Source organism: Salmo salar, chromosome 18 (genome assembly GCF_965601325.2).
Source record: "Salmo salar chromosome 18, fSalSal1, whole genome shotgun sequence".
Lineage (NCBI taxonomy): Eukaryota > Metazoa > Chordata > Actinopteri > Salmoniformes > Salmonidae > Salmo > Salmo salar.
In genome coordinates this window covers 69,804,699-69,915,050 of record NC_138308.1, presented here as the reverse complement: position 1 = coordinate 69,915,050, position 110,352 = coordinate 69,804,699, and the positions used below count along the sequence as shown (strand labels likewise).

Genomic DNA, 110,352 nt, shown 5'->3' with positions numbered 1-110,352 from the left:
GCATGTGAAATTTGTCAATCAGTGTTGCTTCCTAAGTGGACAGTTTGATTTCACAGAAGTGTGATTGACTTGGAGTTACATTGTGTTGTTTAAGTGTTCCCTTTATTTTTTTGAGCAGTATATATATATACACATATACACATACATATATATATACACACACACAGTTGAAGTCGGAAGTTTACAGACTTAGGTTGTAGTCATTAAAACTTGTTTTTCAACCACTCCACAAATTTCTTGTTAACAAACTATAGTTTTGGCAAGTTGGTTAGGACATCTACTTTGTGCATGACACAAGTAATCTTTCCAACAATTGTTTACAGATTTTTTCACTTATAATTCACTGTATCACAATTCCAGTGGGTCAGAAGTTTACATACACTAAGTTGACTGTGCCTTTAAACAGCTTGGAAAATTCCAGAAAATGTCATGGCTTTAGAAGCTTCTGATAGGCTAATTGACATCATTTGAGTCAATTGGATGTATTTCAAGGCATACCTTCAAACTCAGTGCATCTTTGCTTGACATCATGGGAAAATCAAAAGAAATCAGCCAAGACCTCAGAATATAAATCGTAGACCTCCACAAGTCTGGTTCATCCTTTGGAGCAATTTCCAAATGGCTGAAGGTACCACATTCATCTGTACAAACAATAGTACGCAAGTATAAACACCATGGGACCACCCAGCCGTCATACCACTCAGGAAGGGGACGCGTTCTGTCTCCTGGAGATAAACGTACTTTGGTGCGAAAAGTGCATATCAATCCCAGAACAACAGCAAAGGACCTTGTGAAGATGAAATTCCAGATGAAATCTTGCGTCTTGTGACGGCCGGCCGCCCAACAACCTGCCCACTTGACCCTATCCCCTCCTCTCTTCTCCAGACCATTTCCGGAGACCTTCTCTCCTTCCTCACCTCGCTCATCAACTCATCCTTGACCGCTGGCTACGTCCCTTCCGTCTTCAAGAGAGCGAGAGTTGCACCCCTTCTGAAAAAACCTACACTCGATCCCTCCGATGTCAACAACTACAGACCAGTATCCCTTCTTTCTTTTCTCTCCAAAACTCTTGAACGTGCCGTCCTTGGCCAGCTCTCCTGCTATCTCTCTCAGAATTACCTTCTTGATCCTAATCAGTCAGGTTTCAAGACTGGGCATTCAACTGAGACTGCTCTTCTCTGTGTCACGGAGGCTCTCCGCACTGCTAAAGCTAACTCTCTCTCCTCTGCTCTCATCCTTCTAGACCTTTCTGCTGCCTTTGATACTGTGAACCATCAGATCCTCCTCTCCACCCTCTCCGAGTTGGGCATCTCCGGCGCGGCCCACGCTTGGATTGCGTCCTACCTGACAGGTCGCTCCTACCAGGTGGCGTGGCGAGAATCTGTCTCCGCACCATGCGCTCTCACCACTGGTGTCCCCCAGGGCTCTGTTCTAGGCCCTCTCCTATTCTCGCTATACACCAAGTCACTTGGCTCTGTCATATCCTCACATGGTCTCTCCTATCATTGCTATGCAGACGACACACAATTAATCTTCTCCTTTCCCCCTTCTGATAACCAGGCGGCGAATCGCATCTCTGCATGTCTGTCAGACATATCAGTGTGGATGACGGATCACCAGCTCAAGCTGAACCTCGGCAAGACGGAGCTGCTCTTCCTCCCGGGGAAGGATTGCCCGTTCCATGATCTTGCCATCACGGTTGACAACTCCCTTGTCCCCTCCTCCCAGAGTGCTAAGAACCTTGGCGTGATCCTGGACAACACCCTGTCGTTCTCCACTAACATCAAGGCGGTGACCCGATCCTGTAGGTTCATGCTCTACAACATTCGCAGAGTACGACCCTGCCTCACACAGGAAGCGGCGCAGGTCCTAATCCAGGCACTTGTCATCTCCCGTCTGGATTACTGCAACTCGCTGTTGGCTGGGCTCCCTGCCTGTGCCATTAAACCCCTACAACTCATCCAGAACGCCGCAGCCCGTCTGGTGTTCATCCTTCCCAAGTTCTCTCACGTCACCCCGCTCCTCCGCTCTCTCCACTGGCTTCCAGTTGAAGCTCGCATCCGCTACAAGACCATGGTGATTGCCTACGGAGCTGTGAAGGGAACGGCACCTCCATACCTTCAGGCTCTGATCAGGCCCTACACCCAAACAAGGGCACTGCGTTCATCCACCTCTGGCCTGCTGGCCCCCCTACCTCTGAGGAAGCACAGTTCCCGCTCAGCCCAGTCAAAACTGTTCGCTGCTCTGGCACCCCAATGGTGGAACATGCTCCCTCACGACGCCAGGACTTCGGAGTCAATCACCACCTTCCGGAGACACCTGAAACCCCACCTCTTTAAGGAATACCTAGGATAGGATAAAGTAATCCTTCTAACCCCCCCCCCCTTAAAAGATTTAGATGCACTATTGTAAAGTGGTTGTCCCACTGGATATCATAAGGTGAATGCACCAATTTGTAAGTCGCTCTGGATAAGAGCGTCTGCTAAATGACTTAAATGTAAATGTAAGATGCTGGAGGAAACAGGTACAAAAGTATCTATATCCGCAGTAAAATGAGTCCTATATCGACATAACCTGAAAGGCCGCAAGAAAGATGCCACTGCTCCAAAACCGCCATAAAAAAGCAAGACTACAGTTTGCAACTGCACATGGAGCAAAGATCGTACTTTTTGTACAAATGTCCGCTGGTCTGATGAAACAAAAATACAACAGTTTGGCCATAATGACCATCGTTATGTTTGGAGGAAAAAGGGTGTGGCTTGCAAGCTGAAGAACACCATCCCAACCGTGAAGCACGGGGGTGGCAGCATCATGTTGTGGGGGTGCTTTGCTGCAGTTCACAAAATAGATGGCATCATGAGGATGGAAAATTATGGGGATATATTGAAGCAACACCTCAAGACATCAGTCAGGAAGTTAAAGCTTGGTCGCAAATGGGTCTTCCAAATGGACAATGACCCCAAGCATACTTCCAAAGTTATGGCAAAATGGCTTAAGGACAACAAAGTCAAGGTATTGGAGTGGCCATCACAAAGCCCTAACCTCAATCCTATAGAAAATTTGTGGGCAGAACTGAAAACCTGTGTGGCCTACAATCCTGACTCAGTTAAAGCAGCTGTCAGGAGGAATGGGCCAAAATTCATCCAACTTATTGTGGGAAGCTTGTGGAAGGCTACCCGAAATGTTTGTCCCAAGTTAAACAATTTAAAGGCAATGCTTCCAAATACTAATTGAGTGTGTGTAAACTTCTGACCCACTGGGAATGCGATGATAGAAATAAAAGCTGAAATAAATAGTTCTCTACTATTATTCTGACATTTCACATTTTAAGTGATCCTAACTAACCTAACAGGCAATTTTTACAAGGATTAAATGTCAGGGATTGTGGAAAAACTGAGTTTAAAATGTGTATGTAAACTTCTGACTTCAACTGTACATGTTTTTTTGTGTGGTTTTCATAAACCCAACCTCACCTGCACACTTTTGTTTTTACCTGCAAGATTGATTTACACAAGACATGTGAAAGAAACTAAAGTAAAACCAAGAATACAAGTAGTTTTCTTGGATGTAGGACTGCAGACATAGTACACAGAAAAACAGCCTCATGACTGGGATGTTACATAAATTGAGGGAGGCTGAGCAAGCATTCTGTCTACACGGATTAAAACGATGGTCTGCGGAAGCTTTATTCAAGCGTCAGTGATGAAAGACACTTTGCAAGGCAAGAAGAAAATGACTGCAAAATTAAAGATTTTCTGTTTAATAACAATCAAGCAACATGGCAAGGACTATTCATTCAGGCTAGACCGAAAACAGGGCTGACAAACCAATTCCAAAAATAGAGTAAAAATACAATTGTATAACATCTAACATCATTTCTTCTTTTTTTCTCATTAAGCAACAAAAAGGGAACAGAAGGCGTGGTGATGTTGCGGAAGCAATATAAGCACTGCACACAGCTACAGATCAAAGCAAGGAGGGGAGAGGTTGTTAACAGAACAATCAAGCATACGATCAGAATCAGAAGTTGTTCAGTGTATCTTTTAAGCCAACTCGCTCTAGGATCCTATTCCCTGCTGCATCCTCATGGACCTAAATTAACTCGCATCTGGGGAAAAAGTTCATTAGAAACAGTTTACAGGGTTAAAAAAAAAAAAATACAAAATAAAATTATAGGGGATTAGAAATTATGCAAACAAATTGATAGAACCCAAAACCTATATGAAATCAGACAGTATTACAAAAGACCCGTTTTTCTGACAAAATAATTAGGAAGGAGATTCTCACATCCAAAAGATCTGAGCAATTACACTTCACATCAGGTTTAATTACAAAAATATCCAGCGCTGTGAAACGACAGCAAATGAATGGAACATGACGATGAATGAAGCTTGAGCCCATTGGACTGCCATGCCTACTAAACTGGCTGGATCATCAGAACAGTAAAAGATCACGTAAATGAAAACAAATAGTTACTAAGCTTCAGCTCCAGTCCAGTCGGCAAACCAAAGCTTTTGTTTGAGGTGATTTATTTGGTGTGAGAGATGGTGAGACAGTTATAAACCAACCATGGAGGGAGTAAGCCCTGCAAAATAGATACAAGGCATACCATATACTCTATGCACAGCAGCAGTGTTGGATGGACACAAGAGAGCCTACACAGTCAACAAAAACACTAACTTTTAAAAACAGAAATTCTGTAAAGAAAATGTACAAATTCAACCACACCACCTCCCTTGTTTGAGGAGTTTCTCTGCACGTTAACCATGACTGTGATTAAGGGAGTATAGCACAGGTCATGTCATTTTACTGAACAAAAACTATATGCCCTGGGCAGAGCTGTGTATCAGTCCATTGGGTAGCTGGTTGTGTGGTGTGCTGCGAGTCCATGGTGCTGAGTAAAATCTGGGAGGGCTGTGTGGTTGAGACTGAGGAACCTGGGGAGGTTACAGAGGGTGTTTAATTCTGAGGGGGTGGAGGTGGTGGTGCGGGGGGCATACCGAAGGGGGGCATGCCTGCCACCCCCATCCCCATCATGGTGACAAAGTTGGAGGGGTCCATGGGCGGAGGGGGAGGAGGGGCGTACATCATGCCGGCCGAGCCGGGGGGTGGGGGAGGAGGGGGAGGTGGGGCACCGGGGGGGAGAGGGGGCTGCACCCCGGGCGGAGGGGGGACCATGGAGGGGTTGCCCATGGGCGGAGGGGGCTGGGTGGCTGAGGCAGCGGACTGTTGGGGCTGCTGCCAGGGGGGAAGGTTGCCAGAGCCAGGACTGGATGTCGTGGTGGTATCTGGGGAGGAAAGAACTTTAGTTAGTAGGACATACAACAAACAACATGCTGCACTTACTCAACATTAGAAATCCCTCTAAGATCTTACAGGAATGATGCAACACTTAAAACATTGTCTATGTAAAGCAGCCATGTGTCAAATCTCGAAAAGTGTGAGAAACTGGCTGTACTTTTCTGTTTAACTGGTCAAAGCTTCAGAAACAAAGAGCCTGCGGCTAGTGTTCTTACTCTGTTGCCATGGCAGTGGTGCACTAGTGGCCATGCTGCTGGCGGGAGGGGGTGGGGGGGCCTGCTGTTGCCATGGTGGCAGGGGACCTGAAGGTGGCGGGGGAGGCTGGTTGTTGGGGGGCGGAGGTGGTGGTGGCATCATACCCATGGGTGGTGGCAGCAGACCTGAAGACAAACGGAGAAAATATGGACACAAGATGGCACAACCGATTGGATTACAAAGACAAAGCCCAGACGGCCTGTGTTTATTACATTTGTGTGTACATGACACCACCAACGCAATTTACAAACTGGGATAACAAAACGGAAGCGGGCTACAACAACAAAGACGGCACATTGACAGCAGGCTGTCTCCCTCCTACCCATATGGTGTCCGTGTCCCTGGCCCATGGGGGGCGGTGGGGGCTGCATCCACGGGGGTGGCATTCCATTGTTGGGGGGCATGTTGTGCCCTCCCATGTTGGACATGGGGGGTGGGAAGTTGTGGTGGCCTCCGTGACCTCCGTGACCCCCGTGGTTGCCATGACCCCCGTGTTGGTTGCCATGACCACCGTGGCCTCCGTGCATGCTGTTGAAGTTCCTGTTCTCAGACTGGCCAGAGTTCATCCAGGGAGGACGGCTCTGCAGTACAAACACAGAATGAGATGAGAGGCACTTGTATTGTTTATCGTTGTATTGTTTATCTGCTGTATTGTTTGTTCATCTGCTGATGAAATTCAAATCCATCAATCTTCTAACTTGGAATGTAAAGGCCTATTTTTATGGATAGACTAAGAAAATGGAAGCTTGGGTCGTGCTAGTCACTTCATTTAACTCACCGGTGGTGGCTGGTTGTTGTTGTTGCCTCTGTTGTGACCACTGTTCTGGTTGTTGGAGTGTCCCCCGCCAGAGGAGGGAACAGGGGCCTCGCCTAGCTCAGCCATGAGGGACAGATACTCCTTGTCCATACGGGCCTTGTCCTGGGCAGACTGGGGAGGCTCACCGGCCCTGGGCGCCGCAAAGGAGCTAGAGAGAGGAGAGAGGTCCTTATAATACATGGTTGATTTTTGGAAAAGATCCTGAATGGCCTTATTTTCTGTCAGAACTATAATCACTCCAAGTAGCCACTGTTCTGGGTCCTCTGTGTAGACATGTCACTCTACGCCCCTCATGACACAGACTCCACACTTACAGACTCCACACTTACAGACTCCACACTTACAGACTCCACACTTACAGACTCCACACTTACAGACTCCACACTTACAGACTCCACACTTACAGACTCCACACTTACAGACTCCACACTTACAGACTCCACACTTACAGACTCCACACTTACAGACTCCACACTTACAGACTCCACACTTACAGACTCCACACTTACAGACTCCACACTTACAGACTCCACACTTACAGACTCCACACTTACAGACTCCACACTTACAGACTCCACACTTACAGACTCCACACTTACAGACTCCACACTTACAGACTCCACACTTACAGACTCCACACTTACAGACTCCACACTTACAGACTCCACACTTACAGACTCCACACTTACAGACTCCACACTTACAGACTCCACACTTACAGACTCCACACTTACAGACTCCACACTTACAGACTCCACACTTACAGACTCCACACTTACAGACTCCACACTTACAGACTCCACACTTACAGACTCCACACTTACAGACTCCACACTTACAGACTCCACACTTACAGACTCCACACTTACAGACTCCACACTTACAGACTCCACACTTACAGTCCGACTGCAACGCCTCAAGGGGCAGGTTCCTGGCATCTGTAGTACCAGATTGGGCTAGCAAAAAATGATCTTCCATTCAGTGTGTTTAAGCAAAAAGACTGCTTTCTGACCAGAAATCCTTTACACAACAGTATGTAGCTGGTTAGCTACCTGGTGAACTTGCAGTCAGAGGAGATGTGGCCTGCGCCACCGCACTTGGTACAGAGGGTGGTATTGGTGACACTGCGGGGTTCAGTGCTCTGCCACGGACGAAGGATCCTGGGTGGGGAACAAAGAGAAGCATTTCATATTTAACCAAGAGACGTGAAGAGGAGAGCAGATTTATCCAGGCCAGGCAGGGTACATGATTATGCAACCGTCACAGAATGGCTGCTGTCAAAATGTGGCAGGCTCACCGGTTGTCGTCCTCTCTCAGGGTGCCGTTGAGTCTGGCCAATTCCCTCAGCTGCATCTTCCTGAGGTCGTTCTGGTCCTCGGGGGTCTCGATACCCTGCTTCAGGATGGTACGGATCTACGGAGGAGACAAGATTGGACCACTCTCAGTATGTGTGGACAAATCAAAATACAACTGCATAGTGGCAGTACAATCCAACTCAATGGACACAAAGGTAAGCTAATAGTAGATAATGAGTTGTGAGTATGATGGGTGTGGGGGTGTGAGCTGACCTGTTCCACCGCCTTCTTGACGTTCTCCATGGTGTTGGCGGTGACCAGGGCGTGCAGCGGCTCGTCCTCCCCCGGCAGCATCTGACCGTCCTTACGGCCCACCTTGCCCTCCTTCACCGAGCCCTTGCCACGGATCATGATCTTGGCACAGCACTCCTTCTCTATGTTCTTCAGGGTGTTGCCACTGCAAGGACACAAGTAACACACTCAGTGTGTGTGTTGCAGTAAGGACTCATAGGCGCCACCTACTGGACTTCTAGGCAAATCCCCAAATAGACCCACAACACAAAAGGAACATTCGATCGATCCATGGTAAAGGACTATAACTCACCGTGGCCCAATGAGCAACCCAACAAAGTTAATCTCGGGGTACTCGTCCTGTGGGATCATCACCTTGTCGTTGACCCTAGTAGCTGGGGGCCTGTGGGGGACAACTATGTTCAGTATAGTGAAGGCTATAACCCAGTCTCTACACATTCATGCCAAGGTGAAGAAAATAAAGCATGGCTGTTCTCAGAAGCCGTGTGAAAAGTACCAGAGACCTACAGCAATAGCTCTGAAATTCAGACCAACCATAAAAGGAAAATGAGTTATTGCCACAACACCATAGGGAACAAACAAGTAATAAACAATTCTGGGAGGAGCAGGAAACAAACTAGAGGGTTAACAGTTGTTGCTTTAATAACGGCTAACGGGGATCCAAATAAACAAGACTATGTTAGGAGATAGAGAAAACATACTTGTAGTCAGCGGGGGGCTTGAACTCAGGGTTGAGTGCCACCATATCGGTGATGAGGGAGTGACGCTCCTCCTCGATCTTTTTGCGTGTGCGGTACTCCCTGGTATTCAGCCTCTTCCCCTCGCTGTTGTAGATGGGCTCTGGAGACGGGGACCTTGGGGAGGGGGAGAGAGTAGACAGACAACCATTAATAGCTCTAAGACCATTGACAATCATACACAAGTTTCTCTATGTCTAACTATGCCTTAAATAATGTTACCATGAAATAAAACATTTTAAGGAACACTTGATAATAGCATGGTCATGTCCCCAAGCCACTTATCAGTGAAGGGAAGGCAATGCAAGAGAAACAATGGTTACAGCAAGCATTTCGGTCACTGGTGGAGAAAAGAAAGTGTTCTCTCATAGGGCTTGTTATGAGATATCAATATTGGTGTTAGTTTTTGCATTCTCAAAAGGAAATGTCGGTTGCTAATAGGCTGTAGCGTTTGACTGGCCAATTGGGTTCTGGTATTTTATACACGTCTGAAAAATGGGGACATATCACCTTGTGATATGTAATAAAGACTACTCTGAAGGGGCAACGACAACTTCATCAAATAAATATATCTACACTGAACAAAAATATGAACACAACATGTTGGTCTCATGTTTTATGAGCGAAAATAAAAGATCACAGGAATATTCCATATGCACAAAAAGCTTATGTTGGTGAGCATTTCTCCTTTACCAAGATAATCAATCGACATAAAAAATATATATATAATAATAATCGAGCCACCCGACAAGTGTGGCATATCAAGAAGCTGATTAAACAGCATGATCATTACACAGGTGCATCTTGTGCTGAGGACAACACAAGGCCACTAATTGGCATCTGACGGCAGGAATGTCCACCTGAGCTGTTGCCAGAGAACTGAATGTTAATTTCTCTACCATAAGCCGCCTCAAATGTCATTTTAGACTATTTGGCAGTACGTCCAACCGGCCTCACAACCGCAGACGACGTGCTTGGTGTCGTGTGGGCGAGCTGTTTGCTGTTGTCAACATTGTGAACAGAGTGCCCCATGGTGGCTGTGGGGTTATGGTATGGGCAGGCATAAGCTACGGACAACGCTTACTCACCAGACATGTCACCCATTAAGCACGTTTAGGATGCTCTGAACTGACGTGTACGACAGCGTGTTCCAGTTCTCGCCAACATCCAGCAACTTCAAACAGCCATTGAAGATGAGTGGGACAACATTCCACAGGCCACAATCAACAGCCTGATCAACTCTGCAAAGGAGATGTGTCACGCTGCATGAGGCAAACGGTGGTCACACCAGATACTGACTGGTTTTCTGATCCACGCCCCTACCTTTTTTAAAGGTATCTGTGACCAACAGATGCATATCTGTATTCCCAGTCATGTGAAATCCATAGATTAGGGCCTCATGAATTTATTTCAATTGAATGATTTCCTTATATGAACTGTAACTCAGTAAACTCTTTGAAATTGTTGCATGTTGTGTTTATATTTTTGTTCAGCATAAAAGAAAAAAGGGGGAGGGGACAGAATTAATCCTGCATACAGGTTGTAAAGGGCAACCAAAAAAAGGATGCATTCCTCAAGGAACTGCTGGTTTTGGGAGTCGGATGGTGCCATATTGGATGCTGAGGTGGTGGGTGTTTAAGCCAGGTCCATACCTCCTCTTGGACGGAACACCTGAAAACCTGTTACGCTGCATTAGAGGCTCTGCGTTTGAAAAAGGTTAAGGTGACGAGGGGTAATTTGGGGTTAGAGAAAATGAATTATGATTAGAAGTTAACCCTTTTCATAGAGCGCTCACCCACAAGAGAGCTAACATTTGGGCGAACAATTCAGGAGAGAAAAAGTAGAAAAATCTAAATAGAGGGAAGGGTTCTCTTTTTATATCTTGAAATTTCCACCGGTGACAACCTGAAACACTCCCGTTATTTGTTGGAGTGACATTATTAGCGTCCTGCGATGAGCTTTTTGTTGTCGCTGTGGAAATATCTGATTAAGATTACAATGAAACTATGTCAAATACAGATGACAGGGACAGTGGCCAACAAAGAGATATCAATCTCACACTCATAAAAATAATATGACATTTCCTGCTGGAATAATAGATGCAGACTACTACAGTGTCAGAGCTGATCTGTGTCGTTCCGGAATAGCCAGGATCAGAGGGGTTTCTCCTCCAGAGCCTCAAAGTTCCAACTGGAATACTGTCGAACCCACTGGGCGGAACTTTGGGAAGCTTCATTACGGAAAACCCATTAATGACCATGGAAAAACACCCAACGGTTAAATGTTCATTTGTCAGGTTTCAGGTGGAATCTAACAATGGTTGGACCATTTGAATTTACGAGACAAGCCAAGAAAAAAGGGTAACACATTAGGATTAAAGTCAGGTCAAGCACTGGCAGAAAAAGGTTATTCTAAAGAAACCCATTACTGAAAACCAAACTTGTCCTAGTTGGTTGTTCATATAGCAATCTGTATATCATTGAGTAACTATTTAAGATGTTAGATCTGGGTCTACTTACTCACTTTAACTTACAGCTCTATGACTATCAAAAGGAGAAATATGCAATCACAAACTCTAAATTATAAGCAATCATAATAAGCTGTTAAACCAATAATAGATTAACTTTGTCATAAGTACTGACCCAAACCTACTTTTAAGTTGAAGAAATGGTGTTAATCTAAGATGCATTCTAAAAAATTCAAACACATTGTCAACATCGGAGTTGACAGAAAATGGCTAAACCATGACGCACACGTCGACATATTAGCTCAATTATAGTCAACAAAAATAAGACTATGATAGATAAATACAAGAGGTCACAGCTAAGGCCGTAGGAAATATATAGTAAGTGTGATATACACTCCCCTACGTATTTATTTGGACAGTGAAGCGACATTTGGCTCTTTAGTCTAGCATTTTGGATTAGAGATCAAATGTTTCATATGTTTTACCATTTAGTAATGAAGGCACTTTATGCATCTAGTCCCCCCATTTGAATAAATATATATTAGTATTTGGCTAAATTCCCCTCATAGCGTATTAAAGTAGTCAAAAGTGTAGTATTTGGTCCCATATTCCTAGCACGCAATGACTACATCAAGCTTGTGGCACGTCAAACTTGTTGGATGCATTCGCAGTTTGTGTTTCAGATTGTTGTTTTGCCCAATAGGAACTAAATGATAAATAATGTACTGTGTCATTTTGTAGTCACTTATATTGTAAATAAGAATATAATACGTTTTTGAAAACTTCTACATTAAGGTGGATGTTACCATGATTCTAGATATTCATGAATTAATTGTGAAAAATGATGAGTGAGAAAGTTACAGTGGAACAAATATCACGGCCCGGTTGCATAAAACACCTTAGGTAAATTTTCCCCTCATCTTTTTCCTTAACTTGAAGTCAGTTGGACAAAATATTTTAGGGTGAATTTCCCCGTTAAACTAAGTACAAAGGTTAAGGGTGTCCATGAGGTCCCTTAACTGCCTCATTATGTATGGATATCAATGTAAACAACATTTGTAGAGGTGAATGTTGATTTCATCTGCTCTGGTTACAAAAGGAAAACGTCAACCAGCTAACTACTTAGCTAAACAATGGAAGGTGCACGATCCATGGCTACAAAGCTAGCTGGCTAGTTAGCTACAGCTACTCTGTAAGCTAGCTTGACGTACTAGAAAGTAATATAAACAAGCTGAGAAAAAAGTAACTACAAGAAACATGGTTTATTATCTTCTGAAGCAAATTGATTATCCTGTCTTGGCTGTATAAATTTAACTTTGCTATCTCACAAAATGAAAGCAATCTCTTTGAGGAGATGTTTAGTCAGTGAATCAGGCCATCTCCATGGTAACCAGATGCTCCTCCTGCTATACATGCCTTCAAACTACCCTAAAACCCCTTATGTATGCCCTTACCTAAGGAAATATTTGAGGGGCTTTATGCAACGCCCTTAAACAATTCCCTTAGGTAAGGGAAAATTATTCGATAAGGTAAACCCTTACGGGAAACACTTAACATGTTTTATGCAACCAGGCCCATACCCACCTGAAAACTGTTTTTAAGCTTTCAAATGGGGGAGGGAGACTACATGCATAAAGTGCATTCATTTCTAAACGGTAAAACAGATATGTATGAAAATCTCCACAAATGAAAGGTGAAATTCTGTACTTTTGCCTGATAAAACATTTGATACCAGATGCAAAATGCTGGAGTATAAATTGAAATTAAACATTTTAGTTTCACTGTCCAAATAAATACATAGGGGAGTTCAGAATATTAGGGCAATTGTCTTTTGACAGAGCACAAAGTAATGCATAGTAATAATTCCATCTGTCAGGAGACAATGATACCATTTAAGTATAAGAAAATAATTATGGAATATAAGAATATTATAAGGGTACAAACTCAAACGAGGCTCATTTAGATGGGAATAAATGTAAACTGGAAATGCTTGAACACCAAGTAAGCAAGAGGTGACCATGGTAACTTCACAGCACACCTTGACGCAGAGCCATAAGGTTTATATAATTACCACTTTGTAATCCTTCCAATTTAGATTCCTACCAATTCAGAAATGAAGAGCTACATCTAACAAATTGGCCGGGGAGTAAAAAAGTAATCATACACACACACATGCACCTTTCTTTTCCTACGACCACTGACTTTTCTGATAACTACTTTGTTGAAGGAAAATGTACTTGCTACAATTGTGATATGTTGTCTCACCTAGCTGTCTTAAGATTAAGGCAACAATATAAGTCGCTCTGGATAAGAGCACCTGCTAAATGACTAAAATGTACATTTGAACACCTTTGTTTTCTCAATGACATTCAATTCAGCATTGAAAAAAAGTGCAAGTTTGAGTTTGTTCCATCTGAGTGAGACTGACCACAGGTCAGAGACCATTATGATGGCACACCAAATGTGTTTGATGGGTTGCCGGAAAAGAGCAGGAATAGGAATGGGTCCTTTTTGTCTTCTAATGCGTCTAAAGGGGAAGTGATCTCATTAAGGAGTTTGGGTAATCCAAAAGGTACCCAACTGATTACAGTTTTGGACAGGTAACTAGTAACTAACGGATTACATTTACAAAGTAACCTACCCAACTCTGCAGATTGGGATGTAACACTGAAAAGTAATTCTGAGGAAAACTTTAGTCTTCAGTCTTCCTGGAAGTTGTGACTATAAGCACCCAGAAGTATGACATCCCTAAATACTACTGGAAGGAGAAGCATATCATATTATGGCGAAACGTTGGATATTCAATTTTTGCATCTGAGCTGCTAGAGTGTGCGGCTCTCCCTTATTTTCAAGTTTTCTACTCCGCTAGCCAGCACCTCGCCTTAATAGGTGTGCGTTTCTTTTTCTTCTATATTATGGCACTACCACTGCTGGATAATAACTAATCCTTACAATGGCTACTAAACTTTAGGACCTAAAGCATCTTCTGAAAAATATGTCTAATTTTACCAAAGACCAACATTTGGCGTCAAAAGAACGACAAGGTAGAGAAAATGTTACTGTTCGTGGGTTTAAAACTTTTCCCGACCTGTCCTCAGGGTTAACAGGGATTCCCAGGTCTCCTGTACGCAGTTTACGAGTCAGGTCTTCGATCTGCAGTTGGACTGGAAGAATTCAGGTTAGGAAAGAAAAACAAGAAGGATGGAGAGAAATGTGGTTACAACAATAATATTCAACTGGAGACAGTGCTTGAATTAAGATTGCACTGTCTCATTTGTTTGAGAGGCAAAAACACATGACTACAATGAATGATGAATAATTTACATGAAAATACAAGGGGAATAAAATGACTTTGAATTTCAGCAAATATTCTACACGAGTAAAAACCCTTCTTCATTTCTGGGAAACGGAGGTACCAAAATGACCATGCAAAACTCTAGAAACAATTCATTGAACTGTCATCAATAGCTAACAAGCTCCAGGATGTTTTACAAATGCACAGGTGAAAAATTTGGCATCCCAGTGATGAAGGGTTTAAACAGCAACATTTTAGCGTGGATCATTAGACCAGGGTTCCATTCGATGCCCGCCAGCATAAATTAACCACATTCCAAACCCCACCCCAAACGATTCAAGAATAATTCAAATTTGAGATTGTCATACGACGGTAGTTGAATGTGGCTTTGGCATAAAAGGGGAACCTGATCCACAAGTAGGACTAACACAATATACATTAATAAAGTTGAAGAGTCACTGTCTGCACTCCTGAAGAGCTACAGCTGAGGAGCTATTTGTTATGTAAAATGAGAAGGAACAAAAATAAAATCACTCATGACATGCACATTTCTGTCTGTATGGGATCATGACCAAATTTACCCCCCCAACTGCCAAAAACTCCCACCTCTTCCTGGCAAGATTCAACAATGACTCAATTATGAAGTTTCAGCTTAATTGACAAATTATGCCAGAGATGAAGACAGCCCCTGTAAATTTATATTTCACTGCCATTTCATCTTACGGGCTTCCAACAAATCCCTTTGGACCCCCCCCGCAGTTCTTGTTTTGAATGATTAATGTAAACATAGAAGTGAGAACATAAGGCAGGCACAAATTAGGCTTGGGCGGTATGCCATATTCTGAGGTATTTTGAAATACCGACAGCATGACTTAACACAAAAATATATATATATAATAATAATAATTGCTTATAACTAAGTTAACGATCCAAGATGTGCCAAATCAATTCTCAAACTCAGGGCTCCAGCTATGCATTTGTCTTGCTAACTTGCCAGCTAAGTGGCTAGCTTGCAAGATAAAGCTTCTTAGGGTACAGCAGACAATCAATCCCCTACTGGATCAAGAAAAGAAAAAAAGGTTCTGGATACCGCCCAACCCTGGCAGAAATGAATGTTTACATACCGAGGAAGACCAACCAAACAATGACATACATTGATAACCCCTTCTGTTATTGAGGGGTAGACTCACCTGCTTCAAACACCCTACAAGTGTCTAAAGCCAGTTTGGTGGTGTTACACTACTGCTGAAAGGCATTTATTGTCAAGCCGACCGTTTCTTAAACTAATTTCGTTTGAAAACATCCAGATGAGTGCCTATTTTAAAGGATGCACTGGAAATGAGTATGATGCTTTCGCCATTGCTCACACATTAAACTCACATGTATGATATCAAGGAATAATTTTGCATGTTACAAGGACAACATGGGTAGACCCTTTCATGCCAGGGCAGCTGGTGAAGTACAAGGGGACAGTGACCTGCAGCCCAAAACAATTACACGGCAAGCAGCAACACCTTTCTGATTTGCTAATGGATGTCCAGTGGTATGCAAACCTTAATGCTACCAAAAGTGTGCTATAGGAGAACCACATTACTGTACCTCCTTGTCTTAGGACAATGGCCTTCCTTCACACTCCACATCAACCAGTTAGTATACTCAGTGGATTAGAATACTGAATTTCGTCTGAGCAATAGGATTTTGAATTATAGCTTCAGTTGCATAATTTTTTACAAAGCTTTGTCAATGTATTGGCAAATACTGTACTTGAATCATCTTGATGAATGCATTTGAACCAGTTTGTGGTTATGCACCAGTCTGAACTTTGGTCAGTCTCCCAGCTCTACCAAGTGAGTGACCCAACATGTCCTGTAATCTGATTCAATCAACTCTAACTGATGAAATTTAGCAAACATGTCAGGAACTATGAATAACATTTCAATATGCAAAAAGTGAGAAAATCATGGCAACTGGATCCCACAGGGTCAGGTAAAAAAGAACACAATACAGTAACACCCCTTGACTTTGATTTCCTGTAAATCTAGAACACTAGTAAAGTGCAGTTTACAGTTCAGTTAGGTTATACTGTAGTGGAAAAGATGGTTACCTATATAGGCCCTCTCCTGATCCCGAGTCAGTCCAGGCGGGATGACGGTGGGCATGCCAGGAATGACCGTCTTCTGGTCGGGTGTCTCGCTACTCCAGCGGCTCCTTTTCCTGGCTTTTTTCTGACCGAAGTCTGACAGATGAGATGGAGGGTATTCTCAATTTGAGTATTTATACATGTTCACTGAATTTACAAATGGATTAACAGACAACTAGCTAAATGTTAAATTAGTAACGTTAACGTCAGCTAACGTTACACAGCTAAGACGATGCCAGGGTGACAGATGCCCTAAAAATAAGGCCTGTTTTTTCGTGATTACTTCAAAACTACGACAGGCAGCTGGGACATAAGGTAATATTATGAAACTGGGCTCCACCGCGGATTCAATGAACTAGTTTTTATTACAAAAAAGCATTGTTAAAAATGTAATGTGTCCAGCCTAACGATGGCTAGGTACTTGTAACTACCACGCATTGTTTGCTAACTAGCGTTAGCTATTACTAATTAATGTCTAGCCATCTTTATCTTGTTCACTTCACTTGCAAGTGTGATAATGTTGCAATGTTTCGCATAAACGTCAATGAGCAGTTAGTTAACGTTAGCTATCAGCGTCTAAAACATATCTAGATAGCTAAGCCCAGCAACACCAGCCTCGCACATACAGCCCTACACTCCAGACCTTTCTCTAGATAACGTTAGTTAGCCTGGCTTACCTGACTGAGACGGAATTCCTGCTCCTTGGGGTGGTTGTGGCGGGGTGGGAAAAGCGGCCACCGCAGCAAATACTGGGTGAGCTTGCGGGAAAGAGACGTTTGGAATTGGGGGCTGAAAGTTCGGGAGCGAGGGAAAGGAAACAGGCGGCCCCGGTGTAGGCATTAACCCCGCACCGGGCCCGGCTTCAAAGCCTCGTTTAGCGCCAATACTCGGGTGCAGCTTCCCCAGAGGGGTTGCATTTGCTCCCGTAGCCATTTCCAAATGTGCTCTGTTTCAAATTAAAGTTGTATCAAATTAAATTAGGCTTGTAAATATATTAAGAAACATGAAATTCAACAACTTCCACAACCTTCTCCACTCGCGCTGGGGGGTGTACAAGATGGCGCACGGCGGAATATCACAAAGGAGGACGAACTGTACAGCAAAGCTCAGCTATTGGTGTAGAGCAGTGCTAGCCGAAACGTTCCCTCTTTTCATTGGATAAAACATGGGGTCTCAACTTCCTCAAAAAACGATTGGACTCTTATCTTGACAATCATTTAGCCCCACTCTTTGATTGGGCTTTGAAATGTGTTGCCCGTTGTTATCATTGGATAAAACATAGCGTCAATCTGCCATCGCTCAATGTCCTCGAAACACGATTGGACTCTAATCTTGACAATCATTGAGCCGCACTCTTTGATTGGGCTTTGACATTTGCCTACCATTACCCGCGCGCGCAGACAGCCCAGTTGTGCCCCTGGTGCCCGTTTTTGTTATACCTCAGTGGTAGTGCCAGGGAAGCACTTCACTTGTCACTTTGGATTAATACGTTTAAATAAAAAAATAAACATGCACTGACAAACCTTAAAACATGATTGCATTGAAATTAGGATTATCACCACTCCATACTGCAAATAGATCAAAACATTGAAAAAACGAGTTATGGTGGGTATGCTCTTCTTGATATTAGATTATTATAAATATAGCTGTCAGCAGCAGTGAAGTGAGTTCGAAGGATGGCAGTTGGATAACAAAGCAAGCATTATCATGTAGCATTATCATAATTATCATTATGTCCAATCAGAGAAAATGTCCATGTTTATCTATCAATACCAGAAGGATGACTCAAGTGAAGTTTAATCTAGTGCTGTAGGTTAGTTATCTTTGAATGCAGCAGGTAATCTTTTTAAAGTCATTACTTAATATACTGAGTTTATATACCAATTCTGGGGTCAATTTGACTAATGGTGTATGTTAACATTTGTGAAATATTCTCAGCGTTAGTGTATTGGTATATTGCAGGCATCTTTGAATACTGGGACTAATTTTGTCTAAATCTGTTCGTGTATTTTTTTTATTTAACCTTTATTTATCTAGGCAAGTCAGTTAAGAACAAATTCGTATTTACAATGACGGCCTACGCCGGCCAAACCCTAACCAGGATGACGCTGGACCAATTGTGCCGCCCTATAGGACTCCCGATCACGGCTAGTTGTGATACAGCCAGGGATCAAACCAGGGTCTGTAGTGACGCCTCTAGCACTGCGATGCAGTGTCTTAGACCGCTGCGCCACTCGGGAGCCCCGAGTGTTGTAAATTATTTAATACTGAGTTGGTACACTCCACATTAGCATTCCAAAATACTAAAACACACTCTCACAGCTGTAAAACGCTGACTGCTCAAGTGGCAGGAATTTTCCTGAATAAAATATCCACTTTTCACTAAGTTCAGACCACATAATAGGGCAATAATATGTGATTATACAGATCGACTAATCACAATATTTCACAGTTAGTCTGCATAATTTAAATCTAACATTAATTTGAAGGACAAAGTCCACTTGATCAATAGTTATTGTTTTAGTATCTAGGGTGACCACGTCTCGGATTGTGCGGGACAGTCCCGAATATAGGCCCTTTTTCCTGCGCAGTGCAACCAACCAATCATGTTCCGCATTTTATCAACAGAATTAAAACGCACTAATTGTGAAAAAAGGTCAATTTGTCCCATATTTCAGTCAGACTTCCTATTCATTTGATGAAAAGTGACAATCCAACCTGTCTCTTTTGCAGTCACTTTGCGCTTATGACAAGATATTATATCATATGGATGTGGTGCTGGTGCTGGTGATGTTAAACATTTATCCTATCGTTGTTGAGATCTGCTATGATGCGCAGCGCAAGAGACGTATGTCAATGTCATATCACCAACCAATCACATTTGTCAAATCCTTATGGGATAAATTCCAGCTAAACTTGGAGGACAGTTAATTTTGCTGCAGTAGGCTAAATCAGGGTCACACAGAGTGTTTCTTGGTAGTCTTAAACAAATCTACTTTGAAAAACAATTATACACCTCACACACATGGTTATGGGCTTAAAATACAGTGCCTTCAGAAAGTATCGAATTTAACATTTATTAAATAGATATTTTTTTGTCACTGGCTTACACACAATACCCCATGTCAAATTGGAATTATGTTTTTTGAAATCTTTACAAATTAATAAAAAATGAAAAGCTGAGGGTCTCCTGAGTGGCGCAGCGGTCTAAGGCTCTGCATCTAAGTGCTAGAGGAGTCACTACAGACCCGGGTTTGATCCTAGGCTGTATCACAAACAGCCGTGATCGGGAGTCCCACAGGGAGGTGCACAAATTGGCCCAGCGTCGTCCAGTTAGGGGAGGGTTTGGCCAGGGGGGCTTTACTTGGCTCATCGCACTCTAGCAGCTCCTTGTGGCGGGCCAGGCGCCAGCATGCTAACCTCGGTCGTCAGTTGAACGGTGTTTCCTCCGACACATTGGTGCGGCTGGCTTTCGGGTTAAGCGGGCGGGTATTAAGAAGCTCGGTTTGTTTTGGAGGACGCATGAATCAACCTTTGCCTCTCCTGAGATCGTTGGGGTGTTGCAGCGATGAGACAAGATCAAAATTGGGGAGAAAAAAATGGGTAAATGTATTGAGTCAATAAGTATTTAACCCCTTTGTTATGGCAAACCTAAATAAGTTCAGGAGTAAAAATGTGCTTAACAAGTCACGTTAAGTTGCATGGACTCACTCTGTGTGCAATAATAGTGTTGAACATGCTTTTTGAATGACTACCTCATCTCTGTACCCCACACATACAATTATCTTGAAGGTCCCTCAGTCGAGCAGTGAAAATCAAACACAGATTCAACCACAAAGACCCACCTATTGGTAGATGGGTAAAAAATAAATAAAAGCAGACATTGAATATCCCTTTGAGCATGGTGATAATAATTACGCTTTGGATTGTGTATCAATACACCCAGTCACTACAAAAATACAGGCATCCTTCCTCACTCAGTTGTCGGAGCGGAAGGAAACCGCTCACGGATTTCACCCTGAGGCCTATTGAGACTTTAAAACAGTTTAATGGTTGTGAGAGGAGAAAACTGAGGATGGCTCAACAGTGAAAAGAAGGACACCTGTACAGAAAAAAAATATTTGTAAAAATGCATCCTGTTTGCAACAAGGCACTAAAATAATACTGCAAAAAATGTGGCAAAGCAATTAACTTTTTGTCCTGAATACCTAGTGTTGTTTATGGCAAATCCAATACAACACATTACTGAGTACCACTCCATATTTTCAAACATAGTGGTGGCTGCATCATATTATGTATATGCTTGAAATCATTAAGGACTGGGTAGTTTTTCAGGATAAAACAAAATTACGTAATGGAGTCACAGGCAAAATCCTAGAGGAAAACCTGGTTCAGTCTGCTTTCCAGCAGACGCTGGGAGATGAATTCACATTTCAGCAGGGCAATAACCTAAAACACAAGGTCAAATCTACACTGGAGTTGCTTACCAAGAAGACAGTGAACGTTCTTGAGTGGCCGAGTTACAGTTTTGACTTAACTTGAAAATCTAAGGTAAGACCTGAAAATGTTAATGGCTGGAATGGATTAAATGGAACGGCATCAAACACAAACATACGGAAACCAGTTTGACTCGGTTTCATTAATTCCATTCCAGCCGTTCCAATGAGCCCGTCCACCTATAGCCCCCCCTCTGCTACCAACAAAGTCTATAGTCTCTAGGTCAAACGGGGCAACGGATATGAAGGTTTAAGTGAAACTGCTTATAACAGTGCCACCTAAAGGCCAATCGGTGCTAAAAATAAATAAATACCAAGTTATTTATGGCCTCTAGTTTCTGTGTGCCAAATTAGGAAAAACTACCAATCTATGCCTGAGTTCTTTGACCATGACAAGAAAAAAAGGAAAAAGAATTGAATAATTTTTTGGTCAATCATCAAACCAATGTGTAGACCTAACCAAATGGTATGTTTTGACATGATTCGTCCTGGATTAACAACCTATCAGGTGTGTTAATTAACCTACAGTATAGAATAGATCATGGCCATATAATATTACCACTATAATGTTAGAGTCTAAGAGGAGAAATACACACTAAAATGTATTCATGCTACTGCTGAGATACTGAGGGGAAACATTTGAGCTTGAAAACTACATTCCAAAAGAAGAGTTCACGAAATCATGAATCAAATGACAAATAGTATGCCTTTTCAGAGTGATTTTATTGAGAAACAAATGGACATAAATATTTCTCATATCATTCAGGGCAAATGGTGCCAAATGCACTCCTAAACATTTTTTTTCAAGATGGAATGGGCCTATAGGCCTACACAACAGTTTAGAAATTTTCTAAAATGTTCAGAATGTATACAAAGTGTAATATTTCATTTAAACACATTTGAGTAATACAGTCATGTGTTAAGTGGAAAATTAGATTTGAAGCAGGTGTTCCCTTCTGAGTGCAATTTCACATTCAAAAGGTATTGAAAAATATCAGCCGAAATGCATAATATGCCTCCCCTGCCTTAGGTGTGGAGTAAAATAAAATGTATATTATTTACACATTCATTCACAACACCTGTATCTATTGTTTTAATGGTTTTATATGTATTTTAAAAGGAAGGCGAATGTGATTAGCAAATGATTGCATTCATCGCACTAATGCATAAAACGGCTAACTAGAGTCAAGTGCAATGACTGATTACACTACTGCTACATCACCTCCAACTGAAGGACTCACATTAAAAAATAAACAACGTGCACGTGGTTGCTTTTTGTTAAATACCTCAAATCTAATAATACCTGAAATCTATATTTACATTGTTTTCTGCGGGGAAATACAAACGTTACTAAGCTATCAGTTAACACACAAGACATATCGAACAGCGAAGCTAAATGTCTGCACATTCCCCATCCAGCCCACGACCACGTCGAAACGCATAGCGAGACGGAACTAAGATGGCCAACCGAGCACGAAACTGTTGCGATACCTGAAAAGAGAGCATACGAAATAGTAACACGGTCACCCACAAGATGCATTCAAGTTCTACGGCATGCATTCTCTCCTATTTGATCAACCTATGACAAGACAGAAAACCTGACTAATCTAAGACATTACCTAGAGAAAATATCAAACACCCAGTGTTTACATTAATACTACACCGAACAAAAATATAAACGCAACATGCAACAATTTCAAATTTGTTACTGAGTTACAGTTCATAACTGAACGGCAGCGAAATAAATTCATCAGGTCCTAATCTACGGATTGCACATGACTGGGAATACAGATAAAGAAAAGGTAGGGGCTTCAATCAGAAAACCAGTCAGTGTCTGGTGTGACCACCATTTGTCTCATGCAGCACAACACATCTCCTTCACATAGAGTTGATCAGGCTGTTGATTATGGCCCGTGGAATATTGTCCCACTCCTCTTCAATGGCTGTTTGAAGTTGCTGTACATTGGCCGGACCTGGAACACGCTGTCCTACATGTAGATCCAGAGCATGCCAAACACGCTCAATGGGTGACATGTCTGGTGAGTACGCAGGCCATGGAAGAACTGGTACATTTTAAACTTCCAGGAATTGTGTACAGATACTTGTGACATGGGGCCGTGCCTTTTCATGCTGAAACATGAGTTGATGGCGGCGAATGAATGGCATGACAATGGGCCTCAGGATCTCGTCATACTATCTCAGTGCATTCAAATTGCCATAAAAAAAATACAATTGTGTTCGTTGTCAGTAGCATCTGCCTGCCTATAGCATAACCCCACTGCCACCATGGGGCGCTCTTTTCACAACGTTGACATCAGCAAACCGCTTGCCCACACGATGCCATACACGCCATCTGCCCGGTAGTTGAAACAGATTCATCCGTAGAGAGGACACTTTTCCAGCATGCCAGTGGCCATCGAAGGTGATAATTTGCCCACTGAAGTCGGTTACGACTCCAAACTGCCGTCAGGTCAAAACCCTGGTGAGGAAGACGAGCACGCAGATGAGTTTCCCTGAAGCGGTTTCTGACAGTTTGTGCAGAAATCATTCGGTCGTGCAAACAGTTTCATCAGCTGTCTGGGTGGCTGGTCTCAGACGATCCCGCAGGTGAAGATGCCGGATGTGGAGGTCCTGGGCTGGCGTGGTTACACGTGGGGTCTGCGGTTGTGAGACTGTTTGGACGTACTGCCAAATTCTCTAAAGTGACATTGAAGGCGGCTTACGGTAGAGAAATGACATTCAATTCTCTGGTGGACATTCCTGCAGTCAGCATGCCAATTGCACGCTCCCTCAAAACTTGAGACACCTCTGGCATTGTGTTGTGTGACAAAACTGCACATTTTAGAGTAGCCTTTTATTGTCCCCAGCACAAGCTGCACCTGTGTTATGATCATGCCGTTTAATCAGCTCCATGATATGCCACACCGTTCTGGTGGATGGATTATCTTGGCAAAGGAGAAATACTCACTAACAGGGATGTAAACAAACTTGCGTACAAAATTTGAGAGAAATAAGCTTTTTCAGGGTATTGAACATTTCTGGGATCTTTTATTTCAGCTCATGAAACATTGGATCAACACTTTATATGGTGCGTTTATTTTTGTTCAGTGTAGTTCCCAAGGAACTTAAAATCACGCTAACCTGTGAAAACTAGTCAGGTCTCACCTGGACAAGTGGGAAAAAGGTTAGTAAGCATAGCGCGCCCGCTCGGCGTAGGGGTCCCGCGGGATGTCATAAGCCAAGCTTCTGGGGAGGGAGGACACTGGGGAGAGGCGCGCGCGCTCGTACGCGTAGCCCTCAGCATCAGCAGGGATTCGCCGGATCGGGCTCCGGTCGCGGGAGTAGTATGAGGAGATGGAGGCTGGTAGAGGAGGGAGGGGACAGCGCTCGTATAGGTCGAGGCTAGAGGGCGGCAGGCGCTCCCTCATTATGGCCGAGGAGGGGGGAGGTGGGGCTGGCAAAGGGACAGACCGGCGCTCTTCGAAATAACTGGCTCCATACGAGCGAGCCCGGTACTTCTCATAGAAGTCCACAACACCATAAGGATCCCGGTCCTCGTAAGATGACCGGCGCACTGGGTTGGCTGGGATCGCACCATAGCTCGAGCTGGTGCCGCCGTACACTGCCTCGCTGGCGTATGTCCGGGCCATGCATTGTTCGGCAGCGCTCATTCCATAACCCTGCGGGACATGGTAACTCATTGCGCTCTCGTAGCCCGCGCCCCTGCCATACCCGGGTACACTGCCGCTGCCGTAAGCAGACCCTCTGCTGCCAAAGTCGTGCACGGAAGCGTAGCTGCCACTGTAACCTGGATCGCCGCCACTGAAGCCCCGTTGATAAACGCGGTCGCTGCGACTGCCCTCGCCGAACCTGGGGGCACCGCCATCGAATCCGTCAGAGCTTGGCTCGGCACCCTCTCTGTAGTTGCCCAACGTGTCGAGCGGACATTCTTTGGACCAGTGGCCTTCCTGCCCGCACCGATAACAACCAGTCCTCTCTCCCATGCCAGGCGTAGTACGCAGGCGGCTAGTCGAAAGCTTCACGCTCAGCAGTTTGCCTTAAAAAAAAAAAAAAAAAGACGCAAGAGTTTACGACGATACAATAAACTGTTCCCTCTATATCTATGCATATGATCTACGGAATCAGAAAGGTGGGCACGTACTAAAACACTACCCTAATAGCCTACATTTTAAAACACCTCTGAACGTAAACACTGACGATTGTTCCAGCCAAGCAACACTGACCCAGGTATACGGAAATATATCCACAACTGACACGTCCATATTCTGGGTTGAATTTTAAAGATACAAAAATGAGTACAACATGTGCATTTGGAGATAGCGGTTGACTGCCCCTTACCTTTATCCATGACTTACCTATCAGTTTTGTTAAGACCTTTTCTTAGTGAATAGAACTCATTATAATTATCAGGGTGGACCTACACCACACCGGGCACTAACCAACCAAGCCCTGCCTGTGTGAGTTCACCTTGGAAGGCTGTGTTGTCCAGCCCACTGACGGCCTCCATGGCATCCTCCACACGCTCCAAGTGGACAAATGCGTAGTCCTTCACTATGTCACACTCCACCACTGGGCCGTACTCCTCAAACTTGGCCCGTAGTTCTTGGTTGGTACAGCTGCTGTTGATATTACCCACGTGCAGCTTGGTGGAGGCTTTGGGTCTGCCGCGGCTCATCTCCACATTCATGGCCTGCCCGTTGAGCTCGTAGTGGTGGAGATTCTTGATGGCATCTTCCGCCTTGGCTTTGTCGTCCATGTGCACAAAGCCAAAGTTCTTGATGATGTCGCACTCTGAGATCTTGCCATACTGGGAGAAGAGGGAGCGCAGCTCCTCTGCCGTGGTGTCTGGAGACAAATTCCCAATGAAGATTTTCACCATGGTGATGATGCTCCTGCTTCAGTATATAAACAGTGGAAGAGGAAATTAAAACAGATGAAACAAATTGAAACATTTTAAATAACTTGGCTCAGGAAGTCTTATGAACCTAAGAGCATATTGATTAACCAAACTATTAGAATATCACATTATTTGATAAATTCGCTCCATCAATAATCCACTGTGCAGTGCAAGTGGATGCATTGGATCATTAACAGGACCAATTTACCAATCATAATGCTGGTTACTCTCTGCCACCACTGTCAGAAGTAGCTAGCGGGTTTGGAACTAGACAAGCTGTCCATTGGTCATTAATTCAGCCCAATTATTCAGGCACGTAAGCGAACGTTTAAAATTCAAAACCATTTCAGCGATCAGCATAGTTAAAGCATATATTTGCACGTGTAGTCATTTGTAACGTGCAAGAGAGCTAGCGACACCGAATTGCCTTTTGTGGCAACTCTAGCAAGTGTCTGCATATGCATGCATAACGAGCATGCTATGCTAACAATAGATCCGAAACGCGTTGCATGGTCATATCTTTCATAGCAGTATGTCAGTTATTTTCTGTTCACATAAGGCAATATGCAACGTCACAATTCACTTTTTTTTTTTAATTACGCGATAGAACACATTTTCTACTTTCGTACCTTTCACGGTCGGATGCCACTGGTTTCCGAGGAGATGAAATGGCGCCGCGCCTGCTAGCTACAGCACAATCTCTGCCCATCCCCTCAAAAGGCAAAACCAGATTGGAGGGCGTCGAAATCAGACCGGTTGATTGGACGAAAGAAGCATACTTGCGTTTCTTCCCTACTGTACTTGATTTAGTATTACCAGGTTTTAGTTGGTATTATCAGAAAAATATTCATTTCAATGAAGTGTAGATGTGGATAAAGTCTGGATAAAGGCTGAAGAGAGCATACATAAAAGAAAACTCGCACCAAAATACTTTATGGTTTATTAAAAAATAAAACAAAAAAACGTACACGCTTGGACTAAGGAAAAATACAAACTACAATTCCCAAAATAGCTTAGCTATAAAGGCACCCATAGAAAGTGATTAAGACAAGAGCCCCTTTTACCTTAATGATTATGTCATAGCCCTGAGTTATGCTCATGTTATTTCCTGTATTGAACATGTTTATGTCGAGTTGCAATGAATACAGGTCAATTTGATGTATTAAAACTTAAGATTGTTAGAAAACAATACTTAATATATTTCTATATCCTCTTGAATTGGTGTATATCAGATTGGGCCAGATTGGGCAATCTAAGCAAGAGTACATTTGGAAGTGCATGAATCTATACATGCTATACACACTGTTCAAATTAGTACAAACTGAATTCTTCTTTTTGGTTAGGAGACATATAAAGATATTATTGATGAAGCAAATCAACTGACACAAATTGGAATGTTTGTTTTGGGATAAGGATGTCACCGTGACAGCCAATAGCAACTCTAAGCAAAAGCAGTATGACGAGGATTTCCTCGACACTAAGCGGAATGTCTTCTTGAAACCAGATGTACATGAACGTTCTCCTTAAAGCCAGTGCATGAATTTCACAAATATTCGTACCGGTCTAGTCTTAAATTGTGTATTACTGGGGCAAATTCAAAACAAAAATGTGGTTGAATGACTGAGCTATACATGGCATGAATGAGATTATAATTTGTAATATATATAGCTGAAAACAATTAAATGAATGAAAAATATTCCTCAAATAAGACAAATGTCTCTAAACTATGGTCACCTCAATACGACAAATTAAAATTGGCCAAATTCAGTGGCCAATTAGCTTTGAGGAGATTCTTAAAAAAAATATTTAAAAAAAGTTTTTTAAAAAAAGAAAATAAAGAAACAAAGCGAGTGGAAAGCCGGTATAGTTAAGCTAGTATTAACATCACACACACAGTGCCAGACCTGTGGTTTCAGATAGCTAAGTGTCCTTGTAAGTGACAACTGTAAATAAAGGAAGTATGTTGACTTGAATATGGATTGATTAGTTAGTTGAGATGAAGATTCATCTGCCGACGGCTGGCACACAGGTGCCAGGAAGATGCACATGCCGATTTCCGCCTGCATCATTCTCGTGCCATCACATTCCGAGTCACGAAAGGTTTGTTTGCGGCACGTGGCACAGCTCGATGGAACCATGCAGCTCGGAGGAGGAATGGTAGCAAAGGAAAAGTCTGGCGAGTCATACACACCTAGAAAAGAGCAGAGCATTCGCTTTGAGAATTGGATTGTATTTTACGGTTTAAAAGCACTGTGGGGGGGACATAGTTTCTGTTCTTCATTGAAGAAATATTAAGATGAACACGAGTCTACAGTTCCCAGCCCCCACCGTGTCATCATCATCATCATGTACCCGTTACACATTCAATGGCACGCACCATTCCAGATGTCACAGAGCAATGGGCCAGTACTCCTGGTTGGTTGGCTCACCTTGGCAGTATGTAGCTCAGTAAGCATAGCGTGTCCGATCGGTGTAAGGGTCCCTGGCCTGTGGGACGGCGTACGAGGAGCTTCTGGAGGACGACACCGGGGACAGCCGTGAACGCTCATAACCATAGCTGTCAGAGGTGACAGGCACTCGTCTGATCGGGCTGCGGTCTCGCAAGTAGTACGAGGCGGCTGCCGAGGATGGTGGTAGTGGGCGACGCTCGTACGGGTCGACACTAGAGGAGAGCCTTGAGAGGGAGGAAGAGGGGAGAGGGGGGATATAGCCCAGGCGGCGCTCTTCAAAATAGCTCGACCCATATGGTTGTGCCCTGTACTTCTCATAATAGTCAACATGGCTGCTGTAACGGTCTCGCTCATAGGCCGATACCTTCTCGGGATAAGAGCTCGGTAGCCTGCCGCTGTACCGATCCCTGGCATCGGCGCTGTACTCCCGAGCAGAGCCATAGCTAGGCCTACGGCTCAAAGGGGAAAGAGGCGGCCCCCCCAGATAACTGGACGCTCTGCTATACCCTAGCCTGCCCATGTAATAGGATGCTGCATCTCTTGGGGGCATCCCGTAGCCACTCGGGTATCTTTCGCCACTCCTGCTGAAACCCAGGGGACCCCGTGGGAAACCCCTGCCGCGGCCCATCATTAGGCCACCCCTGGGGCGTTCACCACGGTCACCATAGCTACCGCCGTTCTGACCACCGTTCGGGCAATCTTTTGACCAGTGACCCTGTTTCCCGCAGACATAGCAGCCGGTTTGAGCTCCCATTCCCGGGATCGTGCGCAGGCGACTGGTGGACAGATGCACGCTCATCAGCTTGCCTTTTGAGGAGAGAGAAGAGACGCATGAGACGGTTGGGTTCTGACACGCACACCACTCCTTCTTAACGGCTGTTATTTCCTCATTGCAAATACTTATATATTAGCATCAATTGGTTCACCCTGCACTGTTACCTTGAAACCGGATAAAATAATCACGAAAGTCTCACGACTTTACAGTGCCATTACGTATTCATTAAACTCAGAGAATTAAACCAAAATGCTTTTCGGCATCACGTTACGATCTTTATGCCATCTAAAGGGAAGTGTATTCTGTAACTACAGAAAGCTCAGACTATCTGCGGGTTCACCTTGGAAGGCTGTGTTGTCCAGCCTACTGATGGCCTCCATGGCATCATCCACAGACTCCATGTGGACAAATGCATAATCTTTCACTATGTCAGCCTCCACCACAGGGCCATACTCCTCAAACTTGGTCTTCAGCTCCTCGTTGGTGCAACCCTCTGGGATGTTGCTGACATGTAGCTTGGTGGTGGCCTTTGGTCTACCGCGGCTCATCTCCACGTTCATTTGCTCCCCGTTGAGCTCATAGTGGTGAAGGTTCTTGATTGCCTCCTCCGCTTCGGCTTTGTCGTTCATGTGCACAAAGCCAAAATTCTTGACGATGTCGCACTCTGAGATCTTGCCATACTGGGAGAAGAGAGTGCGTAGCTCGTCCACGGTGGTGTCGGAGTCAAGATTGCCTATGAATATTTTCACCATCTTCAAATCTGTGTTGTGTTATTCCTGGAAGTGGAGACAAGCAGTTGTTTGTTTACCAAGTCAATTTCAAATATGTGAAGCATGAAGAAAAATACCACGTCCAAAATTAGCTATGAAAGACAACTTTCATAACTAATGTAATGATTATAGGCCTACTTTAATAAAATGTCAAAAGAGAATAAGTTTGCAAGCTCTGATGTACAGTAGCTAGCTACTTAAGCTAGCTAATGTTATCTAGTTACCTACCGCTAGCTAATTCTCCAGCTAACAGTAGCTGACCAGGCCAAATAGAAAAGTTAACGTTAGTATTGAGAACTTACCATTTAATCTTTCATGGCTATTAAGATTTAAAAAAATATATTTATAAAATACGTTACCTTGCAGCTAACTTCGTAAGTCTGACCGTAGCTATAAAAAGTAGAAATTCCCTCACTTTAGCCAGTTAACGTCAGCTAGTTGCTTGTTCTGTCGGAATTAACTTAGCTAGTTTAGCTAGCTACCTGTTCTGTTAACAACCTGTCTGACACTCTCTAAAACCTCCAACTGAAATTCAAATGAGGTTGATAACCTAGCCAACTAGCTTGGTCTTCGTTTGCGTTAACTAGTTTCTAACATTATATATATATTATTTGTTGTTGCAAAAAACATTTGCACGGCATGGTGCTAGCTATTAATAATTCTGGTCAAGCAAAACACATCATGATAATATCGTACAGGATGTCTTAGTCCTCCCTCTAGCAACTTGTTGAATACAAATCAACACTGATTGAGATGTGAATTTCCACAATGTCCCTTACCTGAATAACGACTCAAACTGCAAATGCCAATGAATGAATTCTGAAATGGCGCCGTGATTATTTTTAGGAAGTGTGTGACGCAATCAAGGGGATCAAAAATAAGCAATGGAGCCCCCGTCTGTTCAGTCGAGATACTACATCAATTATAAAGTTACGCATCATGTCATGTTTTTACGGAAGCTTACCCATTTCATAATACTGTTGTAAATAATCTTTCGTACAGGAAAGATTCTGATCTCGTTTCATTTTCTTATTACAAGTGGATAAAAATGATTACATTTTTATCAACTAATTGTACAAAGAGCCCTATAATGAAATTTATACTAATACAAATTAGCATGCCAACCTATTTTGACACTAGTCACACACATTCTTGAGGCTTGCTAAACTAGACTAACTTCATAGGTAATGTTGTCTAATGTCTTTAGAAAATCACATTAATCTTTTATCTTTGCATCAGTCGACTCACATTTTTTAAAATCTTTTTATTTTATCATTGGGAATTCAATGTTTTGGCGTAAGTTCAACAAAGTATACATAAAAACTCTCAAATCCATATTCTCACATACTTTTTTCTTAAAAGAAACAATTAAATAGCAACATGCATTCTCCTTCAAGTGTCTTTCAGGGATGACGAGTGTCACATTGGGCCCAGTCCCTCCCATACATAACCAAACAAAAGCAAACCAGTATCATTAAACACAACGTAGTCTTACTTTGTGGCAAACACACATGTCTGGTTTGAGACTAAACACAACAGAACAATATTGGAATTCATCATACAATTCAACTTCATTAGGGCTGGTTTCCCCAGATGCAGATTAAGCCCAATCCTGTCCTAAAAAGCATGCTCAACGGAGATCTCCATTGAAAACACTTTAACTACTGGAAAAGTCTTAATCTGATCTCAGAAAAGTCTTTCAAAGCACTTTTAAAATGTATTAGCACTCTGATTTTAGGTGACATATTTTCAAGCGTATGAGGTGAAATCTGTTTATGTTGACACCTCGGAGCAGTGCCACCTATGCCATTACAGGTAGTGAACAGAGCATGGTGGTCTAACGGTATATTCCATTCACCGATGTAGTTGGTTTCCACTTCACAATGTTGTATCAGTTAGTGTATTTCCAATGGCATACCAGTAAGAAAACACAATGGGGTTGGAACCAGGTTAAAAGTAGTGTGTGCGCATTCAAGGGGTTAGGGGTCATGACTGGGGGGGCTCTCTCTAACAAGTCTTTTTCAACAAGTTCTTTCTTGAACACACAACAGCTCAGTTTTCTCCCTGTGGCTAATTGTGTGAGAGTCTCATATGGTCTGTCTGTTCCCAGTATGCAGGTAGAGGCGGTTACATCAGTTTGAGACAAGTCTACACTGAGGGGGCTCGTTCCAGTTTATTAGGTGCCAGGGGGCTCGTTCGAGTTTATTAGGTGCCAGGGAGAGCCAGTGGCCTGTAGTGCCTCCTTTCTTCACACAATAAAAGCTGCCCATCTCTGGGACACACTCTTCTTCACTTCTTCCTTGAATACAGCTTTCTCTTCTTTCTTCTTTCCTTCCTTCCTCAGTCCTTTTTCTCTGTCTTATCTTAGTAGCTGCTTTCATGACCAGTCAGGATATAGAGGTTGCTCATTGCTGATGGGTCCTCAGTGGGGGTACTCTGAAGGACAATATCCCTATGGAAATGACAAAAGACAGCGTGATTGGTTTTCTCAAAATAACCTTTGACCCCTTATGGGATCACACATAATGTGGTTTTCAAGGTAACAGGCCAGCTAGAGTTTGGAGCCTACCTGTTTGTCCCCAAGACCCGGAATACTCTGCTTTCGTCTGTGATCTCCTGCGTGACCTAAGATGAGTGTAAATGTATTTCACTGTTTCAGAGAGATAAAATACTAACAATGCAGATCAAGCATTTTTGGTTTGAATGAGCGCACAAGCGCATGGTGGAGAGAAGGCATTATAATCACCTCATTTGTGTGAAGACTCCTCCCTTTAAGACCATGCTTCCAGAAAGCCAGAACACTGTCCTGTAAACAAACTAGCCACACAACAGTAATGTCACAAAGAAATAACCCACACATACAGTACGTAGTGTGTAGCTACAATACCTCACCCCTGTAGCTATGATTTGGTGATGAATTGAGAACATTCTATGCAGTAAAGAATGATAATTGGGATTGAATTAAGTTTTTACTTAGTGTTTCAATGGGGAAGTCAAAGACCAGTTCAAAAGCCAGCTCCTTGGAAGGAAGCCCTTGTAGGGTGACAATCTTCACAGTCTCTGTAAAAATACCATTAGTATTGGTCATTAAAGGGTAGGTAGTGATAATGATACTCTAGGGAGATAATATATTCCAATCGAGCTACAATAGACTCACTCTCCAGTGCAATGAGAACCGTGTCTCTGTCCAGCTGTGTCACCTGCACGGCTCCAGGTCCGGCGCCGACAGGCATACTCTCTGCACACGCACACACACAAGACAGAAAGAGAGAAAGAAAATTATACAATTCTTCTACACAATGTTATATGGTTGAAATCCTGACATCTAACATATCTGTGCTACCTGGTGAAGAGTTTGGTGTGCCGTTCAGCTCTACGATATCAAACTTCAGTTGCTGGTTGGTTGGCGGTTTCCCTTTCTCTGCAGTACAGTCTCTCACACCAACACACAACTGTGGAAACTCATCTGTCACTAACACCAGTAGCTCAAAGATAGGGAGCGGATCTGGTAGACGTATGTCTATATGCTGAAAGAAGGAGAGGGAAGAAGAGAGCATAGGGGGATACATTTTACAAGTCTAACAGACATGGTTCATCTAAATAAATTGTAAGTAATCATTTTAATAGGACAATATTGAGTTATGTCAATACACACCTTGAGCTGCATAAATTTCTGCATGGGGTCATACCACAAGAGTAGAACTAGACCTGACGGTACAGCCCCACACAGGAACGTGCTGTCTGTGTATGGGTTCCTTGCTGCGGCAGAGAGAGAGGGAGGGAGAAAGAGCAATTGAATACATTTTGGGTCAATTTCATAAACTTCCTTGAACATATTGCATTGTCAAATTACACTTACCCACACTGCATCTTCGACAGCTTTTAGTGTCTGGTATCTTCACAGTTACAGCATATTTCCTGCTGATGGACAAACATTTAAAAAAAATAAAAAAATTAGGAGATGCACATAAATTGAAGGCAAACTTAACCCGATAACATCAATCCACACACACACACACACACACACACACACACACACACACACACACACACACACACACACACACACACACACACACACACACACACACACACACACACACACACACACACACACACACACACACACACACACACACACACACACACACTCTACCTGGGGTTGATCCTCTCAGTGAGGCGGTTGGTACTGAGGGACAGGTGACTCTGTTTCTGCTGTTTGTGACCTCTCTGTTCAAACAGAGACATCAGACTGTGGGAGTACAGCTGGGAAGATTTCCCTGAAGATGGGGGTGGAGAGGGAAGGAATGGTAAGAAACCAGTGTTCCAATTTAGCAGTGCTTTTTTCGAGCTTGCCCGGTACAATGGAACCAATGGAGTGCAAACCCCACCCACCTGGCAGTCAAAGTAGGCTCAAGCAAACACTCAAATACTATTTGAACCCAGATCTGGTTTGGAGTAGTGTAGTTGATGGTGTAGGATCCTATGACCAATCGGATAGGTGTGCGATTGGGGTGAACGAAAAATGGGGATCGATTGTCCTACCTGACACGGACATCAAAACGTTGTTCATGACATACAGCCAGGCACATCTCTGTGGGAGCAACTGTGGGGCGAATAGAGAGGTATTAGTGGGATGGTCAGGAATTCAACATGAATTCACCCTTTACCACATTCATAAATGTCTGTACCACTACCTTCTCCAGAGTGTCCTCGTGGAGCTCGTTGAGGTTGAGAGTATATACACCCTCCTCTGCCCCCAGGATAAGGTACTGATCTGAGGACGAGATAAGATCACGTCTTGGTTCATATTCCAGGTGGTGTGTTAGAACCTTATTTTAACCTCTTCAACCCTTTCTGGAACCCTACCTCTGGTTTTAGGGAGGATCCAGGTCACAGCACAGTGGATCTTCAGAGGACAACCATTGAAGACTTTGGAGAAACAGGCACCCATCTATTAAACAAAACAATATACTGTATTGTTTTAATATTGTGTTGACTAATTCCTACATTACTGTAAAATAGGCACGGTTAGAATATTGAGATGTGTCCACTGTCCATCTACACATAAGCAATGTTGCAGTGAGCATTCCGTCAAGCGTTCGTTAGACCGACAGACATTAGCTAGGTCTGTATGTAAGCATGTGTTGTTAGTTATTGGTGCAGCAGTGTCATTGGTCATGTCCCTGTAGTGTAGGGCACATGCTGTTAGACTAGACCTCTGCACTTACATGGACTTGAGGGGTAGGAGGGAGTCCATGACAATCAGCTCTCTAGAAGTTAAAAAGGTTACACACAACAACAAAAAAGAGGGGTAAACTGTGTAGTTCAAATGATAATGTTGTTGAAATGAATGGAACAAAACAGCAATGTCATGGGATCTGGCTGTTTGTTGACTCTTCTGAATTCTCTCCTCCCTATATTAATGTTACAAAATGATTGTTTATTAAAGGAGATAAAACTGGATGTTTTGAAACAGGTTATTAGGTTAACAAACCACACACTTTTTGGTTAACAGTACACACACTTGCTGGTTAACAAACCACACACTTTTTGGTTAACAGTACACACACTTGCTGGTTAACAAACCACACACTTTTTGGTTAACAGTACACACACTTGCTGGTTAACAAACCACACACTTTTTGGTTAACAAACCACACACTTTTTGTCACTATGTCCCAGGGTTGGATGAATGACACTTTTCAACTATTGCGTTGAAATTTCACTTCATCCCAAGTGTCAGAATTTACATTGAATCTAACCCCAACCATGCTATACACTGACAGCCTCGAATATTGGCATCAGCACATACAGTATGGATATGAAACTAATGTACTCATATGTAGTGGGTCAACATTTCCCTGTGTTTTAAACTCACAGAGTCCTCTGTCTTTCTCCTCAGTGTGCTCCACTCTGGAGAGAGAGAGGTTTCCCTGCTCGGAGAGGCCATTCCCCTTGTCTTCTTCTCCGCCTGCACGGCGCTCCCCTCAGAAACACTGGGGTCACTGCACCACTGTCTGCTGATGTCCTGGGTAGCGGAACACCTGGCCAAGACTAGAGAACCACACGAGAGGAGGAGAGATGGGAGAACCCATTTTTCATGTTGTCAATCTTAGCATGAATGAGAAAAGCTACAATGATTTGGATTAAAACACACAGAAGATATACTGTATAATTGAACATATTACGATTGCATTAGAATATACTGATCACTTGTCAAATATTCACGTCAACATATAATCTCGGGACCCAGAACCAAATCAGTTGTCATGACAGATTGACATTTAACCTGGAAACATGTACTCTGTGTGTGGAGGTTCAGTACCTGACATGGAGTTGTTGGGTGTGGAGTCGGGCCCCAGGGTGGAGCTGGGGCGGAGGGTGAGGTCCTTGTCCTCCAGGGTGGGACAGAAGGAGCCGATGGCAGGCAGGGAGGCTGTGGAAGGGCTGAATAACCCACTCTTCCTCCCACCTTTACCCCCCTACACAACCAAAGACAATAGACAAAACACCATCATATAATGCAATAGGAAATAGCTGAAAGGTCAAAAGGATTGTCTTCATATATTGCATTACACTATTTCAGAAGGTACTCTTTGTTTTCTTGGGGTTGTGTTATTGGCACTTACGTCAGTAGATGGCACTCTTTTGATGGTTAAGCTCCTGGATGAAATAGTCAATGGTATTATTGTTACTGAAGCACTCTGTGGTAAATCAAAGGTAAATCAGATTTCCTTTCCATGTGGGATACTTGCTGTCACAGTCAATAAACTGACATGGGCTCAATTAAGATTTGGAGCAGGGCAGGTTCAATGAATTGTAAAAAATACAATCATTTTTTTATATTTTATTTAAAATATGCATACCCAACAATAATAATCAGTGGTCAAATATTCTATACTTCTTTACCAGATAATGTCAAGTTACCATGAAAAGGTATTCATTTCAATGTAATTAAACAAACGTTCATTGCTTCCTTGATAAGAGTTGCCACAGGGTAGAATAGTGTTGAATTGTGTTTTTACAATGGGTGGGAGGGGGAGGGGGTCTGCTGGCCTACCTCAGCTGCAGAGCTTCCTCCACACATTCTAACAGGCTCCTGAAATAGGAAGACACGATGTGAATGTCTCTATAGAGCCACTTGTTCTGTGTGCATGATGTGACAGAGCACTGTTCTGTGACAATAGGAGCGTTGCAGCCAGTGTTCGCTCTCAAGGAGGAAGCAAACTTTTCCTTTTACTGCAAATATGAGTCTATTAATAATGCATCAGGAGTTTTTTCAATGTTTTCCCCTCTCTAGTGGGGACGTCACATCCATGGACACACAAACACTGATAGTAGATTTGAGATAATGCTCCGAAATACTATGTCTTTGACGTAATGCTACTAGATTTGAGAAAATTGGTGAGGAAGAGGAGCATCTTACGGTGATTCAGTTTCATCTTCTGAGAGGTCCCAATCGTCTTCATACGAGCTTTGCTGAAATATGACAAAAAAACATCAACAACATACACATTCATAGTATCCCTATTAATAACATCTTAAAATCATGCCATAAAAGAACTCACATCTCGTAATCCCACTTCCCCAAATAGCCATTCTATGTTGAATTGACCTCTAACCCCCTACATGTCAAACACAGGAAATAAATGTCACTCACCATATCAGGATAAGGCTCTGTGACTTTCCTCAACGGGGGCCCAAACTTCACTTGGTCAACTAAGGCAAGCACAGCTTAGTTAACCATGAGCAAAAGTTACACTTAAATACAACGTATGTACTTATAATTACTAACTGCTGATCCAAAACATGTTTTATGTGATTCATTTTACTATCATTTATTATCACTTGTTATATATTCCAATCGATTGGTCAACTACTTTCTTGCTCAGGGGCACACTCTCACAGGCTATATCACACTCATATCACAACCTCAATCATGTGTTACAGTACTACCATCGGCTTCAGGCAACTCACCGTACTGCTCACCCCAGAAAACCTATTGTGATGCCCATTCACAATGACTCACCACATCCCTTTCCACAAACATGCCCGAGAACCTATTGTATTTGCATAAGAGACGAGTCACAACACCCCTCTCCACTCCCACCATCTATTTGTTTTCATGTTGACATGCTTGTCTAAATATACGCTGTTTGTCCCAGGCTGCTGTAGAGCGGCCGCATTGTCCACCATCACCGCGCCCTGTGTATGCTGTAACCTCACTCATAGGAGACATAACAATAGTTCCTCAGTCGCCCCTCCTCGCCTCACACGTGGGTCGCCAGGCACGTCAGGGTCATGGCAGAAAGGGGACATGGCATGTGCGTGTGTGGACAGTGCCACCTCTATGCGTCCCTCTGTGTTGGGTGACCGTGTGACTTGGTGACTTCATCTCCCCCTTCAAGTCTCAATGGGCGTCTTGTAACAGGAGTCAGGACCCCAAGAGTCTTGTGTTGTGGGCTACTCTCCTCTACCTCGGCCACCGATCCATACATTAAGCCAGCGAGGGTGATGTTGACCTCAACTCTCCAAGCACGCAGGATACACAAGGATACACACACGCACACACACACACACACACACACACCCTCTCTAACTATAGATGAGTGTCCACTTGAATTATCGTGGACGGATGTACAGTCAAAGCCCACGTACAGTGCTCAGGGCAGAAGACCCTCATTGATGTTGATTTTGATGGTTTTGCAAATAGAACTTCAATAACCCTTGTCACAAATTGTAGTGATGATGCCATGTGTGGGCTGATGATGATGCTTCAGTGCCATAACTGTATAGCGATTTGAAGACTCACACTGCTCTTCAGATAGAGTCCTCTCCACAGGCAGGTGTTTCCCTGCAGACTGGATCTTATCAGGAGCAGCTTCTCCATTCTGCAGACAAACACACACACACACACACACGCACACACACACACACACACACACACACACACACACACACACACACACACACACACACACACACACACACACACACACACACACACACACACACACACACACACACACACACACACACACACACACACACACACACTCACATAATAAATCACACTAGGAACAAGCAATGTTCCTGAGAGTTCTAGGTGATGGCCATGCATGTGCGTCTGTCTGTCTATCGTCGCCTATCCTCACCTCCAGGTCGTTATCATCCATGCCGTGTGTGGAGTGGAGGTCTGGGTTGTTGGCCATGTCCAGCAGCTCAATGATCAGGTTACGAGTCAGTAGCTGGGTCACAAACGGATGCTGGGGATACGACGACAGATTTATTTTTAAATGTAAAAGCTCTACATCAATAAATAACGTCATCATTAATTTCCTTGATCTCTCACAGCTCCCGAGGTCCTGTTAGGGGTCCCTATTAGCTATAGACATGAATACAGGATCGCTATGCTTTTTGCACCTCAGTCAGAGGCTCTAGTCCAGAGGCTCTGTCTATAATGACGGTGAATATTGATCGCCATTCAGGGGCTTTTCATGAATGTTTCCTCCGCTTGTTTTATAGAGAGAGAGAGAGAGAGAGAGAGAGAGAGAGAGGAAAGCAACGTGCTCTCAGTGGTGTACAGAAGTGTACCTGCAGTAAGGTCTCAGACGACGGTCTCTTCCTGGGGTTCTTAATGAGGGACATCTTCACAAAGCTCTGGAACCCCGCAGACCTGCAGAGAGAGGAGGGAGGGAGGGAGATGAGACAGCAAAAAAAAATGCATAACCATATTGAGAAATATGGAGAATATCAATGCTGCATTCAAAGAACAGTCGTGTCAGGAGGATGCTTTCGGAGAAGAGGTATTTCACATACAGTATGATGCACGGTGAGGTGGCTGAATTGTTCAGGGAATGTGGTGTGCTCATGTTCATCTCACCACTTGGTCTTGTCCTTGAGCCTGGGTGGCTGGAAGCTGCTTTTCGACATTAACATCAAGGCTCTGGAACATAGTTTTAATAGTTTGAAACGTTAACACGGTGGAAAGCCTAGCCTTCTTTGTAGATCTGTTTATTATGTGCCTTAGCCAGCTCCTTTGTCCTTCGCTGACATGTTTTGCCATAACGACAAACACTACAGAGGGGATTTCCAAAAGCACAAACAGATCTGCTACCAGGCTTGAGATTTTTGTTGTTGTTGTCGTCGTCACATACAAAGCTATGATAGCATATTGGATTCAGAGGTATGTGGATAGCCCGCAAAATGCAACACAGCACAAATATATATCCATCATAATTTATTTTCAGTGGAATTATTGTGGATTTAGAGGAGTGAATGAAAAGGGGATGGAAACTATTTATTGTTGATGTGAAGGCTAGAGTCTAGAGGGGACTGGTACGGAGTCTGCCTGTCTGTGTCTGGATCTCTGCCTTGCTTTGCCTGGATCTCTGCCTTGCTTTGCCTGGTTCTCTGCCTCTGTCTCAGTTTGTCTGTAACTCTGTCCGTTGTCTCAGAGCTCACCTCATAGGGTGGAGGTCAAACATGGGTGGCTGGAGCTCTGCCAGCTCGATGGCCGTGATGCCCACCGCCCAGATGTCACACAGATGGTTGTACCCGCCCTTTTTCTCCACTGCTGCCACCTCCGGTGCCATCCTGGCATGGGTACATAAACACCAGTCAGGTGAAATGGGATGTTGGGGGTTATGAATTATGATGTGGTTATAATGAATTATAAGACTTGTCATAAGGAAATATGACCACCTTATAAAGTGTCTCATAGCCATCCTGAAAGAACATGTCCAAAGAGGGAAACGTATGACTACTGTAAGATGTATCAGTGTCAGCATAAATAAGCATTGAAGTATATCGTTTTCAATGAGAGTCATAACGTGGTTTGAGCCCAGTTATCTTACCAGTAGGGAGTTCCTATAAAAGACTTCCTCTTGGCTACAGAAGCACTGATCTCTGCAGCAACTCCAAAATCGGCTGCATGGAAACAGAGACAGAGAAGACAGTCTTGTGGCAGGGGGAGACAGAATACAGAATCCAATATGTCTTATGAGTGGTTTATTTTTACCACGCTAGTTAACCTCAAAGTTATCGCAGACAATGTATATGAGTGTGTGTGATTGATTGATGGTATAGAATAGATGTTCACTGACCCAGTTTGACATCTCCTCGTTCTGTGATAAGGATATTTGCTCCCTATAGACAGATGGACACACACACACACACACACACACACACACACACACACACACACACACACACACACACACACACACACACACACACACACACACACACACACAAACACACACAAACACACACACACACACACACACACACACACACACACACACAAACACACACAAACACACACACAAAGATATGAGCTCACAAAGATGCAGATCAGAGCCATTCACTGACAACAACATACTGGTATGTCAAAATTATACCTTTATGTCTCTATGCATTTTACTTGTTTCGTGCAGGTGGTACAAGCCCTGTTGAAAAACAAAAACACAGAAACAGTTTGACAAATCTCTCAATCTCATCCTCAGTTCACCACACAAGCCCATAGAGCCAGACACAACACAACAGTGTGCAACAATCACGAAGTGTTGACACGAATGAGGGAGGTAATGTTATGTTGCTGTGCTGTATGTGTGGTGTCATGAAACATGCTGCATTGCTTTCCTGTGGTTAGAAACACATGATTATACCAGTGGCGTGTATTGAAGGATTTCAAAGGGAAGCCAGCCTTCCCTAATGAATAGACAAAGAAAGAAAAAAAAATATATAGATATATATTTTGTCTCTCTCTGTGTTTTATAATTTTTCTCCAATTCGCAAGAGGTTGACTGTATCTCACTGGAGAAAACATCAGAGCGAGTGAAACAGCGCCCCTCTGTCTCTGTATCTGTAAGCCATCTATCTGATGCTGTCTGGTCAAAAAGAGTATGACATTGATGCCGCTCGTAGCATTGAATGTCAGGGAAGCCAGCGAGGATTCAGTTCAGCATTGAGCTGAACTCAGAGAGCTCAACTGTGAATGGTCCTGGAGCACCAAAAACAAAGTGTCAAGTTAAATAAAAGTTCAATAAAAAATAAAAAAATCTATTAAAAAGAGGCCAGTTTGGATTTTTCTTCACACAACTCACAAGCCAAGCGTCATTTACAAAAACAACTTGAATTGTTGCATCTCGTAGTGTCGTTGTCCTCCGGTGGCTAGCTAAAATCACCCCTTTCCTAAATTAATTATGGATTGAGATAGGGATTTGGCCTTGTGGTTTTATTTAATTTTCCGTACTGGCCAATGATTAATACAGAGATTCTGATCCAACCATAAATTCATATTGTGCCCCTGGCCCTGAGAGGATGTAAGTTCAATATGTAGCTAGATGTAGTAGGCTAATGTTAACTAGCTGGTCTGGCGCATCGTTGTCCATGAAAGTAAGTTAGGCTAGCGATCAAGCATTTTAGCCAGCTAGGACAACTATTTGTTTTTAAAGTGTGTACTGTATGACAGAGTCATAAAAGAAAGGAGGATGACATTGGCATTTCTGGGTGAGTCAAAATGTTTTTTTTCTACTTGCAAGCTCGCGCATACACACAGAGAAATCAGAACCATCAACAGCCACATCATATTTAGTTTACGTTGATTGGACTAAATCGTTTTTTGGTATCTTTTAGCTGTAATTATTAGACTAAGCATAGGTGATTTGATGATGTTGAAATGTTGAAGTTGAAATGGTGCTGCAATAACGGACGCATCTCCTGTTTTCTTTGCGACTTGCGGTAACACTCTGTGGTTCTAAATCAATAGTTGTTTAGCGTCCCGAAAATGTCGGAAACATTAACTTGCTTGACCATGCTGCAGGTCATGTAACTGTCTGTTTGTGGACTTCACCGGACAGATGCTCTCTGGTCTTGTGCTGAAACCAAGGTGTGGCTGAATTTATTCTGCCACTGTGTCATCTTATTGTCTCGGCCTTTAGATCACAGTCGCAAGGCATATGAATGAACAGGTTAAAGAGCAAACAACGCAATTATCACAACACATAAGTTGTAATATGTATTTTCTTTCCTGGCTTGGCTTCCTCAGTGATTTTATCCACACACTGCTACTGGATTATACTGTGACCATCTGTCCCAGTTAGGAAAGTGACAGAGCTCATAACTTATAGTACATCCCTGGGCTGACTAACCTGGAGGGTTTCTCTGCAGATGTAGGCTATCTGCTTCTCCTTTAAGGGCCCAGTCACTGTGGAAAGACAAGTAGAGACCTTAGATTAATGGCCATACAAGAGAGGAAGGAAAATACATGGCTATAAAGTAAGGTCAGTTCAGTTGTAGCAATACATACCGTGGTAAATGTCTTGTAACGACCCCCCTCCACAGTACTCCATACATATCCACAATTTAGTGTTTCTGCAAAAAATGGGAGATACACAGTTTGATTACCAGTCGGGGACGCATTCTTTTGACTTTGCAGACAAAAAAAATAAATAATAATCGGAATATGGATTTTTTTTAACCAATTACTATGAATTTCATTGTTGAGGAGAACTGAGTAGGGACTGTTTCGCCATCCAAACAAATCACAATATTATCTGACCTTGAAATGTTACAGAGGTAACATTCAGACGTTCCAAGAAGACTAAGATAAAACGGTGAAAACCTTGAGCAAAATAATTTGAGACTCAGCAACAGTGTGGGTGTATGCACGCACGCACTCATGCACACACATATGCGACATGCATACATGCATACGTTTTTTCCTGTGTGTATGCATGCGCTTGTTAGTGACCGTAGTCTATCAACAACAGAGCTTTTTGTGTGTATAACATTAATTTTGAGAGCCACAATTTCTGTAGTGTGGGAGAGAATGTTGCATTCTAAGTCCTAGTAGTGGGTGTTTGAGGTAAGAGGTTTCCCGAGTGGCGCAGTGAGTGAGTAGCGCAGCGGTCTAAGGCACTGATTCGCAGTGCTAGGAGGCGCCACTACAGACCCTGGTTCAATCCTTGGTTCGATCACGGGCGATATCACAACTGGCCGTGATCTGGAGTCCCATAGGGCGGCGCACAATCGGCCCAGCGTTGTCCGGGTTAGGGGAGGGTTTGGCCGGGGTAGGCCATCATTGTAAAATAAGAATTTGTTCTAAACTGACTTGCCTAGTTAAATAAAAATAAAAAGAGTGGAATTCAACACATCCAAGAACACTCACAATCCAAGGAATTCCACGGATGGACGTGGAACTCTGATGAAGTGTAAAATTAGACAAGCCTAAACATGTACCTGTGATAGCTGCCGAAATAGGCCACGATGTTCTTGTGTTTACATTCCTTCATCATAGTGATCTCCTGCTGGATGGATGTGATGTCATCACCTGAACAGGGAGCATGCAGGTCACATGACCAAACTAAGACACATATATAGGCCATTTCCTGACATCTCAACACTAATACTAGTACTAGAACTACTAGCTACTTCTACTACTAGCCTACTGCTGCTAGTAGTAATAGTTAACTGTGTCACATACACACAATAGATTGTCTCCAAAGACTTAAGAATGTACTACACAAAGCATACAGGAAGGCAAAACATGCAAGAAATAGCCCATAATACATGTATAACAAGACTAGGCTGGTCACTTACCAGGATCCAGTTTGACTATTTTGATGGCGGCCATTGCCGAACTCTTGATGTTGCGAGCCTGAAAGAAAGGGTGAACGTAGCTGTGAGTGATTAATACTGTGAACTTTATACAGGGAATACAGATTACAGAATGACATGTCCATGGATTAGTCAGCAGTACATAGGCCTACAGCACTAGACACCTACATTGGGGAGAGTGGAACAACACCAACAGTAATCAGTTTCCTCGAAGCAATTGCATCCAATTGCTGACGTCTCATTGCAATTGTTCTATTTACAACAGTCAATTAGCTGTTTACAACCATTTCATTTTTCTTTTTCTCACAATTTCTAACTCTAAATACAATTTCTTAGTATTGGCAATGGAAAACAGAACAGCTAATGCAATTAAATCACAAAATATCTAGATCTATATAGCTATGATAGTCCTATTTGTGAAATTCAAATGAAAAGCCATTTTTTGGGGCCAAAATGCAATTTTCTCTGTAACTCATTCCTAAATGCATTTTCATCTCAGTTTGGAGATCTGCCACAATCCTCCCATCACTATAGGAAGCCCTGGGCATCCATTCAAAACCCAAACCCCCTAGTCAGCCATCTTGATGATAAAAGACCCATTATTAGACCCTGGTCTGGCCGGGCTAGTCGCATTCTGTCTCTGACCTTCAGCTTCACCTTGTAGAAATGTAACAGAAGGAGAGAGAGACAGGGGCTGCTGGGGACACTATAGTAGTGAGAGGTATTTCCTACACAGTCCCAGGTTGTATCTGAAATGACACCCTATTCCCTCTATAGTGCACTACTTGTGACCAGGGACCGCATCAAAAGTGGTGCACTGTATAGAGAATAGTGTGTCACTTCAGACGCAGACCCAGAGCCTTAAGGGGTCCCGTGTGGCTCAGTTGGTAGAGCATGGTGTTTGCGAGGCCAGGGTTGTGGGTTCGATTCACACGGGGGACCAGTACGGAGGAAGAAAAAATTATGAAATGTATGCATTCACTACTGTAAGTCGCTCTGGATAAGAGCGTCTGCTAAATGACTACATTTTTTAAGTGACATGGTCTATGTCAGGGCGTAAGAGAGAACAGGGGGAAAAGTCCCTGGCTTTGAATCCAGAGGATGTTGTTTACAATGTCCATCCGACGTTCGTCCGTCATTTCCTCTCGTTTTATCCTTTAAAAACATGGATTGCTCCCATTCTTTCTGACAGGTCAAACGGTGAAGTGACGTCAGGTGGTAAGGTCCTTTACTCTATGCTCAACAAACATAGAATCAGCCAATGGTCTATCAGATTGCCTATAGACAAAACCTGAAGCTTGGCTACACGGACTTCCTGTTTTTTTCCTGTTATAACAGAGCACTTCCTGTGACTAAAGTGACAGTAATGTCTCTTTAATGTTCGCCACGGGGCAGCATGAAAGAACAGCGTGTTGTGGGATAGAGTTTACAGACAATGGTAATGAAAATAAAACTTCATCACTTTGATCAAAGTTCCAAAAGTAGTTATTTCTCAGGGCTTGATGATTTAAATTCCACACAATAAAAACACAGACGGCTTTTCCCAGCTTTTCCATACAATCATTCGGAAGTATGTTGCACTAAACTGGCCTCAAGACATTATTGATATTCAGTGAGAGACAGATCCCACAACAGCATAAATGGAAATATGTGTGTGTGTGATGTAACTTGCAATAACAAACGACTAGCAGCCCACAGTGTGACAGTGATGACTGGGCTCTGTAGTGCTGCTGCTGGTTTGTGAAACATATTTCTGTTCTGTGGGTTTCCCCTACCAACGAACCTCAGGCAATCTCAGTCAGGTCACAAGTTTATAACCATGAATGTACGTACGTATGACTCCTCAACCTGTCTTTGGCATAGTTTCACTAGACTAGAAGACAAAAATAACTATTCACTCGTAAAAGCAACCTCCCACTGTGGTCTTTGAGATGAATATCAGGGCTACTTCTGAGGCATGAAATCTATGCTTTCTTGTCTGACATAGGCTTCATTCTTTATTTCCGTAGCTGCAACAGGTCACACACTTGAGAGCAGAACCCTCAGCTGAGTAGCTGAAGAGCTTCCTGGATCTTGTGAACAATGGTCATCTAATGAATGTCCAGAGTCAGAGAGCCCACTAGGTCACATGGCCAGTGGTTTGACCCCTGACCTCCACGGAGCTCCAGTACGGCTGGAGAAACAGAACAGTGGAGGAGAGGAAGAGAACAGCGAGGTAGTGGGAGGTGATAATAGGCCATTGTCTATGGGACAGTAACAGTTTCTCCATTCACAGCAGGCAGGCAGGCATAGCCTGGGCAGTGACATGGCGCTAAGGCATGGCAGGCGTGGTACAACATTACATAACGTCAAGACTGAGTGAAACAGAGGACATGCCTAGGGGACATTTTGAATTATTCATATTCATAAAGCATTAGTCCAAAAGTTAACAATTGTGCTTGCAGTAAATGTTGAGTGTTGTACTTGTTTACTTTTGTAGCCTGTTGGATACCAAATGTTTCAGGTAGGGGAGGAGAGGCACACCGCAATTTCAGTCTGTTGCTCTTGCAGGATGCATGTATTTTACATTCAGGGTGGGATCACAGGATGTTTTTTTATCCTGCAGCTCACATCACGAAGTGAAAATAGACGAGACTGACTGAAAAATACCTTATCGATAGTCAAGATACATAAATGCTGATAAATGTCACCGTGCCCTTCAGACTAGATTTCTTGTAACATCCCCCGGTCTTAAAAAGGTGATCTATGAAGTAAGTTATTCTACCTTCATAAAAAAACAGCACAAAATGAGAGTATATTACAGAGAGCTTTATAGTATTGCTGAGACAGCTAATAAAAAGTTATAATGAAATGCCTTGATAAATGTTCCTGTGGTGGCCTGGGTCCTAATGGATGTTGAACTAATGGTCCAGCCCGGATGCTATCCCAGCCTGATTATGAATACTGAACAGCAAAAAATTAACGACTAGTCAGTAGTTTATGGGCATTAACCATAGGCACTAAAGGCATCATTAGGATTAGGGGCTCATTGACTATCCCCGCATTATTCTCACATAGCAGTCGCACTTGCAGGGGCGCCATACCCAACCTTTTACCAGTTATTGGTTACCTGCATACACATGATTTGTTGAGTGGTCATATATAAAGTTTAACGTAGAAGATTATGTTAATAACGTTAAAGTATGGTGGCTGTGCTTCTATCCACTTTTGAATGTTAAGAGCCTGTCAACATAAAATTCAATAAAATGTCCCATTGTGGAATACAGGAAGAAAAAAAACGTGTTTATTAACAGCTAGGCGACGTTGGTTTACTAATTTGACATGTCAACGGCTTAGCCTAACCCCATAGGTAGTCAATCAAAAACCCATGCATACGTGCGAACTGATATTTTCCCCACTCACGACTCACCTTGAACACATCTCCGTACGTGCCACTCCCAATACGATGAATTAACTCGTAATCATTCAACGGGTCCAAAAACGAGACTCCAATAGTAGTATCCATGCCTGCAGACAGAACTGCGTCTGGTCACTCACGCACGTTTATATCCACTCATGACAACAACACATACAGCGAATCAACAACTGGACGCGAGGTATAGTTGCAGTAAACCCAGGGGTGCAGTCTCGATGAAATACTACTACACCGCGACACTTCTGACCAAGCAAATATAACTGATAACCTGACAGTATCGGTATTGATTACGTGACCAGACACCACAGATATCCTTCTTCCGAGTCATTCATGTTACCCTAGGCGAGCCCGCCAGATCATGCAAAGTCAAGTGATCTCAATTCTCAAGTCTTCGACTATAGGCGCATGACGGAATTTTCCTGGTCATTAAAGCAGACGAGCAGAGGATGCACACTGTACATCTATGAATAGCCCATTATGACACGTGCAACAGTATTCCCATTATATTCAAAACAGAAAGGGTATCATAATTGAAATTATTTTATTACCTGCAAATAAAAAAACAAATTAATCAAGCAAAATACTACTGTATGTAGCTGGGAAAACTACAGCAATACCCTTTAAACAGTGCATGGTCTTTCTGGTCACTTTCTAATCACGAGGTTGCCTATTGCAGCTCTGTCTAGTCTCAAAACTAAAAAGGCCACCTAAATTTGAAATAAAAAAGGCGACGTATAAGGCAACCAACAGCTAGCATGTAAGTGACAACATAGCAGGGTTGGACATTGTTACACAGTAATAGTCCAAATCACTTCCAGGGATTTCAGTCAAAAAGATGAAAATTAAGTCAAGACTTGAAAATATAGAATGGAATTCTGACTGCTTTAACAGAGCAATTCTCCCATCCCATAAAATGTTCAGGGACAAGGTGTTTTCATCATCTAAACGCCCATTACTTTGGCTGTCAAATAACTTCCACACAAGTCAATGAGAACTCAACAGTGGATGTGTGCCACTGCCCAGTTGATCCTCAGTGACAGCATTTAAAAAAAAAAAAAGTTAAGTTGTTTGATACACAATCATTATTGAATCACAAGATTAAAAGGAGCAACTTGGTCAACACATGTTCAAACTTGATTAAAATGACTTCCTGCCCTTAAACACACACGTCATGTGCTTACCGACCCTCGTATGACCTTATTGGTAGGGCCCGGACGATGCCAGCGTCACAATATTTTTCCATGGCAAAAATGAAAACACAAACCATACAAAACCTGCTGTACGTACAATATTGTGCACTATAGCTTGGAAAATAAACAAATGTGACTCTGGATGCCTACAACTTAATGATTTATGTTTCCAACATTAGAGCTGTTTTCCAAAACACGTTAAACCTGCTTTGTTTTGTTTCCTTGCCACAATACTAACGAGTATCATGTTACTGGTATCGTCCTGGCCCTACTTATTGGGACTTATGATATGATTGCTAAAATAACCTTTGGATGAAGAAAATAAAGTAAATCGCAGGATGCGCAGCAGATGCAAGTTGATGCGGCAGTCTTTTTTTGTGCTGCCTCGCCTCTCACAGTCACAGCACAACAGAAATGTCCTTCAGACAGCCTCTCCTCGTTTCTCTCCCAATGAAGAGAAAGTCTAGCCTGGTACCAGATCTGTGTGTGCTGTATAGTCAACTCTTATGATAAATGACCATAAGTGTTGGCTTTACAACACAACCAGACTTGGGAACCATGCTAGAGGAATGTTCTACAGACAGAGTCCTCCTTCTACAGAGATTTACGCTGGCGCTTCATAAAGGACATGGTGTAGTCTCCCGACGGCGTGCTCTTCTGCCTCTTCATCTGCACCTGAGATTGGGCGGTGAGCTGGAGCTTAATGGCGCTGGCGTTGACCTTGGGTGCAGCCAGCAGCTCCTTCATGCCCTTCATCTTCTTGCTCCGGAAGGCCACCAGGGGACTCCCACAGGGGGAGGGCAGCTGCTGGAGAGGAGAGGGCACCGGGCTGGACGACTTCGCCTTGCCTTCGGGGTCTCCACCGCGGAGCCCTGAAGAGCGACGCCGCGTCCCACCCTCGCCACCTACTTTCTTAGCCTGGTTGGGTTGGGTTGGTGGTGGGACAGGGGTGGTGGGGGTGGATTGTGTAGGAGGGGAAGCTTGGTCTTCCAGTCTGGACTCACGCCTCGGGCCACGTCTCCGGCCTTCGCGAGGGTCCTCACTGGATTGGTCATCGTCGTCCTGGGGCTCAGGCTCTTTGGTGATGATGGACACCCTCTGACGGATCTGTGGAGGATGTACATACATTACATATATACACACACACACACACACACACACAAAAGTCTGTGGACACCCCTTCAAATTAGTGGATTTCGCTATTTCAGCCACACTTTTGCTGACAGGTGTATAAAATTGAGCACACAGCCATGCAATCTCCATAGGAAATAACATTGGCAGTAGAATGGCCTTACTGAAGAGCTCAGAGATGGTCTACGTGGCACCGTCATTGGATGCCACCTCTCCAACAAGTCAGTTCGTCATATTTCTGCCCTGCTAGAGCTACCCCGGTCAACTGTAAGAGCTGTTATTGTGAAGTGGAAACGTCTAGGAGAAACAACGGCTCAGCTGCGAAGTGGTGGGCCACACAAGCTCATAGAACGGGACCACCAAGTGCTGAAGCGCGTAGAGCATACAAATCGTCTGTACTTGGTTGCGACACTCACTACAGAGTTCCAAACTGCATCTGGAAGCAACGTCAGCACAATAACTGTTCGTCGGGAGCTTCACGAAATGGGTTTTCATGGCCGAGCAGCCGTACACAAGCCTAAGATCACCATGCGTAATGCCAAGCGTTAGCTGGCGTGGTGTAAAGCTCGCCGCCATTGGACTCTGGATGAGTGGAAAAGCGTTCTCTGGAGTGATGAATCGTGCTTCACCATCTGGCAGTCCGACGGACAAATCTGGGTTTGGCCGATGCCAGGAGAACGCAGCAAAGGTCAACTCCATGATTTTGGAATGAGATGTTTGACGAGCTGGTGTCCACATACTTTTGGTCATGCAGTGTAATTTACATTGAACCCAATGTGAGACAACATAATTAAAAAGGTGAGAGAGAGAAAAAAAAAAAAGGATAATAACATTGTTTCAAAGGGATGTACCACTACCATCTACAGCCAACAGAAAGACCAAGTTAGATTGATTGTATTATGAGTGGAACACTATATCTCTTTAAAGTAAATGGGGAAGGGTTTCGGATTTAAAATTCAGGTTTGTGGTATTTTACCTGTGGGTCAAAGCGACTGAGGGACTGGACCAGGTAGGTGGCCCAGCCAACATGAAGGACAGGGGTGGGGCTACCCTCCTCCCACTTACAGATGCCGTCATAGAAACGCAACAGGTGGGCAAAGCATTCTGGGTCCTGGAGGGCAGAGAGGGCAGCGGCCTGTATGGGCTGGTCCTGAGGGGGGTGGGGGGGGGAAAAAATAGTGTGTTATGGAGAATAAAAAGGAAACCTTCAGAGAATAGCTTGAGAGGCAGTAGCTGTAATATGAAATATGAATGCCTCATTCTTTGACTTGAGATTAACATTTTACATTACATTTTAGTCATTTAGCAGACGCTCTTATCCAGAGCGACTTACAGTAGTGAATTTCATTTCATGCATTTTTTTTTTGTACTGGCCCCCCGTGGGAATCGAACCCACAACCCTGGCGTTGCACACACCATGCGCTACCAACTGAGCCCTGAGAAGGGGAAACATTTTATTCCATTCTCATCTAAATTTCCAATAGTGCCTTGGTGGCGAGAGTCATTACCTTCTCTCCTCCCTCGCTCCCTTCGCCGCTCTCGGCGGCTGCAGCCGTCTCCTTCAGCAGGGTGGGGATGACGTCATTGGCAATGTCGAAAAACTCCTTGTAGATCTCTTCGTCCTCGCGGAAGTAGTTGTAGCTGAGAGACAGGTGAGAAATCACACCTTGTTCTAAACACAGACATTGAAAATTGGCAATTCATGATTATCACTAATACAATTGTTCTGTTGTTTTCCACATAAGCAGGACAAGGGGTATTAAAAGGCGTGTGCACTTATAAACACTGTTCTATCCCGTCTTTTTGGCGGGAAATCAAAAACACTATAGCAAATACTCAAAAACGTAACGTTTTGTATATGTTTGTAGATCACACTCCACATTCCTTTTTGTCGTGACAGCGAACAGATGGAGCCGAGATTAAAGAACAATAGGTGAAACAGGAAAGGAAAGGCAGAGGGGGAAAGGGAAGGCGAAAGAGGAGGGACGGAATGCACAGAATGCTACACTGCTCTGGGCGTGCCAGTCTCACACACGCTAGAGAAGACAGAGAGAGACGGGAGGGGTCAGCCCCTCGGATGTTCCCTGTGATCCGGTCGGTCAGGTTTTTTTTTTAGCCCTGGCGGCCCGATGAACAGTGTGTATAAGCGCGAGCAACGTGCACGTTTACTGCCCTCCCACCCTCTAAGAACAAGTGCCAAGGCTGGATGGTTGGGAGGAAGTTTCCTGTGATTGCATGTCCTGATGACATCGTTTTTAGTTAGACAAAATGATACCCCTGGAAAACGTGCATGCATTATGATCACTAAAATCATAAGAAAAAGAGAACCGTTTCAAGCTATATAAAGGGGTATAACGCCATACAAAATGGAAATACTGCCATGCAAAACATCAAGCTAGAATGAAATCACAATTTCAGACAACTTGTTCCAGATTTGAGACTACAAACACTAACACCATAAAGTACTGAGGAAGTGTTCAAAAACATTACCGCTAGGGATCTGCTGCCCTCCGCTGTCAGAAAGGTGACACAGCAACTGATGTAAACTGTCAATGTGTACCTCAGCCAGAGATGGTCAACGGGCTTTGTCTCAGCATCCATGCAGATTTCAATATAACTTATCATACCATATAAGGCATTATCATAACCACCTAACAAGGATTTTTAAACGAATGACGCTAAATATTATTTATGTGGGTCAAACGCACTTATTGCAATAAGAAAGACAGTTGACACAGAGCAGTAGTGTGTAAGATGCATAGAGAAGGTAGCTAGGCTAGCTGCTCCAGTAACGTACTCCTGCATGACCTGTGCAGCCTCGGCCCAGGCCCCCAAGGCCTCCCGGACCTCCCTGTGTCTGTAGTGGTAGCCGGCCAGGTACATGAAGGGGTAGATGTGCTCGTTGTTGTAGTACTTCTTAGCAGAGTTCACAGCCTAGAAACAAAATAAACACACTTTAAGCAAACAAATTCACAATGATGATATAAGTTAAGGAGTAAAAGCCATTAAAAAAAAAGCTATTATTTACCAAAGTTAATGAAATAACCTGTTATTTTAAGATCATGACATTTTGACTTTTGAGTAAGCTTTTTACAAGAATATGTACAGCTCTCCACACACTCACTTTAAGGTGGATGGCGTGGGGGCTCTCTTTGCCAGGGATGGGCTCCTGGTCCTCCAGGTCTGCCAGGGTGCCCATGGCCATGGGGTATCTGTGGAACAGCAAGAGAAAAAGAGCTCGAGTTTGTTGATTTGACAGGATAAGAACATGTTTACTACATAAAATAATTCATTTGGATATAACCATGAGACATTTTCACTGGAACCATTCAAAAACAACTGATCGTTTTTTCCAGATACTTTTTCGAAATGTACCAAAAAGTATCACCTTTCCAGGTCTCCTCGCTCATACAGCAGCCATAGAAGCCTCTGTGTACGAAAAAGATCAGAGAGAGATCAGAAAGAGGACATCACACAGAAGCACTGATCAGGTAAATATAAACTACAGTTCGGGCATGCTTGATGTCTTGGATGATGCCAACAGGTGCAACTCTCCCTTTACAATATCAGGAAGTACTATTCATTATATCACAAGTGCTTGTGCAGGGATTCCCAAACATTTTTGCGTCAGGGACCCCTTGGGCTCCCGAGTGGCGCAAGGCACTGCATCTTAGTGCTAGAGGCGTCACTACAGACACCCTGGTTCGAATCCAGGCTGTATCACAACCGGCCGTGATTGGGAGTCCCATAAGGCGGCGCACAATTGGCCCAGCAACGCCCGGGTTTGGCCGGTGTAGGCAGTCACTGTAAATAAGAATTTGTTCTTCACCGACTTGCCTAGGTTACATTTTTTTTTTTTATAAAATAATATCAAATCAATATCACTTTAAAAATTTAGAGTGCGATAAAAATAGCATACAAGCAGTTTTACAAGACTTTTGCAGTACATGACCGGAGTAATTAAGTCTCAGGCCCTGGGAAATAACATCTTAAAGGCCCTCCTCTTTCATTCAGAGAGAACAGCAATTCTACACAGTTAGCCTTGGGCAGAGAAAACATTTAGCAGTTTTAAGCTAATTTATTGCAATTCTACAAATTTTGACATGGGGTAGTATGCCATTTGCAGTTTTAAAGCTTAAATTAGAGCATTTATGTTCAAAACAAACAAACACACACGGACCCCTGACCCCACTTTGGGAAACCCTGTGCTAGTGTACATCTATTGTTAATATTGGTGGTGGTCTGACCTGCTGAAGTTGTAGCATCTCGGAGCTGTCAGTGTGCAGGTCCAGAGAGGGGTTGATGGCACACACCATGAAGGCCACCTCCATGTTCCTGTTACACTTCATATAGGAGCCCTTTAAGTACAGCCAGCTCTGGGGAAGGGGGAGAGATAGGGGTTAGAGTTGAGAGGTGTTGTGTTTTACTCTGTGATTACAAATGCAAGGTGAGAGGAGTGTGTGTGTGTGTGTGTGTGTGTGTGTGTGTGTGAGAACAGCTGTTATATGTAGTTGATATGTAAGCTATATTAAAAAAGGTATGTGAGAGTGCATGTTATTATACTGTTTCTGCGGGGGACGGAAGTATCGCTATCTTACTTACCCTCTCACTGACACCGGCAGCAACTGTCTGCCCCCTCCGGTCCTCGTTACCCTTTCCGTGCCAGGTGACCTCTGCAGTCTCCTCTCCATTCTTGCCAAAGATGACCCAGGCATGGTCCTCGGACAGGGCCAGGTGCACATCCCGCAGCCCCAGCACCTGGCATGCTGCCACCACCGCAAACGCCACCCCCGAGCTGTCCAGCTTTGTGCCTGTTCAAAATGACAAAAATATGATAGATTATTAGTAGCTTTACCCCTCTTTCAGACAACTGACTGGTGTGAGGATGGACACACTGCAATGACACAGAAACATGTTTGTCCAAGAAATATAGCTACTGGGCCACAAATGCAATATAGCTAATCATCCAACATAGGAGACTGTATCAATATTATAGATCATATTCAATTAATGTAGGTGTACCCCCATATAACCCATCCCTGCATCTAATGACCCCTACCAGTGATGAGACTGAAGAGGGACTGGATGTGGGCGCGGTCCTTAAAGTAGGAGCGGCTCAGGCTGTTCCAGATGACGTCAGATACTTTCTTAACCAGTTCCCTGCTGGACCCGCCAGCAGGCCTGCGATACTGGGACAGATCCACAGTGCCCCGGATCTGGGCTGCGAAGCGCTCGTGCAGGGCCGATAGCATCCCTAACTCCACTGTAGGAAAGCAGGAGTTTGGGCAGTCTGGCTCCAGCGGCTCAAAGCGCACCCCGGGGACGTTTATTGGTATGACCCGGTTGACAGCCAGGAAGTGTTCTGCAAAGCCCAGGACCAATGAGAGAAGGGCTAGGTCCGGTTGAGATTTACGGAGCTCCGCGTCGAACAGTGCAACCACACCACCAATCCCCTTCAGGGGAAAGTGCTTCTTCTGGGCTGAGTGTAGCCCCATGTTGACCCCTCTCCTCTGCCACAGCTGTCACTCACTTGGCCAGTGTGTCTTCTCTACGCTCAGCTGTAGTGATGTCATAGGGGCTGGATGAGAGCAATGTGGAAATCAGTACCAGCACACACCTTGAAATCACTTGAGCTGTATTTTTCCTTCAAATTGTCTTTTTTTGACTATGGAGAAAATAGAATAGACTAGGTTGCCTTATTGGGCGTGACATTTATCCACTTATCCATTCATTATGCAAAATGTGTTTAAAAATTGTAAACTAATACGGGAACAAATACTGATATCTGATACAAAACTGGGATAGTTAAGAACAAGGTTTTCAATTAATAACAAATCCAGATTATTATAGCGAACTAACTTTTCAAAGAGCTAGTAGTTAATTCCGATTTCTATCGCCTGAAGAATGCGCACAAGTTAGATACATGCACAAGAGCCATACTTGCCGAGCTCTTGCAAGTTTATAGCGAAATGGTTCTACGCATGCTTCAGGTGACACCAGCGGTTTGAAAAGTTTGTAATTATACTTTCCTGTGGATATATTGTCTCACATTACTACCACCAAAAAGGACCAACCGCACAGACAACCGGTGAAGTACATTAAAATATAATTGTATTCAACATTCTGGGTTGTAGAGGTCGTGAGTAAACTCTCCGGATTCAAACGCCCATTCTAGCGCCTTAAGAGGCCGCACAGGTATCATTTGGTTATCACTACGGCAACAGCTTCCAGGAACAACGAAATATTTACATCTTAGTTATTCAGAAAATAAGGAAAATTAATTAAATATGGAACACGGTTTTACACATTTCAAATGTGTATATACTGTTCTAGTCCATCCTATTCAACTATTGCTGTACATATTATTCTGACCACGTGTTCTTCAGATAACGACGTTACTAACGTTATATTCTATCCACACACGGTCCATAATGTCTATACATCCAATCACACAGACAGATGTGTACTGTTAGCAATTGCTGCACTGTTGCAGCAAGGAACACATGCATCTCTACATAACATCTGCTAAACATGTGTATGAGACCAATAAAATGACGTTTGATTTCTGCCTTGGCGTAACGTTAGACTTGAATGCAATTCAACGTCGGGTTTCCAGGCAACTAACTACAGTAGGTAGGTCGGTTAGATAGTTTACTGAAACTGAACGGTTTCAACAACCCACACAGGACCGGGAAATTAAAAACAAGCTAGCTAACGTTATCTTATTAAGATTAATTTCTGGTCAACACCAAACATGCAGGTGGAGGCAATACATTGAAGCTAAACCAGGCAGCTACAAATATACTATGCAATATGGCTAGCAAGCTATGCTAGCAGTAATCATGAAAAACACAACTTGTGTATTTCAATCTACGTACAAACATTACCAAACTCATAGCCTGCTCGTATGCTCATTAAAATGTAAAAATAAACCTTATACGCACCAGTTTGTTCAAAGCTGCACCCACATGTTTTTGTTTGTGCTATGACTGTGTTGGTCTGTTCAAATCTGTCAGAACTCGAAAGATTTGGCGCGCTTGCTTAATCTTACATTGAGTCGCGCTCAATGTAATATTAATTCAGAGTATCCGTAGATCTACGAAGCTGCACACCCAGCGCTCAGTTTGAACAAACCCCCTTGTTTCTGTGTTAGTGTTATCAAAGATCATGGATATACTGACAAGATACATCTATCTCCGCCCTAACAATGGAGTCGTTGTCAACGGCACGGCGGGCTGTCTAGTTCCCACGTATCCTTTTTTTGGATTGGTCGACACATCTCATTATTGTAATCCTTTTTGAATATTCGAAAAGGGTTGTTGACGTCAACCGCCTGTATTCAATGGGGAGAATACAGTCTTTATTTTTTGGGGAACTTTTGTGAGCGTAATGTTTACTGTAAATGTGTATTGTTTATTTCACTTTTGTTTATTTATTTCACTTGCTTTGGCAATGTAAACATCTGTTTCCCATGCCAATAAAGCCCCATACATTGAAACTGAGTGAGTTGCTTTGCTACTAGCCTCATGTCATGAATACCCATAGCCATCTCCGATATAAATGTTTTTTTCTCAAAGTTGCCGTAATGTCACATGTCCTACCTATCAGTACACTACAAACAAATGAAGTATTATTACATTTCTATTAAATCAAATAAACCTCACCGAGGAAGTAAGCCATTCATTGTTGTTGTTGTTGACCAGTCAACTCTCTTCTTGACCTCCATACAAAAACTCCTTGCTTGGTGTGCGAAAAAACGAAAATACGCCATCTGTTGGATGGAGACAGATGTTCCGCCGAGTTGGATTTCTTTCTCTCTGGTGCTATCCAAAATATGTCCCGTAGAGCATGATAGAGGCCTCTAGTTGCCACAAAAGGTCGTTTTACCACGGGAAGCGCCATTTATTTTTTATTTAACTAGGCAAGTTAGTTAAGAACAAATTCGTATATACAATGACGGCCTAGGAGGGGGTACGACAGATTTTTACCTTGTCAGCTCGGGGATTCAATCTAGCAATCTTTTGGTTACTGGCCCAACGCTCTAACCACAAGGCTACCTGCCACCATTGAGGGCTTCCACCATTTTAAAGTAGTCAACTGGGTGGGAATTCTTATGGGTTGTAGCCTCTATAGAGCGCCTCAGTGGAGGTGTCATAAAACCTAGCGGTCAGACAGCTAATTAGCGTTTCATTTTGGGGGGTAAATATAGGCAAATATATTGATAAGTCACCTTGCCCTAAAGAGATTTACACGGTTATCAAAACGTCACGCCAGGGTAAGCCTACACGAAACACAGCCCTTATTTGAAGTGTTTCTAAAGTCCCCTATTGGAAAAATGAGTGGTGGAAAAACAATTGAAACCATTTACCTGTTTGACCGTTAGGTATTATGACTCATACTGTGGTACTCTATGAAGCTGTCATAACGGCACAGATATAAAGATGAGTCGTCCCAACGGGGGGGGGGGGGGGGGGGGTATGGACGTCCCAAGGATCCCAGATAGCAAAGACCTTGTATTGTATTGAAATTCCTTGTCGACTGAACAGATGCATTTATGGAGATGTAGTTAAACATTGCACCATTGTTGCCAAAACATCCTAATAAGGATCACCGGCAGAGGGCAATATTATAACGAGATACTGATACATTGTTACAAAATGGTAAAGTCTAGCGATGAACATTACATAATGAAAAAGAGGCGTGTACACTCCCCATGTGAAATGGAATGGTCTCGCAAAGCAATGTTTTTACATAAATAAGCCTAACATGTTTCAATGGAATGTTTTAGATTATTGTATGTAGAAAGATTGATCATAACACATGCATACACTGGGCTTCTTTTTTATTATAGCCTTAGTATTTTATAGGCCTATTTACATTCTCAAAGTAGAAAAAAAAATAGGGTAATGTTTGCATAATAAAATGTGGTAGGTATTTTGCCATAAATAGGCTATGCATATACAGTGCATTCGGAAAGTATTCAGACCCATTTACTTTTTTCACATTTTGTTATGTTACAGCCTTATTCTAAAAAAACAAAAAAAAATTAAATCCCCTCAATCTACACACAATACCACGTAATGACAAAGCAAAAAAAAGTTTTTATAAATGTTTGCAAATGTATAAAAAAATATATATATATATATATCACATTTATATAACTATTCAGACCCTTTGCTCAGTACTTTGTTGAAGCACCTTTTGCAGCGATTACAGCCTCAGGTCCTCTTGGGTAAGCTTGGCACACCTGTATTTCTCCCTATCTTCTCTGCAGATCCTCTCAAGCTCTGTCAGGTTGGATGGGGAGCGTCGCTGCACAGCTATTTTCAGGTCTCTCCAGAGATGTTCGATCAGATTCAAGTCCGAGCTCTGGCTGGGCCACTCAAGGACATTCAGAGACTTGTCCCGAAGCGACTCTTGCGTTTTCTTGGCTGTGTGCTTAAGGTTGTTGTCCTGTTGGAAGGTGAACCTTCACCCCAGCCTGATGTCCTGAGCGCTCTGGAGCAGGTTTTCATCAAGGATCTCCCTGTACTTTGCTCTGTTCATCTTTCCCTCGATCCTGACTAGTCTCCCAGTCCTTGCCGCTGAAAAACAACCCTGCAGAATGATGCTGCCACCATGCTTCACCGTAGGGATGGTGCAGGTTTCCTCCAGACGTGACGTTTGGCATTCAGCCCAAAGAGTTCAGTCTTGGTTTCATCAGACCAGAGAATCTTGTTTCTCATGGTCTGAGAGTCCTTTAGGTGCCTTTTGGCAAACTGCAAGCGGGCTGTCATGTGCCTTTTACTGAGGAGTGGCTTCCTTCTGGCCAATCTACTAAAAATGCCTGATTGGTGCAGTTCTGCATAGATGGTTGTCCTTCTGGACTACCACCTCCACAGCGAGAAACTCTGGACAGAGCTCCAGAATTCCTGTGGACAGAACCCGAGTGACCATCGGGTTCTTGGTCACCTCCCTAACCAAGGCCCTTCTCCCTCAATTGCTCAGTTTGGCCGGATGGCCAGCTCTAGGAAGAGTCTTAGTGATTCCAAACTTCTTCCATTTATGAATGATGGAGGCCACTGTGTTCATTGGGACCTTCAATGCTGCAGAAATGTGTTGGACAATTCCTTCGACCTCATGGCTTGGTTTTTGCTCGAACCTGCACTGTCAACTGTGGGACCTTATATAGACAAGTGTGTGCCTTTCCAAATCATGTCCAATCAATTGAATTTACCACAGGTGGACTCCAATCAAGTTGGAGAAACATCTCAAGGATGATCAATGGAATCATAATGCACTTTGAGCTCAATTTTGAGTCACATAGCAAAGGGTCGGAATACTTATGGAAATAAGGTATTTGTTTTTAATTGTTTATGCATTTGCAAAAATGTTAAACCTGTTTTCGCCTTGTCATTATGGGCTATCGTATGTAGAGTGAGGGAAAAAAGTAATTTAATCAATTTTAGAATAAGACTAACGTAACAAAATGTGGAAAGTCAAGGGGTCTGAATACTTTCTGAATGCACAGTAGGCTATGCCGTGTTCAGGTGCTAGGGGAACTAGGAAACTCTGAAATTTCCAACTTGCTAACTGGTTGAACGCAGCATGTGTATAACTGAACCGGAATCTGGGTTTTGTAGGAGATTTCCCCTTTCAGCACAGAAAGCACACATTCAACTTTCCACTCACCAGCTTTTTAAGCATAATAATGTCAAAATACATTCCGTACTTACCAAAGAACGGAGTTTCACTGAGCAACTTGTCATTATTTCCATCACGGCCGGAATGTTCTTCCAAAAAAGGTCTAAGTAAAAAGTTACATGCAAGTATTGTTTTTGACCAAGTGCACATTCACCAAATCCACCTCTTCTGTGCCTCCAATAAAATCAATCATTACTGCCAAGCACAGGTCGGCTCATCGAAAGGTCATTGATTTTATCCGGAGAGGAAGAGGCAAAGCGAGAGGTTTCACTCCAGCCATAATCTGTCCAAAATAAGCCCAAATACGTTTCATCTGCCTTTGGGACAACGACTCCCATTGTTAGGACGGAGACATGAGCATCTCGTTATTATATACAGATCTGTTTTATCACCTACAACAGTGTACTACAGAGGAGGTTGGTGGCACCTTAATTGGGGAGGACAGACTCGTGGTAATGGTTGGAGTGAAACAGTATGAAATACATAAAACACATGGTTCCAACTTTGTATTTAGACCCTTTTTGGAATTACCTACTGGCAGTAATGATCATAGTTGCTCAATGAAACTCAATTTTTTGATAAGTAGGCTACCTAACATATTTTGACATTATTAAGCTTGAAAAACTGGTGAATAGCAAATTGAACAGCTACTTCTCGGTCTTAAAGGCGAATCGCCATATTCAACGTCTCATGTAAGGCCAGATTCTCGTTCAGTTTATAACTACAACTAGTTAAGTCGAACATTTCCGAGTTTCCGAGTTCCCGACTAGCACTTGAACGCGGAATGTAACATGTTGTTGCCCTGAAACGCCATGAGAAAATGTTGGGTATTGCCCTTTAAATGAGCCAATGGCAAATATCAATCTCGGGTATATTCATTCGCCAAACAGTTTGTAACTAAAACGAGAGTTTCAATTGGACAATTTTAGGTAGGTCCCTCCCCGTATCGTTCCGTTTTGCAACAGAATTGGCGGAATGAATACACTCCTTGTTTTGCTCTCTCGATCAGTCCTCAACCATACAGTGCCCTCCATCCACACAGTGCTTGGTACATGCGCGTGAAGGTGCACAGGCTCGGTGACACTGCGTCCAGGTCTTGGGGAATACGAGGCAAGTTGGAAGAAGACATTTTAAGGACAGCAGTAATACACTACAAATTCTCGCCGCCACCGTGCAGAATTTTTTGAAATTATAGTAAAATGGCAGATCCAATGACCCAGTCCGCCCAGATATCATCGTCGCAGGGGCTGGCCGATGGACAAAACTCTGTTGCGGCCAAAGACTCAAAAATGTCCGGTAAGAGAAAGCTGTACCTAATTCAACGGAAACGTTCAACATAGACATGGTGTTTTAAACTTTCAATAACACAGGTGCTTTGAGATAAAGTAGCCCGTTGCTTTAATGGCAGACCGTCAAAACCACCATTTTTTTAGGTCCGTAAAAGGAACGTAAATTAAAATACTTGCACTTATTTTTTTCGTTTGTTATGCAGACTTATTTTGGCCTCTTTCCTGTAGACACTTGAAATGGTAAAGTTGTTGAAGAGGGACAAGTGCAGGCCTTGTAAGCCGATATGAGGCAATTTTCTTCATTGTGGGCGTTAAAAGGGTGTTAGCCTAAATGCTCTATTAGAAATTCTGCTAGACCACCCACCGCCCGTTATGGAATCGAATGATATTACACTGACGAGAAATGTTTCAAAAACACAGATAGTTGGCTTGAGAAACACGCACCACGATTGGATGGATCACTAAACCAGTCTCCCGCTGGTTGCAAGGCTTCTGGGGCTGTCTTTTGTGTGCTTTGTCAACGTTCCCTCCAACCTCTACTTTGACCTAACTTTTTATTTAGTATCAGACAAGGGAGCAGAACATGGTGACACATTTTACTCCCTAGTTGGCCCGCGGTGAAATGGCTACATGTTGCGGCGACGGTAATCTGCATTGCAGATGCATTGTTACTGGGAAACGGCAAATGAAGGGAGGACCTCCAAATCGTCTCGGCATTGGTAAACAAACCCATGCGAGAAGATTAGTGTTTCACAGTCCAATCCCTCTCATTCGTTACAATGATGCATTTATTCTATGGTCTGTTTTTCTTTTCTTTTTTTTAAATCCTAGAATGTGTAGCCTACTGTAGGCTTTATGGCGTGTTCTAAACAACGGGAAGCTGGGAAATCTGACTTCCTATTAGTTGTTTTGAACACGGCATGATACCATGTCTTGTTTTGATGTCATGTCTATGCTAATACAGCAAACATTCACTAGCTATCTAACCAACAATTGTAACGATGTATTTGATACAAGTTCAAATGTATTTGTTTTCAATAAACATTCAGAGACTAAATATAGTTTACATGTCAACGGTCTAAGCCAACCCTGTCTTTTTTGCCCTATAGTTGCGCACGCGCTTGTATTTTGTATTTTTTTTCAGCACTGAGCAAATTTCACGTCTGCTGAGCTTGAACGTTTAATGTGAACACTGAGGGTGTACCCGCGTTAAATTACAGTTTTAAGTGACCAAGTAGCCTACTGTGGCCATTTGGTCGTAATGGGGGCCTACCTGTTTGGCCTACAATGGAGAAAATCCATCCCATAACATTTTAACATGGAAATCGCTGTTCTATCATTCAGCCAATGTGTTGTATTCAATGTAGGCCTACATTCCATGGGACTTTTGAGAAACACTTGCAGGGCTTGACATTAACCTGTTTATCCCCTCTTCCTTTAGACAAGGAGGCGACTGAACATATTCTTGTGTTTGATGCAAGAAACCGTTTTACAATATAAAATGCAATATTATTCCCATACCATTATTACAGAAAATCAGACAAATTATACTAATCCTTAGCTTATTCAAGCCTGTCTCAAAATACAACACTGCCCCTTTAAGACAATAACAATCTCTTTACCTGACACGCTTTTCAAAGATGTCTAGAAATGTACATGCTTTGTGCTTTTGCAGGGATCAATCACTCCCCTGTTGCTGACGACAAATGATCAATAACTGGGCTAAGAACTCATTAACTGGCAAAGGATAGGAACAAAATGTGCACACGTGGCTACATGCAGCTCTCGCTTTGATCTCAAAATAAGCGCATCTACTCATGACCGCTCATGCTGTAAACACAGTCCAGTTCAAAGTAAATGGCACAGATCCATACATGGCAATGGTCTATTTGCATGCAGCTGCAGCTGTGATTCGTTATGCTACACCGGTCTGTATAGAGTACGCGCAGAGTCATGTGTGTCATTGTAATAGAATCCTACTCCGATGCATCAAAATCTCTTGCATAGTTTTTGTTTGGGTGTGTTGCATTGAAAGTGACTATTGCGTTGATTCGATCACAATTGCCACAGTGAAGGGAAACGTTGATAGTGTTAACCGGGAAAACTCTAGAACAGTGGTCACCAACCTTTTCTGAGTCAAGATCACTTTCTGAGTCAAAATATTCCTCAATATTAAAAAAGGCCAAAGCCGCTAATAATAACAACGCAACCCTATCAATAGACTTTCCTACTCATTCATTACCGCTGCAGTGCTTATTGTAGCCCTGAGTGGAACTAGGAAGAACGTGTATTTTACGGCGTATAAAAGTGTTGAATACAAAGTGCTGAGTAAGAACGTAAACATTAACTCACTCATAAAAACAGCAGCTCTTTGTTTTATTCGTTGACAGTTTCTCTCTAGTCATGGTTTTAAACGTTTTAAAATCTCACAGCATCAACTCTGCTGTAGCTTTCTTCATTGCCTTCTACGTTACTGCAGATACTGTAATCTGAGCCACCCGATTGGCCAGCGGTAGGGCACTTGATTTGCTCCCCCTGGCCCAGTGGGAAGGCAGAGTTTGTACCTTCAGACACATGAAATTGTTCAAAATGGCAACAGTGTGCCTACCCGGCACGCAGGGCAGCTGAATCTGGTACACCTACTGCTAACAGCCCAGACTAATGATGGGGGGGAAAAAGGCTTTATCTTGGGTTTTTTACATAAATGTTTGGCAATCGACTAGGAATGCGTTGGAGATCGACCAGTCGATCACGACCGACCGCTTGGTGACCACTGCTCTGAACTTAACTCAACTTTCTAATCTCGTGCTTCTCTCCGTGGGCTGATATTTCTTCTGCGCAGCAGTCCTGGGGGAGCTACGCGGCCATCTCGGGCTACTGTGCACCCATGCAGCTTAGAGCGAACATTGCCATCTAGGCCCATATGATGAAAACAAATGGACATTCTTGCCTCTGCAACAATCTTCAAACTGACAGCTTATTGGTCATTGGGGAGGGGCATTTCAAATCGATTTTAATTGATCTATTCAGCTAACCATGTCTTACAAGCATCCGTTACCAGAAGTTAATAACAAACCTCTTTTTAAATATAGCTTACTGTATATAATTTAAAAGGCATGCTGAAAAGAGTATACTGCTCCCATTGCTAATTGGGAATGCTTTCTGTAATCTGTATTAGACTGAATACCAGTTGCATTGTCTCAAAGTGGTTATGTTTCAACAAAGGTATTTACTAACCAATACATGTTTCAACGGGGAGAATAATAATTCATTTTATTCTGTTTTGAAAGTGTAAGCAAGGTTTTGAACAATTCTCCAAGAAATTGGCATTGCCTTCGCATTTTTCTGAAGTCAATCCTTCATACCAAATGTTCACGTGTTCTTTCATTCCACCCCAGTCATGCGGAACAGTTACTAGCTGACTTATCGGTGCCATTTTCCTCCTTACCTCAGCTGTATGATCAGGCAATGATGACACCAAAGATGTCACTGGACCCTTGCCGTTACTCTCATACAGTATCAGATGTCACATGGCAGAGTTAACATAGCACCCAGTCTAGAGGAAACCAAAAGAGGAAACCAATGGAACTATATAAATCTACTGAAGCCAGCAGAGTTTTCATCTGAATGCAATAGGACCCAGACCAGGGTAGTGCTGTGTTATTCACTGGGTCCTTTACTTTGGTATCATACCATCTGTTGATGCCCAGTGTTGCACCAGACTGCTCGACCGCTGGTCAGTCTCTCTTAGGCCTAGTACTTCCTTCTCAACACTTTTGAGTGGCATGTGTGGCACTGGTCACGAAAGGAAGTGACCTGAGAGATCTTAAAGGCTCAAGATATCTTGCGTCTAAAGTTGCATTGAGTCTGATTGTCAGGGTTGTTTAAGTTCATGAAAAGCATCCCCTATTCTTTTCATGTCGCTTTGACAAGGTGATTGTGCAAGCTCTGTCAATGGAACCGTTTATCTACGACAGCAGGCAGAATGCCATAGGTCCACTCTTTTAGACTGTACAGAAGAATTCACGTTACAATGAATTCTGAAGGAGAAGTGATATTCATGGTGTCAAACCCGTAATTGCTTGAGTCAGAGCTGTATTTCATTTCTTCCTGCACTGCCAGTAAAACCAAAGCAACTATTGGAGAAACATTATTCAAACTCATCGATAATGTAATTTTACCGGCCGTTATCAAAGCTAAACCCCCAGTGCTCTACTGGCTCTCCAGTTTCATAGGCTATGCACATTTGTTCTGCACCTGTTTTCAATAAGAATGACGGTCAAGGTCAGAGACAACGACGAGGTTTATGTTTAGTTTGACAGACATGTGCGCTTCCAAATTACACTAAATATACAGTAGTGACTAGGGAGTCCTTTGGACTTGTGATCTAATCAGGTGAAATGCTGTATTTCCCTGAGTAGGGATTCAACATGCTGCTGGTTTTATCTTGAGAGCGATAAAAGTACAGATACATGCTGAGGAATGATCTGGAATCTAGGCCTATGCAGTGAGGAGCATGCAGATATGGCTGTAGTTTATGAGAGAGTCTGGTTCCCTTTCTCTCTGTGCCATTCTTGTTCTATCTCTGCTACTCATTTTCTCCCTCTCTCTGGGAGACTGCTGCTCTGCTCGGCGCAGACCATATAATCTCTAAGGTCAGTGAATCGGGCTGAGGCAGCAAACTGACCCCGGGGGGTATTTGAGTGTCATGTCTTGGCTCTCTTCGGGATGGGACAGAAATGGCTGGCGTGACTGGGATGCCATGTTAGGGCCTCCTCCAGTTCCGTATCATCGGCCCTCAGGGGCATAGTCCTACATCCAGATCTAGTAGTAGAGTATAGGGCGGTGTAGTGCCAAAGTAGGTTCACTTCCTACTCCGGTCAGCTGCCCATGATAGATTTGTCACATGGCTGGAAGTGTTGGAAACATGAGCTATATGAAGCCATGTTTAAACCTTATCTAGAGCCATGGTCCAAGTCTGTAAAAAGGCACATTTTGCCTTTGTTAGTCCGCTAAAAGTGTTTCTCTTGCATAGATCTTCTTAGATAAGTGACATTTTGAGGATGGCTTTTTATGGACGCTTCGGTCTGAAGTGGTTCTTGCAATGGTTTCAGGCCATTTTGGAAATGTCAGCAAAAGAAGAAGACGGTTGACTCATCTCTGATTGCGGGAAAGAATGAAGGTGTGTCATAGGTAGGATTAACGTGTCTGGGCGAGTCTTTTAACAGATGACTGCTGTACAGCAAGAGCTCGCCAACCTGCCCAGCCGGTCTCTGATGTGATTTCACTTTGGGCAACCATATTGCTTCTTGATCATCCAGCTCATGAACTTTACATACCATCCCACTCACGGCTGAGAAAATTGACCGGAAAGTCTCCCCTTGGTGTTCCCGAACCGTGGAATGTGTGAGAACGAAAGAGTAAAGCCGTGCACTTCTAGTTAGTTTGATATTCATGGAAGCTGTTTGATGGTAATGGTTCTCTACAAAGGCTGTTCTTGTTCTTCAGGATCACATGAGATTCAGAAGTGAGGCAGAAAATTTGATCACTCTCTGCATAATTGCCATGAAGTGAGTGCAGTGTTGCTGCTTGGTTGGCATCGGGTTTCGTAAACCATGGGCGGAAATATGTACACATTGCAAATAAATTGTGTGGAAAATGCCATATAATTGCACGTTATAGAATGCATTGTCGGAAGCATCGTTGTTATTTGTGTGTAGTAAAATAGAATTTGTGTTTGTCATAGTTTGTTGTTGGTCATATCTCTGTTATTGTCTTCTCTTTGCCTGCATAGGAAAAGTTAAGTGCATGGATGAAATTGTTTATTGGTAGTAAATTTGTGGATGCAAACAGTTGCATGGGGTTAGAAAGAGTATATTAGTAGTTTTTTCACTGTAGTTTCTGACACTAAGTTTATAGAGCATATTGTACAGTTATAAGGTTGGATAGTGGAAGCCCCACCAGGCATCCAGTTAATCAATGTGTTTTGTTAATGTTTAAAATTGGGCAGGGTGGGTACGGGTTGTTATGGAGATGGGAATTATTTTCTGCCACTGAAGGATGTTCATTATTCTGTCCTTTTTATTTTTTCAGATTCCTTTCTTTCCTCTTCGCCTGTATCTCTCATTCAGTCTCCGCAAGGCAAGTGTATGGTTCTCTTACGGTGCTCGCCTGCTGTCCTCTATCCTCCCTCTGCCTTTTACTCTCTTTCTCTGTCCTTTTCTCTTGCTCGGCTGCCACTGTAATGCCTTCCATCCCTCTCTCTAGTGCCCCTCTCCTCCTCTAGGCCAGACCAGACCACGAACTTCATACTAGAGGCCCGCAAAGAAACCTGCAACCTATCATCCCCCACTCCGCAATCTTCAACCAACCCCCACCCCGTTCCTTCCCACTAGAAGCCCTGTAACGTCATCCCATCTGTTTCCTATGCTGCTGACCCTCTGCTGCCTGCACTAATTGCAATTTTAGCAGGGCAGCGAGGCCCATCCCGCTTTCAACAGTGTCTGACAGTTGGAATTTTTAACCCCCCCCAAACTGGAGGCAAGAAATACTCAATTAATAGCAGCGAAATGGCTAACCCCATAGCCCCTGACTGACACCAATGGTGCATGTCAAGGGTAGTTTGAGTTCAGACTCAAAAACAGTTTAATCTCTGTTGCCAGAGGAAAAATCTCTTCAGGCATACATGTAATGTACCCAACCTAGGTAGCATATTGTATACAGTATATAGGCTAGACACAGCCGGATACGTGATGGTGATTCATCCACAGGTCTAATTGCTATGTACAGTAAATGAGTAAGCCATCTATTGATGTTGTAGTGCTACAGTACGTTGATTCCCAATGGAATGCATTGACATTCCCCATTGGACTAGAGCCGTTGCCAATGGAATAGATTGATGCCAATTTATTCCAATCGAAATTCCAAACACTTGAAAAGGGTGACCTAGAGTAGCGTTATATACTCAAACAAGCAATACAATGAAGAAGAGCAGAGCATGTTTCAAATTAGTTTAGTCATTACCCCCAAGCTCTCGTACTCTCCTCCAAAAGCACCCGGCTCTATGTTTTTACCCCATCAGAAAACTGACAAGACCTAGAAATCAAAGATGTGGGGGAAAAAAACGTCTCCACTCCCCACAGTATAACAGCAAGCTGATCCATTTCCAGTCTTTACTGCCTGCTCTGTCACATTATTTAGGTCAACGGCACTGTAGGTCCAAGATAATCCCAAGATTGCCACTTATTTTAAGAAAGCAGAGAGAAGTTCAAGATCACTTTGTGTGCGGGAGGAGCTAAAACTCTAAAAATGGATCAGGTTGGTTGTCCCAGGGGACCCTAGATGTCCTTGGATAATGGCCCCTTCCCTCCAGGCCTTAGGCCCAATCTCTAGAAGCCCCCCTCCCCATCCATCCATCCCGCCCCAGTACCATCACCGGCACTGGAGGATGAGAGGCACTGTGAAGATATCCACTAAACTCACTGCTCTATGCCTTCTCCAGGCCGGGGTCTGAGTCCTGGACCCTGGCTGCTCGCTGCCCCACCACCTCTGCTCTATGCCTTCTCCAGGCCAGGGTCTGAGCCCTGGACCCTGGCTGCCCGCTGTCCCACCATCTCTGCTTATGGCTTCTTAGGCTTTTTGCATGTGACCTCTGCTGGAGCCAAAAAGTAGGTTTTCTTTTATGGTTTCATTGTTTAGATTTTGTTCTTTTGATTTTTCTCTCTTGATTTGGCTTTTTGGGGTTTATTTTCTACAACACAATTTTGTAGAATTTATAATAATACAGTGTGTTTGTAGACCTAGGAAGTAACCTAAAGAATGGATAGTATAGAGATTATTAAACCCCCGACTAGACGGGCAGAAACTGAAAATCTATCCTATGTAGTGCTAGGATATTCACACAGTCAAACAGTGAGCTAATCACACAGTGAGAGGGAGATGGGCCTTGGGACCTATTCCCTCCATCACTAATTGGATATGACAGGGCTGTACCCAATGGAATTTGATCTCTTATCATTCTGTGACTCCTCTGCAGCAAAGATATTTGGCTGGATTCAGACTTTTTTTGCAAATGCTTAACAATAACAGATTGTAGGTCTACCACCACGGGATATGAGGCACAATTGGAATGTGACTTAGAGGCGCAATATCCTCTTGCCTTGAAGTGCATATGTAACATGCAGTTCTGGTCCTTATAAAGATATCTAGCTTTTGCTTGACTAGAGGCAAACATGCATCCTAGCTAAGATGGAATCCTTAATGGAATTACTGGAAGACTGTCTTATCAAGTAAACAGTTTGACTCCTTCCCATAGTGTCAAAATGATTGAGGTGATTGAGACTTTCTCATCGTGAAGAAGCACATCCTTTTTAAGTTGCCTTGCTAGGCATATTATGAGATGTTGGTTGGCCTATGCCAATGATTGTCTATTATATTGACAAATAGTCAAGTGACCGCTCTAATGATGGAAATGCATGTCCTCAAAACTGGAAGGCAGGCGGGAGGAGACGATATCAGGTTGGATCATTCTAGCCAATGAGAGGGCAGATAAGCGTGTGAACAACAGGCCATAAGAGATGGGACTCATCTTTGACAGCATCTCCATTTTAAAGTAGTCAATCGTGATTATTGGAGCAGTTGCTTGGGACATCTTGTGTCCCGGTCCAACTCTAATCTCCATTTTAAAGCAGTTAATTTAATTTTCATTGGCCTATTGCTAACCAACGCATAGGAATCCCCATCCAGTTGACTACTTTAAAATGGTGGAAGCCCTCAATGGCAATTTCCATGCTAAAACGGGTTATAGATAGTGAGGACTCAATCGTGGATATCTCTGACAACAGGCACAATGGCAATATAGTTGTTATTTTCAAAGTTGCCGAAATGCCATTCACATATCAGTGCATTCGTAACAACCTAACATTATGAAACATCTATTCAATCAAATAAGCCTTGCGTAGCAAATTACAACTAAAACGGTTTGTTGACCAAATTCGACACCGTCATTGACCCCCTAACAAAAATTCCTCACTTCGTGGCCTTAATTTCATGGACAGATTTTGGGCAGAATAAAACCTCTCGCTTTGCCTCTTCTGTTCTGCCTCTGCTCAACAGTCCATTAAAATGGGGATTAGTAATGAAAGTGTCCCTTTTTGAAGCCCACACACTTTAACACTCTCACTCAACTCCAATGACTATGGGGAGTAGATTGCGTAAGAGGAGTGAGGCGTGGAAGTTCAGTGATGCCCTCATTTGAGGATGAATGAGTATTACAAAACAGTTCAAGTGGGTGACAATAGATAAAACTCCCCTTTGACAGTGTTTCTTATGAAGTGTTTTGGGTCGTGTTATTAGTGATTACAAAATACTACGTTGCTTTCTGCTAGATAGAAAGTCCATTTTGTGTATGTGGCCGAGTTTGAACAATGCAAAATGGCCCTCAATGGGAGGGGAAGGCAGGGGTCCAGACCAAGACAAAGTTCACCAGTGAGGTGTGGACCGATGAACAACATGTCCTCAGTACTTTGTGTATTAGGTTGCTGCAGGGTCACGCTGACAAGTCACAATGCTCATACAGAGCACCAACTTACACCAACAAAATACTGCAGATAACTCGTTGATGTAAGTTATTGAGTAGGCTAGTTTATGAAATGTACGTTAACGTTTTAATATGAAATGAAAACGCCATTGATTTGTTAGTCTTTCATACCTTTTTGACTAATTCGTATTAATGTCCAGTCTGGTTTTTATAGCTGCCAATTCTCCATGTTCGCTTGTCGCTCTGTTGAAATTGATAGTGGGGACCATGGGACTTATAAAGGGATCATGTGATTATTGCGGACAATGTATGTATGCCACCCTGCCCCAGGATACCTGTGGCACTCTGTCATTGGAGGGGGGATCCTTGTTCTAGTCCATTTCTAATGTCACCTCTGCTCTGGCACGAGGAAATGGCGTCGGGTTAGCTCGCTTAGTGACGTGATTGACAGACAGCAGCGCAGGGGGGGGGAAATTCATTATTTAGGAAGCCTCCCCACATCAGGGGCATTGTCCAGCTTTTTCTCTGTGTTGTGTTAGCTGGGTGTTTAGAAAATCTGGCTGCGTTTTACAGGCAGACGAATTCTGATCTTTGTTCTACTAATTGGTCTTTTGACCAATCGCATCAGATATTTTCACATCAGATCTTTTCAGAGCTGATCTGATTGGTCAAAAGACCAATTCGTGTGGGGAAAAATAATGACCAGAATTAGCCTGCCTGTGTAAACGTAGCCTTTGGGGTTCAGTTACATCTCCCTGTTGATTAACAGATAGGAGGGTAGGCAGAGGCCAGTAGAGTGCAAGTTACAGCCATAAAAATTAGCCCATAGGCCCTCCTCTGCAGATGAGACGAGTCCTGTAAATCAATTACGTGTTACATTCCCTCCGCTTTCTATTCGTTATATTTTTTTTGCTCCAAGGTAGTGCACTGTATACATTCCAGGGAGGAGTCATTCAAGTACATTAAAGATATTGGATCTGCGTTAAACTGCTTGATTAATATCCTACCTAATTTACAAGATTGAGATATGATGCAAAAACATGATTATTATAATGAGCTCTGCATAACATTACTTACATACATCTGCGGTATTAAAGACATCAGGAAGTGGATTCCTCTTGGTATGTAGGCCTGAAGAGGTTGTGTTCAAATGGGAGCCACAGCTCCTGGGTAAGGGATGTACAGTGGGTCCATAATTATTAGCACCCTTGATAAAGATTAGAAAAAATAAAAAATACAAATACTGAGCTATAGTGTATGCTAAAAACAATTGGGAAATATAATTTTTTACTAATACAATTGCTCAGGGAAAAATACAGTACCGGTCAAAAGTTTGGACACTCATTCAAGGGTTTTCCTTTATTTTTACTATTTTCTACATTGTACAATAATAGTGAAGACATCAAAACTATGAAATAACACACATGGAATCATTTAGTAACCAAAAAAGTGTTAAACAAATCAAAATATATTTTATATTTGAGATTCTTCAAAGTAGCCAGCCTTTGCCTTGATGACAGCTTTGCACACTCTTGGCATTCTCTCAACCAGCTTCACCTGGAATGCTTTTCCAACAGTCTTGAAGGAGTTCTCACATACGCTGAACACTTGTTGGCTGCTTTTCCTTTGCTCTGCGGTCCAACTCTTCCCAAACCATCTCAATTGGGTTGAGGTCGGGGGATTGTGGAGGCCAAGTCATCTGATGCGGCACTCCATCACTCTCCTTCTTGGTCAAATAGCCCTTACACAGCCTGGAGGTGTGTGTTCGGTTATTGTCCTGTTGAAAAATAAATGATAGTACCGCTAAGTGCAAACCAGATGGGATGGCGTGTCGCTGCAGAATGCTGTGGTAGCAATGCTGGTTAAGTGTGCCTTGAATTTAAATTAAAAAAAAATTGTCACCGAATACAACTCTTAACTCTACTACAACCTTACCGTGAAATGCTTACTTACAAAGCCTTAACCAACAGTGTAGTAGAGTTAAGAAAACATTTACTAAATAAAAAGCAACACAGTAGAATTACATAACAATAACGAGGCTATATACAGGGGGCACCGGTTCCGAGTAAATGTGCGGGGGGTACAGGCTAGTCAAGGTAATTTGTACATGTAGGTAGGGGTAAAGGGACTGCATGGATGATAAACAGCGAGTAGCAGCAGTGTAAAAACAAATTGCGGGGGGGTCAATATAAATAGTCCTGGTGGCCACTTGATTAATTGTTCAGCTGTCTTTATAGCTTGGGGGTAGAAGCTGTTAAGGAGCCTTTTGGACCTAGACTTAGCGCTCCAGTACTGCTTGCCGTGCGGTAGCAGAGAGAACAGTCTATGGCTTGGGTGACTGGAGTCTTTGACCATTTTTTGGGGCCTTCCTCTGACACCACCTGGTATATAGGTCCTGGATGGCAGGAAGCTTTGCCCCAGTGATGTATTGAGCCGTACGCACTACCCTCTGGAGCACCCTACGGTCAGATACTAAGCAATTGCCATACCAGGTGGTGATGCAACCGGTCAGGATGCTCTCGATGGTGCAGCTGTAGAACCTTTTGAGGATCTGGGAACCCATGCTAAAAATAAATAAATCACAGACAGTGTCTCCAGCAAAGCACTATCACACCTCCTCCATGCTTTACAGTGGGAACCACACATGCATAGATCATCCGTTCACCTACTCTGCATCACACAAAGACATGGCGGTTGGAACCTATTCGGTAAAAGACCATCTTCTGTATACCACCCATACCTTGTCACAACACAACTGATTGGCTCAAACGCATTAAGAAGGAAAGAAATTCCACAAATTAGCTTTTAACAAGGCACACCTGTGTATTGAAATGCATTCCAGGTGACTACCTCGTGAAGCTGGTTGAGAGAATGCCAAGAGTGTACAAAGCTGTCATCAAGGCAAAGGGTGGCTACTTTGAAGAATCTCAATTATAACATATATTTTGATTTGTTTAACACTTTTTTGGTTACTACATGATTCCATATGTGATTTCATAGTTTTGATATCTTCACTATTATTGTACAATGTAGAAAATAGTAAAAATAAAGAAAAACCCTTGAATGACTAGGTGTGTCCAAACCTTTTGACTGATACTGTATGTTTAACAGGTAATAAAAATTAATCTAAAAAAGATATGGGTCAAAATGATTGGCAACCCTGTTTTCAATACGCCATCACCCTGCCAGCACCCTACCCTTCCGAGGATAACGACACTGAGCCTTTTTCTAAAATGTTTCATGAAATTGGTGAACACATTGGGAGGGATCTTAGAACATTCCTTCATACAGAACCTCTCCAGATCCTTGATAACCTTTTGTCTGCGCTTATGGACTGCCCTCTTCAATTCAAACCACAGCACCGCCTTGATTTTGATAAATGTCATTGGCACTTGGATTGAAACCAGTTCTATGATCAGATGACATGAAAATAGTGCTCTTTGGCCACCCACACCAGTGGTGTGTTTGAAAAACGGAAGCAAATGCAGAATAGTACCACATACCTATACTAAAATATGGTGGTGGGTCTTTTTATGTTATGGGATATTTTATTTCCACTGGTCCTGGAGCCCTTGTTAAGGTCAATGGCATCATTAACTATTTTTAGCCAAAATCCTGGTTGTCTCTGCAAGGAGGCTGACTCTTGGATGCAAGTGACTCTTCCAGCAAGACAATAACCCCAAGCACTAATCAAAATCCACAAAGAAATGGCAAATTAAACACAAAATCAATATTTTGCAAGGGCAATCTCAGTATCCGGACTTGAACCCCATTTGAGTACATGTAGCTTGAAATGAAGTAGGCAGTCCATAAGCGCAGACGAAAATAAAGCATTTTTTTATTTACCTAGGCAAGTCAGTTAAGAACAAATTCTTATTTACAATGCCGGACGAACCTGGGCCAATTGTGTGCCGCCCTATGGGACTCCCAATCACGGCCAGATGTGATAAAGCCTGGAATCGAACCAGAGACTGTAGTGACACGTCTTGCACTGAGATGCCGTGCCTGAGACCACTGCTCCGCTCTTAACTCTGGTTATTAAGGATCTGGAAAGATTCTGTATGGAGGAATGGTCTAAGATCCTAACCAACGTGTCCTCCAATTTCCTAAAACATTTTAGAAAAAGGCTTGTTATCCTCACAAGAGGAGGGTGCTAGTATTGAAAACTGGGGTGCCAATCAATGTTCCCTCTAAATGTTTTTGACACTGAGCAAACTTTAACGTTGTGAAAATTCTGTACAACTTGCAGCGCACGTTTGCTGTGAAAACTGAGGGTGTACCTGCTTTAAGTTACAGTTTTAACAGTGGCCATGTAGGCTACTGTGGCTATTTTGATCATAATGTAGGTCTAACAGAGTGGCTTACAATCAAAACAATGGAGAAAATCCATCCCATAACATTTTAACATGGAAATAGCTGTTGTATCATTCAGCCTACAGTAGCAGCCAATGTGTGGTGTTCAATGTAGGCCTACATTCCATTAGACTTTTGAAAAACACTTGCAGGGCTTGACATTAACCTGTTTATCTCCTTGTCCTTCAGACAAGGAGGCGACTGAAAATGTTTTTGTTTGATGAAAGATACAACTTTACAAAATAAAATACATTTATTATTCCCATACCATTATTACAGTGAATCAGACAAATTATGCTACCCCCTGCCAATTAGCTACTTAGCTTATTCAAGCCTGTCTCAAAATACAACACTGCCCCTTTAAACAAAAAAACATCTCTTTGCCTGACTCGCTTTTCCTAGAAATGTACACATTTTGTGCTCTTGTAGGTAGCAGTCACCCCCATTGCTGACTACAAATGATCTATAACTGGGATAATAACTGAACAAAATGTGCATGTGGCTACAGGCATCTCTTGCTTTGATCTCAAACTCAGGACCACAGGTGTAAAAACAACATTACAGTTCAAAGTAAATGGCACAGATCCATATATGGCAATGGTTAATTTGCAATAGGTCTACTGCAGCTCTGATTGGTTATGCCACACGTTCTGTGGAGAGTGCGGGCTGAGTGGTGCGCAATCGAATCCTACTCAGATGTGTTCTGCCTACAACAAAATCTCTTGCATAGTTCATTTTTGTTTCGGTATCTTGCGTTGATTCGATCCCAATTGCCACACTAAAGAGAAACGTTTATAGTATTAACTAATAGGGACCACTCTAGAAAGTTGAGTGAAGTTCAATCTCGTACCCCTCTCTATGGGCTGTAATTGTTCTGCGAGGCAGTCCCGGGCTATTGCGCTCCTGCGCACAGTTTAGAGGGCACATTGGCAACAATCATTTTGACCTGTCTTTTTTAGATATTTTTTTTCTTGTTAAAGGGCAACTCCACCACTTTTCAACCTAATTTTCATTATCTCAGCACAATACCAGTTTGTACATATGTGAAAACGGCGCATTTCTGTTTTGTCGAAAAAGAACCCAATGACCTCATCAAAAGCTGAAACGTTTTAAAACCAGTGATTTTTCAAATACAATGAAATTTGCGGTGACGTGGTGCACAAGAAAATACCGTTCCTCCGGCTAGAAACTCATTGAAGGGTTTTGAAAAGCCCAATTTTTCTTACTTTTAATCCTACCGTGTGATGTCACGGAGAAGCATTATTTTAGGGCCGTTCTTATCTTTTTGACCACAGATCATAGAATTGTGCCATTTTCACATATCTAGACACTGGTATTGTGCCGGAGATCATGAATATGAGGTTGAAAAGTGGCGGAATTGCCCTTACAAAATCTCTTCCTCTGGGCAACTTTATTAGTATAATATAATTTCCTAATTCTTTAGGGAGCAGACAATATAGCTCAGTATTGGTATTATTTTATACTTTCTTTTTTTTGCTCAAATTTATCAATGGTGCCAATAATTATGGAGCCCACTATGTGTTAATTAGACCATTATGGAAATAGTGTATTATCATTTAACTCTTTTATACCAGGCTGCAGTCACTTGACCCTAGTCTCTGGCCCATACATTGCCTTGAGAGTTCAAACAAGGAGTGTTTATCCTATGTGACCTTTGCTTCCGGACTTGTCTTCCAGGCACGTTTTATGTCTCGTCCCCGTTGTGTCACATTCAGTTCTATGGTATCATCCCTGTGGTCTTTTATGTTAGTCTTCTGGCGATGTGAGTTAGTGCTCAGTGGTTCTCATGAGATCATTGATATAACCCAGATAGCGGAAGGAATGATGAGGGAAGATTTTGTGTATTAACCAATCTTGTAAATTCAGATGTGATAACTTTGGGTGGTGAGTTGATAGGGCTGCCAGATAAACAGAGCGGTTTGTGATTTCCCATGTTTTTTTCAGTAATAAAGTGCCATGTATTTTGTAGAACATGTCAGACAGAGTACCTGATTAACAAAACCCCAGCCATATTCTATGCAGCTGTAAATATATGAATATGCATTTAGATATATGAATATACAACCACAGGGCACACAGTTGTATAACAGTATTGTTTATATATGCAATTTTGTTATTTTGTTTGGAGCTGCTTCATTTCGACCATGCAAGTCATTTCGAACGTTGCCTCATTGAAAATGCTCTTCAATGGCAACAACTTCAGATGTTAAGTCAGCATGCAGACTGACACACCCTCATCCATTGCTGCAGTTATACAGTGCCATGCAATGCATGACTGCTTGGGCTGCAACAAAATGGCCTCCGCCGAATATAACTGGAAGTGCATGGGAGTTTGAGTGTGTCTGTGATTTTTATTCCCTCCCTCCTTTCTCCTCCTTCCCCTCCTTACCTCTGTGCATGGCCGATGCAGACAAAAGAGTGGTGCTGGGCTCTGACAAGCCCTCCTCAGAAGCCGTGACCACCTCCCTTCGCTTCGCCGGGCCTTCTCAGTCCGGCTCGTTTTCGCCCGCTAACTATGGGAGCGAAGCATCATCAGGCCCGTCTGATGGAAAGCCAGATTCGCCAATTGTGACATCCCCCGTGTCTGAAAGGATAAAGGCACTGGAGGCCCTGGCAGCAAAGAAGGAGCCAGAGCCCAAGACCGATGGAGGCTTTCCTCACTTCAAAGAGCGCCACTATGAAAAGTCTCCTACAGAGGTGCCGGCAGAGACCACCTCATCCTTCCAGAAAAAAGGAGCCTCCACTGATCAGGATTCACCAGAATCTCCCTTTGAGGTCCTGGGAGAAGCACGGCAAGGGAGTGATTTTGAAGATACCGCAGACTGGATGAGAGCTCACTTACCCCCTGTGCCTGACTTTGAGGACAAAGTAGATTCAAACAAAGATGCTCTTGTGTTAGAGAACGATGGCAAATCCCAGGATATAAAAGGGGAAGATAAAGCTATAATTGATGTTCCAGAGGCGTTTGCGTGTGTCCCTGACGCTTTCATGGACTCTCCCATCGAAGGGCCTAAACTTAAAAATGTGTTCAAAGATCCTGCGCAGCAGTCTAGCGTTGAGGACGAATCTGAATTTGACCTGAGCTTCCTACCTACAGCATACATGACAGACACCCAAGGCCCCTCTGACCTTGACTCTGAGCTCCCTGCCTCTCCTGCCCCTCCTGCTGGTTTTAACTCTCCCCCTTCCTCTGACTCAAAAGAGAAGGACTCAAAGACCAAGCAGGCCCCATGGGGTGATGAGGTAGTCGAAGTCGACAGCTCAGGAGACTCTGATGACACTGTCATTGAGGATGCGGTCTCCATCCTTGCCCCTTCCTTCCCTGCCCCCTCTTTGTCAAGTGATACTGCACCTGTCCCCAACCCCTCTGTTCCCTCTCTCCCTACTGAAGAAAAGGAAACTCCTCCAGCAAAGCTGCCAATGCAGGTCCCTACCATCAATGTTATTGAGACAGACGAGCCGAATTACAGCGATGAGGAGATGGAGATGGAAGTGGAGGAAGAGGAGGAGGAAAGTTCTGAAGTTGTGAAAGAGGCACCAAAAACCCCTGAGCCACAACCAGATGTGACTAAAAAGGAATTCTCCAAAATTCCCCCCTTAGAATATGAGGGCTACTCTCCTCCCTCCTCTCCTGTCGACTCTGATGCTGAATACTCACCTGAACACAAGATCTTGAAATCTGAACGCGATACGGATAATCAAAAGACAACACTATCTAATGATGGGATGCAAAGTGCTGCTGTGTCAAAGAGCTCTAGTTCTGAGGTGTCACAAGCCCAGAAAGTTGAGTCTGATAAATCACCGACCCCCAATGAGTCTAATGAAAAGTCTTCTCCATCCACTGCCAAACCTTCTGAGAAAACCGCAGAGAACCTTTCAGACTATGATGATGATGACTGGTCAACTGACGCACAAGAAATTTTAGTGAAGTCTAGCTCTGCTAACGTTACTTCTCAGGATCCTCAACTTCACCCCACATCCAAGTTTCAAGAGAACCCCAAGTCTGATATTATACAAGATTATATGCAGACAGTTGAGCTCTCAAAATCCAACTACATGCAGGATGACACAATCCGTAAATACGACAGACAGTCTTTTGAGGACGAAGACGCACTGCCACCCACGGATGACACCATTGACAATAAAGAGCTGAACTTTGACACCGTACCAGAACCTTCTCCCTCAGATCCAACCTCTCAGATCCATATCGGAACACTACTCCCTCAAAACAATACAACTACCATGATCTCAGATTTTGAGAATCTCACCTCAATGGATGAAGATTCCTTCCCCAAGCCAGTCGGTGGCCAGCCATCTCCCAGGGAGTTTCCCAAAGATCCATTCTCCTCTTTCCAGAGCGAACCGCCTGGCAACACCATGGAGCCCAAGACTGAGAAGAAACCTAACGATGACATCATTGCTGATCACATGGTCAACAGCAAGACTCTCCCACCACAGGAAGCTGTGGCGGAGAAGGACACTAAAGCAGGACACCATTCACCAGACAATACCAGTGATCCAGAAAGCATTGAGCCCGACTGCTCTGTCTCTGGTGCCACGGACAGCTTCGTCGAGTTCATGAGGGAGTGCCTGAAGTCACGACAGGACGAAGATCCAGAAGACCTCCGTCAAGGTCTAACAGCCAAGGATGAGTGTCCTCCCTCCCAGTCCACACCAACCATGGTCATGGATCTGGAGCAGGAACAACTCACCATCAATGCCCTTAAAGAGTTGGGCAGCAGCCAAGAAGAGGGGGATGACCTTCAGTCTAGTATCAAGGCCTCTGAGAAATCCCAGTCTTCCTTCACCTCAACAACCTCCGACCATCCTTCTCCCCAAAACAAACCTACGTCCGACAGCGCGTATTCCAAAGAGGTAGAGGCCATCGACGTGTGGGTGGCCGAGGCCTACCACCTTGCAGAGCATGTCTTGGCAGCAATACTAACACACTTGTCAGGTAACATGCCTCCCCTCTGGGCTCTATGCCTGCTAACCTCACGCAAGCATAGCACAATGACCACACTCTTCCTCTCTCTCACTTGCACCTTTCTCCTATCGTCTGGTCCTCTTATTCAAAGTGTGAGTACACTAACTATTTAACACATGGATGCATGTGTCTGAGAATTTTGATAACACCATTTAGATTTTGGCATTTTTCCTGATACAGCATCATGGCTGTATTACTTACAGTACCAGTTTAAAGTTTGGACACACCTACTCATTCAAAGGGTTTTTCTTTATTTTTACTATTTTCTACATTGTACAATAATAGTGTAAACATCAAAACTATGAAATAACATATGTAGTAACCAAAAAAGTGTTAAACAAATCAAAATATATTTGAGATTCTTCAAAGTAGCCACCCTTTGTCTTGATGACAGCTTTGCTATTGGCATTCTCTCAACGAGCTTCACCTGGAATGCTTTTTCAACGGTCTTGAAGGCGTTACCACATATGCTGGGCACTTGTTGGCTGCTTTTCCTTCACTCTGCGGTCCAACTCATCCCAAACCATTTCAATTGGGTTGAAGTCGGGTGATTGTGGAGGCCAGGTCATCTGATGCAGCACTCCATCACTTTCCTTCTTGGTCAAATAGCCCTTTGACAGCTTGGAGGTGTGTTTTGGGTCCCACTAAGCACAAACCAGATGGGATGGTGTATCGCTGCAGAATGCTGTGGTAGCCATGCTGGTTAAGTCTGCCTTGAATTCTAGCAAAGCATCCCCACACCATCACATCTCCTCCTCCTCCATGCTTCACGGTGGGAGCCACACATGCAGAGATTATCCGTTCAAAAACACAGCGGTTGGAACCAAAAATTTCATATTTGGACTCATCGTACCAAAGGACAGATTTTCACCAGTCTATTGTCCATTGCTCATGTTTCTTGGCCCAAGCAAGTCTCTTCTTCTTATTGGTGTCCTTTAGTAGTGATTTCTTTGCAGCAATTCGACCATGAAGACCTGATTCACGCAGTCTCCTCTGAACATTTGATGTTGAGATGTGTCTGTTACTTGAACTCTATGAAGCATTTATTTGGGCTGCAATCTGAGGTGCAGTTAATTGCCAATTTCTGAGGCTGATAACTCTCATCAAATTATCCTCTGCAGCAGGGGTAACTCTGGGTCTTCCTTTCCTGTGGCGGTTCTCATGAAGAGACAGTTTCATCGTAGCACTTGGTTTTTGTGACTGCACTCAAATTTCTTGAAATTTTCTGTAATGACTGACCTTCATGTCTTAAAGTAATGATGGACTGTCGTTTCTCTTTGCTTATTTGAGCTGTTCTTGCCATAATATGGACTTGGTCTTTTACCAAATAGGGCTATCTTCTGTATACCACCCCTACCTTAATGCATTTGATTGGCTCAAATGCATTAAGAAGGAAAGAAATTCCACAAATTAAGTTTTAACAAGGCACACCTTAATTTAAATGCATTCCATGTGACAACCTCGTGAAACTGGTTGAGAGAATGCCAACAGTGTGCAAAGGGTGGCTACTTTGAAGAATCTCAAATATAAAATGTATTTTGATTTGTTAAACACTTTTTTGGTTACATGATTTTTACTTACATGATTCCATAGGTTATTTCATAGTTTTGATGTATTCACTATTATTCTGCAATGTAGAAAATTGTAAAAAATAAAAACCCTTGAATGAGTAGGTGTGTCCAAACTTTTGACTGGTACTGTATGTGCCAGACTGAAATCTGGCTCTTACAGTCAATCCTTATGAAGGTCTCCACGTTCACAGACAGAGTGTAGCTGTCCCAAAAGTAAAGGGGCAAACTATACTGGTGTGTGTGTGTGTGTGTGTGTGTGTGTGTGTGTGAGAGAGAACATGTCAACTGTATGTATTCTAAAACAATCCCCTCCCTGTTTTGAGGCTTTGACCCTGTACCGCCCCCCCCCCCCCATGTCCTTAAAAGCTTGGTAGTAATCATGGTCGGACAGTGGGTGGTGGGGAGTTCAAACATGGTGTTCCAGTGTCTGCTTGCAATGCCCCTGGATGTCAGGCGGAGCAGTCGATCCACCAGTGTTGGGTTTCTGCTTAGGTGCAACTTTCCATACTACACTGCACTTAGACAGGACAGGAGACGATCATTCCAGAGACGCGTGATCATTTTGAAGGCGCAGACTTTACTTGACCTTTTATGATGGTCATTATTATCGACGAGCTGGATTGGATATTACAAAAGCATGACCCGACACGTTGAAGGAACTGCAAAAAATAACAACAGCTTACTCGTGCTTTGTCCAACTCCCCTGACTAACGTTGCCATGCCAGTTTGAGTTGGCAAAAGCCCATACAGAAGGGACCAGGCTAGGGGGCATTGGTCCTCTTATTTTGTGTGACAATTGTCACTTGGCTCAGAGGCAGGGTGCCAACCGCAGTAATTAGCTGGATGTCATAAGAGGTTTTATTGCCCTCTTGCCCTCCTCTTGAGTCTTGGCACAGCCCTCCCAACTTCCTCTAGAAAATGATACACGTAGAATAATACATTTTTCTTGTGACCTTCCTTGATTTTAATAGCACAAAGGACACAGTAAATACGTGTTATATACACTGAACAAAAATATAAACGCAACATGTAAAGTGTTGGTCCCATGTTTCATGAGCTGAAATAAAATATCCCAGAAGTGTTCCATGTGCACAAAAAGCTTATTTAAAAAAAAATGTTGTGCTCAAGTTTGTTTACATCCCCGTTAGTGAGTACTTCTCATTTGCCAAGATAATCCATTCATCTGCGATTTTGCATATCAAGAAGCTGATTTAAACAGCAGGATCATTACACAGGTGCACCTTGTGCTGGGGACAATAAAAGGCCACTCTAAAATGTGCTGTTTTGTCACACAACATAATGCCACAGATGTCTCATTTTGATGGAGCGTGCAATTGGCATGCTGACTGTAGGAATGTCCACCAGAGCTGTTGCTAGAGAATTAAATGTTAATTTCTCTACCATAAGCTGCCTCCAATGTCATTTTGGAGAATTTGGCAGTGAGTTCAACCGCAGACCACGTGTAACCACGCCAGCCCAGGACCTCCACATCCAGCTTCTTCCCCTGCGGAATCGTCTGAGACCAACCACCCAGACAGCTGATGAAACTGTTTGGACGACCAAATAATTTCTGCACAAACTGTCAGAAACCGTCTCAGGGATGCTCATCTGCATGCTTGTCGTCTTCACCAGGGACTTCTCCTGACTGCAGTTTGGCATCATAACCGACTTCAGTGGGCAAATGCTCACCTTCGATGGCCACTTGAAAGCTGGAGAAGTGTGCTCTTCACTTGGATGAAGCCCGGCTTCAACTGTACCAGGCTGATTGCAGATGACGTGTATGGCGTTGTGTGGGCGAGCGGTTTGCTGAAGTCAGCATTGTGAACAGAGTTCCCCATGGTGTCGGTGGGGTTATAGTATGGGCAGGCATAACCTACAGACAATAAACACAATTGTATATGACAATTTAAATGCACAGAGATACAGTGACGAGATCCTGAGGCCCATTGTCATGCCATTCATCCGCCGCCATCACCTCATGTTTCAGCATGATAATTCAAGGTCCAATGTCACAATGATCTGTACACAATTCCTGGAAGCTGAAAATGTCCGTTCTTCCATGGCCTGCGTACTCACCAGACGTGTCACCCATTGAGCGTGTTTGGTATGCTCTGGATCGACGTTTACGACCGCATGTCCCAGTTCCCGCCAATTTCCAGCAACTTCACACAGCCATTGAAAAGGAGTGGGACAAGATTCCACATGGCACAATCAACAGCCCAATCAGCTCTGCGAAGGAGATGTCGTACTGCATGAGGGAAATGGTCACACCAGATACTGACTGGTTTTCTGATCCACGCCCCTACCTGTGACCAACATATGCATATCTGTATTCCCAGTCATGTGAAATCCATATATTAGAGCCTAAGGAATTGATTTAAATTGACTTTTTTCCTTATATGAACTGTAACTCTGAAAAATCTTAAATTGTTGCGTTTTCTATTTTTGTTCAGTGTGAAAAGCTTGAATACGGCTCTTATCTGAGCTTCATCTAGTTTATATATCACATCTGCCAATATAACATGCCTTATCAATGCTGTCATTATTACCTACTGGCTTACAAGATGTGACATATACTCTATAAACACACTAGGTCATAACTAACTGTACATTTTGTGTAACCGTCTGTGATTTGATTTAACCCAAGGCAGGGTGGCCCTCTAATTCACAGTGTAGAGTTGAAGCAGATCAGCTCCCCCCAATAGGGAACCCCTTTCTATGCTATGCCTGCTCAGTGCAAACATGAAATCCAAACCTGGCACACACAAAATGGTATGTAGACAGGAGTTAAAGGCAGGATGCCTGAAGTATGGACTCAAACATGTTCATGTGCTGCGAGCGTAACCTACACCACGGGCACACTATGGAACTGTAGGTCATCACTGAGGCAACCAGTAACTAGGGGAAAGTTTACACCATGCAGGAGTCGTGGAGGGAATTATAATGAAGCATTACAGTTAGCTACTGTTAAAGAAGTGCTTTAGGATAATACATATAGATGGTATAGTGCATATTTTCTTCTAACATATCAAATAATAATGCACTCTTAATTATTTTTACTAGTGGTTTCTGTATACTTAAAAGACCAAAATTCAAGTAGCATAGCTTACATTTTGGGGCTTATTTTCCCTCAATCTGCTCTTTTAAGTACCCCGTTTCCCTCTTGAACCTTGTCCTTTCCCTCAGCCGCTAACCATTCTATTTTAGTCATCCTTCCGCAGTGTTGCTGCCTCAACTCAGTGGTTTATTAGGCGGGGTATGCCTGGCTAGGTGAGTTAAGGTTACTTTAGTGGGTGTAACTACCTGTTTTAGTTGGCTTGGCTCCATTGATAATGCGGAGTGGACATACCAGTTCTCCCTCAAAAGGCCTCAACAAGAAATGGTCACACTGACGGTGATATGAATCGGTCATCCTCCCAAATAGGGTACACATTTGAACAGTGGCCAGAAAAGGCTCTTCTCTCTTGGGCTAGTGAGAAAATCTTGACTTCTGCCAGGCCTTTAAAGATTAGTTCAAATCAGCCAGTCCATTTGTAGTAGGAAGATTTGTGTTAATCCTGTGTGTGTGTTTAGACTGGGAGGGATAGGGCGGGGACCAGCCAGTCATTGTCAGTCGGGAGGGAGTGGATCATGTCAATACGTGAGTCAGACTTATTCACCCATGCCAATGTATATAATCACCTATGGTATTTGACTTGCTTTAGAAGCTGGTTTAGCTTTGCAGGAGTAAAACATTGAAATCTGTTGCCAGGCTATGTTATAATGGGGTCACACACATTGACGCAAATAGACGCGCGCGCGCGCACACACACTGGAATGCAGGCAATGTGGTGTGGTGCCTGTACCTTTAAGAGCTGCTCACTGCACAGTGAGGTAGAAAGCAGGCCACTGCGTCTCTGCTGCCACTGGGACTCGCTGCTAGATCTGGAGCCTATAACGCAGAGAGAGAGGGAGGGAGGGAGGGAGTGATGATTAACGAGGGCCGTCAGCCCAGGCTGCCTCCCTGTGGGTACCAGCAAAGCATGCTGGGAGGGACTCAGACCCCTGCAGTGCTGGGCGAGGAAACCCCACTCATTCTCTGAGCACCGCTCACCAGCCAGTCAGGCAGCATCAGGAACAATGGAGTGCTGTCTGTGTCCTGCTACAAGAGGGGCGCTGCTTTGCTTCTCTGCTTTGTCAGGATGACTTGTCTGTAAACAATTTTTTTCACTGTGCCATGCAGCTGTGCTCCACATTTGAACTGATACACAATATTGCTCCTAACTCTCTATTGTAGTATATTTTGATATTTAATAATGGAAATTTAGATTTTTGTGAACCTAAAAAAAAAAGTTGATTTTTATTACATTTGTTGTAGCAAAACTAAACTAAATTGGAGGAAGGGTTAAAGAGAACTATGATACACCAAGTTTCCTAATCTATTCACTCAATCCTCCCTCCAATAAACCCCACATAGTTGTCTAGAATTGGAAATCTTTATATCATTTAATAATACTGAAGCCTAAATGGTAAGTGAGCATTTTAATCATGGAAAACTAACCAGCTGCAGTGTAGCCTAATTTCACAACACAATCCTGTTACTGTAACAGGATAGAGTTAAGTGATCCTGTTTTTTGTTGTTGTTGTCTCTACTCAATCTCATGTACATGAGTGCCTCAACTATGTGCAGCCCTGGATCAATTCCTATTACCCTTCTGTAGCGTAGCCCCACGACGAAGCTGCTTACCAGCTCATAACATATGCTGATACTAATCGTAGCTGCCTTGTTTTTTTTATACAAGCCCTGCCCGCGGGACATGCTACATCTCCTCAGTGTCTGTATGTGGGACCAGATGATGCAGAGCCACAGTAGCTCTCTCCCTGCTGTACATTACATCTTAGTGGAGCATGAGTCACTCTCTCTCTCACACACACACTCGCAGAGTTAGGTAATGGTGGGCGAGCAGTGTGCCAGGCACCTCCCATCCCAGAAACGTGTGTGTTTTGTGTGTGTGTGTCTCTGTGTGCCTTCTGTATGTCTGTTTGTGTAGCCTATGCACAGGGGTAGAAGCAGTGCTCTGTCCAGCACAGTGTGGAATGAACAAAATTGGGGATGAAAGGAAGAAGTGGTAAAAAAGTGGGCGTCTCCGTTCCCTACGGTTTCTCCAAGAACCTTTTCTTGGTAGTCAGCCCAGCCTGCCACCACCGGTGTCAAAAAACGTAGAGAAACCTTCGAAGAAGAGTGAAACGGAAACGCCAACCAAATTGCATTAATGGATCGTCTGTGGAGTGAGGGGAGGGTTGTTGTGTGTGCCGCGCTCTCTGCTCTGCTTTCTCTGCCCCTTAATTGGCTGAAACGCACAGCAGCCCAGGCCTGGAGCCCGAAGAGGCGTAGTCCCATGTGGAGTCAGTCATTTGATACAAGGTTTCTTTAAATGCGCCCTTTTTATGCAAAGGATGGAGTGTGGATATTTATGAGCCCAATAAGAGGGTTTCGTAACAACACTGTATAAGGAATATCAGTTCAGTTTGTATGCACACACAAACATATACAGGGTTGTGGGGGCAGGTGTGGTAACAGTATCTAATGCAGTCTGTATACAGTATGTTATTCTTAGACTGTAGTTGCCAGAGGGGGAAAACACAGCATTTTTATTTATAGGTTGGCGGTTGGATATCACCATTTTCTGGTCTTGTGTTCCAAATGTGTGTTGTGCAATAAGCAACTTGAATTCTTCCCTCTTGTCTCCCCCCCCCTAATCTCATAAACAATAATGCCCTCTCACCCGCTTTCCACACACTAAAACATGCACTCATACAAACACACATTTTCCTTCCATTAAACACACACACACACCTTTCTGCTACACCCTTTCTTTCACCCACTCTAGTCAAGGACTTGGTGCACTGGCGAGACCCCAAGAAGTCTGGCGTGGTGTTCGGCCTGTCCCTGCTGACGCTCCTGTCCCTGGCGGCGTTCAGCGTCATCAGTGTGATCTCCTACCTGCTCCTCGCCCTGCTCTGTGTCACCATCACCTTCCGCATCTACAAGTCCGTCGTCCAGGCCGTACAGAAGTCCAACGACGGACACCCCTTCAAGTAAGGCGGCACACTCCATATGGAAACTTGCGATGCTACTAAGTATTGTATTCATTAGAATGAACGTGGAAAACTATTAGAACGGACGGTGAACAAGCCAGTGGTAAGAGGTTGCTTGGTAGGAGTGGTTGTTTTGACAAAACGTCTAGCTGAGTAGTCGCAACTAGGGCCAGGAGTTTTTTTTCCTCACCACATGACCAGAAAAAACAAAATTCCCTATTTATATGTTGTCATTGTTACCATTGCTCTTTTTATCTCCAGCAGGATGTTTGCTTGTCATCACAACCCCTGCCTGAGTAACTCATTTCCTGCTGGATTTATTAATAGAAACATCATGTATGGTCCAGGCAGAGTGGGAGGGGGGCTTATTTCAGTACAGAGCAGCACAGCCCAGTCAAACACAGAATAATGACTTCTTATTTGTTTATTTATTGAACACTTATTTTACCCGGCAAGTAGATTCACCTGGTCAGTCTGTCATGGAAAGAGAAGGTGTTCATAATGTTTGTACACTCAGTATACGCATATGAAAACAACTGCTGGAGTAGGAAAAAAGCCAACCAGAGAAATCTTCAAATCCAGTGACTTGAACAAGTTATAAAATGAAAGCGGCTCGGGTTGGCTGAGCTGATTTTAGCACTTCTTAGCAGGTTAGCATTAAATGATCAAATAAAAGCCGTTGTCAGAGTTGACGTATAGCGGGTTAGCCTGATTTTTTTTTGAGTTCACAGCGTCACACTCCTCCTGTGGTTGGTTCTCTTCAGGGCTCTGATGGAGAAGGATGTCAGCATTCCTCCCGAGACCTTCCACAAGCACGTTGACGTCAGTTTGACCTACATCAACCGGTTCCTCAAACAGATGAGCAAACTCTTCCTGGTCGAGGACCTCATCGACTCCCTGAAGGTGGGTTTAAGTGTCTGTCCAGCTGCCTGTCAGGCGGTTCACCCCCTGTATCTGAGCCTCTGACTATGATAGATATGTTGGTAGACCAGTGATCCATTCCGTTGTACCCTGGTGTGTGGGTGCAGCGTTTTGCCGTTTACCTCGTTCATAAATCTACGTACACAACCCTAAACTAGGTATCGGGCAAGACGGTCCTAAACAGGTGACAAACCGGACTTGTTCCCATAGGCCTATGTCTATTCTTTCCCCCTTAAACTCTCCTCTCCTGCCGTACGATCCTTTGTGTTGACTCTCACGCAATCTGAACACTGAGCGATCCCTGCTGTGTGTGTCTATAATAAGCCTCTCCACCACCAACCCTGGTCATATAGTTAGTAACTCAACCCTATTGTATGCTGCAGCGTTAAAGTGTGACAGTGATCAACAGTAAAGCTCTTCGTCATGTGACCATGACAGAGAGCGGGAGAGCTTACGGTATGTCAATGGCATGCCCGTGTGCGTCAATCACACAGGGCAGGCGCGACACTAGCCCTGGCTTAGCTCTGCGGCCATCCGATAGCAGCTAGCTAGCTGACCCAGAATGCAGCTCACAGCTAGCTCTCTGTGGAGCGAGTGAATAGGAGGGGAGGGAAGAGAGGAGAGGAGAGCTACTGCCAGTCTTAACACTTCATTATAGCCCAGCCAACCAGACATACCAGCCCATCAGTCCAAGACGACTGTTGCTGGTCGATCCCATGCCCACTCATGCAGGGTTATTGCTCCTTGCTGTGGCTCCACTCCCAGCCTATTACATCAACATTCCATCCCTTCCCTAGCTGGAGGTAGAAGTAGCCCCTAACCACAGATCTAGGATCAGATTATCCTACCTCCCATGCCATTGCATAAACCAACAATGGGATTACAAAATTTTACAATATTTGACCCTAGAACAGTTGTTAAGGGGCAACTTCTTCTTAATCCTCCTATAATCCTCCTGAGTATGGATACAATGGGTATGTATAAACCGAGGATGAATTTGGGAGGATGCAGCTGTACCTAACTTTCAGATAGAAATGTAATGCATAGAAATGACACGATGATAGAAAACCGTGCCTGTTCTACATTTCACTCTGCAACGTTTGAACCGCTTCACCCCTCTGAATAGGCCCCAGGCACCCAGTGTTCTAATCATTGACTTAATATGGCATCATTGGCTCTGACCCGGGTCTGTTTTCTTCTTCTCCCAGCTGGCTGTAGTGATGTGGCTGCTGACCTACGTAGGAGCCGTCTTCAACGGCATCACCGTCCTCATCCTGGGTAAGAGGCTACATCAGCACTGCACTCAGCACTGCACTGCAGCCAATCAGAGTAGCAGCTAGGGCCCTGAGGGGAAAGGTTTTGAATCAGCAGCTGAATGATTGATTGCAGCTCAGTGATTGATTGACAGGTCTGAAACCCTACCATCTCTGTGACTCAAAAATATCCTGCTCCTCCCCTGACAATCACACCCTCAGTGATCAGTTGAGAGGCCAAACTGTTAAGAATGTGGCTAGGATAGCACATGACAATGAGGAAATTAAATTGAAAATGGGAGGAATAATATTGTTTTTCACAATAACAATTAGAATTTTCTACCTTGTCGGTTAAGAAAAAAAAACATAGTTCAATTGCACGTTAAATTCTCATTTTCTTTTTTTACACAAATAATGTGATCACAATAATGTAGTACAATTACACATGTGAATTTATATTTATCTTTTAACCATTTTCTTTCTCAATATTGCAGTGTTATCTGGTATGGTATTGAACAAGAACTGTAATCTTGAATATTCAAACTGGAGTTTTGGTTTGTCGTATGTTAACATAAAAATAATATTGCTAATATTTTGGCATCTATATATATTATATCTACTGTGTGTTTGTGTGCGTAATATAGATAGATCTATATATCCATAAATTGCAGCCCTGAATCTGCAATAACAATGTAGCTCTGGTGATATGTCATATTTGAACAGTTTGGGTTGGAATAGTGGTCTCCCACCTCTTCTTTCATAATAGCTACTTCATACAAAAACATGTTTTTTTTTTTTCAAGCTACTCATATAAAATTAGATTTTTTTGTTGTTGTTATTCTGTAGGCCTAATTTGATGAATAGAAACAAAGAACAGCATTGCCTAGATGATGTAACTGCGTTTTGGTTCTTCAAACCACACATTTTGGGATACCTAGTCAGCTGTACAACTGGAATGTGTCTTCCGCAGTTACAGGACTAGGCTGCTATAAATGAATGTCTAATAAATGTTTAATTGTCATTCTGTTGAATAGTGGCCTATTTAACAACACACCACAGTGAGTCGGCTAAATGTATTTGACAGCAAATCGTGAAGAAACAGAATAATCATGAAAAGTAAGAGGAATAACAAGTGTGGACTTAGCAAACACGTGGCTTGACTGTTCCGCTTCTTACCTGACATGGAATTTTTCTGGCGCCGATGTTTAAAGTGCCAGTCGGTGTCACCATGAAAATGTTTAAAACTTGTCTCAGTAGCATACATATTTGATGCAACGAGGGTAGAAATGGCTTATTTGGTCGTTATTACTTACCAAACAAAGCAGAGCTGTTTTTATCAAGGTACGCACATCTTGTGCTTTTTCATTTTGCTGCATAGGTGCATACAGACACAAAATAATTTCACAGATTTAATCATGTAATATTTGCACGCCTATTTTGAAAGTGGGGATGCAGTTGCTCTATTGCTCAGGCGCCTGTGGACGTACAGTAACTGTCAAATGCTCAAATGTTTCATGCATGTTTAAACCAACCTGGGCAATGGGACACACTTGAAAGGGGGTCGAAGTTCATAAAATGTTTATCATCAAACATTTTCCTTTACATTTTTTATTTATTTTTTAAAATGTTAGTTCACAATCTCACTGGATTACTAAAAACCCAGTCCCAGCATTTTTACTGTGCAATTACATCGCTATAATGCTTGGTAAATGGCATTGTTTAGAATAGAAGCTCAAGACAATTGCTGAGACTAGAACACTGTGTGGGTCTTGTTAGCGTGTTGTTAGCGTGCCACACTTGTTCAGTGTCCACCAGTGACCTTTTCCTATATTGACATGACTGATGACAGTCGGAGGTCACTGGCGGCACAGACTGTGGCCTTCAGATGATTGGCTCATTAGACCAGCACTACCCAATAGCCTGCTGCTCTGACGAACACTGTATGTGAGGAATATTGATCTAAACTTGCTTAATGGCGTGTCACGACATCGCAGTTTACAAGGTGTTACAGCCTAATTGGTTGTTTTTTGTGGGGGGATTTCTTACTAGTAAAATGTTCTGCACTGTCCTTTGTCTACCTCCCTGAAAGCGACTTCATTATTATTATTATTGTTATGGACTATAAATGGTCACTTTATATAGTCCTGTGATGCGTTGTGCCTTTTGTCGAGGTCAGTTGCTAGTTGTTATTTTTGTTATTTCAAAGTTTTTTTTCTTTCTCTCTCCTCCAGCTGACATCCTCCTATTTGCCGTGCCCCCGTTCTATGAGAAGAACAAGGTGAGAGTCTGACCCTTGACCCTTTTGTCTTCTTATAACATCAAAGAAGTAGAGAACTTTTATTATCGCGTTACGTGCTTTAGAACTATGTAGCGATGAGTCATGCTGGTGAATCATACCATTTACCGAGAGCTTAGACCTATATATGGTTCTGGATCACCCGTGAACAGTGATGATGATGATGATGATGACATCACTTTGCGGGCACGTACAAGTCATCACCCACCGCTCCACTCTGTGTGACCTCACCGGATGACCGGGCTCTCTGAGTCGTTGGAGGCTATTTTTGCATACTTATCGTCATCATAGGACAAGGCTGATGGGACAAGTCACTTTGCTGTCACAGTTACAAGATGGCTTTAAGTGTCCAGTTGAATAAAGTCATCACCTTTACTTAATATTTCCATATCTTTTCCATGCTTACTGTGAACTGTAGAGGTCTGTTGAATTCACGGAGGCCTAGATTAATGGCAGCGTTTTACTCGTCTAAACACACACGCGGTAACCATAACAACCCCTAATACCATAACAACCGTAATACGGTAACGGTCGTGGCATCTGTCTACTTGTGTTTTTTATCTCGTAACTCATTTTGTGTGAACAATGAGGCATTGTTTCATGTTATTCGGATGAGGTCTGTTTTTGACCCAGATGATCTGTAATTTAATGTAAAACTCACTTTTGTCTTCCTCTCTTTCTTCCCCAGACCCAGATTGATCGCTACATGGAGATTGCACGCACTCAAGTCAACACCACAATGGCAAAGTAAGTGTTCCCAACCAAAACTGTTTAAATGCCAACAGGATGTCTCCGATTACAATCTACCTAAACTAACAGTTTCATATACGATATCAGTGGTGCCAGGTGATCAGAGATGTGTATGTTGATGGTATACATGTTCTCTTTACCTTTTCTCTTCCAGGTTGCAAGAGAAACTCCCTGGAGCCGTCAAGCGTACGAAAGCTGAATGAGCGGCCCGCAGACATCTTCATCACCATCCTCATCACATTTATCCCATCTTAAATCCCCTCCTCCCTGCCCTCCCCCCCTTCTCAGTCCTCCTCCCCCTATCCACCCTCTAACCCCACTCCCTCCCTCCCTTCCACCAACCATCATACCATCTGCACTGAACCAGCTAGGTAGAAGAAAACAAAGTATTGCTACTCAATATTCAATGTAAACCACGCAGCTTAACTAAGAGCATTTAGAAAAAGAACTGCGCCTACTGTGTCGACAGGAAACACGTCTAGCGGGAGGAAATGATGTAATGCCGTGGCAGGTCGCCTGTCTTTGGGCACACTAAAAATGATGCAGGGGTCAAGTGAACTAGACGGAATCTATGACCTGGTTTTGTAGTGTACAGTTGGAGTGTGTAGGGTTTATCATTGACGAGTAAGGATGAGTGTTAGTCTCGCTAAAAAAGCAAATGTCTGTACTTTTAACTAATATATTTAGCTGAAAGTAAACAAAACAAGTAGAAAAGTAAAACACATAAAAAGAGCAAAATGATTTTAAAAACGTACCTTTGGGTGTAAATTGTGGCTTGTCTTTTTCCTGCTCTCTCGCTCTTTGGCAGTTGTATGGATAAACAAAAAAGATATCAAGTTTGTGTTTGGAACGTGGTACTGGGATTTCACTGTTACGGATTGGCCTGTTTTGGTGTTATTGTGTTTTGTTCACCTTAAAGGCACTTATGTATGTATAACGTTTCTGCAATGCACTGAACTTTTTTTTTTAATCCCACGAGCAGGTTTAAATAAAAGGATTGGAACACTGAACCAGCTGTGATACTTTTGGTCTAGTTCACCCTGTTTGATTTGAATGCATTTGGTATAATCTTTCTGTATATACACTACAACGGGCTCCCTCTTTCTCTGCTGTATGAAACAAGTTAGCCTTGCTTGTTATAAAAGGAGAACTCCCTCTTACAGCAGTCATAACTTGTTTTTTGTCGCAGCTGTTCAAGTCGACATCAATGTTTCACAGTCACCTGTAAAATGTATATTATTACTATTACTGATATGATTCTTATTGCTTATAGGATTGCTGCTTTTCAGCCTCGTAAAGGCTCCATAAAGCTTCATAGTTGCTTCATGAAGCTTCATAACCGCTTGATTTCTCCAGTGAGACCTCTTGGATATGGGTTCAAAGAGCGACCAGTTTTTGACAGTAGCTGGACGTATTAACTATGACGGAACGATAGATGCGAGAAAAGATTTGGTGGGTGTTGTAATGGGTTTTAGTTAATTTTTTTCTTTGAATGCCATGTAGCGCATATCATTGCATGAGCTGGAAACATTCGCATACTTTTTTATGTAGGCTGTATCATATTCTTAACCCATTTTTGTTTTTGTTTATAAGATGATCATTATTTGTGATTGCTTAAATTGTGTTTTGGTTTCAATAAAAACAATAGTCATCTATTTTAGGGCTACTTCTCTGCAATGGCAAAGTGTCTTCGAAAGGGATTTTAGAAATTGAATTTGAAAAATATTAAGACTGTTCCTATTCTGATCGTCAGTACTCCTAGACAATGTGCTCAAAGTAAGTTGGCACCTCCGTTGTAATTTTTGGGAGGAATCCCTCTACATTGGATGGTCACTAAAGATAAAACAATGTTGTAACATAAATTATACAATGACCATTTCGCATTGCCTCAATGCATCTTCTACTACTACTACTACTACTCAAATGTATGTTAACTGCTGAATGTTACCCTGCAACATTGATAGAACATTCCTCCCCATGCATGAAAACCAGTGTTTCGCAGTGGCCCTGATGTTGTCAGTGTACACACCGCCTCACAGAGATGTGGCGCAACAATGCTTATTGGTTCCCTTGTGCATACGTGTCTCTGTATCCAACTCTGTGGCAGTTCATTCAAAGGTTCATTCATAAGGTCTAACTCTACCCTCAATTCATCGAGTCAAGCCATTGGATATGTTTGTTCTGGATGTTTGTTTTTCACATGCGCACACATACCCGCTCACCCACAGTCGAACGTATCCAATGTCTGCAAACCAATGTGTCCTTGTGATGCTGGACTAATTATACATTCAGTTGCCATGATGACCTCATGGTTAGAAGGTGTTCCAGACAGTCAGGCTTTTCATGGGCGCTCCCCCTCAACCTTTTCATTGAAGGCAATGCTACCTATGTTTTCAATCGATTAATACAGACCTCTTACTTTAGTGTCTTTATTCTTCCTTTGTCAATTACAATATAATTCTACATTTTAAACTGGTTTCCTTCAAGCATGTATTTTTTTTCCTCATTTTTCCTGCAGTTTTTTTCCTTTCTTGGAGGGGGTTGGCAGGAGTTTATTTCTTCTTCTTTGGCATTCTTTGTTTAGCTTTTGACTATATTGGTAACTAGGTGTGTTAACTAACATCTCCAGCTCTGTCTGTTAGCAATGACTTTTGATCACATTTTGGAGCTTTGGGGGGGGGGGGAAATGAAGAAAATGTGCGAAAAAAAAATAACTGTGGTCCCTGTAGTGATGTTAAAGTGGAATTAATAAACATATGTCAAAGGACACCGCTTTGGCTGATTTGTTTTTCCATCTGTGGTCTGCTCTATAACATTTAAACATTACAGCATGTCTGAACCACGGGGAAATACATTTGTGTCAAGATTGAAAACAAGATTGAGTCTAGCATTCGCGCTCCCGTCTGGACAGAGGGATGGGATGGTGATATGAGTGGTTTTGATAAGAAGATAATACTGCAGCTACTCATTTTAGACCAGGTCTGCATGTTGAGATAACACAGACATGGTAAACCCAATCAGCAAATGTATTGCTTTATGAGTTAGTGCCTTCTGTCTGCAAATGACCGAGTCAATTTTTGCCATAATTTCCCAGAGAACCAGTCAGACAATATTATTCGGACACTTTTTTTATTACAAGTATCATTTATGACAGAATGCATGTCTCAACCTTTCACCATGTACAGACGAAATGCAGAGCGGATACTTGAAACATGAAATTGAGGAAAGATGAGGGACTCAGTCCCTAAATAAAACTGAAGATCATTGCTTGTGTCCTCACCCAAGCCAACTAAGTACCACCAAAGGGTAATTTTAACGTGCCCCTTATACACACCGACACAAACATACACGTAAATCATTGCAACAAACAAGGTTTATTCTGATTTATTCAATCACATATTCACCATATTTAAGTTCTATTCATATTTAAATAATAAGTGCTGAGTCACTCAAAGCTTTTAACCTTTCTGTGGCCAACGTGGCTCAAAGCCCAGATGTAATAAGTATTTCACCACTCCTTGCCCATTCCCTGCATGCTAAAAAGACCACTGCACAAACTGGGGCTGTGTCTGAAAACATTACTAGCTGTCAAATCCTTGCTTCCTCTCCTTGTTTCCTCAATTCCTATTGAAGTGCATTAGAGGAGAGGCTTCAAGGTCCCTCTGGCCCTGCAATGCGCTTTGAGAGGAATTCATGAAACAAGGACGGAGAAAGCACAGATTTGACTGGTAACAATTTCAGATCCAGCCCGAGTCACCAATTATGCCAGTGTAACCGATGTGAAATGGCTAGTTAGTTAGCGGTGGTGCGCGCTAATAGCGTTTCAATCGGTGACGTCACTCGCTCTGAGACTTGAAGTAGGGTTGCCCCTTGCGTTGCAAGAGCCGCGGCTTTTGTGGCGCGATGGGTAACGATGCTTCGTGGGGTGTCAGTTGTTGATGTGTGCAAGGGTCCCTGGTTCGAGCCCAGGTTGGGGCGAAGAGAGGGACGGAACCTACACTGTTACACCAGCTTAGGTTAGAGAAAGAGAGTGGTATTGGACACTTATGTCCCTCCTCTCCACATAACTGGAGAAATGCTGCCATCTGGTTCTTTGAACAAATGAATTAGTCAATGGGTTGTAAAGTATTATGTTTCGTGTAGTAATTTTGATGCTCTATAACCAACGAGCGAAAGAGCGAGCACAGATGGAAAATGGACAATCCCTGAGTTGTGCTTTTCCTGGTGGAGTGATATTTTAAAGATCACTGAAATAAGGGCAACCGAGGCGCTCATTTCATAGGTGGTCAACTTGGCAATTTATTTCCTGACGCTGTTGTAATAGTTTAATTTTATTTATCACTTTGTTGCATAAACCTTGTAATAGGTGAGTTACTGAAATGGAAATCTTGCATGTGACATCTTGTATAAATATGCTCTCTTATAAAACGCCTAAGCCATTCCAGGCAATCCCTCCACAATCATGCATGACTTCAGAATTGCCATGCAAAATGAAATTTAAGTGGCATCGTTTAATTTGATCAACGAAGTAGACAAAATGGCCGCAATTACAAACCCTTTTGTAAAAAACATGTCTAAAAGTGCTTGTAAAAAAAAAAAAACATTCAAATATTGAACACTATAAAATAGATATTTTTTTTGTGTGTGAAACTTTTTGCTAAGGAGACTCATGAGAAGCATAAATAGTTGCTGGCCGGTGCAACAATAGTACTGTGACACTGAAAAAGACATGCAAGGTAAGATCTTCTCATTCAAGAATGAGAAAAATGTATGGAGGAAGTCCATTTACCTCATTGTAAACAAGGAATTTCTGAAATAACTTGATGTATTTGACGTAAGTGAATAAAGATAATCGCATCTTTAAGTGGCGTTCATTGTCTTAAGCAATAAACCTCAAACACCCTCTCATTCAATCACCTACACACCCAAAGCTAGGTTTAAGTACATTTTTGGGACAGAAAGTGCTATATTGTAAGCTCCCTGACACATCAATCACCGACTGTGCCAGACACCACTCACGACAGGGCTCTACCAAGCCTCATGTTTCTAACTTCCTGAGAAAGAGAGACTTGGGGTTGGAGCGGGGAGAACAGAGAACAACCGTGCCTCGTCTTAACTGACAAAGAGGCTGGCGGCCGTCTCTCCGACTGCCGATTGTCCGTGGTCCTGGGAGGAGAAACAGTCGTCTGAGTGGACGAAGTGCAGGGCTGTCTGGTTGTAGCTGAGCAGGGCTTGCTGTCTCTCGTCAGGGCTGTACTCCAGAGAATGAGGGTGGACCTGCTGGATGTGTCTCTTGATGGTGCTGACTTTAAGAGTGGCTAATGTCGCCCCGCACACCATACAGATCAGCCCGTGTCGCCGGCAGTCATAATCCATCAGGAACTCCATCCGCCAGCGCACCTGGTAGTTCCGCCGCTGGTCCTTGCCCGGGTAGTGTCCGTGGCGTCCCAGAGTGGCAGGTATGGTGGCGACCGCCTCCTCCTTCTTCACTGTCTGGATGGCGGACATCTTGGAGGTCCGGTGGTTGTTGTTGTTGTCGGGTGCTGCCTTTTCACCCATCTCTCCTGCCACATGGACTCTGATGATGTCACTGGGGTCCACTTCTGTTGGGGGTGGGGGTGGGGGGGGGGGGGGGGCAAAAACCACTTGGTGAATCACTTAGTATTTCAATTTTTTTCTTAAATTTTTTGGGGAACTTGTAAGTTTTACCTTCTTTCATCTGCACGGCCAGGTGGTCTTCCGTGGGGGCCTCTTTGGTCCAGGCCTCGGCCATGGCCTCTCTCTCCTCCCGGGCCAGGCTGGTGGTCTCAGGGTGGCACTCCTGAATGTGGTGCCGGAAGCTGCTCACCTTGGCCACGGGCAGGGCCTGGGAGCACACCATGCAGAAGGTGCCACGACCCTGAGGCCCATAGGCCACCAGGTAGTCCAGGCGCAGGCGCCAGGGGAAGCCCCCGCGGAGACGCCTCTTCCTGGGCTGGCGGAGAGGGGGTATGGGGCCGGTCACCTCTGGAGCTCCAACACCACCTCCATCACTGCTACCAACCATGTCATGTATCTGGGACAATTCCTCATTGTTGTCCTCGCCGATCTGGATGGTCTCTAGGTCATCAGAGAAGAAGTCCACCCCAGCCTCTCTCTCGTCTTTGGTGTTGGGCTCCGATTTGATGAAGTCGTTCAGAGGGTCAGATTCTGAAATTGGGGCTTGTGGTGGGGGTGGGGAGAGAGTATATGAGTGAGTGAAGACATCAATAGGGAATAACAGAATATCAAGCGCTTTTTCAACAAAAGCTTTTAAATTCGGTGCTGAAAAGATTCCACTTAACTCTTTCTAGCGTTATACAAGACACAAGACATATTGCATATACAAAACTAGAGCCGCAGTGACAGAATGCCTTTTTCCCTGTGCTGTTATACTCAACTACGGCCCTCCTCCCCTGTCTCACCATGCGTCTGAGCCCAGGTCTGCAGGATGCAGTGCTTCTCCTCCGAACTGTAGACCAGCGACTGAGGATGGATGTCCAGCACGTGGCTCTTGATGTGGTCCAGGTGGAGCGAGGGCAGTGGGTGGCCGCACACCATGCACACCAGCCTGCCCACCGCCGCCTGGTACTCCATGAGGAACTCCTGTCGGAACCAGGCGTGGAGCGAGTCGTTCAGGTAGCGCTCCAGGGTCTGGGCCGAGGGCCCGGGGAGCTCCTCCTGCTGCTGGCGGGGGGCCGGTGTAGGGGGAGATGGGGTGGTGGACCGGGGCTGGAGTTTGGGGGTCACCATACCATCGGGTTTTCCTGTGGGAAGAGATGGAGGGGAAATGCAATTGAAATGTATGTTCATGTGAATCACGAAATAGGCCACCAAGGGAATGCCTTACTACTACACCAAGCTACTGCACAAAGACATCACCATCTTACATTACTGTAAAAGTGGATGTTAGCAGCACGGGTATGACTGTACAACATACACACTTCTTATCAGACATGCTCATACTGCCACCAAGCGCAAAATCCTGAAACTCAATAATGTTATCATAAAACTAGGCCAATGTCATTTCATTCCATCCCCCCCCAGTCTCCAGAAAACCCCAACCCACCGGTGGAGCGGCGTGCGCAGTCCAGCAGCTGCTCCTCCTGACCCTGCGAGACGGCGCCCACCCCTCCGGCCGGACAGTACAACCTCTGGCCCCCCTCCAGACTCAGGTGGCTCTCCCAGCCCGAGCGAATCACCTCCTTGTCGGACACACTCCACAGCAGGGAATCTGGGTGCTTCTGTCGAATATGCCTCTTGATGGTGCTGAGTTTGAGAGTGGCCAGCGAGCTCCCACACACCATGCAGATCATGCCGTGACGACGGGGGTCAAAGTCCATCAGGAACTCGCTGCGCCAGTACTCGTGGTAGTAGCGCCGGTGGTCCCGGCCCGGGATGCGGCTGAAGCCGGGACGGGAGGCGCGTTGGACTCTCTCCTTGATCCCCGAGGGGCCCGGGACGGGGGACAGGAGAAAGGGGGAGTCGGGACCCTCTGTGACACTCCAGTAGCTGGTGCCCGGGGAGCAGAGTGGGGTAACCATCTCCTCATCGCCGTCATTGTCCACGTGGCCATTGGTCAGATCGTCTTCCTCTAGGAGGGAGAGAGTGTTAAGAGATGCACTTACAGTAGGTATTGGTTATATAATGAAACTGCACATTTCAAAGCTTTTAGCCTACAATTCAAGGCCTATTTCTCAGATGGCTGGTGGCACATACTCTGCCTGACATTCCAGATATTCATTCCGCTAGAAATATGATGAGGCAAAAATAGGGATTCATAATAATATCGTTAATCTGTGGATAAAATTGCGGACAGCACCACAGCCATCAGAGAGGGGGAAGCGACTCCATTTAGCCGATTTAGCCAGCCGCTGGTTTCCGCTGGGTGGCGACTGTGCATCACAGCAAGCAGCCAGCATGCTATTTTGCCTTTGTTTATAGTGGAGCCACTGACACAAGAGGGCATGCTGCTAGATGGAATTGTCCGTCACACGGATTAACTGTATCTAATGGTGGCGGGCGGATGAGGGGTCGAGTGTCCATAATCTCGAAACAAAAACATGACAATATTTACCTCTTGAACAGTGTCCCAAGTCACTCGGCTCTCGTGTTGCTTCCTCCTCTCCGCTTATTATTAATGAGAGAGAATTTGTCTGCTCAGCACACGGGTGGACCACGGGCTCGCTCTCCCCCGTCTCTTTCTCTTCCATTACTCTGCAACGTTACACTATTTACGATTGCCTTCAATTCGCCTTGATAAACCAGGGAGGCACGGTATTTTTGGAGAATCATTCGGCACGCGTTTTGTAAGCTATCTAGAACACGTTCGGACCCATCGCTTTTTGGGTGCCCCCGTGCTGTCTTTATAATGTGCCCCTCGTCCCCCCACGCGCTCAGCTCTGGAGCCAAGTTAACTTTTCATATATCAGCTCGACATTTGGTCGGTCATATCCTTCTTCGAGTCTGCGGGTGTGAGTGTCTCTTGTGTATGGTAAGCTATAGCGGCCTCCTGTATGTATTTTAAGGCTCTGCTTGTCTTCGGGGTAGGGAGCCGAGCTTGGGGCCCCTGGGGCTCCTTAAGGGGCTCCTGGGTAAATTTAAAGAGACAGTAGCGGCATTCACGCAGCGACACGCAGACCCGGGGGCCAGATCAATGATTTACAGTGTTTATAGAAAGTCCACAACCCCCCCTCCTCCCCCCTTGGATTTCTTCACATTTTATTGTGTTACAAAGTGGGATTAAAAAAATTTTAATTGTAATTTTTTTGTCAACAATCTACAAAAAATATCATAATGTCAAAGTAGAAGAAAAAAGTTGTAAAAAAATGTGATTAATGAAGAAAAAAAATATACATATTCACACCCTTAGTCCATACATGTTAGAAACACCTTTGGCAGGGATTACAGCTGTGAGTCTTCATAAAAGCTTTGCACACCTGGGTTGTACAATATTTGCAGATTCTTTTCAAAATTCTTCAAGCTCTGTCAAGGTGTTGGGGATCATGGCTAGACAGCAATTTCCAAGTCTTGTAATAGTTTTTCAAGCAGATTTACAGTTGAAGTCGGAAGTTTATTAAAACTCGTTTTTAGACCACTCCACAAATTTCTTGTTAAAAAACTATAGTTTTGGCAAATCGGTTAGGACATCTACTTTGTGCATGACACAAGTAATATTTCCAACAATTGTTTACAGACAGATTATTTCACTTATAATTCACTGAATCACAATTCCAGTGGGTCAGAAGTTTACATACACTAAGTTGACTGTGCCTCTAAACAGCTTGGAAAATTCCAGAAAATGATGTCATGGCTTTAGAAGCTTCTGATAGGCTAATTGACATCATTTGAGTCAATTGGAGGTGTACCTGTGGATGTATTTCAAGGTCTACCTTCGAACTCAGTGCTTCTTTGCTTGACATCATGGGAAAATCAAAGAAATCAGCCAAGACCTCAGAAAAAAATTGTAGATCTCCACATGTCTGGTTCATCCTTGGGAGCAATTTCCAAACGCCTGAAGGTACCACGTTAATTTGTACAAACAATAGTAGGCAAGTATAAACACCATGGGACCACGCAGCCGTCATAACGCTTAGGAAGGAGACGCGTTCTGTCTCCTAGAGATGAACGTATTTTGGTGCGAAAAGTGCAAATCAGTCCCAGAACAGCAAAGGACCTTGTGAAGGTGCTGGAGGAAACAGGTAAAAAAGTATCTATATCCACAGTAAAACGAGTTCTATATCCACCTAACCTGAAAGGTTAGCATGGAAGAAGCCACTGCTTCAAAACCGCCATTAAAAAGCCAGACTACAGTTTGCAACTGCACAAGGGGACAAAGATCATACTTTTTGGAGACATGTCCACTGGTCTGATGAAACAAAAATATAACTTTTTGGCCATAATGACCATCGTTACGTTTAGAGGAAAAAGGGGGATGCTTGCAAGCCGAAGAACACCATCCCAACCGTGAAGCACGGGGGTGGAAGCATCATGTTGTGTGGGGTGCTTTGCTGCAGGAGGAACTGGTGCACTTCACAAAATAGATGGCATCATGAGGCTGGAAAATTAGGTAAATATATTGAAGCAACATCTCAAGACATCAGTCAGGAAGTTAAAGCTTGGTCGCAAATGGGTCTTCCAAAAGGACAATGACCCCAAGCATACTTCCAAAGTTGTGGCAAAATGGCTTAAGGACAACAAAGTCAAGGTATTGGAGTGGCCATCACAAAGCCCTGACCTCAATCCCATAGAAAATGTGTGGGCAGAACTGAAAATGCATGTGCGAGAAATGAGGCCTACAAACCTGACTCAGTTACACCAGCTCTGTCAGGAGGAATGGGCCAAAATTCACCCAACTTATTGTGGGAAGCTTATGGAAAGCTACCCGAAACTTTTGACCCAAGTTAAACATTTTAAAGGAAATGCTACCAAATACTAATTGAGTGTATGTAAACTTCTGACCCACTGGGAATGTGATGAAAGAAATAAAAGCTGAAATAAATCATTCTCTCTTCTATTATTCTGAAATGTCACATTCTTAAAATAAAGTGGTGATCCTAACTGACCTAAAACTGAGAATCTGTACTAGGATTAAATGTCAGGAATTGTGGAAAACTGAGTTTAAATGTATTTGGCTAAGGTGTATGTAAACTTCCGACTTCAACTGTAAGTTAAAACTATAACTTTGCCACTCAGGAACATTCACTGTCATCTTGGTAAGCAACTCCAGTGTAGATTTGGCTTTGTGTTGTAGGTTATTGTCCTGCTGAAAGGTGAATTCCTCTCCCAGTGTCTGGTGTAAAGCAGACTGAACCATGTTTTTCTCTAAGATTGTGCCTGTGCTTAGCTCCATCCCATTTATTTTCATCCTGAAAAACTCCCCACTCTTTGCCGATGTCAAGCATACCCATACCATGATGCAGCCACCACCATGCTTGAAAAAAAAGATGTATTGTGTTGGATTTGCCTCAAACATAAGGCTTTGCATTTATGCCAAAAAGTGTATTCCTTTGCTGTGTTTTTTGCAGTATTAGTTTAGTGCCTTGTTGCATACATATGCTGTGTATTTTTATTCTTCTTTTCACTCTGTCATTTAGGTCAGGATTGTGGAGTAACTACAATATTGTTGATCCATCCTCAGTTCTTTCCCATCACAGCTATTGAACTCTGTTTTAAAATCACCAATGTCTTCAAGGCGACATCCCAAAGCAGTTTCCTTCCTTTCATTCAGTTCAGATGGACGACTGCATCTTTGATGCATCTGGGTGGTTGAATACCTCATCCACAGCACAATTATTAACTTGAGAGTACTTAAAGATATATTCAATGTGTGATTTGTTATTGTTACCCATCTACCAATCACTGCCCTTCTTTGAAGCTTTTGAAAAGCTCAAAGGTCTTTTTAGTTGAATCTGTGATTGAAATTCAATACATGACTGAGGGACCTTACATATGTTGTATGTATGGGGGACAGACGAAGGGGTAGTCATTCACAAATCATTTCAACCCCTATTATTTCACACAGAGTGAGTCCATATACACTGAACAAAAATATGAACACAACATGCTACAATTTCAAAGATTTTACTGAGTTACAGTTCATAAGGAAATCCATCAATTGAAATAAATGAATTAGGCCTTAATCTATGGATTTCACATGACTGGGAGTACAGATATGCATCTGTTGGTCACAGATACCTTCAAAAAAAGGTAGGGGCATGGATCAAAAAACCAGTCAGTATCTGGTGTGACCAGCATTTGCCTCAAGCAGCACAACACATCTCCTTTGCATAGAGTTGATCAGGCTGTTGATTGTGGCCTGTGGAATGTTGTCCCACTCCTCTTCAAAGCCTGTGCGAAGTTGCTGGATATTGACGGGAACTGGAACACACTGTTGTTCACATCAATCCAGAGGATCCCAAACATATCTGGTGAGTATGCAGACCATGGAAGAACTGGGACATTTTCAGCTTCCAGGAATTGTGTACAGATCCTTGCGATCCGTGCATTATCACGCTGAAACATGAGGTGATGCGGCGGATGAATGGCACGACAATGGGCCTCAGGATCTCGTCACAGTATCTCTGTTCATTCAAATTGCAATCAATAAAATGCAATTGTGTTCGTTGTCCATAGCTTCTGCCTGCCCATACCATAACCCCACTGCCACCATGGGGCATTCTGTTCACAACGTTGACATTAGCAAACATGACGCCATACACGCTGTCTGCCATCTGCCCGGTACAGTTGAAACTGAGATTATCCAAGTGAAGAACACACTTCTCCAGTGTGCCAGTGGCCAATGAAGGCAATAATTTCCCCACTGAAGTTGGTTATGACGTCGAACTGCAGTCAGGTCAAGACCCTGGTGAGGATGACAAGCACGCAGATGAGCTTCCCTGAGACGGTTTATGACAGTTTGTGCAGAAACTCTTCGGTAGTGCAAACACACAGTTTCATCAGCTGTCCTTGTTGCTGGTCTCAGACAATCCCGCAGGAGAAGAAGCCAGATGTGGAGGTCCTGGGCTGGCATGGTTACACGTGTTCTGCGGTTGTGAGGCCGGTTGAACGTACTGCATTCCAAATTCTCTAAAACAACGTTGGAGGCAGTTTATGGTATAGAAATTAACATTCAATTCTCTGGCAACAGCTCTGGTGGACATTCCTGCGGTCAGCATGTCAATTGCACGCTCCCTCAAAACTTGAGACATCTGTGGCATTGTGTTGTGTGACAAAACTGCACATTTGAGAGTGGCCTTTTATTGTCCCCAGCACCTGCGTAATGATCATGCTGTTTAATCAGCTTCTTGATATACCACACCTGTCAGGTGGATGGATTATCTTTGCAAATGAGAAATAGGGATGTAAACAAATTTGTGCACCATTTGAGAGAAAAGCTTTTTGTGCATATGGAACATTTCTGGGATCTTTTATTTCAGCTCATGAAACACGGGACCAACACTTTACATGTTGTGTTTATATTTTTGTTCATTTTAATTTATTATGAGATTTGTTAAGAACTAATTTAGGCTTGCCTAAATAAAGGGGGTGAATATTTATGCAACTACTATATTGTAGTTATTTATTTGATTTGTACAATTTGAAAAAAATTATTTTCACTTTGACATTATGGAGAATTTTGTGTAGATCAATGACAATTTTTTTTATATGAACTCTATTTCAATCCCACTTTTTTAACGCAACAAAATTTGAGGTCAAGGGGATGTAGACTTTCTATAGGCACTCTATAGGCACTTGCCTTCGGAAAGTATTCAGACCCCTTGACTTTTTCCACATTTAGTTACGTTACAGCCTTATTCTAAAATTGATTAAATTGTTTTTCTCCCTCATCAATCTACACACAATACCACATAATGACAAAGCAAAAATACATTTTTGCATATTTATTACAAATAAGAAACGGAAATATCACATTTACATAAGTATTCAGACCCTTTACTCAGTACTTTGTTGAAGTACCTTTGGCAGCGATTACACCATCGAGTCTTCTTGGGTATGACGATACAAGCTTGGCACACCTGTATTTGGGGAGTTTCTCCCATTCTTCTCTGCAGATCCTGTCAAGCTCTGTCAGTTTGGATGGGGAGCGTTGCTGCACAGCTATTTTCAGGTCTCCAGAGATGTTTGATCGGGTTCAAGTCCAGGCTCTGGCTGGGCCACTCAAGGACATTCAGAGACTTGTCCCGAAGCCACTCCTGCGTTGTCTTGGCTGTGTGCTTAGGGTCGTTGTCCTGTTGGAAGGTGAACCTTCGGCCCAGTCTGTGGTCCTGAGCGCTCTGGAGCAGGTTTTAATCAAGGATCTCTCTGTACTTTGCACTGTTCATCTTTGCCTCGATCCTGACTAGTCTCCTAGTCCCTGTTGCTTAAAAACATCCTCACAGCATGATGCTGCTGCCACCACCATGCTTCACCGCAGGGATGGTGCCAGGTTTCCTCCAGACTTGACGCTTAGCATTCAGGGCAAACAGTTCAATCTTGGTTTCATCAGACCAGAGAATGTGGTTTTTCATGGTTTGTGAATCTTTAGGTGCCTTTTGGCAAACTCCAAGTGTGCTGTCATGTGCCTTTTTACTGAGGAGTGGCTTCTGTCTGGCCACTCTACCACAAAGGCCTGGTTGGTGGAGTGCTGCAGAGATGGTTGTCCTTCTGGAAGTTTTCCCATCTCCACAGAGAAACTCTAGAGCTCTGTCAGAGTTACCATCAGGTTGTTGGTCACCTCCCTAACCAAGGCCCTTCTCCCCCGAAATCTCAGTTTGGCCGGGAGGCCAGCTCTAGTAAGAGCCTTGGTGGTTCCAAACTTCTTCCATTTAAGAATGATGGAGGCCTCTGTGTTTTTGGGGACCTTCAATGCTGCAGAAATATTTTGGTACCCTTCCCCAGATCTCGGAGCTCTATGGACAATTCCTTCGACCTCATGGCTTGGTTTTTGGTCTTACATGCACTGTCAGCTGTTGGACCATCTATAGACAAGCGTGTGCCTTTCCAAATCATGTCCAATCAATTGAATTTACCACAGGTGAACTCCAATCAAGTTGCAGAAACATGCATGATCTCAAGCATGATCAATGGAAACAGGATGCACCTGAGCTCAATTTTGAGTCTGAATACTTATTTAAGTAAGGTATTTCAGTTTATTATTTTTAATACATTTGCAAACATTTCTAAAAAGCTGGTTTTGCATTGTCATTATGGGGTATTGTGTGTAGATTGATGAAGATTTTATTTTATTTTATCCATTTTAGAATAAGGCTGTAACATAACAAAATGTGGAAAAAGTCAAGGGGTCTGAATACTTTCCAAAGGCACAGTACCAGCGTGTAGGTTACATTCTACTGCAAAATCAATTGGACAAATGTGACAGTTTGCCAATGGGGTTGTTATGTTATTTGTTTTGTTACAGAGAGACGTTTATGACATGAATATGGGGTGGGGGGGATCTACTGTCTTTGAAATGGGTGTCCATAGACAACATACATTTTCACTATTTATGAACAATTCCTTCTGTACAGTGACTTTGCATAATCTCAGGGGATATCATAACAATCTATCTTGCACTGTCATTGTCTCATGTTCTTTATATTGAAATATTGAGAGAAATACTTGCCAAAATGCTCAAATTCGCAACCATGGATAAATACAACATTTACATTACATTTAAGTCCTTTAGCAGACGCTCTTATCCAGAGCGACTTACAAATTGGTGCATTCACCTTATAATATCCAGTGGAACAACCACTTTACAATAGTGCATCTAAATCTTTTAAGGGGGGGGGTTAGAAGGATTACTTTATCCTATCCCAGGTATTCCTTGAAGAGGTGGGGTTTCAGGTGTCTCCGGAAGGTGGTGATTGACTCCGCTGTCCTGGCGTCGTGAGGGAGCTTGTTCCACCATTGGGGTGCCAGAGCAGCGAACAGTTTTGACTGGGCTGAGCGGGAACTGTGCTTCCTCAGAGGTAGGGAGGCGAGCAGGCCAGAGGTGGATGAACGGAGTGCCCTTGTTTGGGTGTAGGGCCTGATCAGAGCCTGAAGGTACGGAGGTGCCGTTCCCCTCACAGCTCCGTAGGCAAGCACCGGGGGTGGCAACATTGTCTATTACTTTATCCCCACATAAGAAACCCTGTGATTTTGTGGAAATCCATGGTCAATTTTGCATCAGCCAAATGTGCTAGAATATACTGAGTGTACAAAACTTCAGGAATACATGCTCTTTCCATGACAGACTGACCAGGTGAATCCAGGTGAAAGCTATGATCCCTTATTGATGTCACTTATTAAATTTACTTCCACCAGTGTAGATGGAGACAGGTTAAGGAAGGATTTTTAAGCCTTGAGTCATGGATCGTGTATGTGTGCCATTCAGAGGGTGAATGGGCAAGACAAATATGTAACTGCCTTTGAATGGGGTACGGTAGTAGGTGGCAGGCGCACCGGTTTGTGGGTCAAGAACTGCAACCTGATGGGTTTTTCACGCTCAACAGTTTCCCTTGTGTATAAAGAATGGTCCACCATCCAAAGGACATCCAGCCAACATGACACAACTGTGGGAAGCATTGGAGTCAACATAGGCCAGCATCCCTGTGGAACGCTTGACACCTTGAAGAGTCCATGACTCGACAAATTGAGGCTGTTCTGAGGGCAAAAGGGGGTGCAACTCAAACATTAGGGAGGTGTATATTAAATTACAA

At 43.4% G+C, this 110,352-nt stretch overlaps 7 protein-coding genes across 20 annotated transcripts; 1 reads left to right on the top strand and 6 right to left on the bottom strand.

Moving 5' to 3' along the window:
• Positions 1–3,744: 3,744 nt before the first annotated feature.
• Positions 3,745–17,695, bottom strand: LOC106577532 (splicing factor 1). 2 transcript variants are annotated; one of them, XM_014155642.3, is made up of 12 exons: positions 17,297–17,695; positions 16,584–16,715; positions 14,273–14,348; positions 8,682–8,834; positions 8,273–8,362; positions 7,942–8,125; positions 7,671–7,786; positions 7,426–7,533; positions 6,335–6,521; positions 5,879–6,137; positions 5,517–5,681; positions 3,745–5,288 (listed from the first exon to the last, which is right to left on the bottom strand). In XM_014155642.3, the coding sequence occupies exons 1-12, from the start codon at positions 17,550–17,552 to the stop codon at positions 4,960–4,962; spliced, it is 2,055 nt and encodes a 684-aa protein (XP_014011117.1). In that variant the 5' UTR covers positions 17,553–17,695; the 3' UTR covers positions 3,745–4,959. The 2 variants fall into 2 exon arrangements, with proteins under 2 accessions (XP_014011117.1, XP_045557282.1); XM_045701326.2 differs by lacking the exons at positions 14,273–14,348; positions 17,297–17,695 and having other exon boundaries at positions 16,584–16,705.
• Positions 17,696–21,819: 4,124 nt separating this feature from the next.
• On the bottom strand, positions 21,820–26,784 carry LOC123723714 (RNA-binding protein 4.1). Of its 5 annotated transcripts, none has more exons than XM_045701321.2 (4): positions 26,663–26,784; positions 25,604–26,031; positions 24,281–25,172; positions 22,377–22,606 (listed from the first exon to the last, which is right to left on the bottom strand). In XM_045701321.2, the coding sequence occupies exons 1-3, from the start codon at positions 26,740–26,742 to the stop codon at positions 24,301–24,303; spliced, it is 1,380 nt and encodes a 459-aa protein (XP_045557277.1). In that variant the 5' UTR covers positions 26,743–26,784; the 3' UTR covers positions 22,377–22,606; positions 24,281–24,300. The 5 variants fall into 5 exon arrangements, with proteins under 5 accessions (XP_082821208.1, XP_045557280.1, XP_045557279.1 ...); XM_045701322.2 differs by having other exon boundaries at positions 22,485–22,606; positions 24,257–25,172; XM_082965082.1 differs by having other exon boundaries at positions 21,820–25,172.
• A 175-nt stretch (positions 26,785–26,959) lies between these two features.
• On the bottom strand, positions 26,960–30,927 carry LOC106577530 (RNA-binding protein 4.1). 2 transcript variants are annotated; one of them, XM_014155640.3, is made up of 4 exons: positions 30,808–30,927; positions 29,599–30,034; positions 28,463–29,290; positions 26,960–28,224 (listed from the first exon to the last, which is right to left on the bottom strand). In XM_014155640.3, the coding sequence occupies exons 2-3, from the start codon at positions 30,008–30,010 to the stop codon at positions 28,479–28,481; spliced, it is 1,224 nt and encodes a 407-aa protein (XP_014011115.1). In that variant the 5' UTR covers positions 30,011–30,034; positions 30,808–30,927; the 3' UTR covers positions 26,960–28,224; positions 28,463–28,478. The 2 variants fall into 2 exon arrangements, with proteins under 2 accessions (XP_014011115.1, XP_045557281.1); XM_045701325.2 differs by lacking the exon at positions 30,808–30,927 and adding an exon at positions 30,388–30,644.
• Positions 30,928–31,272: 345 nt separating this feature from the next.
• Positions 31,273–48,482, bottom strand: map4k2 (mitogen-activated protein kinase kinase kinase kinase 2). 3 transcript variants are annotated; one of them, XM_014155632.3, is made up of 32 exons: positions 48,063–48,482; positions 44,636–44,693; positions 44,276–44,366; positions 43,344–43,408; positions 43,186–43,241; positions 41,434–41,481; positions 41,137–41,179; positions 40,888–40,960; positions 40,496–40,627; positions 39,915–39,977; positions 39,626–39,707; positions 39,187–39,297; positions 38,844–38,922; positions 37,692–37,750; positions 37,458–37,510; positions 37,092–37,130; positions 36,661–36,694; positions 36,357–36,513; positions 35,910–36,085; positions 35,260–35,301; positions 34,898–34,982; positions 34,726–34,805; positions 34,574–34,634; positions 34,185–34,308; positions 33,888–33,949; positions 33,684–33,787; positions 33,372–33,555; positions 33,186–33,266; positions 33,002–33,088; positions 32,775–32,845; positions 32,598–32,653; positions 31,273–32,480 (listed from the first exon to the last, which is right to left on the bottom strand). In XM_014155632.3, exons 1-32 carry the CDS (start codon positions 48,156–48,158, stop codon positions 32,393–32,395), a joined length of 2,640 nt encoding a protein of 879 aa, XP_014011107.1. In that variant the 5' UTR covers positions 48,159–48,482; the 3' UTR covers positions 31,273–32,392. The 3 variants fall into 3 exon arrangements, with proteins under 3 accessions (XP_014011107.1, XP_014011108.1, XP_014011109.1); XM_014155633.3 differs by having other exon boundaries at positions 33,888–33,946; XM_014155634.3 differs by lacking the exon at positions 35,260–35,301.
• Positions 48,483–48,592: 110 nt separating this feature from the next.
• On the bottom strand, positions 48,593–58,190 carry LOC106577528 (menin). 3 transcript variants are annotated; one of them, XM_045701318.2, is made up of 10 exons: positions 58,054–58,190; positions 55,449–55,967; positions 54,992–55,200; positions 54,637–54,765; positions 53,778–53,818; positions 53,514–53,601; positions 53,187–53,323; positions 51,898–52,030; positions 51,366–51,539; positions 48,593–50,365 (listed from the first exon to the last, which is right to left on the bottom strand). In XM_045701318.2, exons 2-10 carry the CDS (start codon positions 55,882–55,884, stop codon positions 49,853–49,855), a joined length of 1,860 nt encoding a protein of 619 aa, XP_045557274.1. In that variant the 5' UTR covers positions 55,885–55,967; positions 58,054–58,190; the 3' UTR covers positions 48,593–49,852. The 3 variants fall into 3 exon arrangements, with proteins under 3 accessions (XP_045557274.1, XP_014011106.1, XP_014011105.1); XM_014155631.2 differs by lacking the exon at positions 58,054–58,190 and adding an exon at positions 57,334–57,626 and having other exon boundaries at positions 55,449–55,947; XM_014155630.3 differs by lacking the exon at positions 58,054–58,190 and adding an exon at positions 57,334–57,625.
• Positions 58,191–62,071: 3,881 nt separating this feature from the next.
• Positions 62,072–95,139, top strand: rtn3 (reticulon 3). Of its 4 annotated transcripts, none has more exons than XM_045701315.2 (8): positions 62,077–62,368; positions 68,455–68,502; positions 88,702–88,909; positions 89,674–89,812; positions 91,039–91,108; positions 93,315–93,361; positions 94,068–94,126; positions 94,284–95,139. In XM_045701315.2, the coding sequence occupies exons 1-8, from the start codon at positions 62,272–62,274 to the stop codon at positions 94,330–94,332; spliced, it is 717 nt and encodes a 238-aa protein (XP_045557271.1). In that variant the 5' UTR covers positions 62,077–62,271; the 3' UTR covers positions 94,333–95,139. The 4 variants fall into 4 exon arrangements, with proteins under 4 accessions (XP_045557273.1, XP_045557271.1, XP_045557272.1 ...); XM_045701316.1 differs by lacking the exon at positions 62,077–62,368 and adding an exon at positions 63,032–63,080; XM_045701317.2 differs by lacking the exon at positions 68,455–68,502 and having other exon boundaries at positions 62,072–62,368.
• Positions 95,140–97,241: 2,102 nt separating this feature from the next.
• Positions 97,242–102,725, bottom strand: LOC106577527 (zinc finger translocation-associated protein). Its single transcript, XM_014155626.3, has 5 exons — positions 102,225–102,725; positions 101,217–101,741; positions 100,573–100,914; positions 99,839–100,330; positions 97,242–99,732 (listed from the first exon to the last, which is right to left on the bottom strand). Exons 1-5 carry the CDS (start codon positions 102,358–102,360, stop codon positions 99,242–99,244), a joined length of 1,986 nt encoding a protein of 661 aa, XP_014011101.1. The 5' UTR covers positions 102,361–102,725; the 3' UTR covers positions 97,242–99,241.
• Between the last annotated feature and the right edge of the window lie 7,627 nt (positions 102,726–110,352).

Excerpts from the sequence above, each read along its gene's own strand:
- LOC106577532 (XM_014155642.3), bottom strand. The coding sequence starts at position 17,552 with ATGGCTACGGGAGCAAATGCAACCCCTCTGGGGAAGCTGCACCCGAGT. Across the intron at positions 8,363-8,681 it reads AAGCCCCCCGCTGACTACAA|GCCCCCAGCTACTAGGGTCA; the intron begins GTATGTTTTCTC and ends TGTCCCCCACAG. Across the intron at positions 5,289-5,516 it reads ACCACTGCCATGGCAACAGA|ATACCACCACGACATCCAGT; the intron begins GTAAGAACACTA and ends TTTCCTCCCCAG.
- LOC123723714 (XM_082965082.1), bottom strand. The coding sequence starts at position 26,742 with ATGGGCAGAGATTGTGCTGTAGCTAGCAGGCGCGGCGCCATTTCATCT. Across the intron at positions 26,032-26,662 it reads GTGGCATCCGACCGTGAAAG|CAGGAGCATCATCACCATGG; the intron begins GTACGAAAGTAG and ends TATATACTGAAG. Across the intron at positions 25,173-25,603 it reads GGACAACACAGCCTTCCAAG|GCAAACTGCTGAGCGTGAAG; the intron begins GTGAACTCACAC and ends TTTTTTTTTAAG.
- LOC106577530 (XM_014155640.3), bottom strand. The coding sequence starts at position 30,010 with ATGGTGAAAATATTCATAGGCAATCTTGACTCCGACACCACCGTGGAC. Across the intron at positions 29,291-29,598 it reads GGACAACACAGCCTTCCAAG|GCAAGCTGATGAGCGTGCAT; the intron begins GTGAACCCGCAG and ends TCTCCTCAAAAG.
- map4k2 (XM_014155632.3), bottom strand. The coding sequence starts at position 48,158 with ATGGATACTACTATTGGAGTCTCGTTTTTGGACCCGTTGAATGATTAC. Across the intron at positions 32,846-33,001 it reads CTTCCCCATTGAAACACTAA|TTTGTTTACAGGACAGTGTT; the intron begins GTAAAAACTTAA and ends TTGTGTGGCTAG. Across the intron at positions 32,481-32,597 it reads CGGGTCTTGGGGACAAACAG|GGATATTGTCCTTCAGAGTA; the intron begins GTAGGCTCCAAA and ends TCATTTCCATAG.
- LOC106577528 (XM_045701318.2), bottom strand. The coding sequence starts at position 55,884 with ATGGGGCTACACTCAGCCCAGAAGAAGCACTTTCCCCTGAAGGGGATT. Across the intron at positions 54,766-54,991 it reads CTGCCGGTGTCAGTGAGAGG|AGCTGGCTGTACTTAAAGGG; the intron begins GTAAGTAAGATA and ends CCCCTTCCCCAG. Across the intron at positions 51,540-51,897 it reads GGAGCGAGGGAGGAGAGAAG|GACCAGCCCATACAGGCCGC; the intron begins GTAATGACTCTC and ends CACCCCCCTCAG.
- rtn3 (XM_082965080.1), top strand. The coding sequence starts at position 78,461 with ATGGCAACAACTTCAGATGTTAAGTCAGCATGCAGACTGACACACCCT. Across the intron at positions 88,910-89,673 it reads AACGACGGACACCCCTTCAA|GGCTCTGATGGAGAAGGATG; the intron begins GTAAGGCGGCAC and ends GGTTCTCTTCAG. Across the intron at positions 94,127-94,283 it reads GTCAACACCACAATGGCAAA|GTTGCAAGAGAAACTCCCTG; the intron begins GTAAGTGTTCCC and ends TTTCTCTTCCAG.
- LOC106577527 (XM_014155626.3), bottom strand. The coding sequence starts at position 102,360 with ATGGAAGAGAAAGAGACGGGGGAGAGCGAGCCCGTGGTCCACCCGTGT. Across the intron at positions 100,915-101,216 it reads CTGCGCACGCCGCTCCACCG|GAAAACCCGATGGTATGGTG; the intron begins GTGGGTTGGGGT and ends CTCTTCCCACAG. Across the intron at positions 99,733-99,838 it reads GGCCGTGCAGATGAAAGAAG|AAGTGGACCCCAGTGACATC; the intron begins GTAAAACTTACA and ends CACCCCCAACAG.